Source organism: Chiloscyllium plagiosum, unplaced genomic scaffold (assembly GCF_037043375.1).
Source record: "Chiloscyllium plagiosum isolate Xiang-an unplaced genomic scaffold, Cpla_swu_hap1 HiC_scaffold_29, whole genome shotgun sequence".
Lineage (NCBI taxonomy): Eukaryota > Metazoa > Chordata > Chondrichthyes > Orectolobiformes > Hemiscylliidae > Chiloscyllium > Chiloscyllium plagiosum.
This window is the reverse complement of record NW_028270167.1, coordinates 9,091,765-9,235,943: the sequence shown is the minus strand read 5'-3', so window position 1 is coordinate 9,235,943 and position 144,179 is coordinate 9,091,765. Positions and strand designations below refer to the sequence as shown.

The following is a 144,179-nucleotide window of genomic DNA, read 5'->3' as shown; positions in this document are numbered from 1 at the left end:
GCCAGTCAGCCAAAGACCCATTTATATATAGTCTCTATTCTCTACTGGACAACCAATCTTTTGTCTATCCCACACAATGAGCTTTCATGTTCTAAAAGGAAACGTACCAATCATCTTTTCAAATTCAACTCAAATAACATCATGCAATTGGGATACATTGGCAGTTTAGTAAGGTCTAGATGTGAGTATGAATAAAACTGTGGCAGAATGGTTTTGTTTAATATCATCCATGAAGTTGTTATACACTTACATTGCAAACAAATATAAATGACTTATTTTATGATGCTGGTGCATTCAAAGAGCAATGTATCTTAACTAGTCTTGGTGCAGGAGCTATTGCAATCTCTGCTAATAATTTGCCATATAGAACAAAAGTTGAAATACATGTTAAAACAAACTCCTGCAACATTGCAAATTTGGAATCAAGACCAAGTATTCTCTTTAGGTGCTTAAAAATGTGTTGCTGGAAAAGCGCAGCAGGTCAGGCAGCATCAAAGGAACAGGAGAATCGACGTTTCGGGCATAAGCCCTTCTTCAGGAATGCCTGAAGGGCTTATGCCCGAATCGTCAATTCTCCCGTTCCTTGGATGCTGCCTGACCTGTTGCGCTTTTCCAGCAACACATTTTTAAGCTCTGATCTCCAGCATCTGTAGTCCTCACTTTCTCCTATTCTCTTTAGGTGGTCAAGCTATGGAGTAGGGGAGAATTGGATGAGGTCATCCTGATCCCCATTTAAAAAAAAAAGGTGTTGCAGGCTTTCTTTGTAGATAACAGGCTGCCTGGTCTGACTAGTCCATGCTAATGTAATTCCTCAATGGGAATCTCCTTCCATCATTTTTTACTAATCCTAACATTATATCTTTTCTCCCTCATGCATTTATGCAGCTTCCAGACCTAAACTATCGAAAGGCATGAGTTCTAATTCCACCCTTGGAACTGGGAAACGTAAATTCTATGAATTGAATAAATCAGGGACGAAAAGCTACCATCAGTAATGGTGATATTAAACCATGACATTGTTGTAAAAACTAAATCTATTTCATGAATTTCCCTTAAGTAAAGTACTCTACTGTCCTCTCTCTTGGCCTGTATATGACTTCTGATCCATGCTGCCCTCTCAAATGGCCTATCAAGCCATTCAGTTGTGTTCACAAAGGCGGCTCATCAGGGAGGTTCAAGTCAGTAGTTGGGGGAATTTGAGTTCAATTAAAATCTGGAATAAGTGTCTAATGACAACTATGAAACCATTGTTGGAAAAACCCATCTGGTTCACTATTGTCCTTTATGGAAGGAAACTGCTGCTTTACTACCTGACTACGAACTAACATCAATGCTGTTGACCCTTAACTGTCTTCTGGGTAACAAGGGATGGGCACTAAATGCTAGCCTACCCAGTGATGCCCATATCCAAATGAATTAATTCAATAAAGGTTACAGAAATTTAGGTATTGATTGATAGGTTCTGTGGTCCCAAATATACTACTTGATGCTACTTCTATGTTCTAAGTTCTATGTTCTATGCTGCTATGGCACATGGCAAATTGTGTTTCCCAGCAAATTGTGTTTCCTAGATTAGTGAACAGAATACATTGTCGTGTCAGTGACTCAAAAATGACCTTATTCCAGAACTGAAAGTTTGCATTTTTGCTTAAGAGAAAACAAGACTGAAGCCCAAAAGAACTTACTGCCAAACGTTCCACTTCATTGGAAAGGTATCTTCAAGAGGAGACCTCTGGTGATGCAGAGAAAGCTGAAATAGGACTTTCAGATCTTCTAAAGCAGCAGCACGAGACCACTGTCATGACCACCAGCCACGTAGTCAGTAAGTTCTAGATTAATATAGTTTGTGTACTTCCCTTTCTTTTGATCATGATTCAAGTTGTAGCAGACCAGAGTCAAGCATTTTGTATAAACAGGTTAAAGGTTAATTTATTACAAGTATGACTGAAGGTTCCTTTGGTTAAAAAAAAGTAAGAATCTATGACTGTCAGTAACCGTCCTACACTGAACCCAAAATGTTCTTCATCAAAAGCAAGGCAAAGATCCACATACATTCTTGTTCAAAATAGATGACCAGAAATTGAGCTTGGATTAGACTTTTACAGGGGTTTTAATCACTGTCTTGTCTCGCTCATCTAATGCAGCATTGATCAGGAATTAAACTTGGAGAGGTCAAAGCCTTTTTCACTTTGTACCTTACCTTCAGGCAGGGAACAGAGGGATTCCTTTAGAATAACATCATGGTCAGCACAGACATGGTGGGCCGAAGGGCCTGCTCCTGTGCTGTGCTGTACTGTTCTCTGATAATGAGATAAGTTGTTGACAAGAAATTAATCCAGTTTTTCAGGATTAAAATAAGCACCAATAAGATGAAAGAAAATCTTATGAAATGAAAATCCCAATGGATCTCTGTGGGAGACAGTTGGGGCCCATTGCTCAAGTTCCTCATTGCTGAAGCAAAGTAGTTAATGCTTGAAGTCAGACCCAGTGGCTGTGTTGGCTTCTGTAGTTGCATGCTTGGTCTTTTCTTGCGCAGGAAGACTAGGAGGTCTTTGGAAGAAGAGAAGATTCCTTCTTCATTGGTTCCGTACTTCTAGCATTTTCAAATTCAACAGAACAGTGTATGATTTCAGTCTAATTTTTTTCTTTGTCCTCCTATGGTTAAAAAAAACTCTGCTCTCGAAGGGTAGTTCTTACACACTTCTCCTTGGAATTTTGCACACTGGTTATTCTTAGGCAGGTGTCCATATACAGCTCAACATGGTGACATGTTAATTTTGAGGATGGGCAACATAAAGGTATTAATTATGTTGAGTCTCTTTACAATTCAAGCCATCTGCTGTTGCTCTCAAAAGTTAGAATTCTCCCACCTCCATTTGCCTGTCAGATACTGAAGCAATCGCTATCCATATCCACCAATACTTGAACATCATCCAAGCTTGGGCTGATAAGTGATAAGTAACATTGCTGTCACACAAGTACCAGGCAATGACCATCTAATAAGAGACATTTCTAACCGGCATCCCTTGACATGCGATGGTATTAGCATTGCTGAACTCCCATTATCAACATACTGGAGGTTACTACTGACCAGAAATTGAACTTGACTAGTCAAACAAATACAATGAGTGCAACAGCAGGTCAAACACTGGCATAGTTTTGACGAGTAAATACCTCCAGTCTCCCCAATGCCTGTCTACCTTCCATAAGGCACAACTAAGGATTGTAATAGAATACTTTCCACTTTCCTGAATTGGTAGCTCCAAAAACATTCAAAACATTTGAGAACACTCAGAGCAAAGCTCCATCCACCACAATCAACATTCACCAATGATGCATAGTGCTAACAGTATACATCATCTGCAGTGACTCACCCATGCATCTTTAAAAGCACTTTCCATATGTGTGACCTCTTCCGCTAAGGATAACAAGGTCTGCAGATGTATCGTATTACCACCACCACCTGCATGCTTCCCTCCCAGTCATATATTATCCTGATTTAGAACGACATCACTGTTCCTACACTCACTCAGGCAAAACTCCTGAAGCATCCTGCCTAACAGCACTGTGGGTGTCCCTATGCCCCAAAGTCTGCAGCAGTTCGAGGAGGCCAGTTTCTCAAGGTCAATGAAGGAATGTTGGCTGAGCAATGCCCACTCCCTAGGAATGAATGAAAACAAACTCCTGATTTTCAACCCATCCAGGCACTACTTTCTGTTAGAGCTTGTAGTTGTACAATCAGATGACTTCCAGCTACTTTGAGTTTGGTTAGAGTCACATTAGCTCTTTACAAAAGAATTCCATTACCATGACCCCTTTGTTCATGACGCTGCAGTTTCAGAATTCATTAAAAAGATCGTGGTTAAACATTTGTCAGGAAGAAGACAATCAATAGCTGGAAACCAGTCATCAGGAAGGACAACTGACACTAGGACTTGTTTCATTAGATGAAAAGGCAGTAACACTGCTGCATTAGAATGAGACCAAGAGGGCCTAAGAGCCTTCATTTTACAAATGTATTTTATGATCATTTATGTGCCCCGTCTTCATTCATTTATTTTCTTGCTTTTCTGCAGTATTCCCAGTCTGTTTTTTTAATAATCACTACAGTACCCCTTGCTCCCATTGCTTGTGGGATTGACATCTTCTGGTGATAGTTCAGCACAAGACGGCCATTCAAGGGACAACCAAAAACTTGCCTTCTGCGCCAACTCATTTGTCCCCAAGCCCCGAAACAGTCAAAATTCTTCTCTTTTCACAAAACAACAGCCATATGCAACCTCTGCTCGGTTCCATCTAATTCCTACAATGCATTCTCCACTTAGGTTTCTTAATATGCAGAGTTGCATTTCCCTATTGAGGAGTTTGTAAAGATGAATGAAACAAGAACGATTTTGCTCCCAGTGATGATTAAGAGATTCCCTTTGGGAAGACACCCTGGAGAGCAACCCAGCCATGAGAGCAATTAACAAACACAGTCACTTCCTTAAAGAAAGCAGCTCCCTTAAGCATTGATGATTCCTTCCTAATAATTTGCTATTTCTTTTCCAGATGTAAATTAATGCTTCACCTCATTAATTTTATTCTGAATTCCATAGGCCACCATATCTGGCAAAGATATTGATTGGGAAAGAATACTATAACAGGAAACAAAAAAACCTGGAAGAACTGTGAATGCTGGAAATCAGAAAGAAAACAGGAATTGCTAGAAATCTCAGCAGGTCTGGCAGCATCCGTGGAGAGAAAGCAGAGTTAATGTTTCGGGTTGACTGACCCTTCTTCTAACTGAAACATTGATTGTGTTTTCTCTCCGCAGATGCTATCAGACCTGCTGAGCTTTTCCAGCAATTTTTGTTTTTGTTAACTACTGTTGTCAGGCATCAATAACTGAAAACATTTTTTTTCAAAATCCATTCTTGAGCACTGCTGGCAAGACCAACACTTAATTCCCATCTCCAATTGCTCTTGAGAAGGTGGTAGTAATGAGTCCTGACTTTGGACATTAGTCCATGTTATAAAGTGAAGGACAACACACAATGTTTTCTATTGCAATTTGAAAAGTGATGAAGGTCAATCACTTACCTGTGGATCTGAAATAAGAAGTTGGCTGGACCAAGAACAGATGGGAGATTTTTTTTCCCCCTGAAGAACTGGTTGGGTTTTATCAACAATCCTGTGGTTTAGTGATTATTAATGAGACTGGCATTTAATTGTGGACTTGTTAATTGCCCCACTTGCTACGTTGGATTTAAACTCACTGCTGTGAGAGTACATGCAGCAGAACCAGGAAAGTCACCATCACTTTAAGGTGACAACTACGTCCCATAAATTAATTTTAAAAATTAAAAATTTTGAAAAGAATCGATTTCCGCAGTGCAGTCTTGGTAGAAGTTGAAAATAGTATCTCATTAACGACTGAGTTTTTTGAAGAAGTGACAAAGAAGATTGATGAAGTTAAAGCTTTAGACCTGAGCTGTATGGACTTCTGCAAAGTGTTCGACAAGGTTCTGCATGGTAAATTGGTTCGTAAGGTTAGATCACATGGGATCCAGGGGGAGCTACTCACTGGACAAAACATTAGCTTAGAGGTAGGACACAGAGCATGGTGATAGAGGGTTGCTTTCTGGACTGAAGGCCTATGACCAGCAGTGTGCTGCAAGGACAGGTGCTGGGTTGATTGCTCTTTGTCATGTACATAAATGATTAGGATGTGAATATAGGAGGTATAGTCAGTAAGTTTGCAGGTGACATCAAAATCAGTGGTGTGGTAGACAGTGAAGACGATCATCTCAGAGTACAATAGGACCTGATTAGATTAGATCCCCTACAGCATGGCAACAGGTCCTTCGGCCCAAGTCCACACCAACCCTCCGAACAGTAATCCACCCAGACCCTATATTTACCCTTGATGAATGCACCTAACACTATGGGTAATTTAGCATGGCCAATTCACCTGGCTTGCACATCTTTGGATTGTGGGAGGAAACCAGAGCACCCAGAGGAAGACACGGGGAGAATGTGCAAACTCCACACAGGCAGTTAAACCCGGATGCCTGGAGCTGTGAGGCAGCAGTGCTAACCACTGAGCCACCATGCCACCCCACCTGAATCAGATGGGCCAATGGACTGAGGTGTGGCAGATGGAGTTTAATTGAGATAAATGTGAGGTGTTGCATTTTGGGAAGGTAAAACAGGGCAAGACTTATAAACTCAATGGTAGGGCCCTGGAAGGTGTTGCTGAACAACGAGACCTAGGAGTGCAGGTGCATTGTTCTTGAAAATGGAGTCACAAGTAGACACGGGGGGGAAACAGCATTTGGCACACTTGCCTTCATTTGTCAGAACATTTAAGAGTTAAGCTGTCATGTTCGACCATACAGGACACTAGTGAGACCACTTTTGGAACACTGTGCACAATTCTGGTCGCCTTTCTATGGGAAGGATGTTGTTGAATTTGAGCAAGTGCAGAAAAGATTTACAAGGATGTAAGTGGATCTGGAGGGGGGGGTGTTGAGTCATAGGAATAATCTGAATGGGCTGGGGCTTTTATCTCCCACCGCCCACCCCCTCATATGTCAGAGCCTGAGGGGGATGACCTTACAGAGGTTTATAAAATCATGAGGGGAATGAATAGGGTGAATAGCCAAGGTTTTTCTGCTCGGGCGGGAGAGTCCAAAACTAGGCAACACAGGTTTAAAATGAGAGGGGAAAGATTTAAGCAAAGACCTGAAGGGTAACTTTTTCACATAGAGGGTGGTGGGTGTATGAAATGAGTTGCCAGAGGAAATGGTGAAGGCGAGCATAAATACAGCATTTAAAAGACATCTGGATGGATATATGAACAGGAAGGGTATGGAGGGATATAGGCCAAATGCTGGCAAATGGGACTAGGTCAGATTGGGATGTCTGGTTGGTGTGGACAGATTGGACCAAAGGGTCTTTTTCCATGCTGTATGACCCCATGACTCTAACTGATTTTATGGATAGCCATGTCACCAATCTGAACCATGACTTTGGCCAAGAACAAAAAGGCTCTCTGGATGACTGATGTGCACAAACAGAGGCCATGGAAGTGAGGAAGAGAAAGCAAACCAGTAAATTTGCAAGGACTTGGTAAATGAATAATCCTTGCTGAGAGGGAAAACTGTTCTGCTGAAGCAGTGTCCTTCCCCATGGACAAGATGGTGGCCAGAGAAATCACTCAACATCTCATCATGGGTCATCCTTGCACTTCTTCTGATAGCCAATCATTGGAGGGAGTCTACAAAATAGGACCCCAATCACCTTTTACCTGGCATTGGCACATTGTATACGGAGGTTCCAAGAAAGGGGTATGAGGATTTAAAGGAGAAAGTCAATTAAAGAGAGTAACTAAACAATTCCCCATGACAGGCACTTTTGCTGTCAAGGAGCAATGTGAGGTATTTGGGCTTTTTGGGGATGGGCGGATCTACAGGTCCATTGGATTTATTTCACTAGGGGATGAGTGCACATGGACAGAGGGAAATAGCCCTATAGGTAGCTCCTTATCTCCACTTAGTAAAAGCTAGCTGGAAATAGTTAGTGCCATTATTACAGAGAGCTGGAGTATATAGGGATGCCCCTCATTTTAAGCAGTTTGTGCAAATACACTCACATACACAGACACACACACACACCCCTGAACAAGGAGGATGTGTGGAAAGAAGTCATATGGACAAGTGAACCAGGTTGCCTCTTCCTGTGTTATATATTCTACATATTATATGTGCACATAGATACATAAGTTTATGTATGAACGTAAGAGGTAGGTAATGTCACTGGACTAGCAATCCAGAGACTCAAACTAAGGCTCTGGGGACATGGGTTCAAATCCCAACACAGCAGCTGGTGGTATTTAAATCCAATTAATAAATCTGGAATTGAAAGCTAGTCTCAGCAGTGGTGACCAGGACAACTATCACTAATTGTTGTACAAATGCCTCTGGTTCACGAAGTGCTTTTAGAACATAGAACAGTACAGCACAGAACAGGCCCTTCAGCCCACGATGTTGTGCCGACCACTGATCCTCATGTACGCACCCTATAGAACATTTTGGGGAGGGAAATCCGCCACTTCCTGGTTTGGCCTCCATGTAACTCCAGACCCACATCAATTTGGTTCACTCGGAAATGGCCTAGCAAGCCATTCCATTCAAGGTCAAGGTCAATTAGGGACAGGCAATAAATGCCCATAATTCATGAAAGCATTTAAAATGTATGAATGTCAAGATACATTAATAATGGTTCTCTTTTTGGAGACAAGTAGGCAATTACAGAGGAGAGAGGTGTCAGAGCAATGCTGTATCTCTTACTTCTAAATTTGTTCACCTATCTTGTCTAAACTGTGTATAGTATTTGGAAGTTTAACTCCATGCTGGATGTGTCTGCCCAAAAGGTACGTTTGCTCGGATCAATAACTCACACTTATTTAAATGCCTGCAGCAAATAGAAACACTTAGATTAAGTACTTTTTTTATTACCAAGATAAAAGTATCCTGAACCAAATTTAAATTGATCTTCTTTTGATATTTGTGCTATTCTCATTCCAGGCCTCATTCTGGAAAAGGGAAAGGATTAGAATAATTATTTACAAATTGGATTATAATTTATAAATTGGAATATTTCTGTGGCATTATGCCATCAGGCATCTATATTTACAAATGTAAAAGCCCATCTTGCACAGTACAATCTTATCTGTGCTCCAAAGTTGTGCTGATGTCAAGTGAGGCCTCTGTCACACAGCAACCCCACTATTATTCACAGAAGCAAGGAGCCCCTCTAGTTTTTCTGATCAATCTTCCTAACCCAAATAAATCCACATCAGTAAATGACTCCATTACTGAAATACTGAGGGATAACGGGAAATTGTACATTTAGTAACAGGTGGTAAATTCCTTTTCCGTTCTGCAGCAAAAACATTCCTGATGGATTATGTGTTAGAAGGTGCAAGAAACTTTATTTGTGAGCTAGAGCTGACCCCTCATTGTGAAGGGCTGATGGGAAATATTGATACCATTGAGAACAGTGCCACCATAGCTTTTGATGTTAGACTATTCCCACGAGAATCCAAAGGCCTTTCAGGATGTGGAAATGTGTAGGTGTTGGGCTCTCGTTTTTACTCTGGATATGGCTACAGTTTGACACTGATGTTGAAGCTTGTATGATGTAGGGTAAAGGGGGCAGTCAACATTGAGATGGTGGGAGTGTGTGTGCGTGTGAGGGAGTTTAGAGGTTTCTTACAACAAAGTTAAAAGCAGTAAATGTAATACGTCAACAAATACCTTAAAAGAACATTGCATTGTCTTAAGCAGCCATGTGTTACATCACCATTTCAGTGCTGAAAAGTAGCAAGATGGAGGTAATGGGGATACAGAATGTGTATTCAGAAAGGGTACATAAACTGGGCAAGGCAATAGGAGGACATGATTTGACAAGAGATCCATCTGAGGATCTGATAATCTGTTACTTGACTGTAATGCAAGACATGGGGACAATCTTCCAACCAAAGACATACTTGCAGAGTACATAGTATGTCTGGCTGTCCAAACAGCATAACGACATAAACTGGACAGGTCTACCCTACACCTGCAATTGAAAGACTTGCCAGAGGACCACACATTTGAATGAAAACATTAAATATTAAACAATCCAGCAGAAATGTTATGGACAAATTTAAATTGTATTTCTTTAATATATAATATTTATGCATTAAAGATTAAAACCTTCACTTGAATCCTATAAATTTCAAGTAACTTATAAGAAACAGCATATTACCATAAGAACATAAGAACTAGGAGCAGGAGTAGGCCGTCTGGCTCGTTGAACCTGCTCCGCCATTCAATAAGATCATGGCTGATCTTTTCATGGACTCAGCTCCACTTACCAGCACTCTCGCTGTAACCCTTAATGCCTTCATTGTTCAAAAAATATCTATGTTAGCTTTAAAAACATTTACTGAAGTAGCATCAACTATTTCACTGGGCATGGAATTCCACAGATTCGCAACCTTCTGGGTGAAGAAGTTCCTTCTCAATTCAGTCCTAAATCTGCTCCTCCTAATCTTGAAGTGATGCCCTCTTGTCCTAGTTTCACCCAACAGTACAAACATCCTCTCTACGTCTATTCCTTTCATAATTGTAAATGTTTCCATCAGATTCCCCCCCCCATTCTTCTGAATTCCAGTGAATGTAATCCCAGTCTACTCAGTCTGTCCTCATAAGCCAACCCCTTCAACTCCAGAATCAACCCAGTGAACCACCTCTGCATCCCCTCCAGTGCCGGTACACCCTCTCTCAAGTAAGGAGACCAAAACTGCATGCAGTACTCCAGGTGTGACTTCACCAGCACCCTGTACAGCTGCAACATAACCTCCCTGCTTTAATCTCAATCCCTTTCGCAATGAAGAACAAAATTCCATTTGCCTTCCTAATTACTTGTTGTATGTGCAGACCAACCTCCTGTGGTTGATGCACAAGGACACCTAGGCCCCTCTGCATAGCAGCGTGTTGCAACTTTTAACCATTCAAGTAATAGAAGTGGCAGATGGAGTTAATTTAGATAAATGCGAGGTGCTGCATTTTGGAAACGCAAATCAGAGCAGGACTTATAGATTTTATGGTAAGGTCCTGGGGAGTGTTGCTGAACAAAGAGATCTTGGAGCGCAGGTTCATAGCTCCTTGAAAGTGGAGTTGCAGGTAGATAGGATAGTGAAGGTGGTGTTTGGTATGCTTTCCTTTATTGCACAGAATATAGAGTATAGGAATTGAGACATCATGCTGTGGCTGTACAGGACATTGTTGAAGCCACTTTTAGAATATTGTGTGCAATTCTGGTTTCCCTCCTATCGGAAGGATGTTGTGAAACTTAGAGTCATAGAAATGTACAGCACGGAAACAGATCCTTCGGTCCAACTCATCCATGCCGACCAGATATCCCAACCCAATCTAGTCCCACCTGCCACCACCCGGCCCATATCCCTCCAAACCCTTCCTATTCATATACCCATCCAAATGCCTTTTAAATGTTGCAATTGTACGAGCCTCCACCACTTCCTCTGGCAGCTCATTTCATACATGTACTACCCTCTGCGTGAAAAAGTTGCTCCTTAGGTCTCTTTTATATCTTTCCCCTCTCACCCTCCAGTTTTGGACTCCACCACCCTAGGGAAAAGCCTTGGTCTATTTACCCTATCCATGCCCTTCATGATTTTATAAGCCTCAGTAAGGTCACCCCTCAGCCTCTGACACTCCAGGGAAAAGAGCCCCAGCCCATTCAACCTCTCCCTATAGCTCAAATCCTCCAATCCTGGCAACATCCTTGTAAATCTTTTCTGAACCCTTTCAAGTTCCACAATATCCTTCCGATAGGAAGGAGACCAGAATTGCACACAACATTCCAAAAGTGGCCTAACCAATGGCCTGTATAGCCACAACATGACGTCCCAACTCTTGTACTCAATACTCTGACCAATAAAGGAAAGCATACCAAACACCTTCTTCACTATCCTATCTACCTGCGACTCCACTTTCAATGAGCTATGAACCTGCATTCCAAGGTCTCTTTGTTCAGCAACACTCCCTGGGACCTTACTATTAACTGTATAAGTCCTGCTAAGATTTGCTTTCCCAAATGCAGCACCATGTATTTACCTAAATTAAACTCCATTGTTCAGAAAAGATTTACAAGGATTTTGACAGGGTTGGAGGATTTGAGCTACAGGGAGAGGCTGACTAGGCTGGGGCTGTTTTCCTTGGAGCGTTAGAGACTGAGGGTTGACCTTATAGAGGTTTATAAAATCATGAGGGGCACGGATAGGATAAATAGCCAAGGTCATTTTCCTGGGGTCGGGGAGTCCAGAATTAGAGGGCATAGTTTTAAGGTGAGATGGGAAAAATTTAAAAGGGATCTAAGGGACAACACTTTCATACAAAGGGTGGTGTATGAAATGAGCCAGAGGAAATGGTGGAGATTGGTACAATTACAACATTTAAAAGGCATCTGGGTAGATAAATGAATAGGAAGGGTTTAGAGGGATATGGGCCAAGTGCTGGCAAATGGGACTAGATTAGGTTACGATATCTGGTCAGTATGGATGAGTAGGACTGAAGGGTCTGTTTCCATACTGTACATCTCTATGACTCAAATAATCCTTTTTACTGTTACTCCTACCAAAATGGGTGACTTCACATTTAATAGCATTGTATTCTATCTGCCAGAACTTTGCTATCTCACTTAATAAACTCACTCACTAAACCATATATAGATTCCTTTATGTTTCATTAACTTGACAAATCCAGCAGTGATTCCCAAAGAATCAACTCGTGAACGATACATAATCACTTTTATAAACTTGTATAAATATACTAATGTGTTAAGTGTGACAGCATGGTCTATGTGCAAGCTTTATCAGATTTTTAAAAAAACAACCAATACATGCCTGGTGTACCATGTTAAGCAGCATACAGCAGTGACAGACATTGTCTTCTACAGACTGTTGATGGCGTCTTGCTGTTTTGTCCCATACAAATAAAATGAGCAGGAATAGGCCATTCGGCACCTCCAGTCTGCTCTCCCATTCAATACGATCCAACTGATGCCTCAAATCCACATTCCCACTTATCCCTTAAAGATTCCTGACTAACAGGAAAGACAAAGTCTTCCTGAATAGCAAGGGAATCAAAAAACTATCTACCTCTGCCTTCTCTATTCTCTGGGGAGAAATTCCAAACACCCAACTCTCCAACATAAAATCCTCCTCATCTCCATTTCATACAAGCAATCCCAAGTAACCTTTCTAAGCATTTCTCGTTCTTTCTGAAGGCAGTATTGTTGCTTCTTCCTTCCCAGAGGCACTGCCACCATTCTCCTCCATTCCTTTTCAAGTACACATCAGTATTAAAGATCTAAGGGATTGCTAATAACTTTTGAGATGTCAATTCCCACAACAGCTCCAAGTTTGAGAACCTTCCTGACTAGCTTTTAATGCTTTTTTTATAAGAAATCTGTTTGCTAAATTTAAATATTCCTCATTTCCATAACTGGCTTAACTGTGTAAACTTACAGCTGCTCAATGTTGTGTGTGGAGATAATTGTTCAGTAAATATTTCCTTGAAGGCTATTTCTAAGGGCTTTCCTTTATCAGTGGAACTGAACTGCATGAAAAAGAAAAAGAACTACTTTTCAGCAAATGAAATCAAAGGGATGCGAAATGCATCAGACGTTAATGCCTGACTGGATTAGAATGGACAGCCTTTTCTGAATATTAGAAGTTGAGTGCAACCTGGACACATCTTATTCTCTTTCAGGTAGTCTTTAGTTTCTCTCCAAAATAAGTTTATCCTATCCCAAATCAGATGTCAGAGGGAATAACTCTCATGTCAATCCCTTCTCTTTCATTCACAGTCTCATTTGATAAAATACAAAGAGATAACATCTTTAAAAAAAATTAGAAATCAATAGAATGCAGAGTTTATCCCATAAAATACAGAATTCTTGAGGCCCTACATGAGGCGTTAGTAGGCCTGGTTCAGAAGGGCAGAGATACATTGAGTCTGTGAACTTCCTGGACACCCCGCCTGGGTCCCTTTGTACACAGACCCCATTTGCAACCTTATGGAAGAGCCTGCATTCATATAAATTCTTTCACTATGTCCCAACGTGTTCTACAGCCAACAAAGCACTTCTGAATTGTAGCCAATACTGCAATGCAGGAAACTCGACAACAAATTTGGACACAGTAAGTTCCCAAAGGCAGTAATTAAATAAATGACCAGATTATGTAATTTTATGCGTTGGTTGAGAAATTAAGGTTGTAGATGCCACTAGCTGAACTGTTACATTCACCTGAGGAGGAAAGTAAGCCCTTGTTTGAATATTTTATCAGATAGGCAGGATTTTTTCAGAACTTAATGCAATGCCAAATAAATTATCTCTGAAGTGGATCTTCTCACTCAAGAGTACTGCCCACTCAAAGGAAGTTGTGATGAAACACTTTTCTCCCCAAAATGTAGTCAGTTATTTACAGCACAGAAGGAATCCATTTGCATATCATGTCCATCCCAGTCAACAAATATCTGCCAAGACTAAATCACATTTTCCAGCTCTTACCCTTCAGCCTTGGAAGCTGTCAAGGAAGTGGTGGAGGCTGGTACAATTGTAACATTTAAGAGGCATTTGGATGGGTATATGAATAGGAAGGGTTGGAAGGATATGGGTCGGGTGCTGGCAGATGGGACTAGATTGGGTTGGGATATCTGGTCTGCATGGACGGGTTGGACTGAAGGGTCTGTTTCCATACTGTACATCTCTATGACTGTGACTCTAAATGTGACTAGAGTTTCTGACTCAACCACTCTCTTCGGAATGAGTTCCAGTCTCTGGGTAAAAAACATTTTCCTCAATCTATCCTCTGAACCTTCTACTTCTTAGTTTAAATTCATGAGGCCTGGTTATTGACCCCTCTACTAATGGAAAAAGTGCCTTCCTATCAAGCCTAAACATGCTCCCTCAATCTTCTATGAGATCTTCTCTCAATCTTCACTGATTCAAGGGAAGCAGGGTCTATCCAATCTATCGTGATAATTCAGACCCTCCATTTCAGACAATACCCTGGCAAATTTCCTCTGCACACTCTCGAGTGCACTTGATACCAGTGTGTTTCCTCTGCATTTCCCGAAGCAAGCGAAGCAAAATTATTTCCCTGTATACTATTTCACAACAAAACAAAAACAGGGCTAATTTCTAACTGTTTCCCTTAATAACTCTAGAAGCTGGGTTCCTCATGAGGACGAAAAAAACGTCAGCAAGTGTTAGCAGCTCCCTAACACCCTGCCCAAGTAACGAGTCTTCACATTGAAGTCTAGACTGTGAACATTGTAGTATAGGAGCTTCATAGAGAAGCTTAAAGCAGTCTTGCTCGTCAGGCACACAGATACTTCCAGCATTAGACAACAGATAGAGGACACAATGGGGAACGCATGGTGGCTCAGTGGTTAGCACTGCTTCCTCACAGCACGAGGGTCCCAGGTTCGATTCCAGCCTCAGGCGACTGTCTGTGTGGAGCTTGCAATTCTCCTAGAGTCTGCGAGGGTTTTCTCCAATTTCCTCCCACAGGTGATGTGCAGGTGAATTGGCCACGCTAAATTGCCCACAGTGTTAGGTCCATTAGTCAGAGGGAAATGGGACTGGGTGGATTACTCTTCGGAGGGTCGGTGTGGACTTGTTGGGCCGAAGGGCCTGTTTCCACATCGTAGGGAATCGAATCAAATCTAATCTAATCTAACTCTAGAAGCTGGGTTCCTCATGAGGAGGAAAAAGTCAGCAAGTGTTAACAGCTTCCTAACACCCTGCCCAAGTAACTAGTCTTCACATTGAAGTCTAGACTGTGAATATTGTAATATAGGAGCTTCACAGACAAGCTTAACTGTGTTCACCAGGCACACAGATACTTCCAGCATTAGATGGCAGATCGAGGACACAACGAGGAAGGAGATACCTGCCTTCCTCTACAGAGAGACATCCAGAGGCACAAGTTGAATCAGCTAACTCACCACACACCTGGGATTGATGCCAGTGACTGTCCACTTAGTAGGACTCAGTATTCCACTCAATGATCCATCGATCTCACTGTCATGCACCAACCAGTCCACTGCTCTATTGTATGGGTCATTCCTTGATCAGTGGATGGACAAGAAGTGTACCAGTGTAAGTGACAGCAGATTGAGAAAAAGCCAGCGAACAGCAACGGGTGTTTAAACTGTAACACTCCAAGATCACATCAGTGAACCAAGTCCTCACCAGCACTGGGTGCGTGTGGTCAGACACTTGAAGGGATGGGAGTGGCAGGAAACGGAGATAAACTCTTGAGTGAGAATATTGATTTAAAACAGATCTCAGTGATTAATTGATTGCATGACTGCCAAACAGTGAACACTTACTGGATGTAGAGTGCAACATCTTCAACAAAAGGCTGCAACCTTTATAATTAAATAATAATAAAAAGCTCAGAACTACAGTTCCATTTCGTTGGAAGCCACTCATTATTGTGACACAGTGACGAGCGAATGGTTTAACATTTTTACTTTTTAAAAAAAGGGACATTTTAATTTATTTTATTAGAAAACTGTTCATCTCCATACAGAACACATCCTCTAATTATTGTGCATCACACCCCCGGCTTCGCCCCAATACTCTCTCAAACCTCAACAAATTCCGTTCACCTTTCTGAATGAGCGGACTCCTGCCGTAAACCCATTTGCAGATATTAAAAAGGTGATGCCCTTGGAAAAAGGCATGCTACATAACACAAGAGCCGCGAAATCGTGAAAGGCTGCTCTCCCCCCTTACTGTGCCCAGTCCTTCCAGCGACAAAAGAAACACAACTGAACATCCAAACATATTTTTATAACCCTTTTTGCATATGCGTGCTGCATTTTGCGTTAAAAATAAATTCGGCAAAATAACGCAAGCCTGCAGCAATAAATCATATGCACGTTTTTTTTAAAAAAAAGAGATAAAAATCAAATCTATTAAATCGATTCCTCAGTAATCCTTTACGTACCTTTTTATCCGCGGTTGTGGATTGCAAGAGGAATAGGATTTTTGTCCTCTGGTCGGGTCTCTCCTCTCTGCCCACATTGGGGTTGGAGCTGCTCTGGACTGCTTACAACACTAACACACCCTCTTCCCCCTGAACAGTAAGCTAGGCTCCTTACAGGCAAACCAGTGTTAATCCTTCCTCGTTTAAATCACGAATTAAAAAAGATACACTGGAATAATCCCAATTAAATCCTCCAGGATGACTGCCTGATGACAGCAGTGATTTTAAAAAATATATATATATATATTAAATTATTGAAACACCATCACTAGCTTTAAAGTGTGGAGCTTACTATTCATGATCACATTATTTCATGTTCATTTTGATTAACACACACAGACCGTGTCTATCTCTATGGAGTTGAGGAGCCCTGAAATCATCCTAATGTCACTATAAGCCAGGGAAAGGAATATTTAAAAAGGAAATCTATCTTGCAGTGAAACAACACCCTTTCCTTGAGCCTGGATATCAGTCCAAACTACAACAATCGACATTCAATACTCAGTGGTGGGTCCCACTTAGAGGAGAAATTGTACAGAATTTACACTGACCTACACTCAGCACTCCCTTCTTTCACTGGATTTATAAATCAACCTCTCCAAACACACACCTCTAGGGAAGGAGGGATTTAAACCCAGACTGTTTGACTCGGAAGTAGGGACACTAGCATTGTAGCACAACAGCCCTTCCTTTGTCTTCATAGGATAAGGAGAAAGTGAGAACTGCAGATGCTGGAGAGTCAAAGTCCAGAGTGTGGTGCTGCAAAAGCACAGCAGGTTAGGCAGCATCCGAGGAGCAGGAGAATTACTGTTTCGGGCAAATCCCTTTCCCTGGAGTGGGAGAGTCCAGAACCAGAGGGTATAGGTTCAGAGTGAGAGGGGAATGATTTAAAAGGGACTGAAGGGGCAACTTTTTCACGCAGAGGGTGGCGCGTTTATGGAATGAGCTGCCAGAGGAAGTGGTGGAGGCTGGTACAATTACAACATTTAAAAGGCATCTGGATAGATATAATGTATAGGAAGGGTTTAGAGCAATATGTGCCAAGTGCTGGCAAATGGGACTATATTAGGTTAGGATATGTGGTCAGTATGGACAAGTTAGATCGAAGGGTCTGTTTCCATGCTGTACTTCTCTATGACTCTATGACTGTATGATATACAGGCAAATCCCCGAACTGGTTTTATTCTGGAGTCCAGACTCAAGTCGATTTGTTTGTAAGACAGAACACAATGTGGGACTATAGAAAGCAGGCATTCGCAAGTACGAGAAATATTGTATGTTGGATCATTAAAATTATACCTGTGCTTGGCATCACGTTCATGAGTACAACCGTTTGTAAATCTGACGTTCACAAATCTAGGACCCCTTGCATATCCTTCCTTATATATGGAAAACAAGACAATGTACAGTACTCAAGATGTGGTCTCACAATTGTGGCAATTGTAGCCTGTTGTCTTATAATTTTCATCGTACGACAGGTTGTATCAGCATGGTGAAAATACATCCATACTCCACTTCACAGGAAGTGAAGTGGGACGGCAGGGTGGCTCAGTGGTTAGCACTGCTGCCTTACAGCACCAGGGACCCAGGTTTGATTCCAACCTCGGTCGACTGTCTGTGTGGAGTTTGCACATTCTCTCTGTGTCCGCGTGGGTTTCCTCCGGGTGCCTCTGGTTTCCTCCCACAGTCCAAAAGATGTGCAGGTCAGGTGAATTGGCCATGCTAAATTGCCCATAGTGTTAGGTGCATTAGTAAGAGGGAAAGGAGTCTGGGTGGGTTACTCTTCGGAGGGTCAGTGTGGACTTGTTGGGCCTAAGGGCCTGTTTTCACACTGTAGGGAATCTAATCTAATCAGGAAGAAATCTAACTCCAAAGTGACCAAATTGATTTCTTTCTGTTTATAAATGTGAATGAATTTAGAAAAATTGGATAAAACTGAAGCACACCTGGTTTGAACAAGCTTGATATTTGCCCTATTAAACTGCATTAAAGGTAGAAATCGCAGACTCCTTTTTTTTCAGATTACTTCTTTAGCTTTCTTTAGGAATGCATGACAATAAGTGATACCTGTTTTTGAGGTGTTAACAGCCAACAGTAGTGTGAAGATGTTTGTCTTACTCAATAGCACAGCTTTGAAAATACCTCAATACCTCGTAATGTCTCTCTCATTAGAGAAAAGAATGTTTGGAACAGCTGTCTTGCAAATGGCCTTACTGGGTCTGATTACGGAGATCAGTAAGCTCTCCAAACCTCCCATTCTTAAGTTAAAATCCCCGTTACCTCGGGAGGTCCTTTTGTACCTGCACTTGTAGCCTTCCCTGTTACTGAAGTGCTGAAGGTCCCCCTGCTGGGTGGGAATGCAAATTGTGAGGAGTGTACAAAGTGGCTTCAAGACGACTTGGACTGGCTAAGTAAATGGGCTAGAACATGGCAGATGGAATATAATCTAAGTGCGTGCTTTGGTATCAAAAAACAGAAAGGCAAAGGGATCTACATGACCTTGAGTCACTAAAAGCTGGTATACATGTGCAGTTAGAAATTTAAGCACTATGTGTCTTGAACAGATTTGATACATCCATCCAACAGAGGCTGAGCAAAAGGGGATTTAATACGAAAGCAAAGATGTCTTGCTGGAGTTGTATCAAGTTTTGGTGAGACAATACTTGGAGTATTGTGTCATGTTTTTGTCTCCTTCTGTAACAAAATCTATTCTTGCCACAGAGGCACTGCAATGAAGATTCGCCCGTTTAATCCATGGGATAGTGGGACTGTCTTATGAGGAGAGATTGAAGAGAATGAATTTGTATTCTGTTGTTTTGAAGAATGAAGGTGATCCTATTGAAATTTACACAATGAGAGGGCAGATCTGGATCGGATGTTTCTTATGGCTGATTAATCTGGAACCAATGGACATTCCTGATGAAGGGCTGATGCCAGAAAAGTCAACTCTCCTACTCCTCAGATGCTGCCTGACCTGCTGTGCTTTTCCAGCACCACACTTTTAGATACATAATCTCAAAGAAAGGATGGGCCATTCAAGACTGGGATAAGGAAGAAATTTCTTCACTCTGTGGGTGGTGAATCTTTGAAATTTTCCACCTCAAAGGACTGCAGTAGCTCAATCATTAGGTAGGTTCAAGACAGAAGATGATAGGTTTGTAGTGACTAACAAGATTAAGAGTTAAGGAGGTAGTGTGGGAAAATGGCATTGAGTTAGACAATCAGCAATAATGCAAAATGACATGGCAGGCTTGATGGGCTGAATGGGCCTAGTTATGTTCCTTTCCTTCTCCACTTTAGAAATCATTCATCTTGAACTCACCTCCTTGATATCCATTCTGTACCTCTCCACCTACCCTACACCCTCTTTTGGATTCACTCAGCAAGTCTTTCCAAGAAGCATGGACCTAGGAGCATACTGCTAAATACACAAATATTCTCATGTTAAATCACGTGTAGAAGTCATGGAGTCATCGAGTCATGAAGTCATGGAGTCCTGCAGCACGGAGACAGGCCCTTTGGCCCAAACTGGTCCACGCCGACCAAAATGTCTGTCAAAGCTAACCCCATTTCCCTGCACTTGGCCCATATTATTCTTAAACCTTTCCTATCCATGTATTTGTCCAAATACTCTTTAAATGTTGGTAATGTATCCATCTCGGAGAAAGTGAGGTCTGCAGATGCTGGAGATCAGAGCTGAAAATGTGTTGCTGGAAAAGTGCAGCAGGTCAGGCAACATCCAAGGAGCAGGAGAATCGACGTTTCGGGCATGAGCCCTTCTTCAGGAAGAAGCCCGAAACGTCGATTCTCCTGCTCCTTGGATGCTGCCTGATCTGCTGCGCTTTTCTAGCAACACATTTTCAGCGCAGAATGTATCCGTCTCAACAACTTCTGCCGGCAGCTTATTCCATAGGCGTTCCACCCTCTGTGTAAAAAAGCTGCCCCTCAAGTTCCCTTTTATTCTTTCCCCTCTAACCTTAAACTGATGCCCTGTAGTCCTCGATTCCTCAACCCTGGGAAAAAGACTGAGTGCATTTACCCTGTCCATGCCTCTCATGATCTTATACACTTCTACAAGTTTCCCTCCAGTCTCCTATGCTCGAAAGAAAAGTTCCTAGCTAGTCCAACCTCTCCCTGTAACTCAGGACGTTGAGTCTTGGCAATATCCTTGTGAATTTCTACTGCACTCTTTCCAGTTGAGTAACATCCTTCAAATAGCAAGGTGACCAAAACCGAACACAATACTCCAAGTGCGGCCTCACCAACATCCTATACAACTGCAACATAATGTCCTAAGTTCTATACTCAATGCCCTGACTGATGAAGGCCAGTGTGCCAAAAGCCTTCCTCACTGCCCTGTCTACCTGGGAGTCCACTTTCAGAGAACCGTGCACCTGAACTCCAAGGTGTCTTTGTTCCACGACACTCTTTAAGGCCCTACCTTGAAACTCCTACCTTGATTTGACTTTCCAAAATGCAAGACCTCACATTTATCTGTATTAAACTCCATTTGCCATTTCTCGGCCCACTTCCCCAGCTGATCAAGGTCCTTTTCTGGTAAGTCCTTTCATTGGATTAGGAAAGGAAAAAAAATGATGAGGCTGGAATGAATATGGTATGGCATAGCTTCTCATCATGTCAAAACCTAAAGACCCATGGATGTTGTAAATCAGCGCAAATCAATCTGAGGGAGGGTCACTTAACCCGAAACTTTAACTCTGATTTTTGTAAATAGACCTACTGAGCATTTCCAGCAATTCCTGTTTTTGTTTCCAGCAGCGTGATGCTGCTTCGAGGAGTACTTTATCGCAGTACAGTCATTTATGCATTATGGAGGCAAAAATGGTAGTTTTCCTGTATCAAACATCCATGAGTGATTTGCGAGTGCATTTACTTTCTTAACCATTGCTTAAAGAAAAATTACACCCAAGTGTATTTTTCACCAGTCAAGAAAAACTGCCAAATTGCCAAATCTGAAGCTTCTCTTCAAATAGTTTTTTAGAAGCTTCTGCCATACACTGGCAGAAGGACCTGGGTGAGTTTTCTCACATACAAGGCAACATTTTCAAGAATAATGGTGGCTCAGAGATAGGCTTCTATGTGACTCTCGCTCTCCATACTTGGGTCCTTCAGCCTGAAGATTGAACCTGTAGGAAATGATGTCAGTGTATTACCAACCAAGCTTTGCTGACGTAAATCAACCCAAGTTATGTTTTCAAATCCTGATGTCTCTTCATTGCTTTTCTTTCTCTTTCCTCATGTGTTTCTTCCATTCATTTCTGATGCATTCCATTTCCAACAAGTGCCTGCAGTAATTATCAATACAGCAGCATGCACTGTCAAAAAAAAACTGGCTGCACTTAAAAATAGACTTGTTATAAATATTGCAATATCTCAAGAATTAGAAGTGATGTATTACACAAGCGCAAAACTGCAGGTGGCCAAATGTAACTTTAAAAATAATGATCAGAACCATTTTTAAACCAGGAACTTTGATAACGTTTTGCTAATGTCCAATTACTGCTTCAATTAAGTATTTATATAATCCCTGATTACTACTTTGTATCTTACATCTTTCTACATTTCAACGCCAGAATAAAATTCTTCTCAGATTTCTCCTTGCTCACTGATTTTTATGAGCTCTGAATCAACTTCAAACGAATAGACTAGAATAGTCAATTATTGTCACTTGTATTTTAAAACAAAATATTGTGAAATGTGTTGAAGTCACCATACCACAGCAACTATATTAATACCAGAAAGGTATTAATAAATTTTTATAAATTGAGACAAAGTCCATCTTAGTTCAATCTCCAGCTCCTGGTTTTGGGAACATACAGTACCGCTACAAGACTGCTACACCGTGCTGTAGGAATTAGAGGCTGGAGGCTGCCCCCCAGCAGGGGACCCGTGTCGGGCCATCGGAATCTCGGGCCGTAAGACTTCACAGAAGCCACCCCAAGGAACAATCTCGTCACCGATTCTGGGAAGCAAGACGTTACAAAAACCGTCCAAAAGAATCCCAAGCCACCGGATTCTGACCACCTCGTTGCCAAGGCCGCGGCCAACCCATCCGACGGAATCCCAGGCTGTGCCGCTAAAGCAGACCGCCAACGGACATGGCCCCAACAGCCACAAGGAACCGCCATTACTGCTGCAGGAGCTGCCGGAAATATCCCTCTGCCTCCCAGATTTCATTGAATGCTGCATTAAACACGTTTGCTGAAGAGTGTGTTCGAACAGAAGGAGGCGGCTTGAAATAGAAAAGCACTTCACAGTTCATCATGTGTACACTTTAACATTCCATTCAGAACAATCTCAAACACGGATTCCTTACCCACTGCAGTCCCAAGCTTCCTAAAGACAGTGAATTAGACAGATATATTAATGTCACTAAAGCCCTCATTCATCTCTTTGAATGGGTAGTTCAGGAGGTAAGGTGTCAGGGGTATTCCTGACAGTGATCTGATTCAGACAGGAGCAGGTCATTTACCTTTCAAGTCTCTTCAGACATTTATTGAAATCATTGCTGAACTAAAACCTAACTCCACACGAGCGTGTGTGTGCGCACACGCAGCACACACACACACGCAGCACACACACGCAGCACACACACACGCAGCACACACACACGCAGCACACACACACGCAGCACACACACACGCAGCATACACACACGCCCCCTTGCTCCACATCTCTCAATATCTTTGACTAACAGAAGTCTACCAATCTCAGTTTTAATATTAACAATTTACTTCACATACAATTAACATTTCAAACCACGACCAACCTTGGCATGAAAATGTGCTTCCTAATGTCGTTGCTGAAAGTTTGTATTTTTGGATTGTGCATTTAGTCCTCGACTTTCCAACAAGTGGAACCACTTTCTTGAAATCAATCATATCTGTTCCCTTTAAAATCTTGAAAGCTTTCATCAAACAGGCCAGGCAGTAGTCTATTGAAAATATCACTGGACTACTAATGCAGAACCCCAGGCTGTTCTGGGGTTTGAATACCACCATTGGCAGATGGTGAAATTCAAATTCAGTTAGAAGTAGTCTAATGGTGATCATATTATCATTCGTGAGAAAGATCCATCTGATTCACTGATGTCCTGTAGGGAAGGAAATCTGACATCCTTACCTGGTTTGGCCGATGTGCAACTCCAGATGTAAACAATGTCTTTACTGTCCTCTGAAATGGCCGAGGAAGCTAATCAGTTCAAGGGCAACTAGTACAATAAATACCAGCCTTGCCAGTGACACCTGAATCCCATAGAAGAACCAAGAAACCAAATCACTCTAAGACATTCTAATTTTCCAGGAAATTCAATCCTAGTTTGTTTAATCATTAAGTATTCAGTGGTGTAGGGATTGGGCAAGTAGGTGTTTTGTACCATCATGGTGTTTACGATACCTTCTATCTTCTGGTTCTTTCTTAATAGTCAACTATATTTTTATTTGGTTTTGCCCTTGTCAATCACCATTTCCAATTACCTTATTTTTATAATTGTTCATTCATGGGATACGGGTGTTTCTGGCTAGACCAGTGGTTATTGCACTGATTGACTCTTGAGAAAGTAATAGCGAGCTGCTTTCTTCGACCACTGCAGTCCATCGGTACAGTCACACCCACAATGCTGTTAGGGAGGGGGTCCCAAGATTTTGACCCAACAACACTGAAGGAACATGATATATTTACAGGTCAGGATAGTGAGTGGTTTGGAGAGGAATTTGCAGTGTTAATTGGCCAATGTATTTGCTGCCCTTGACCTTCTCAATTGTAGTGGTCTTAGGTTTGGAAAACACTGTCTAAGGAACCTTGGTGAATTTCTGTAGTGAATTTCTGGCAGATGGTACACATTGCTGCTACTGAGCAAGAGTAGTGGAGGACTAAGTATTGGTCAATGCAGTGCCAGTCAAACAAGCTGCTTTCTCTTGAATGACATCAAGCTTCTTGACTGTTGTTGGAAATGCACGCAAGTCGGCAAGTAGGATGCATTCCATCGCATTCTTGACTTGTGACTTGTAGATTGTTGATAGGCTTTGGAGAGTCAAGAGATGCATTACTTTCTGCATGATTCCTAGCTTCTGACCTGCTTTTGTAGTCAAAGTATTTATCTGGCTCGTACAGTTCAGTTTGTGACCAATGGCAAGTCTCCAGGATGTTGAAAGTGAAGGGGTAATGGTTGGATTCTCTCTTGTTGGAGATGGCCATTGTGTGGCACCCTCGTGGCATGAATGCTACTTCCCACTTGTCAACCCAAACCTGGGTATTATCTCTGTCTTGCTGCATTTGGACAAGGACTGCTTCACATCTCAATAAAGTTGTTGTTCCTATTGTTGTTCAATAAAGGTCATAAGAAGATGCCTGACAAAGTGTTGGTTTGACTCATCTCTGAATTTGTTTGCTCATTCTAATAGGAATATGTGAATAGGTTTCCATTCACAATATAAACATGGACTTGGCGAATTTTGTACCCATTGGGGTGAGGGGTGTTTTTGGTGGGAAATGGAACATTTCCTATTTTGAAGTGTCTCGAATCAGCATTAAGCACTGCCAGATTAGGTGTGGTGCTGATTAGGGTGCAAAGTGTCTTCCGTTCAGCTCCAACAAAATTACAAAGCAACCTCAAAGAAGTGACATTGATAGGGGAACTGGAGGCAGTCATTTGGAGCCTCTGAATAAAATTGCCAAACAAACTCCATTTTCCAAGCAGAGGGAAAATAGGATGAGCATGGCATTCAACTCTGGCCCAAAACGTTGGTTTTCCTACTTCTTGGATGCTGCCTGACCTGCTGTGCTTTTCCAGCAACACATTATCAACCCACATTCAACCTCTCAAGCCTGTTCCACCGTTCAATTTGATCATAACGGACCTGTATCTTAACTCAATCTGCCCACTTGGATCCATCACCCTCATTATTCTTTCCTAATAAGATGTAACAATCTCACTTTTGAAATTTTCTATTGACAATTTATTTCAACAACTATTGGGAGAGAGAATTCCAGATTTCCGTCATCCACTGCCTGAAGCTGTACTTCTGACCTGAACCTCGAATGGTTATAAATCTAATTGTGAGGTTATGCCTTCTTTGTTAGACCATAAGAGCAGATGATATAAGAGCAGAATTAGACCACTTGACCCATTGAGTCTTCTCCATCATTTGTTTCTCAACTCCATTCTCTTGTCTTCTCCATGTAACCATTGATCCTCTTACTTATCATGACCCTAAATATCTCTGTCTTAAATACACTTAATGACTTGGCCTCCACAGCCTTCAGTAATAATGAGTTCGAAAGATTAACCACCATCTGTCTAAAGAAATTCCTCTTCATCTCAGTACTAAAGGGTTGTCCCTTCACCCTGAGTCTGTGCCCCCAGGTACTAGTCTCACATACTAATGGAAATATCTTCTCAACGTCCACTCTACTCAGGTTCTTCAATAGTTGGTATTCCCCTCAACCTTCTCAACTCCATTGTATACAAACCCCGCTCCTCACATATAAGCCCTGGGATCATTTTTGTAAATATCCTCTAGACACCTCCAAGGCCAGCACATCTTTCCTTAGATATGGGGCCCAAAATGGCGGACAATATTCCAAATGCAGATTGACCAGAATCTTATACAGACTCAGCAGAACATCCCTACTCTTGTATTCTAGCCCTCCCAAAAAGAATGCTCACATTGCATTTGCCTTCCTAACTGCCACGTGAAGCTGCATATTAACCTTAAGAGAATCCTAGACCAGGTTTCTTAAGTCCCTTTGCCTTCAGATTTACAAAGCCTTTCCCCATTTAGAAAACGGTCTATGCCTCTTTTCTTCCGATCAAAGTGTACATGACTTCACACATTCCCACATTGTATTCCATCTGCCATTTCTTTGCCCACTCCCCTGGCCATCTAAGTCCTTCCGCAGTCTCTTTAACACTATCTGTCTCTCCACCTGTCTTTGTGTCATCTATAAACTTAGCAACAATGCTCTCAGTTCCCCTGTCCAGATAGTTAACATTTAATGTGAATTTAGTCCAACATGGACTAGTTAACGGCTACCATCATGAAAAAGACTGTTCTGGGCTGTTCCCATCAGAGAAAATCTTATCAATTCATTTCATAACCTTAAACATCACCCTAATCTTAATCACTAAAGGGGATACAAACCTAATCAATCAATAAATTTGTCCTCATAATTTAACCCAAATGACCCTGGAATCACTCTGGAATATTCAAATTTCATTTGATGACATTCTTATGGCCTTTAGACTACTTTTTAAAATGCTATACCAATTCAAATTGTTGTTGTTAATGCTGAGGGTGCCTAAACACATCTCAGTGAGGATTCCTCCTACAATAAGAAGAGGTAGAGAGCTCATATCGGGGAGAGGTCACACTTTCATAAAGCATCCATCTTCAAGGCACTTGGTAAATATTGATTTTCAAACAGTTATATCACTGGGTAAAGCAAAACCTTTGTATAGTATTCTTCAATCCTGCTCAGTAACATTAGAAAATATTACATTCCCGTGCATTACTTTGAAGAGTGTGATTCCAAAGACTTTGCTTTATAAATGGATTTAAATTGAATGAAGGAGAGAAGGTAATGCTGGGCTGTTATTAATATCATCAAAGAGAGAGGCCATCCATCAGATATTACTATATGATTGGATTAGAATAGATAATTATTTCCTGAATGTTTGGGATTGAGTGCAATTTAGATGCATGATACCTTTCCCAGGTGATTTTTGTTTTTATTCTGTGACATTTGCTTCACCCATAAACTGATGGGTTTACCCAACCTGCTCTTGAACCACTTTTAATTGGAGGAAACAGCAACTTACTTATCTTTCTTCCCCCTTTGTCATTCATAGTCTAACTCAATGGCAAAAGTTAAAAATCACACGTCACCAGGTTATAGTCCAACAGGTTTATTTGGAAGCACTAGCTTTCAACATGCTGCTTCGTCATCAGGTGATGAAAAACCTTAACTACCTGATGAAGGAGCAGTGCCTGAAAGCTAGTGCTTCTAAATAAACCTGTTGGACTATAACCAGGTGTTGTGGGATTTTTAACTTTGTCCACCTCAGTCCAACACCGGCTCCTCCAAATCCACGGCAAAATGCAGAAGCAATATTGGCAAGTCAACAAAACCAAAACATAAAACGCAGCCTCTTTTGGCATCCACCTTGCAGCTCGGACATGCCTGGCCAAGTCAGCTGGATATGTAATAAGCTTAGGAACCTCCTGGTAATCCTTCGTGAGTTCCCCAAGATCCACAGACACCAGTCTGAAATCTTGCGAAAGATGAAAATACCTTTAATATGGCACCTTTCATCATCTCTGGATGTACAAAAGCAATATCCAGACAGTGAGGATGGCGGCTCAGTGGTTAGCACTGCTGCTTCACAGTACCAGAAACCTGGGTTCAATATCATTCTCAGACAACTGTCTGTGTGGAGGTTGCACATTCTCCTTGTGTCTGTGTGGGGTTCATCCAGGTGCTCTGGTTTCCTCCCACAGTCCAAAGATATGCAGTTTAGGTGTTTTCTCTCCACAGATGTTGCCACACCTGCTGAGTTTTTCTAGCAATTTCTATTTTTGAATTAAATAACCAAGTAATGTACTTTATAAGAGATTGTTGGGAGAATTCCTCTGCTCTTCCTGAAACAGTGACGTGGGATCTTCGAGATTCACCCAAGGAGGTTGACAGAAGCAAACGTTTCTAATTTTCTTTAAATTGATCATTTAACATTTTTCCCCAACATCACACATGGCCCTCATCCTTGACTGTTTAATATTCAATCTCCCTAATGCGTCATGCCTGATTAGAATCAACAAATTTTAATAATGAGCTTCCACCCTGCAAGGATGTCTCTTTTGAAGATCTCTTTAATCATCATTTATTTATATCAATGCTGGAGACAGATGGCATGTGGGATCCTTCACTTGTTCTTTGGGCCATGTTGCCTTGTTTATAGAAGTACAGTAATCAATAAATCAGCTCAGTTTGTTGTCTGGTTAATGAGAGAGATGGGTAGTAAATGCACTAATACATGGGGTTTCCCACCCCGTTTACAGAGAGCAGCTGAGCCACCGTTTCCCACAAGAGCTTATAAGAGCATAAGGCATTGGAGCAGAAATTAGGCCATTCAGCCCATCGAGTCTGCTCCACCATTCAATCATGGCTGATAAGTTGAATAAATGGCGGGGCAAACTCGATGGGCTGGATGGCTTAATTTCTGTTCCCATGTCTTATGGTCTTATAGGCCCTTGTGGGTAAAGGTGGCTCAACTGCCCTCTGTACATGGGGTGTGAAACCCTGCTTTTGAGTGATGCTGGGGCCTAGCAGCCAATTGAATGAATTTCATCACATTCTGTCATCGGAAAGTCCAACAGAGTGCACAGAAAATGATGTCTAATTTTCACACACAAATGAAAGAAAATGCAATTTATTCACTCTCTTTATGTTAATCTACTTTTGCCCAGTCTGTGTTGAGTTAGGTGTATTTGTTCGGAATTCAGCAGCAGCTCTACAATTGGCCTTAGCACCTTGAGACTTGGAAAGAGGATTCCTTGTCTTTAAACTGCACACGGTCCTGGTTCTTAATTGTTGGGCAACCCAGCGTCCCTTAGGGGAAAGGTTGTTTGCTGGTTCAAGACAGATTAAGACTTGGGATGGTCAATCTCTCACGGTTAGGTAATTGGGAAGCTAATACTCCAGGGTCACTCAGACAGAATTTGATGTCTGATGATGTATCCACAAATATATGAGACAATGTCTTAATGATTAACAGGAGCAAAAATTCAAAGGGAAAATGATTGCAACATTAATTCCACATTGCATTAAAAGGTCAAGATTTTGCCACATTTAAAGCTTTGTCACTGACATTTTGGACTAATTGTACGTCAGTATTTCCTCTTTCAAAGTATGCAATTCAGAACTAATGGTGTATACAGAAACATTGATGCCTGAAACTTCTACACTCAGGGAAATGAAGGATGATTCATTAATATGTCGATGATATTTCAGATTAACCACTAACTCATGGACTTAAAATTGAGTGGAGGCAAGAGCTTAATTAACAGGAAATCTCATCAAAGTTTTAAGTACATGGAACAACTTCTAGTCCATAATGGCTGCAGAAGATGAATAAAATCTGACATGATGTTTTTAATGTGAAAACAAGGAGTTGTGAAAGAGTTAGGAAAGATGATTAAATAGATGATCAAAAAGTTAGGTTTAAAGGCAAATTTTTAAAAGGGAGAAACAGTTGAACGATGAAGGATATACAAAGAGGTTTTCAAAGAGCAAGGCTGACATGGCAGAAGACCCTGCTATTGATATCAGAATCAGGAGGAATGAGAGGGGAGACACTGGGCGAACGGTACATGATGTTGTGAACGTCAAGTTTATGAATTGGGGGTATGTAGAAAATGGAGGGGAGCAAGTGATGGGCTGAATGGATCAGAGAGTCTTTTCCTGTCTGCTAACACTAGAAGTGAATCTTAATCCAGGACAAAAAGCAAGTTGTAGGGGTTTGAGCCAGGAATTTGTAAAAGATGGAAATCCAAGGATTCGAGAGAGGTGCATTGCAAATGTTCAGCCAAAATGTTTCAACAGTGATAGAAGATGACAAGTTGCATTTGTATAACACCTATCATAATCTCAAACATTCCAAATGCTTAACAGTCAATGACATACTCTTGAACAGTAGTTATGTTTTTGCAAGATTTGTGAAGGTTTGTAGCTCAGGTTGAGGTTTAGGGTGTAGCTTTGCTCGCTGAGCTTTAGGTTTGATATCCAGATGTTTCATTACCTGGCTAGGTAACATCATCAGTGGTGACCTCCAAGTGAAGCTAAGCTGTTGTCTCCTGCTTTCTATTTATATCTTTCTCCTGGATGGAGTTCCTGGGGTTTGTGGTGATGTTATTTCCTGTTCGTTTTCTGAGGGGTTGATAGATGGTATCTAGACCTATGTTTGTTTATGGCATTGTGGTTGGAGTGCCAGGCCTCTAGGAATTCTCTGGCATGTCTTTGCTTAGCCTGTCCCAGGATAGATGTGTTGTCCCAGTCGAATTGGTGGTTTTTTTCATCCGTGTGTAGGGCTACGAGGGAGAGAGGGTCGTGTCTTTTTGTGGCTAGCTGGTGTTCGTGTATCCTGGTGGCTAACTTTCTTCCTGTTTGTCCTACGGAGTGTTTGTGGCAGTCCTTGCATGGAATTTTGTAGATGACATTGGTTTTGTCCATGGGTTGTACTGGGTCTTTTAAGTTTGTTAGTTTTTGTTTGAGAGTGTTGGTGGGTTTGTGTGCTACTAGGATTCTGAGGGGTCTTAGTAGTCTGGCTGTTATTTCTGAAACTTGTTTGATGTATGGTAAGGTGGTTAGGGTTTCTGGCTGTGTTTGGTCTGCTTCTCATGGTTTGTTCTTGAGGAATCTGCGGACTGTATTTTTTGAGTATCCGTTCTTCTTGAATACGTTGTATAGGTGGTCCTCTGTTTTCCAAAGTTCGTCTGTGCTGCAGTGTGTGGTGGCTCACCAACCCACCAACACTCTCAAACAAAAACTAACAAACTTAAAAGACACAGTACAACCCATGGACAAAACCAATGTCACCTACAAAATTCCATGCAAGGACTGCCACAAACACTCCGTAGGACAAACAGGAAGAAAGTTAGCCACCAGGATACATCAACACCAGCTCGCCACAAAAAGACACGACCATCTCTCCCTCGTAGCCCTACACATGGATGAAAAAAAAACACCAATTCGACTGGGACAATACATCTATCCTGGGACAGGCTAAGCAAAGACATGCCAGAGAATTCCTAGAGGCCTGGCACTCCAACCACAACGCCATAAACAAACACATAGATCTAGATACCATCTATCAACCCCTCAGAAAACGAACAGGAAATGACATCACCACAAACCCCAGGAACCCCATCCAGGAGAAAGATATAAATAGAAAGCAGGAGACAACAACTTCGCTTCACTTGGAGGTCGCCACTGATGATGTTACCTAGCCAGGTAATGAAACATCTGGATATCAAACCTACAGCTCAGTGAGCAAACCTACACCCCGTAATTATGTTTGATATAGGAACACAACAGTCAATCTGAGCATTTTTAAGTTCCTACAAACAACAACATGACGATGACCAGATAATTATCTTTAAAGTAATGGTGAGTGAGGGATATATGTTGACCAGCCCACTGGATTTAACTCCGTTTCTCTTAAGTGATGCCTTCCTATTTTCTGAGAAAGTAGATGGTAATCTTGCTTAATAGCTCATCAAAAGGACTGTACCTTTTGAGAACTGAGGCACAGATATGATTGAAATGGCTGTGGAACATAGGAACAGGAGCAGGTTATTCATCCTCTTGACTCTGTTCTGCTGTTCAATGAGACCATGGCTGATGTTTAGCGGAACTCCATAGGCCGTTGGCCCTAATCCTTAATGACTTTGCTTAAACAAAAACGTATCGATTTCAGATTTAAAATTAATATCAGATCCAGCATCAACTGCCATTTGTGGAAAAGAGTTCCAAACATCTCCCCCCCTGTGTGTGTGGAAGTACTTCCTAATGTCTCTCCTGAACACTCTGTCCCAATTCTCAGACTATGCTCCTAGTTCTAGAATTTGCAACCAGTGGAAATGATTTATCTCCCCTGTCTTTTCCTGTAAACAACTTGAAGACTTCGATCAAATCATCCCTTTACCTTTCAAACTTTAGAAAAAAAAAGTCTAATTTGTGTAATGTCTTCTCATAACCCCATGAAGTCCAGGTATCATTCTTGTAAATCTATGGCATAACTCCCTCCAAGGCCAATCTATTCTGCCTAAGGTGTAGTGCTCAGATCTGCTCACAGTACTCCATGTGGTATTTAACCAAGATTTTGTATAAATCCAGCACAACCTCCACATCCATGTGCTCCAAATCTGGATATAAAGGCCAGCATTTCATTAATTTTTTTGTTCGCTTTCTGCACCTGTTCATGACATTTTAAAGATCTCTGCACCCCAACCACTTTGGTCATTCATTGTATTTAACTCCAAACTATCTCGGTAGTGCCTTGATCTATCCTTCATTGGTCAAAAATGGATAACCTCACACAGCTTACACCGAACTCCATCTGCCACTGCTTTGCCCATTTACTTAGTCTATCAAAAACCCCTTGAAATTGCATAGCATCTATGGCATCTGCATGGTCTACAATGCTGCCTAACATTGTGTCATCAGCAATTAGGATGAGGCAAGATGCAGGAGGAATTTTAATCAAGATGGAGCTTGCCAATTATGAATCACCACCTTAAGGAGACGAAGGGAAAAAAACTTGGCACTGAAGAGCTCATTGACCTCACCGTTATTGTATATACAAAGTTGATCAAAACTAATTTAATTGACTGGGTCCATTTACAAACAGCTGTACTAAAATAAATTTACAGTCAACAAATGCAAAGGAACAAAGACAGAGCAACAGGATTTCTTCAGATTCTCAACAGAGGAAGCTGCAGGAAGGAGCTATGTAAACAACTAAAGGAGAAAATAAACAAAACTGTGAGTCTAATTACAGAATGTAAACATTGAAACAACAAAAATAACCTACAAAGAATATTTCAATTTTTTTTAAACTGCTGATACATAATTCTAATCAAAACCTAATTAGTTGAAAATATCTCACCACTGTTGGGATTAATGCTACTGATCTGTCATGCAATGGTGAGGCAATACATTTGTACTACATTGCTAAGAGAGGGTTGACATCATCTGATGCCCATTATTGTCTGAATATAACACCTCTGCTCTGCAGAGAGGGAGGCAATGGACACTGTCATGACCAATGGTCTGAACTCTGAAGCAGTGTGGACATTATGTTGGAATTGCAAGATAGAGAGAGAGCGCGAGAGAGCAAGAGAGCAGGAGAGAATCAATGGATTGTCACACCATTGGCTATTCAGGGAACTTTCAACTAACAACTCCTTCAAATGGGGGAATTCAAAACAGACCAGACTGTGATGTTATGACTATGATAATGAGGTGCAGATGATCCCTACTCAACTGCAAGCTGATAATGTATCAAGCTGCAGATATTTTGGTATATATACCTTCAAACAATACACAAGGACAGGGTTTTAAAAAGTCAGTCTTTGAACATTTTTGTGTACCTGTCCAGGTTTAAGTGTTAGTATGCTGTGAAGGTCACTGTTATTGAAGAACTATCCCCTAGTCACCTCTGCATTGCAGGTAAAGACAATCTCCTACTCTGAGCACCAGAAGGCAGCAGCTAGCATCCACATAAAAGGAAAACCAGGCAACAAAAGGTCCTTCTCTCACCCCGAATTCTGGAAACCGATCACAGTCAAAAGGAATCAAAACTACAGTCCCTCAACCTGTCTGCAAAACTGAGGACTGTGAAACTGGCTGTTCAACTGTCAATGTCAACTTTAGCTGGCAACTCTTCATCAGAACAGGATTTCAGGACCAACACAAAATTTGTTCTCTCTCAGGGGTTGTTCACTTGTGGAATTCACAGCCCCAGAGAGCAGTAGAAGCTGGGTCATTTCAAGAAAGATGTAGCTTTATTTCTTTAGGATTAAAGGGACCTAAGGATATGGGGAGAAAGTAGGAACAGGGGACTGAACAGGATGATTGGCTGTGATTACATGGAAGGTGGAGCAGGCTGAAAGGGCCTACTCCTACTTTTACATTCTATGCTTTTATGTTTCAATAATTATACTTAAGACTGCGATAGTCAGATTTTTGATGGAGGCAGACAAGGAAATTAACTTGAAACTACAAACAGATCAGCCATGATTTTATTGAATGGCAGACCTGGGTCAAGGGACCAAATAGTCCACATGTGCTTGCAATTCCAATGATCTTCTGCAGTACTCTCTCAGTAGCAAGTGAGGACTGCAGATGCTGGAGCATCTGCTGGAGCACCTCAGTAGCACACTGGAACATCGGCCGAGATTGCTTGAACACCAGTCTCCAGAGTAGAATTTCAATCCTAACTTTCTGACTCAGACTGGGCCACAGCTGACACTGTAAGAGGAGTTCTGGATCAGTGGTGCTGGAAGAGCACAGCAATTCAGGCAGCATCCGAGGACAGGCCTGTCCTCGGATGCTGCCTGAATTGCTGTGCTCTTACAGCACCACTGATCCAGAATCTGGTTTCCAGCATCTGCAGTCATTGTTTTTACCTTACTGTAAGAGGAGTGTTCAAAAATGTCTAAATGCCAACCTGAGGCTGCCTCCTTATTATGAAGCGCTCCAAGACCGGTTTGTATCCATTCAATGCTATGAAATAAGTCAGTTTTTCAGCAAAGTGAAGGGGAACCATAACCCTTGCTCCAAAATCTATCACAATTCACCCCCTCCCTTTGGACTGTGCGGGGACTCAGTGGTTAGCACTGCTGCCTCACAGTACCAGGGACCCGGGTTCGATTCCACCCTGAGGCGACTGTCAGTGTGGAGTTTGCACATTATCTGTGTTTGTTTGCTCCAGTTTCCTCCCACAAAAATGGTGCAATGGCCACGTTAAATTGCCCATAGTGTCCAAGGATGTGCAGGTTAGGTGGATTAGCCATGCTAGATTGCCCACGGTGTCCAGAGATGTGCAGGCTAGCTAGATTAGCTGGGGGAAATGCAGAGATGGGTGGGATGCTCTTCTGGGGAGTCGGTGTCGATTCGATGGGCCGAATAACCTGGAGATTCTGATTCAAGTTTGTACTTGTTTCTGGGCAAACTGCAGGGGAAGAGGTGTGTGTGTGTGTGTGTGTGTGGAAGAAAGACAAATAGATTTTTAAATGGAACACAAAAACGCGACCTGATATAAATCGAAAGTTGCTGATGCTGTGGTCGAGGACCGAATGGTTGAAACCGCGCTGAATCTGGGCAGGACTTGCTTTAATGATGTTGCCTTGCACTCAGTACAAGCGATGCTGATAGGAGCTCCGCACTTCTCTCTGCAGTTTCGGAATTCACTGCAGACTCCGGGGTTACTCTCGGTCAAAAAAATCCGGGGTTACTCTCGGTCACAAGCCATCAGCAACCAATTTTTAATCCCCAGCGGACAGGGGCTCAATATATTGATCCTTTGGGTGGGAAAGAGGGGAACTGAACAACGAATCCAAGATTTTTAAAAAAAATTGTATTAATTCTGTGCAATCACCAAAGTGTGTTAAACATGGATTGTTCTTACAATTGAAATGCACATTGTACAGGTTAAATGCTTTCAGAATATTGCAACTGGAACACCGCCAGTAAATCTACTTTGTAGATTTGTAGATTTACTGCAGGGGAAGAGGTGTAGATTTACACGCATATGACAGACACTTAATTCCCGTTATAAATAATAAATGGAACAATAGGTCTCGCCCACAATTTTAATGTATGCTTCGAGATAACATTTGCGATCTTTGCAGTCTTAAAATGACGACAACATCTGCATCAAATGCACATAAAATATCACAGACTGTACCTTGCGACTGGGGGATAAAGCCGAGATAAAACAGGAGGAAGCCATGCAGGTTACTGTGCGTTTTCCAGGCACATCCAAGGTCTTATCTTGCTGTATCTGTCTCTTTAGTTCTGAGATGATGTAAAGGTCCTTTTTTTTACAAACTTTGTTAGCCACTTGCCAAATTATCTTGCTTTTAATACCTCAGAACGTTGAGAGAAGGGTCGCACGCGTCCTGGTGATGGGTTTCAGAGAGAACAATTTGCAGCCCATTGTTTCACGGGCAATGAAACTGCTTCTCTCCGCCTCTGCTCAGGTGCAACTCAGCTCTGTACCGTTTCCCTTCGCTCCAGTTAGTGGTGCTGGAAGAGCACAGCAGTTCAGGCAGCATCCGAGGAGCAGGAAAATTTACTCAGTTTTCTTCCTTGTTCAGTGCAAGGCGTTGACTCCTGCTGAGCCACACCCCCCACCCCGTCTTCCCCCCTTCTGCTCCCTTATTTCACTAAAATGTCTATTTGACTGCAGATTGCATCGTTCCTGAGCTAACCCACCCAAAGCACAGCACCTCTTATCTTGCTCTTTAGAATATGTAGCCAATGTGACACTGACACTAATATGGTTGTTACTGGCTTCGCAAACAGACAACTTATATCCTTATTAGTCCAGAGAAAGTGAGTTCAAGCAATTAATTTGGTTTATGCTTTCTTTAAATTGTAAAGGTGATGAATAGTTTGTCATAAAATAACAGGTTTAATTCGTGTGTTTTGAGAAGTTTACTTGTCATCCTTATCTGATGACTCAGATTCCAAAATCTACAATAACAGCAAAATGTTCCAAATGCTGGAGATCTGAAAGGTTTTTTTTAAGAAAGAACAAGAAGTGCTAGAGAAACTCAGCAGGCTCTCAGTGTATGTGGAGAGAGAAAAACAGAGTTAGTCTTTCACTTCCACTGAGGGGAAAGTGAGGACTGCAAATGCTGGATCTCTTTCACTTCCAATGACTCTTGTGTGAAGATCCATATGACTATTCCTATGAGTCGTGTTGGAAGTGAAATGTTAACTGTTTCTCTTTTTATCGATGTTGCCAGACCTGCTGGTTTTCTCCAGGGTACTTTGATGTTATTTGAGCTGCCAGAGGTAGTGGTGGAGGCCAGTACAATTACAACATTTAAAAGGAACTGGGTAGGTACATGGATAGGAAGGGGAAGGGCCGAATGCTTGCAAATGGGACTAGATTAATTTCCAATATCTGGTCGGCATGGATGGGTTGGATTGAAGGTCTGTTTGCATGTTGTACATCTCTATGTCTCTATCACTCTAAATGGTTCCAGTGGTCATGTCCCTAGCTATGGGCTCCAGGCTGTCTGCTCCAAGGTGTACAATAACATCACTGAGCTGATTGATTCCAATAGTAACCACTTAGAGAGAAAGGCCATCAGCCACGTTGGGGCCTAGTTGGTTAATGCACTAATCTAGGAGAAAGTGAGGACGGCAGATGCTGGAGATCAGAGTCGAAGAGTATGGTGCTGGAAAAACACAGCGGCCAGGCAGCATCTGAGGAGCAGGAGAGTCGACGTTTTGGGGACATTTCTGATGAAGGGCTTATGCCCGAAATGTCGACTCCTGCTCCTTGGATGCTGCCCGGCTGCTGCGCTTTTCCAGCACTCACTCTTCAAATCTAATGCACTGATCTAGTAAACGATATGATCCTGTGTTCAAATCCCAGTGCTGCCTGTATTCCACTCTGAAGTTCCTTTAGCAATTGAGTAATGGTGACAGCGGAGTAGTAATGCCACAGGAACAACTAATCCAGAGGCCGAGGTTATTGCTGTGAAATGCATGGGTTCAAAATCACCATGGCAGCCAGTGGACTGGACCTGGAAGCCCATGCTCAAATTTCACCTGCTCCAGAGGCGTGTGTGTGCATGTGTGTACGTGCATGTATGTGTGCATGTGTGTATGTGCATGTTTGTGTGCATGTGTGAATGTGCATGCATGTGTGCATGTGTGTCTGCATGTGTGTGTATGTTTGTGTGCATGTATGTGTGCATGTGTGTGCATGTATGTGTGCATGTGTGTATGTGCATGTTTGTGTTCATGTATGTGTGCATATGTGTATGTGCATGTGTGTGCGCATGTGTGTATGTGCATGTATGTGTGCATGCATGTATGTGCATGTATGTGTGCATGTGTGTATGTGCATGTATGTGTGTGCGCATGTTTGTGTGCATGTGTGTTTGTGCATTTATGTGTGCATGTATGTGTGTATGTGCATGTATGTGTGCACATATGTATGTGCATGTTTGTGTGCATGTGTGTTTGTGCATGTTTGTATGTGCATGTGTGTGTGCATGTGTGTATGTGCATGTATTTGTACATGTATGTGTGCATGCACATACACACATGCACACAAATGCACATACATGCACACAAACATGCACACACATGCACACAAACATGCACATACACACATGCACACATACATGCACATACACACATGCACACATACATGCACATACACATGAACACAAACATGCACATACACACATGTACACATACATGCACACTTACATGCACATACACACATGCGCACATACATGCACACACATGAACACAAACATGCACATACACACATGTACACATACATGCACATACACACTGCACACACTTGCACACACACATGCACACATACATGCACACACATGCACACATACATGCACACACAGGCACACATACATGTACAAACATACACGCAAACATACACACACGCACACACACATGCACACATACATGCACATACACACATGCATACATACATGCACATACACACACACATGCACACAAACATGCACATAGACACATGCACACATACATGCACATGCACACATACATGCACACAAACATGCACAAACACACCTGCACATGTACATGCACACATACATGAACATACACACACACACGTGCACACATGCATGCACATACACACATGCACACAAACATACACACATGCACACAAACACATACATGCACAAACACATATGCACACACATGCACACACACATACATGCACAAACACACATGCACACACACATACATGCACAAACACACATGCACACACGCACGCACACATTCATGCACATACACACAGGCACACGTATATGCACATGCATAAATGCACACAAACATGCACATACACACATGCATACATACATGCACATACACATACACACATGCACACAAACATGCACATAGACACATACATGCATATGCACACATACATGCACACAAACATGCACAAACACACCTGCACACGTACATGCACACATACATGAACATACACACACACACGTGCACACATGCATGCACATACACACATGCATACAAACATACACACATGCACACAAACACATACATGCACAAACACATAGGCACACACATGCACACACACATACATGCACAAACACACATGCACACACACACATGCACAAACACACATGCACACACGCACGCACACATTCATGCACATACACACAGGCACACGTATATGCACATGCATACATGCACACAAACATGCACACAAACATGCACATACACACATGCACACATGCATGCACATACACACATGCACACATACATGCACATACACATGAACACAAACATGCACATATACACATGCACATACATGCACATACACACATGCACACAAACATGCACATACACACATGCACATATACATGCACATTCACAAATGCACACATACATGCACATACACATGAACACAAACATGCACATACACACGCACATATACATGCACGCATACATGCACATACACACATGCACATACACACACACATGCACACATACATGCACATACACGCACACTTGCACACAAACATGCACATACACACACACATGCACACATTCACGCACATACACACATGCACACATACGGGCACATACACACATGCACACAAACATGCACACACATACCTGCAAACACACATGCACGCAAACATACACCTACACACATTTTCACACATGCACACATACCTGAACATACACACATGCACACATTCATTCACATACACACACATGCACATACACACATGCACACAAACATGCACATATGCACTGGTACAGAAACATGCACACACGCATGCACACACATGCACACATACGTGCACATACACACATGCACACATACATGCACATAAACACATACATGCACGAACTCACATGCACACACAAACGCACACACATACATGCACAAACACACATGCACACACACATGCACGCATACATGCTCACATACATGAACATACACACATGCACACATATATGCACACACACACATGCACACATACATGCACATACACACATGCACACATACATACACATAAACATGCACATACACACATGCACACAACGATGCACATACACACATGCATACATACATGCACATACATGTGTGCATGTGTGTATGTGCATGTATGTGTGCATGTGTGTATGTGCATGAATGTGTGCGTCTGTGTGTGCATGTGTGTGTGCATGTGTGTGCATGTGTGTTTGTGCATGTATGTGTTTGTGTGCATGTGTGTATGTGCATGTATGTGTGCACGTGTGTGTGTGTATGTTCATGTATGTGTGCATGTACATGTGCAGGTGTGTTTGTGCATGTTTGGGTGCATATATGTGTGCATGTGCATGTATGTGTGCATGTGTCTATGTGCATGTTTGTACGCATGTGTGTATGTGCATGTATGTGTGCATGTGTGTATGTGCATGAATGTGTGTATGTGTGTGTGTGCGTGTGTATGTGCTTGTATGTGTACAAGTGTGTGTGTATGTGCATGTGTGTGTGCATGTGTGTATGTGTGCATGTGTGTATGTGTGCATGTGTGTGTGTATGTGCATGTATGTGTGCTTGTGCATGCATGTGTGCATGTATGTGTGTGCATGTGTGTGTGTGTGTATGTGCATGCATACGTGCATGTGTGTGTGTGTATGTGCATGTGTGTGTGTGTATGTGCATGTGTGTGTGTGTGCATGTGTGAAAACAAGTTGATTAGGAAATATCCATTTAGTGAGAGGTGTCCAACTCTATTTTGATTTCGTCTCATTCTTGTCTCCCTCACTTCTGTTGTAATTGCTCCTCCCCTGATGAGTTTTGTACGTAAATTGGAAATTGATTCAGAAACCCTAGTGATTCAGTGGTGGAGGATAAAGTAAAAAAAAGTAACATTGGTCATTTGGTGGGGTAATAAAACAAAGAGAGGTGACACTGTGAGGCTAGAGTGCGTAATCTCCCCTTCCACGTCTATTTTAATTTAACCCCATTTTGGGCTGCACTGCCCTTAGTAGGTAATGCTTATAATCTGTTCATTCAGTGTATTATTTGGATGAGTTAATCATGGATTAAAAAGCTTGATTCTTCACACCTTAGAGAGAGGCGATCACTGTGGGATATGGAACACATTACCTTTCCCTCCTACACTATTTTGATTTAACTCCCTGTCCTCTTGTAGCTCTACTAGGCTTCTGGAACAGCTCACGTTCAAATGCAACAAGATCTGGACAATATCGAGGTAGGGCCGTTAAGTGGCAAGTAACATTTACACCACACAAATGTCAGGCAATGATCATCTCTAATTGGAGACAACCTGATGAGTGCCCTTTCGTTCAATGGTGTTACCACCACTGAATCTCCCACTATCTTGGGAGTTACCATTGATCAAAAATTCAACTGGACTTGCCACATAAACACAATGGCTAAAAGAGCAGATCAGAGGCTAGGAATACTGTGGCGAGTAACTCCCCTCCTGACTCCTGTCTACCATCGACAAGGCACACAAGTCAGGAGTGTGATGGAATACTCCCCACTTGCCTGGATGAGTACATCCCCACCAACATTCAAGAAGCTTGACACCATCCAGGACAAAGCAACCTACTTGATTGATTAAAAACCCACAAACATACACTTCCTCCACCAACATTCACTATCAGCAGTGTGTGTACCATCTACAAGATGCTCTGCAGAAATTCACCAAAGATCCTTAGGCAGTATCTTCGAAACCCACGACCATTTCCAGCTAGAAGCACAAGGACAGCAGATACATAGGAACATCCCCCTCACCAGTTCCCTTGCAAGCCAAACACCATCCTGACTTGGAACCATATTGCTGTCGGTCAACCACTATCGCATGGTTAAAATCTTGGAATTCCTTCCATAGGGGCATTGTGGATCTACCTATGGCATGTGGACTGCAGCAGTTCAAGAAGGTAGCTCATCACCTTCTCAAGGGCAACTAGGGATGAACAATAAATCTTGGCCCAACCAGCGATGTCCACAACACCAGAATGTGCTAAGAAAAAAGATATCTCCCTGGTGGGCAAACAAAAGTGTTCTTTGTTCTTGGAGGCTCTTGCAGTCATAGTGTCCAAGCCCTGAAAGCAGAAGGTCCAATTTCAAATCCCATCTGCTCCAGAATTGTGTCGTAACAACATGTCCGAACAATTTGATTTTTTACAAAAAAGAGCAGTGTTCCTGTCGTGTAGTGGTTATCAGTTTGCCTAATCTCTCCAAGGTCCCCAGTTTGATACCATCATGAAAGCTTTGGTGTCACTTTGTGAGGGACAGATTTCTAATTCATTTATTTCAGAGGGAGGGGGGAGGTGGGGGTGGTGGTTAACTTTTGGGCATGGAAAGGAAAGGTGGAAACTGGTGTTTGTGCTAAACTATTGGCTCACAATAAAACCTTTGTAAATCTCTGCAAGTCATTTGCTGCTCAATTAATAGAACAATTCATGACAACGATTTCAATCTGGGAAAAATCCAGTAAAGTACATTCATAACACGGCCAAACAGGTTAAGTATCAATTTTTACATCTTTCCAACACACGATAATGACAGGTGGTAAGTGGGGAGAGATTCCTGATCAACTGCATGATAGGAAAAATGTTGAAGCCTCTCCTGATGCTGTCTGCAGAAAGGTACAGGTAAAATTGCGTGTTGCTATTGGACCCTGGACATAGTGACAGAACTTCATGGCATGTGAAACTGATGACCTCTAGTGGATTATTCCCAACTTGTTCTACTTCTGAATTCATGTTGCTTGTTAGATTTTAGTGCTTTTGCAATATAACAGAATTGCTCAAATTATGAGGAGTTTTGACCACGTAGATAAGTAAGGTCACCATCGACCTAACAGGCCACAGGTTAATCCCACGTTACAGAGACAACTTGCGGTGGTTTAACCTAGGCAAGGGCTGATCTTAAGAAGGCAGGACTCTCATGATAATCTCTGCCAGTGCAGGAATTTAACTCATGCTTTTGGCATCACACTGTATCACTACGGCTGAGCTAACTGAACCTCAGTGTCAATAGACATTAATTATTCACTCAAGGATTGGCAACCAGAGAGCATGAGTTCACAATAATGGGCAAATGAACAAGTGTACTCAGAACTGTTGTACTCCAGAAGGCATTGCATGAACACTGTACACATCACTCTGTGTCTTGCTTACTATGATCTGCCTGTGCTGCTCGCAAACAAAGCTTGTCACTGTACTTAGGTACACATGATAATAAATCAAATCAATCATTTCAGATTTGCAGTGTTTGCATTTTGAAAAATAATGTTTTTAACTCTGCGAGCATGTGAAGTAGATTTGATTTTGAAGGTGTCAGCCTTGACAAGCAAACGTGAACTTCTCTCAATTAATCAATTTTGAATCCTGACAGAATGAAGCATTGGGCAGCTCAATTTGCCTCTTAATCGATTGTCATGGAATCACAGCATCTGCATTATTTATGCATCTTTGTTTATTTGCGACGGAATAATTACAGAAACAAGAGATGCAATTAACTAAAAGATCACAACATAATGCAACAAAAACAGTGTTTGTTGTATATAATGCCTTTAATGTTGAAAACAAGCATAAAAGACTTTATACGGAAACAATCAAAAATGGGGGCAGAGCCAAAGAAGTAGATTGCAAATGAGATGATTTCTGACAAGGGTCTTAAGGGAGAACCCATTGAAATAGGTAAGAAAACTAAACCAAATGGAAAGCATTATGTGCCTCTAAACAGATCATTTCAAATCTCATTGATAGCATGAAGCTGCCTACAAAAACAGGAAACTCTAGCGAACAGAATGGTATTAAATCCTGGCCCAGTTCCCTTATCGATCTTTCAAGTCTGGATGTTTGACCGGTTCCAAAACAACCTTTAGTACAGGTTATTCACCAAATAATGCATGTATCTTTGGAAATTACTTACACTTCCAGTTAGAGGCAACAGAAGGAATTGAAAAGAGTTTAACATTTAGTTTAAATATTAAAAGCAAGCTTAGGAAAGAGGGATTAGATGGGGAAAGAGTCAAAATTTTAAAAAGGGCAGAAAGAGAGAATATATTTTAAAATCAATTCCCTGTTTTGCAGGCATCAATGGCTGGACCAAAATCCATTGCCCAACTCTAATTGCCTTTGGACAAATGATGGTGAGCTGCTTTGTTTAAATGACTTCCTATTCGAGGAGGAGTTCCAGAAATTTTGCCCAGGGTGAATGAACCACAATTTAGTTTGAAATCAGGATGATATATGATGTGGAGCAGAACGTGCAGCTAATGCTGGCTTTTGGATGAGAATTGAGTTTGGCAATCTGTTTGCTCTTTCTTTGGAGCAGTTCTCCCGAGCCAGTGTGTATCATACAGCCCATACCATTACAACGCATTATCTGGTTATTATTGCATTGTTTGTTGGATCTTTGGCCAAACCTTCCAAATCCATGACCTCCACTACCTAGAAGGACAAGAGCAACAGACACATGAGATCACCATCAGCTACAAGTTCCTCTCCAAGCCAGTCACCTCCCTGATGGGGAAGTATATCACAGTTCCTTCAGTGTTGCTAGTTCAAAATCCTGGAACTTCCTCCCTAAGGGAATGTTGTGAACAGACACCCCAAGAATATAAATAGAAAGCAGGAGACAACAGCTTCACTTCACTTGGAGGTCGCCACTGATGATGTTACCTAGCCAGGTAATGAAACGTCTGGATATCAAATCTACAGCTCAGCGAGCAAACCTACAACCTAAACCCCAAGGATTGTAATGATGCAAGGCTGATTACTGCCACCTTCTCCAAGGTAACTCAAGATAGTTAATTAGTTAATAGCCAGTCGCATGCACTTCCTATGAATGAAGAAATGTTTTAAAAAGTACTTTCCTTGTTCACTCCTGGGATGCAGGTGTCCGTGGATGAACCAGCTTTTATTGCCCATCCCAAGTTGCCCTTGAGAAGTTAGTGGTGAACTTCCTTCTTGAATTGCTGCAGTCTGTTTGGTGTTGGTACATGCACAACATTATGCACAAAAGGTACATCCACAACATTTAGGAGAAAGTGAAGACTGCAGATGCTGGAGAGTCAGAGTCGAAAAGTGTGGTGCTGCAAAAATGCAGCAGGTCAGGCAGCTTCCGAGGAGCAGGAGAGTTGGCATTTTGGGCATAAGCCCTTCGTCATTATACCTGAAATGTTTACTCTTCTGCTCCTCAGGTGCTACCTGACCTGCTGTGCTGCTTCAGTGCTACACTTATCCACAATGTTACACACAATAGGTACATCCACAATGTTATATACAATTGGTACATTCACAATGTTATGTACAATAGATACATCCACAATGTTATATACAATAGATACATCTACAATCTTATACATAATAGGTACATCCACAATGTCATACACAATATGTTCTTCCACAATGCTATATATGACAGGTACATCCATAATATTATATACAATAGATACATACACAATAGGTTGATTCACAATGCTATACACAATAGGTACTTCCACAATGCTATATACAGTAGGTACATCCACAATATTATATATAATTGGTACATTCACAATGTTATGTACAATAGAAATATCCACAACATTAAATACAATAGATAATGTCATATGCGATAGATACATCCACAATGTTATACACAATGTGTACTTCCACAATGTTATATACAACAGATATATCCACAATATTATACACAATAGGTACATTCACAATGTTATACACAATAGGTACTTCCACAATGTTATGTACAATACATTAACAATGTTATATGCAATAGGTACATTCACAATACAAAGGAGGGCTGTTGCTATTGGGACTGTCTGATGTCCACAAAGATGTCACATAAATATAATATAAAACAAAGAACTGTGCATGCTGAAGATCTGAAACAGCCAAAACCAGAAATGGCTGGAGAACCTCAGCAGGTCTGACAACATCTGTGGAGAGAGAAACAGGGTTAATGTTTCGAGTTCCAGTGACCATACCTCAGCAATAAATTCAAGTTTTTTTTTCTAAAGGATTTCATAGTTTGCCAAACTCATTAGCTGGGAGCACACAGAGAAATGATAAGACACCAAGTGCCAGGGTTGGAGGATTTGAGCTATAGGGAGAGGTTGAATAAGCTGGGGCTGTTTTCCCTGGAGTGTGGGAGGCTGAGGGGTGACCTTGTAGAGGTTTATAAAATCATGAGGGGCATGGATTGGGATAAATAGAAAAAAGACTCTTCCCTGGAATGGGGGAGTCCAGAACTAGAGGGCATAGGTTTAGAGTGAGAGGAGAAAGATATAAAAAAGACCAATGGGGCAACTTTTTTCACTCAGAGGGTGGTATGTGTATGGAATGAGCTGCCAGAGGAAGTGGTGGAGGCTAGTACAATTACAGCATGTAAAAGGCACTTGGATGGGTATATGAATAGGAAGGGTTTAGAGAGATATGGGCCGGATGCTGGCAGGTGGGACTAGATTGGGTTGGGATATCTGGTCGGCATGGACGAGTTGGACCGGAGGGTCTGTTTCCATGCTGTACATCTCTGTGACTCTATGACCAAGTGGAAGGGTGCTGATTTACACCACCACGTACTCCCTCTTGGAAATGCTGTTTGAAACAAATAATCCTGTTCGGGTGAATCACAGGACTGGATAGTGCAGGAGGAGGTCATTCGGCCCATTGTGCCCTACTACCTAGTGCCAAACTCTTGCTTTATCCTCATACACGCTACAGTGGCTCAGTGGTTAGCCCTGCATGCCTCACAGCACCAGGGACCCAGGTTTGGTTCCAGCCTCGAGTGACTGTCTGTGTGGAGTTTGCACATTCTCCCCGTGTCTGCATGTGTTTCCTCCCACAGTCCGAAGATATGCAGGCCAAGTGGATTGGCCATGCATAGTGTTAGGTGCATTGGTCAGAGGGAAATGGGTCTGGGTGGGTTACTCTTCAGAGGGTCGGTGTCGACTTGTTGGGCTGAAGGGCCTGTTTCCACACTGTAGGAAATCCAATCTAACTTAATCATACTCTTGCACATTCTTTCCATCCAACTATCCACCCAATGTCCTCTTGAATGCTCAATGAGCTTGCCCTCCACCACATTTCTAGGCTTTGCCTTTCCAGACCCTCATTCCTCGCTGTGTGAGGAAGATTCTTTCCTCTCAAAGCCCTTGCTCCTTCTGCCCATCACTCGAACAGAAGGGAACGCCATTAACTCGCGGGAGAAATCGAGCACAGGAAAGGAATCGCAGTGAGGTGTAACATTTACAACTCAACTCAAAATCATCAGCACGCGACAAAAGCAAAAGCATTCTGGATGAGTGGCGCTGGAAGAGCACAGCAGTTCAGGCAGCATCCAAGGAGCAGCGAAATCGACGCATGTTGTCCAACCTACCCAGGCAGAACCGAAAGTAAATGAATTCTAGCTCAGTGAAGATTTGGTTTCGATTTCCGGGTCTGGAAACTGTGGAGAGAAGTTTAGCTGGAGCTGGAGGTAAGGATTTTGCAAATCAGTCTAATTAATTTAATTGCTGATTTTTTTTCACAACTATTGGGAAGGTGATAAGTCACACTTCGGTACACTTAGAGACAAATCGATCCGTTTCTGGGTTGATGTGGAGGTGCCGGTGTTGGACTGGGGTGGACAAATTAATTTCCAATCCCGTTTCAGCATAACAGAATATTTCAGTTATCTGTTTCCTGAACAGGATTTTTTTTTAATATATAAAAGAAGTCGCTGGGAGAGGTAAAAACAAATGGGAAATTCTGTTTGTGGCTGTTGTAAGAGGGAACAGACAGTAAAACCAAAACTGTTTCATTTGTTACATGGCTAATCTTTTCTGCTGTAAACATAGACTGGAGAATGGAATGTTAAAATATCATATCTATTATTACCCGAGCCACTTTGAACAAGTTTCTCCACTTCTCTGGAGTAAAAGTGAAATTATTGTAGTCCCACTCTCTCATTCAAAGGAGAGATTGATGTGAACCTGGGGATTGCCTGAGGTGAAAGGTTTGAGAAGGTGCAAATAACGGCCCATGAGCCTGAATGGGAAAAATCCAACTGGTCCATTCATGTCCTTTAGGGAAGGAAATCTTCCATCCTTACCTGGGGTCTGGCCTACATGTGACTCCAGACCCATGTAATGCGCTTGCTCTTAACTGCCCTCTGGGCAATTAGGGATGGGCAATAAAAGCTGTCCCAGCTAGTGACTCACATCTTGTGAATCAATTAACAAATCCTCAGGCAGTATCGGAAGTGAACCCATGCTGTTGGCATCCGTCTGCATTGCAAACCAGCCTTCCAAGCGAGGAGAAAGTGAGGACTGCAGATGTTAGAGAGTCGCAGTTGAAAACCATGGTGCTCGAGAAAGCCCAGCAGGTCAGGCAGCATCTGAGGGGCAAGAGAGTCACCATTTCGGGTAAGAGCTCCCCAAGAAGGGCCCTGCCCGAAACATCGACTCTTGGCTGCTGCCTGACCTGATGTGCTTTTCCAGTGCCACACTTTATCAGCTATCCAAGCTAACCGACCCCAATGGCTGCAATGTGAATGTAACAGTCATACAGTCATAGAGATGTACAGCACGGAAACAGATCCTTCGGTCCAACCCGTCCATGCCAACCAGATATCCCAACCCAATCTAGTCCCTCCTGCCAGCACCCGGCCCATATCCCTCCAAACCCTTCCTATTCATACACCCATCCAGATGCCTCTTAAATGTTGTAATTGTACCAGCCTCCACCACTTACTCTGGCAGCTCATTCCATACTCGTACCACACTCTATGTGAAATGGTTGACTTTTAGGTCTCTTTTATATCTTTCTCCTCTCACCTTAAACCTATGTCCTCTTGTTCTGGACTCCCCACTCCAGGGAAAATACTTTACCCTATCCATGCCCCTCATGATTTTATAAACCTCTATAAGGTCACCCCTCAGCCTCCAGGAAAAAAAGACCCAGCTTTTCTATTAGATTAGATTCCCTACAGTGTGGAAACAGGCCCTTCAGCCCAAAAGGTCCACGCCGACCCTCTCAAGAGCAACCCACCCATTCCCCAACATTAGTCCACCTAACATTATGGACAATTTAGCATGGCCAATGCACCTGACCTGCACATCTTTGGACTGTGGGAGGAAACCCACGCAGACTCAGGGAGAATGTGCAACTCTGCACAGACAGTTGCCTGAGCCGGGAATCAAACCCGAGTCCCTGGTGCTGTGAGGCAGCAGTGCTAACCACTAGCCACTTTGCCGCCCTCTCCCTATAGCTCAAATCCTCCAACCCTGGCAACATCCTTGTAAATCTTTTCTAAACCCTTTCAAGTTTCACAACATCTTTCCGATAGGAAGGAGACCAGAATTGCACGCAATATTCCAACAGTGGCCTAACCAACGTCCTAACATGACCTCCCAACTCCTATACTCAATACTCCGACCAATAAAGGAAAACATACCAAACACCTTCTTCACTATCCTATCTACCTGTGATTCCACTTTCAAGGAGCTATGAACCTGCACTCCAAGGTCTCTTTGTTCAGCAACACTCCCTGGGACCTTACCATTAAGTGTATCAGTCCTGCTAAGATTTGCTTTCCCAAAATGCATCACCTCACATTTATCTAAATTAAACTCCATCTGCCACTCCTCAGCCCATTGGCCTATCTGATCAAGATCCCGTTGTAATCTGAGGTAACCTTCTTCACTGTCCACTACACCTCCAATCATCGATGTTTGTGATTCCTGTCGCTCCCAGACTACGACTTTATTTGGCATTTGGAAATATTCCTCGACTGATCATCCAGTGCCCCCAGTGCTCTGGGAACATGAGTTCACAAATCCATTGCTTGTCTGATAGACTTTATTCTTAGTCTCAGTCATAGTGATAATGGCTACATTCAATTGTGGAAAAAACCCATTTGGCTCACTATTGTCCTTTACAGAGGATAAATATGTATGTAACTCCGGATCCATAGCAATGTGGTTTCACTCTCAGCTGGTCTCTTAAGTAAATTCACATTTTGGGATCAGTAACAACTGCTTGTGTTTCCAGGGACATGCACATCCCTCTGAAAGGATGTAAACAAAACATCCCCTCTTCTTCTTTCAGTTTTCAACCAGTCTTTGCAACCTTCTATATTCATCCCAACCTGTGCCATTCTTTCTGTGAATTTTCCATGGTTTTATCTCACTCTGACTGCCTCTCTTTTGGGCTTCTACTCAGTTAATTCCCTTGTGTTCATCAGCAAAGGTCAGACCTTCATAGACTCATACAGCACATAAGCAGACCTTTCAGTCCAACTCGATCTTGCCAACCGAGTTTCCCAAACCAAACTAGTCCCACTTGCCTGCATTTAGCCCATATCCCTGTAAAACTTTCCTATTCGGGTACCTGTCCAAATGGCTTTTAAATGTTGTCAATGTACCTACACTTACTATGGCAGTTCATTCCACATGCGAAACAACCTCAGTGTGAAAACACTGTCCTTCACGTCACTTCTAAATTTTTCTCCTCTCACCTTAAAAATCTGCCCCCTTGATTTGGACTGCCCCACCCGAGGGAAAAGATCATTGCTATTGACTATGAGATACTATGCACGCCAGAGGACAGATTATATAGTCTACCCATGATCATAGAATGTTAAGTGGCAATCTAATTGTAGTGTTTAGGGGAATTCAATTTGATAGGGCAGGCAGAGATTATCTACTGGAAGACGTTAAGAATGAGGGAGCTTGGGGAGACTGCTCCCTGTTACCAAAGAAATCAAAACGGATCTCTCAATCTGTTAAAACAAACATAAATAGACAAACCATCTAGACACTACCAGGAATTAAAACCTAACATCAGCAAGATTCAGTGATTAATGGTTGCACCCTGTACAGAGATTTCTTCATTTAGTATTAAAGGAAGATCCCCAAAACAGTGGGTGATGCCAACTGAGTAGATCATTATTCCCTGCATTTTTTCATTCATTCCCAGGATGTGGGTGTCGCTGACCAAGCCAACATTCATTGCCCATGCCTCATTGTCCAGAGGGCAGTTTAGAGTCAACCACATTGCTGTGTGTCTGGAGTCACATGTAGACCAGGGCAGATGAGGAAAGCAGTCTTCCTTCCCTAAACGACATTAGTGAACCAGATGGGTTATTCCAGCCGTCGGCAATGGTGACATGGTCATTAGTAGATTCTTAATTCTGGATATTTTTTATTGAATTCAAACTCCACTGCCTGCTGTGGTGAAATTCCCCCAACCCGGATTCCCAGATCATTCACTGAGTATTTGCATTAATAGTCTAGTGATAATATCCTTAGGCCATTGCCTCCCCTAAATGTATATATAATGAAAGAGAATCTGCCTTGCTGGAGATAGTTGGATGGGATGTCAAACTGAGATCTTGGTTGCTCTCTCTGAAGGCTATCAAGGGAAGATTTTGTAGAAAGGCAAGAGAATCTTTCATAATGTCCTGGACAATGTTTGTCACTTAACCAACACCAAAACCAGGTTATCTGGTTCCTGTCAGATTGCTGTTTGTTGCAGGTTGCTGTGTGAAAAGTGGCTCTTGTGTTTCCTACCACTACTGGAATGAAAACATTTTAATTGTCTTAATTGGCTGCAAAGTACATTGGAATTCCTGAGCCTTGAAAAGGGGCTACATACATGTAATTTCATTTCAATATTAGCTTTGTTCTATCCCTGAACATACTGAAACAAGAATACAGACAAAAATAACAAGGAGGAGCAAAATGTCATATTTTGTTCCATGTCAGGAAATTAATTCATAAAGTCCAGACAATGTAAACATATATAGCACAGCAATTGTAAAGGGGTTTCACTTTCTATATATCTACACATGGGCAACACGGTGGCTCAGTGGTTAGCACTGTTGCCTTACAGCACCAGGGTCCCAGGTTCAATTCCAGCCTCATGTGACTGTCTGTGTGGAGTTTGCATATTCTCCTTGTGTCTGTGTGGGTTTCCTCCCACAGTCCAAAGATGTACAGGTCAGGTGAATTGGCCATGCTCAATTACCTATAGTGTTAGGTGCATAGGGAAATGGGTCTGGGTGGGTTCTCTTTGGAGGGTTGGGGTGGACTGGTTGGGTCAAAGGGCCTGTTTCGACACCGTAGGGAATTGAATCTAAACACATCAATTCTTAATTTCGCAATCGTTAATTAGTGTTGTTATGGAAGTATATTCCAGCTATAAATTTGGAGATGTAAGAGTTGGACTGGGGTGTACAAAGTTAAAAATCACACAACGCTAGGTTGTAGTCCAGCAGGTTTAACTGGAAGCACTAGCTTTCGGAGCGCTGCTCCTTCATCAGGTGGGTGTGGAGTCTTACAATCATGTACTCCACAACGACCTGCTGAAGGAGCAGTGCTCCGAAAGCTAGTGCTTCCAGTTAAACCTGCTGGACTATAACCTGATGTAGTGAGATTTTTAACCTTCTTCCAGATATGTGTGTGATCTTAGCAATACACTTCAATGTTTCCCATTGCAGGTCTTACAAGATAGCAACAGAAGAAGGTGAACTCCATTCAGAGAAAATGTCCATTGAGTTTTATGGATGGCAAGTCATCCATGAGGATAATAGCCATTTGAAATCAGGACAGGAGCTTAAAAATGGGAGAGGATATACCATGTACCACGGGACCCACAAAAACAATGCTACAAGTATAATAAAGTCAGGGTTTATACCATCCAAGGACGGACTCTTAGGTGCAGGGGTGTATGTTAGCAGAGATGTGACCAAAGCAAAAGCATATCCAAAGCTAGCAGCAGCAAGTGACAAAGTGGTCTTCAAGCTGAAAGTTAGAGTTGGAAAAGTGAAGAAAATAGATGTGGATAATCATCCCCTTCAAAGAACCTGGCATCAGCACGGTTACGACTCTGCCTGGGTCCCACCGAACTGCAGGATGTTTTCCATTCCCAGTGGGAAAGAAGAAGACTGCATCTGGGATCCCAAACGAATCACAGTGGTGGACATCGCTTATGCAGATGACCAGGTCAAGAAAGATCTGAAGAAGCTGATACATAAAAATGCAGCTGCAAAAACCAGGGGTCATTGTGATGTCTGTGGTTATCAAAGAGATTCATCCCATGTAATTCACAGGTGCTGGGGTTGTGAGAAAGTCATTTGCTCTTTTATGAGCAAACATGTTTGCAAAAAAACAAAGTAAGGAGTTATTTCTATGGTAATTCTTTTTTGATCATTGTTTCAGACTGATCTAATTTCTCTTTTCCTTCTCTATTAATATTAAGCATATCAGGAACAAGAAAAGGTTCTTCCATCCAATAATCTGCTTTCTTCAACTTTAAACCCTGCTTGCTTACTTATCAGCATATCCATCAATTCTGATTCTTCCCAGAAGCACATTCAATTGTATTGTCGATCCATTTATTACAATAGGCAATAGCAGAATAATTCCTTTCGGGCAAATACGTTTGTTAAGTTTAATTCCAAATTAAGTATTTTAAGTTCAAATTTCCAATGTTTCATTAACTCTTCCTTTATATGCATTTACACGTGCATACACATAAAGGTGCACATGTTCACATAGGTACACATGCTCATGCATATAAATTCCATTTCTAGCATTATCCCACTGCATCTCAGATTTTCTTTATAGTGCAGATACAGGCACAGAATCATGTCTTGATGATTTCTGTCGATGATGATCACAGCTTATCTGGTCAATTATGTATTACATCCTCCTAATAAATCACCCCTTCCTATAAAGTGGTTGTTATACTTGCTGCTGCAGTTCTGTCAATGTTTGAGACATTGTTATCCTTGTTATTTGGTGAGATGTGATAGAATTGTAGACACAATGATTGTCATGTGGCACTTGCCTGTTTAAATGTGTGCCTGTCTATGTGCTCACTGAGTGCATTAACCAGTGCCAAACACAACAAAGAGTTTTTCTTTCATTTACTACAATTGCTCTGAGAATAATTTTTACCATCTGCAAGCTCACATCCAAGCCACTCACCATCCTGACTTGGAAGTATATTGTCATTCTTTCACAGTCGCTGGAGCAACATCCTGGAACTCCTTCCCTAAAGGCATTGTGGCTCAACTCACAACATGTGAATTGCAGCTCATCACCATCTTCTCAAGGGCAACTAATCATACAGTCATAGAGATGTGCAGCATGGAAACATAGTTTTGGACAATAAATGCTGGCCCAGCCAGTGATGCACCCATCTCCTAACTGAGTAAAACAAAAACACTGGAAATGTTCTGTAATCAAACAACTACAAGCAACAGTCGTCATTCCCGAAAAAGTTTTGAGGATAAGTAACACCATTCATTATGTCACCGTATCATAGATGTTCCAGGACCAATTTGCTGTGTGCTGTCTTTGGTAATTTCAGATAGAGTAGTATTTTGGGTGCGGCTACTTGCTTGATCCGACCATGTCAATTCATCTGACTCTACCTGAGCAACAATTTAGCTGTGACATCTACTATGGTGAAATGGCTATCCCTAACTTTACAATTAAACACATAATGAATGGTCACTACATGACTAGCTACACGAGTGGATGCCAAGTAGATGGGAAGGAGCAAGAAAATTGTTGCTAATTAAAACACACAAACGCCTGTGCTATTGTGATAGCTGCTATGGAGGATTGCATTTCTGTGTCATGCTCCAATCCAAAGATACAGGATGTGAAAATCCTTTCATATTAGAGGAATGTTGTGCAATATACAATATCATGTTTACAGTTTCAACTAAACTGCCTTCTATTGTTGTGAAAAAGAGAAGTTACACTCATTACATTTTACTCCAAGTAGGTATAATGTTAATGCCTGAGTATATCTTGTTCTATAATAGTAGAATAGTTCCATAATTAGTTTAAAATAGCAGTTGAACAATTCATAGAGGAACTTTACATGTATGAATTAATTTATCTGCTACCAGAGAAAATTGAATTCTGAGTTCTGAAGAGATAAATTTATAAGGACAATACTCAAAATAACCTGTTGTGTACCATGCATACTTTTACAGATGTACCACTGTCTACATTGATTTGCTTTTCAATTGTGAATTGCCACTGCCTATATTGGAAAACTGCATTAAAATGTCAGAGTAAATCAGCAATGAGTCATCTTGTGTTGAATATTGTTACAACTCAATCCAAATAAAAAAACACAGTAGTTGTGAGAAATTGGAGATAGTAAGGACTGAAGATGCTAGAAGTCAGTGTTGATAAAATGTGGAGCTGGAAAGGCACAGCAGGTCAGGCAGTATCAGAGGAGCTGGAGAGTCAATGTTTTGGGTTGAGACCCTTCTTCAGAAATGGGGATAACCCCAGCCCTGATGAAGGGACCAACCCGAAACATCGACTCTCCTGCTCCTCTGACGCTGCCTGACCTGCTGTGCCTTTCCAGCTCCACATTTTATTGACTTTTGTGAAAAGTTCTTGCCCAAAATTTCCTTTTTGTTTATATTAAGACGTCTCATAAACTTTGGAATCCTTGGATTACTTGCACATGAGGCATGGTGTTTAAAAATGGCAGAGTAAATCTAAGCCAAAGAATAAAAAAATTGCAATGCAATCTTCTTGATGAGACAACTGTTTAAGATAAAGGTAACATTTGTTTTATTTATTCTTGGGGTGTGAGAATTACTGACGAGGTGAGAATTCATTAAGTAGCCCTAATTACTCTTCTCAAACCTCTGTAGTCTGTGTCATGTAGACACAGTGACAGTGCTCTTCCCTGGAGCAATTTGATGTCTCCAGATTTCCTGCTCAGCCATTTCAGAGCATGTTTGAGAGTTAATCACATTGCTGTCGGGATGGACAGCAGATTTCTTCAATGTGCAAAGTACTTAGGAAAACAATATTATCATTCAATATGAGTGAAATCACTCTGGTAATGTAGACAATGAAATTGCACGCAAGATTTCACAAACAACAAACTGGTTTTGTATGGAATATATTCAGTGGTATACATTAATTCAGACAGTGCAAAGACTGTTTATAATGTGAGTGGGATCATTGGAAATTTCTCATCCACTTGAGGGTGAGACCTGACGTTTGACATCCCATCTGTGAGATGGCATCCATAAGAGTGCAACACACCAACTGCAGAATCAACTCAGATTCGGTATCTTAGAAACACAACCTCTAGAGCCTGAGACTATGGCACTACTCACTGAACCAGAACTCACACATTTCAAATAATTCTAATTCATCAGCCTAAGTGGTATTTCAGGGGTACAATTAGCTTCACGATCCTTTGATCAGAAGAGGGATTAATTGTGGGGCTGAGTGGTGGACGTGGGTGCAATTATAACAATTAAAAGACATTTGGATAAGTCCATGAATAGGAAAGGTTTGGAGGGATATGGGCCAGGAGCCGGCAGCTGAGACTAGTTTAGTTTGGGATTATGTTCAACATGGACTGAACGGTCTGTTTCTATGCTGTATGTCCCTATGTTTGTGAAACTTTAAAGGGTTCAGAAAATATTTACAAGATGGTGCCAGGGTTCAAGGATTTGAGCTATAGAGAGAGGCTGAACAGGCTGGGGCTGTTTTCCCTGGAGCATCGGAGGCTGAAGGGAGGCCTTATAGAGGTTTATAAAATCATGAGGGGCATGGATAGGATAAATAGACAAGGTCTTTTCCCTGAGGTGGGGGGAATCCAGAACTAGAGGGGATAGGTTTAGGGTGAGAGGGGAAAGATAAAAAGGGACCTAAGGGGCAAGTTTTTCATTCAAACGGTGGTGTATATATGGAATGACCTGCCAGAGGAAGTGGTGAAGGCTGGTACAACTATTTAAAAGGCATCTGGATGGGTATATGAATAGGAAGGGTTTAGAGGGATATGGGCCTAATGCTAGTAAATGGGACTATATTAATTTAAGATAGCTGGTTGGCATAGCAGCATTGGACTCTATGAATCTATGACAAAGCTGTTTCCACAATGAAATCTTTAGCTGTGAGCAGAAATTTCCTTTGGAACAGAGAATGTTAAAGAAGAGATCTGACAGTAAGATTGCAAAGTGCTAAAACTTTGCTAAATTAAAGATGAGTTGAAAAGTGTGTTCCAGAGATGTTCCCTGAAACGCCCCCTCCCACTCCTCCAAGGACATGCAAGTTCTGGGCCTCCTCCACCACAAAATCCAAGCCACCCACAACTGAAGGAAGAATGCCTCATCTTGCCATGGGACCCTTCAACCACACGGCATCAACATCAACTTCATCAGTTTCCTTATCTTCCAACCCCCACCTCATCCCAGATCCAACCCTCCAACTCAGCATCGGTCTCTTGACCTGTACCACCTGTCCTTCTTTCTTTCCACCTATCTGCTCCATCCTTTCCACCGACCTATCACAATCACTCTCCAACTGCATCCACCTATCGCCTTCCCAGCCATCTTACCCCCACGCCCCCACCCCTCGCTCCTATTTATCTCTCAGCCCACTTCCTCTCCCACATTCCTGATGAAGGGCTTATGCCCGAAATCTCCTGCTTCTTGGATGCTGCCTGACCTGCCGTGCTTTTCCAGCACCACCCTTTTCGATGCTTGACACCAGCATCTGCAGTCCTCACTTTCTCACAAGTTAAAGATGAATAAAGTAAAAGAAATAAAAGGCTGGAATTTAAAACTTTCACCCAAACTACTAAAAGAGAGAGGTTGAGAAGAGGATTTAAGAATAAATTGGGACAAAATTTGAATAAGTAGAAACAGGAAACATTGAAAAATTGTAACTAAATGGATTGCTATTGAGAGAGCTGGCATGGGGCAGGGATCAAATGGTTATCTTTTCTATTGGAAAGTTCAACAATTCCAGATGCTGAGAATCGATGTGGTCTGGATTAGGTTTATCTGTAACTCTTACCAGCTTAAACCCCTATGATTAGAAGACTCATCAACAAGGCCAAGCCTTGGATGGGAATAATAGACCGGCAGAAATCTGAAAGAACAAAGCCAGCCAAACAGCATCAGGGTGTGGGATATAGGTGAATTAATGTTATTTCTGCAAATTATAAGTATGATACAAAGTAAATGAATTCACATTAGTCTGTGATTGTTTCTCAGCTAGGAGCTGAGTTAGCAAAAATGGGAACTACATAGAGGAAGTATGTTAGCATGAGACGTGATTACAGAACAATGGTAGAAATACAGGCACTAGATAAAATGCTGTGAAAAGAGGCCTGTATAAACAGTAGGTTTCCCACTTGTACAGAGACACAGGAACAAACCCCAATTAAAAGGGCTTAGTGATAAGATGCTGTGAGGGGCAGCGCAGATGGAGGGAGTAGATAATAGTAAGCAAAGGATGGGATGACATCAAACAACCTTATGGGAGTCAGAGATAGGCATTTGTCACGGTCAAGGCCGGATAAACAGAAGTTGTGGGATCAGTCTTAAGGAAATGAGTGATGTAAGCGGAGGAGGGGGCAAACAATGAAATAAGAAAAAATATGGGGATTCAAACTGTATAAATTTCGAGAGTTTGTTGGATTTGATGTGTATTTGTCATTGTCTTACCTGGCATTAGACATTGCACGCACTCGCAAGTGTACAAATAAAACGGCACTACTAGTTCAGATTTTTGGTCTCGGACTGAAATTATTGAAGTGAGTGAGCTTTTGTTTCTCACAAGGGAGTGGAGAATTCGATGTTTCTAGTGTAACCTTTCTTCAGGACTGGGGTAGGGGTAAGGCAGGGGTGGGGAACCTGTGGCCTTATGAATGAATCCAAATTTTGCAGAACAAATCTTTTATTTTTTATCAATATGTTTTTTTTCATCCTTTATTATTTTCATTTTACTCTAAAAATGAATGTATTTAAAATACCAGAGAGTAAAAGAAAATTCAACAAAATAATCCCCACTTATTGCTGTGAATCTACATTCTCCTACTTAACCAAAAGCAAGACGCTCTTAAGGTCACAAATGACGGATACCCATCTAGAGGATCAGCTAAAACTGCAGACCTCCATGCTGCAACCAAATATTCAAATGCTTTCCGACAAAAATCAGTCACACCAAAGTCATTATAAGGTTAGTTAACTTTAGAATTTTTTTTTTAGTTAGTACATAGTAGTTAGGTTTTTACAAAATAATGTGAAATTTGAAGAGTATATAATTGAAGTTTCTTGGGTGCAACCTTATTAGGTTACAACTAACGTAATGCGGCCTTCCAACATGAAAAGGTTCCCCACCTCTGGTGTAAGGGAAGCACCCCTACAATCCTTCTGAAGAAGGGGCACACCCAAAACATCAACGTCTCCGCCTCCTAGTGCTGCGTGGCTTGCTCTGCTCTTCCAGCCTCCTGCCAGTCTACTTTGGATTCAAGCATCTGCAGTTTTTTTTGTCTTTTATCTTGGATGGGAAGAGTAGCCACTGAAAGAAGTTAACACAGGGCATTCATCAAGCAGTAATCCAGCAATGATACTATTGGCAGATAAAGCCAGCAAAGCTCTCTGTCTATCAGGAAGTGTGGTGAAGCCTTTGGTGTATAAGGAGAGACAAAGGAAGTCAATGTCAGAATGTGGATCAAAGTTTTTAATGAGTAGTCAAGCAGACCTCTGACTCTTACGTAACAGCTGCCTTGTTTCATAAGGACATAACAGCAACGACATCACAGCAAGGCTGCCTTCTTTCTTCTATTTTTGGATATTGAAATTGAAAGTAAAATTTTGACACAGTGTGTGAAAGCAAAGTAGCTCTCAGTCCTGTAAAGAAATCTACTTTAACAGCGACATTTTCAAGAACTGCCAGAACTCAGTCGATCAAGTTGGTGAGTTTGCTGATATCTTCTATGCTGAAGACTTTAGATTGTTTATTATTGTCGAAAAGCTGTGGCCACTACAGGCGTTTATGACTACTTCCTCACTATTGATTTAATTGTAACTGCTAGATGTATAAGTTTTGCAAGTCAATAAATAGGTATCATTTTCTAATCTGTATTTTAAATGCAGCACAGTTGCTAATTTAAGTGCTCTGTCAAGGAGTTTGATAAACGAGGAAGTATCAGGTATAATTCCTGGCTTGTATTTACTGAGCCCATCTAATTAGGGAGTGGCTGCATTCAGCCAAAGTGTCCTGATCAGACAAACATCAGAAACAAACACAGAGAATGCTAGAAGGCCTCAGTATGTCTGGCACTGTCTATGGAGAGAGACAGAGTTAATGTTTTGAGCCACTGAGTCATAGAATCAAAGAGTCATAAAGCATGGAAATAGACCCTTTGGTCAAACTAGTCTCTGCTGACTAAGTTCCCCAAACTAACCTAGTCCCACTTTCCTTCATTTAAAATGGACCTGAGGGTCAACTTTTACACCCAAACGGGGGTGGGGGAGGTGGGGGGGGTGTTTCTGGAATGAGCTGGAAGAAGAAGTATTAAAGGCAGGTACAATTACACCATTTAAAACACATTTGGACAAGTACATGATTGGAAAGGTTTCAAGGGATATGAGCCAAACACAGGCTAGTGGGACTACTTTAGTTTAGGTATGGATGAGTTGGATGGAAGGGTCTGTTTCTGTGCTGTATTACTCCATGACTGTATTACTGCAGATGCTGAAAAACTAAAACAAAAAACAGGAATTGCTGTAAGGGCTCAGCAGGTCTGGCAGCATCAAGCAGAGTTAGCATTTCGAAGCCAATGACCCTTCTTCAGAGCTGGGTCTGTGCAATTAACCAGGAAATACTTCCTAAAGGGAATGTTGTTCCCTACCATTATTGCTATGTGGTACCGTGACCTCTGAGAGTCACAGTAGGTCATTGGCCCCTGAGACATGGTTACTCAAAGAAACAAGCACATGAATAGAGTGTGGCTTCAGTTAGTCCCTTGGATTCATCAGCAAAAAGAAAGCTATCAACTTCAATTAAAATGCTCATCTCACTACCAAAGTTAGCTTAACTGTTAAAAGTTTGATCTAGGTAAGACAAGAGATGTAAACCATCATCCCTTGCTTAAAAAAAACACCTTGGAAACCACATGGATACAGCACATTCTGGATCCCCACCCAACTGTGCATGAAACCGATCAACAAATGGACTTACCTGTAATTGGTATGAACATTGTAAATGTGATGTGCCACATAAGTGTTTGCAACAATGTTTACAAAGTGGACTTGAGTGGTCCTGGGATTCACTTTTTCCAAAAGTCAATGCTTGATAATTTGTTGATGGCGATCAGCCAGATCATAAATACCCAAGAATTTAAAGCGATGTTGGCAACAAACTAACTGCTGCAGATATGCAATGCACACACACGCACACGGACACATACACACACATACACACACGCACACACACATACACACATACACATACACACTCACATACACTCACACACATACACACATACCCATACATACTCACCCACACTCAGACGCACACACACATACCCATACACACACACACCCATACACACTCACCCACACTCACATGCATACACATACCCATACACACACACATACACACATACCCATACACATACACACATACCCATACACACACATACCCATAAACATACACGCTCACACACACACACGTACACACATATCCATACACACACACATACATACATACACACACACACATACACACATAACCATACACACACACATACCCATACACACTCACACACACACAGACACACATACCCATACACACACACACATACACACATACCCATACACACACACACATACACACACATACACAAATACACACTCACACACATACCCATACACACAAACATACACACACACATACTCATACACATACACACATACCCATACACACTCACACACACACACACATACCCATACACACAAACATACACGCTCACACACGCACACGTACACACATATCCATACACACACACATACATACACACTCACACACACATACACACATAACCATACACACACACACACAGACACACATACCCATACACACACACATGCACACATACCCATATACACTCACACACACACATACACACACATACACACACACATACCCATACACACTCACACACACCCATACACACACACACATACACAGATACCCATATACACACACACACATACCCATACACCCTTACACACACACATACCCATACACTCTCACACACACATACACACACTCACACACACACATACATACCCATACACACTCACACACACACATACACACACGCCCATACTCACACACACACATACACACACACACTCACACACATACCCATACACATACACACATACCCATACACACTCACACACACATATACCCATACACACTCACACACACTGGCACACATACCCATACACACACACACACACACACTCACACACACACATACACACATACCCATACACACTCACACACACACACATATCCATACACACACACACACACTCATGCACACTCACACACACTTACACACACACATGCACACATACCCATACACACTCACACACATACTCACTCACACACATACCCATGCACACACATACACTCACATACCCATACACACTCACACACACATACCCATACACACACATACACACACACACACACGCACACACATACCCATACACACTCACACACACTCACACACACACTCACACACACATACACACACACATACACACACTCACACACACATACACACACACACACTCACACACACACATACACACATGCACACACATACACACACACTCACACACATACCCATATACACTCACACACACCACACACACACATACCCATACACACTCACACACATTCACACACACTCACGCACACACACATACACACATACCCATACGCACACACACATACACACATACCCATACACACACACACATACACACATACTCATACACACTCACACACACTCACACACACACATTCCCACACACTCACATGCACACACGCACACACACATACCCATACACACTCACACACACATACCCATACATACTCATACACACTCACGCACACACATACGCACATACACACATACCCATACACACTCACACACACACACACAGACACATGCCCAGACACACTCACACACACACACATATACCCATACACACTCACACACACTCACACGCACACATACACACATACTCATACACACTCACACACACATACACATACCCATACACACTCACACACACTTACACGCACACATACACACACTCACACACACACACACATACCCACACACACACACACATGCCCATACACACTCACACACGTACACACTCACTCACACACACACATACCCATACACACTCACACACACTCACACACACACATGCCCATACACACTCACACACACGCGCACACACATACCCATACACACTCACACACACATACACATACCCATACACACTCACACACACGTACACGCACACATACATGCGCTCACACACACACACATACCCATACACACTCACACACACACACATACCCATACACACTCACACACACTCACACACACACATGCCCATACACACTCACACACACATACCCATACACACTCACACACACACATATCCATACACACACTCACACACATTCCCCTACACACTCTCACACACATATACACACACACACATACATACCCATAAACACACACACTCACTCACACATACACACACACATACACACTCACTCACACATACACACACGCTCACACACGCACACACAGTTGTAGAGATGTACGGCATGGAAATAGACTCTTTAGTCCAACTTGTCCATGCCAGATATTCTAAATTAATCTAGACTTGTTTTAACAAGTAACCTTACTGTGGCAAATATAAATACACTGACATGTGTAAAGAATTACACAGTACATAGGAAGATATTTGAGCCATTGTTCCACAGCAGTGGATAAACTAGTGCGATAGACTGATTCATACAGACATTCATAAACAAATACATATGAAACTTAATAAATATTCACAGCCTCATGCATGCATTTGAGAATTGGTTTAGCTCAGTTGGCTGGATTGTTGCTTTACAGAGCCAAATGATGCTAATAGTGTGGGTTAAATTCCCATCACTGGTTTCAGGTTACCATGAAGGGCTCTTCTTCCCTTGCCTGATGGCCATCAGGTTATGGTGACACAATGCACTTATTTATTTTATTTACACATGCTGATTGAGTTGGAGCCCAAACAAAATGAATGTAAGACCAAGCAATCTTCAAACAGATACATCATTATCTTTACTTTAAATTTATTTTTGTGTTTTGTTTACAGAACACTGCATTTTTGCATGTTTGAACAGCCGGGAGCCAGTGGCATGATGACATTACAATTTTTTGGATGGGAGACAGTTCATGACAATAATCATCATTTGCATTCAAATCAGGAACCAGTGAATGGCAGAGAATACATCATGTACCATGGTACCTCAGTCAGCAATGCAAGGTCCATCATACAATCAGGTTTCAAGCAATCAAGCAAGGGCATGCTCGGTCCAGGGGTCTATGTCAGTAGAGACAGGGAGAAAGCCAGAAGATATCCCATTAACACTCCAAATGATAGAGTTATTTTAATGTTGAAAGTACAAGTAGGAAAAGTCAAGAAAATAGATAAAGAAAATCATCCCATGTCAACAACTTGGAAACAACATGGATATGATACAGCATGGGTTCCTCCCAACTGTGGGATGAGAAATGTCCCCAGTGGATTAGAGGAAGATTGTGTTTGGGATCCACAAAGGATCCAGGTGATTGACGTAATAAATTCCCCTGATCCTGTGACAACACAGCAGTTGAAAGACTTGCTTCAAGCAAACCTGAACAGCAAGCCTGTGCCTGGGCCAGAGATGGTGGAGCATTGTCAGGCCTGTAAAAATACAATGGTACCTTCTCATCAGTTACAGCTCTGCTGGGGATGTGGACAGACCATCTGCCCTTTCATGGCAAAACACATATGCAGCTAAACATTCAAAAGTGAAACCACATCAACTTGACATGATTGCTAACTTCATTTATTTTTCTGTCTCATGTTTCTCTGTCTCATATTAACTGCCTTGTTAACAATATACTGCAGGGAATTTTCAGCATCAATTGTTAAAAATGACCTTATTTTATACTTTGAATTACTTTTGTGTTGAGAAAGGAGAGAGATTAGATTAGATTACTTACAGTGTGGAAACAGGCCCTTCGGCCCAACAAGTCCACACTGACCTGCCGAAGCGCAACCCACCCAGACCCATTCCCCTACATTTACCCCTTCACCTAACACTACAGGCAATTTAGCATGGCCAATTCACCTAATTGAATTAGTTTCATTTTCAGACTTATTTTTATACTTCTGATGCCAGGAGGTCTGGAGGCCTCTTTGTATACATGCACTTTAAAAAGTTTTTACAACCCTGGAAATAAAAATATTGGGGGTTGGTAGCAAAGTGCATTAAAGAACTCTGATGGAGAGTCATCTAGACTTGAAATGTTAGCTTGCTCACTCTCTATGGATGCTACGTGACCCACTGTGATCTCTAACATTTGTTGTTTTTAGTAGAGCGACTACATTGAAAAAAAAGTACTGGAGATCATAGTGTGTCAGGCAGCATCCATGGAGAGAGAGCAAGCTGATGTTTTAAGTCTAAGTTCATAAAGTATAGGAGCAGAATTAGGCCATTTGGCCCATTAAGTATGCTCCAGCATTCGATCATGGCTGATATGCTCTTCACCCCCATTTTCCTGCCTTCTCCCTATAGCCCTTAAATCCATTACCAATCAAACATCTGTCTAACTCCTCCTTAGAATGACTTACTGTCCCACCATCCACTTTGGGGTAGTGAATTCCACAGATTCATAACCCTTTGGGAGGAGTCGTTTTTCTTCAACTCTGTTTTAAATTTGCTATCCCTATCTTAAGACAATGACCTCTCGTCCTAGAATGCCCCACAAGAGGAAGCATTCACTCCCCGTCTATTTTATCCACACTGTTTATCATCTCGAATATCTCAACTTGATCTCCCCTCATTCTTCTAAATTCCAGACAGTATAGGCCTAAACTCTTCATTTTCTCTTCATACGACAACCCCTCATCTCTGGGATCAATCTAGTGAAGCTTCTCTGAACTGCGTCCAATGGCACTTCATCTTTCCTCAAATAAGGGAACCAAAACTGTGCACAACACTTTAGATACAGTCTCACCAATACCTTGTATAGTTGCAACAATACTTCCTTAGCTGAAAATGTGCTGCTGGAAAAGCGCAGCAGGTCAGGCAGCATCCAAGGAACAGGAGAATCGACGTTTCGGGCATAAGCCCTTCTTCAGGAATGAGGAAAGGAGGGACTTGGGGGAGGGGCGTTGGAAATGCGATAGGTGAAAGGAGGTCAAGGTGAGGGTGATAGGCCAGAGTGGGGTGGGGGTGGAGAGGTCAGGAAAAAGATTGCAGGTTAGGAAGGCGGTGCTGAATTCCTTACCTTTATATTCTATTCCTTTAGCTATAACAGCCAACATTTCATTTGCTTTCTTTATTATCTGCTGCACTTGCATGCTAGTTTTCTGTAACTTGTGAATGAGTACACTTAGACCCCTCTGCATTGCAGCACCCTGAAGTCTCTGTCCATTTAGATATTAGGTTGCCATCCCATTTTTTTGACCCAAATGCATGATTCGTCATCAGAGCTGTTGGCTTGCAACCTGGAGTTAAAAAGATCCAGGCCTCAGTTGGCATTGCCAGTTTCTGCAGTACTGTCGAAAACTGAGTTTAGGGAACTCATGTTTCTTCTGCTGGCCAAGTAATAGAGTTTGTTTTAAGGGTTTCAGAGAGAGATAATTAGCTGAGGAAAATCATCTAGTCAGAAGCTTTGTTAACCTGATAAAAAAAATCTTTGCTTGGGAATACTGGTGAAACTTCACTGTGGTTTGGTGGTTTGTATGGATAAAAATGAATGGAATTAATTTGAATTTTTTTTGGTGTTTGTACGGAAACGTTTCCAACCTTTCTGTCTCATATAATGTAGTTCATTCTTTCTCCTTGTTTAATAAATGCTGAATTAAATGTTGTGTTAAAAGTACGCATGCAGGCTCTTGTGAAAGTCATTGAATCCCACTGTGGCACACTGGAAGAATAAGCTATTCAGGACTGAAAAGTGAGGAAAAGATTTCTTCTCTCAGAGAGTAGTTAACTAATGGAATTCTCTCCCACATTAGATACATTCAAGGGGGAGCTGGATGTAGCCCTTGCAACTAAAGGGATCAAGGAGTATGGAAAGAAAGCGGGAATGGGATACTGAGACTGTATGTTCAGCCATGATCATATTAAATAGTGGAGCAGGTTCAAAGGGCCAAATAGCCTACTCCTGCTATTTTCCACGTTTCTAAGTTAAAACAAAGTTCATGCTTGCACTTTCTAGTTAGAATTATATTTCAATCAAACACATGCCATAATACAATGAACTAATTAATTCACATACTGTTTGCCCTATTAGCATTAACTTCGAGGTATTGTTATCATCCCATGCTATTACTGGACAATTCAGATTTCAGACTGATGTTTGGCTTGATAAATTTGTTTTAGCAAGGTGTTCTCTCACTAACAAACACGCATGCAATATTACCAATTTAATTTCAAACAGAAAAGCATTCATTGTCCAAAATAGATGAATAATCAATATTTTTTTAAAAACTATGTGCATATAACATGCATTTAAGGATTTCAAAACACATATTAAAGTTACAATCCCATTAATCCTGACAACATCCCATTATAGTACTCAAACCAGAGAGAGTTCCCTTCTCCATCACACAAAGCGTTTGATTTGGCTGTACAAAGTTAAAAATCACACAACACCAGGTTATAGACCAACAGGTTTAATTGGAAGCACACTAGCTTTCGGAGCGTCGCTCCTTCATCTGATCACCTGATGAAGGAGCAGCACTCCGAAAGCTAGTGCTTCCAAATAAATCTGTTGGACTATAACCTGGCGTTGTGTGATTTTTAGCTTTGTATACCCCAGTCCAACACCAGTGTCTCTAAATCATGATTTGGTTGTGGCTTGGTCATGAGACTCTGATAGCCCCTTCCTTGATTCATCATACAACTGAACTTAAACTTTCTCAGAATTAAGATAACCCCTTCAGAAGTTTAAGTCTTGAAAATAACACTTTTGGTCTGTAACCTGTAACTAAACTCCTTGGATTAAAATAATCTATTTTTGGAATTCTAACTATCTTCTCCCTTCCTTAGGAGCATCTGCTTTACATATCCATCTTCAGCTAAGAAACTTGCAGAACTGTTCCAAACTGAAACTAAAATGCTATTTTCCATGAGATGGGTGTTTCCCCTTAGCTCCAAAAATAGTTCTACCTGAAGGCCTAATTACTGTGTGCTTTGTTTATAAACCCTCCCAATTAAAACAAAAACCCATTTCTCTCCGGGAAATCTCCCTCTCATACAATGATTTAAAATAAGTCACCATGGCTACAGAACCATTCAAATCTTAATCATTAAACCCCTTCAGACACAAATCTTCTATTTGTAAATTCAATAAGGAGCATGGTCAATGCAAATGGAGGTTTGTCTGATTGAGACAAAGCTGGAACGAGTAAAGTTGGGAATTTGCTTCAAAGTGGGAATTTGGTGGAAAGGGGAAATCAGGGCACTTGAACTAAGTTTCGCTGCATGAAATAAACTCTCCAGTGTGAGAGGTAAGTGAGGAGGAGAGAAGGCATGGATTGAGAATCTATGCCACAGTGAGACCAGTGGCCGTGTGACATCAGGAACCAAAATAAAGATGCAAGTGTAAGTAAAGCAGCTGATTGATGAATAGGAATGATGAATGTATCTAGTCTTTAAAGGAATAGTGAGGTCTTCAGCTCATATTTCGGTTTGTCATTATTTTCTTCTTTTCTGAACAATAAATTCTTAAGTGCAAGATTGATACTGGTGTGTTTAATTTTTTAAGATTTCACGAAAACACAAAGGGCGGGGAATATAATATAATTACTTCATAAGCTAAAGAAATACGATTGCAGTAACAGGATGGATGATGTGGACATGTGGGAGCTGTTAGAGAGCAAGGTAATCCAGAGCAAAATATCTGCTTGAAGTGTTTGCAGCTTGAGGAATATTGGATCCGAGTTAAGAAGGTGGAGTCCAAGCTGCAGATTTTGCATCATATCAGGGAGTGGGCATGTTACCTGGACAGGGCGAAAGTGAGGATTGCAAATGTTGTCATATTTGATGAAGGGCTCGATCTTCCTACTCCTCGGATGCTGCCTGACCTGCTGTGCTTTTCCAGCACCACTCTAATCTAGACCATGTTATCTGGACACTTTGCTTCTGGAGTTTCTCACACCCCTTCAGACTCGGTAAGTCTAATTTAGTTTGTGATTGGGAATAAGTGGGTGTGATTACAGGTGAGGCAGGTATGGGGATTCGGGGGGATACAGTTAAAGAGCCTGCAAGGGGGAGGCAATGGTTTAGTGGTATTATCAGGGGCAGCATGGTGGCTTAGTGGTTAGTACTGCTGCCTCACAGTGCCAGGGACCCGGGTTTGATTCCAACTTCGGATGACTGTGTAGAGTTTGCACATTCTCCCCGTGTCTGTGTGGGTTTCCTCCGGGTGCTCTGGTTTCCTCCCACAATCCAAAGATGTACAGATTAGGTGAATTGGCCATGTTCAATTGCCCATAGTGTTAGGTGCATTAGTCAGGGATAAATATAGGGAATGGTCTGGGTGGGTTACTCTTTGGTGGGTCGGAGTGGGCTAAAGGATCTGTTTCCATACTGTAGGGAATCTAATCTAATTGTCCAACAGTTTCAAAGTTCTTGCTTGCTGTGTGGACCAGAGTATGGACTGTCAAGAAGATGAATGAATTGGCCGAGCAATGTCATTGTTGGGAAATACTGAGAGAGTGTCACTCAGTAGCTGAACAGCATTGTACCTCCTCTGGGTCAGTTCGATAAGGACAGTGCAGTGGATTGTCTAACTAACAGAGGGCAGAGCATTGAGATAAAGGGTGAGTTTTCAAGAAGACAACTTGTAACTAATGGAACACCACAGGAATCTGTGCTGGGGACACAATTACTTTATAATATATAGGAATGACTTGAATGAGAGAAATTAATGTACTGTCACCAATTTTGCCAACATAGGTGGAAGATGGAATATAATATCAGAAAATGTAAGGTTACACAATTTGACAGGAGGAATAGAGAAGCTCAACATTATATAAACAGATACAAACTGAAAAAAAGTTATAGCACAAAAGGTTGTGGGAAACCTTGTGCATAAATCTTAAAAAGCTAACATCCAATTTCATCAGGCAATAGGGAAAGCAATTGGAATTTGGATTTTATTTCAAAGGGAATCTAGTAAAAAATAGGGAAGTGTTGCTAAAACTGTATTCAGCACCAGTTGGACCGCACCGAGAATATTGTGGAGAATCCTAATCCTCTTATCTAAGGAAAGACAAACTGACATTGGAGGCAGTCCAGAGAAGGTTCTTCTAGGATAATCTCAGGTATGGAGGAATTTTCTTGAGAGCTGGGTAGGTCATCAGAGTTTAAAAGAATGAAATAAAAACTTATTGAAACATACTAAATGTGTTGACAGGGCAGATATGGAGAGAGAAACAGAGTTAACGTTTCCTATCTGATATTACTTCTTCAGAATTGATATTGACACTCGCTGCATCATTCCTAGGATCTGACCTGCTCTTGTAAGCCACTGTGTTAATGTGATGTGCTTAGTTGAGTTTCTGATCAATGGTAGCCCCCAGGATGTTGACAGCGGGAGATTCAGTGATGGTAACACCATGTCAAGGGGCGGTGGCTAGATTGACTGTTATTGGTGATGATCATAGCCTGGCATTTTTATGGTGGGAAATATGTTACCCTTAAACTGATGTTGTGAAGTGTCTCAGGAAATTCAAACATCTGTGATGTGATGTGACAGTCACCTTATCAAGTCAGGTGCTTTTAATTCATTGTAGATTGAGTGTAGAAGTTCAGGCAGCATCTGAGGAGCAGGAGAGTCAGACCGATGAAGGGTCCTGCCTGAAACGTTGACTCTCCTGCTCGTCAGATGCTGTCTGAACTGCTGTGCGTTTTCCGGCACCACATTCAATCTGCTCTGACTCTCCAGCATCTGCAGTCCTCACTATGTCCTTTAATTTCAGTAAAAGACTTCCCTTTATTGCCACCTGACAACACTGAAATAACTTTTCTTCAGAATAAAGTTTCTACTTTCAAACTGAATTGGAGGGGATGATGCATTGTAGAGAAAAAATGGAATGTATAAAATCAAACTTTTTGGAATATGTGACTTGGAAAAATAGAAGAATTAACTGAGATAAAATAATGGAAGTTGCATTGTTAGATGGAGCTGGGCATTAAAACAAAATGAAGGAAGATGGCAGAAATAAACAGTGCTATTCCAAAGAATTCAAAATGTTAACCCAGTTTCTTCATTCAGAGACGCTGCCAGACCTACTACGTTTCTCGAGCATTCTCAGTTCTTTTTATTTCAGAAAAGATGTGGTGTTTTTCATAATCCAATAAACATCAGCCTTCATTGGTTGGTTCAAAAGAGGAGTAAGGGAACTCCCACAGTCTGAGAGTCATGGATACTATTTAGCCCTTGATTAAAATTACTTAATATAGATGACCTGGTCTTTTATTTCATTGTTGTTGTGCAGTCTTGATGTTGAAGAAATGGCCACCGTGTTTTCAATGTTATGATAGTGACTGCACTTCCAAAATGTTTTATTGGAATGCCCTGAAGTGGCAAAAGGTGCCATATCAATAACAGCATAAGAAAAGGAGCCAGGGAAAATGCCATTCAGCTCCTCAACACTGCTCTTCCATTCAAAATGACCATGACTGGGTGGCAATGGTGGCTCAATGGTTAGTACTGCTGCCTCCCAGTGCCAGGGACCTGGGTTCAATTTCACCCCTGTGTGAGGTTGCACATTCCCCCGTGTCTGCCTGGGTTTCCTTTGGGTGCTCTGGTTTCCTCCCACATTCCAAAGAGTGCAGCTTAGGTAGATAGGTAATGCAAAATTATCCCTTAGTGTCAAGGGGTGTGTAGATTAGCCATTAGAAATACAGAGTTATTAGGCAGGGTGGCTGGGTCTGGGTAGGAGGGTTGGTGTGGATTTGTTGGCCAAATAGCCTGCTTCCACACTATAGGGATTCCATAACTGATCTGATTGTGACCTCAACCTTGTTATTCTGTCTGCTCTCCCATAACTCTTCACTCGTTTATCTATTAAAACTCTGTCTAACAACAGCCTTGAGCATGCAAGTCTGTCCCTCCGCAAAACAATAGGTGAGAAATGACTGTCAAGTCCATCTTAATTATTAGGTGGTGCAACTCTCTGCTTTTCTATCTAAAAACTTATCTGCAACCCACCTGAAATCAATTTATTCTCACACACACACACACACAAAACACTTATTTCCAAATGGATAATGTTAATAAATCTGGCTGGGTTTGCGCGCCACTTCTTCAATTCCAACCAACATTCCCCTCCAATCCAATCCACCTCCATAATATCTTGAGCTGGTCGGAAGGGTTCCAGATTTGCGCAAGAAGATTCCATTCTCAGATTTGGGAATTGTCACTAATTCTGAACTGAATTTCATCACATCTATTAGTTCTTGCTGTCATTCTCTCTCTGCTACTGCCCCCACCTCTCATCGAGGCTCATGGCCTATCACCCTCACTGTAGATAAACTGCAGGTCGTCTGAAGATCCTACCATGTGCACCCATCACACTACCCTCATTAATATATATTGGCTCCCCACCAAACATTTCCATTTAAAGCTTTCATCTATAATTGATCATCTCGTCAAATTCTTCCTTGGCTTCGCTCCTCCTTGTCTTTATAGTCTCCTTCAGCCCTCCAATACCCTTCAATCCTCTGTGTCTCTAACTCTCTGTCCCTCCAACTCAGGCCTTCATTCATCTCCCTGCCTTTGATGACAACAAACCAATAGCATAAAAGCTAAAACAACCAATAGTCTGCTCAATGTAGTAAAGCATCGTAAGGAGCATTGGAGGGCTATGAAGTAAAATTAAGATTAGAGTCAAAGGGCGCAAGCCAATTTGCCCCAAACAGTAATGAAATGAATGACCAGAGCATCAGTTTTAGGTGAAATTCATTATTTAATTATAAATGAAGAGGCCATTCAGTCCATCATTTATCACCCATTAGAAATATTCTGGGCCCTCTTGTGGAATAGTGGTACTGTCCCTACTCATGGAGGCCTGGTTTCAAGTACCATCTAATCCATGGCCAGTGATAACATCTCTGAATGGGTTGATCGGAAAACTAGGTTAAAATATAAATATTCTAATGCTGCTCACTGCAGAATCAAATTGGAACTAATTCCAGGTTTTCACTCCTTTCTAATTGGATGTCCAGCTCATCAGTTTGTGCTTTCATGCCCTGGAATTCCATCTCCTCCTGCTTTGTCATCCACCTCTTTCATCAAATGCTTATTCACCCCTTCCTATTTTTAAAATAAATTAATTAGTTTACAGGATGAGTGCATCACTGGATAGGCCCGCTTTTATTGCCATCCCTAACTACCCAGAGGGAAAGTGAGAGGCAATCACATTGCTGTCTATCTGCAGTGACATTTCGACCACACCAGGTGAGGATGGGTAGTTCCCTTCCCTAAAAGTCATTCTTGAACCAGATCAGTTTTTTCTGACCATCGACAATGGATTCATGGGCATCATAGACTCTTAATTCCAGATTTGTATTTAGTTCAAATTCTACCATCTGCAGTGGTGGGATCTGAATCTGAGTTCCCAGAACATGACCTGGGTCTCTGGATTAACAATCCAACAATAATTCCATGGTCTGAACACACCTCAGAACGCAGTGGAAATAGGAGGAAGGAAGATTTGAGGAAAATGTCTCCTCATTGAGAAGAATAGAGCTGAAGGAATAAACCTGTGAACGAGATGAGATGTTCTGCTTTCAAGCTGAATTAATGAAACAAGTTAGGACGAGCAGATTATTTCAGGCATGGGCCACCAGACTCCGCTGTGAGTGCAAAAGGTGCAGAAAAAATGTGCAAGGGTGTTGCAGGGAATGGAGGTTTGAGTCATGAAGAAAGGCTGGATACGCTGGGACTTCTTTCAGTGGAGCGTCGGAGGCTGAGGGGTGACCTTATAGAGGTTTATCAAATCATGAGGGGCACGGATAAGCTGAATAGCTAAGGTCTTTTTCCAAGGGTAGGGGAGTTCAAAACTAGACATCATAGGTTTAAGGTCAGAGGGGAGAGATTTAAATGGGACCTGAGGGGCAACTGTTTCAAACAGATGGTTGGTGGGGGTATAGAATGGACTATTGGAAGTGGTCGAGATGGGTGCAATTAGAATATTTAAAAGACAAATGGACAGGTACATGAATCAGAAAAGTTTAGAGAGACATGGGCCAAACACAGGCAAATGGGACTAGTTTTATTTGAGATACTTGGTTGGCTTGGATGAGTTGGCCCCAAGAATCTGTTTCTGTGTTGTATGGTTCTGTATGACTTAGTGCTACGAAATAAGCCAGGCTTTATAAAACATCTTAAAGTAGGGGAACACTTAGGAGGCAGTGACCATAATATGGTAGAGTTCAGTCTGCAGTTTGAAAGAGAGAAGGCAAAATCGGATGTAATGGTGTTACAGTTAAATAAGGGTAATTACAAGGGCATGAGAGAGGAACTGACAAAAATCGACTGGAAGCAGAGCCTAGTGGGGAAGACAGTAGAGCAACAATGGCAGGAGATTCTGGGTGTAATTGCGAACACAGGTCAGAGGTGCATTCCAAAGAAGAGAAAGATTATCCGAGGGGAATTAGACAGCCATGGCTGACAAAGGAAGTCAGGAAATGTATCATCGAAAAAGAGAGTGCCTATAAAGTGGCCAAGAGCACTGGGAAATCAAACAATTGGGAAGACTACAAAAACAAACAGAGGATAACAAAGAGAGAAATAAGGAAGGAGAGGTAGGCTAGCCAGTAATATTAGGAATGATAGTAGAAGTTTTTTTCAATACATAAGAAACAAACGAGAGGCAAAAGTAGAAATTGGGCCACTCCAAATTGATGCAGGAAGGCTAGTGCTGGGAGATAAGGAAATGGCTGAAGAACTTAATAAATATTTTGTGTCAGTCTTCACAGTGGAAGACATGAGTAATATCCCAACAATTAAGGAGAGTCAAGGGGCAGAATAGAGTATGGTAGCTATTACAAAAGTCTCTGGAACAATGGTGCTGGAAGAGCACAGCAATTCAGGCAGCATCCGAGGACAGGCAAAATCGACGTTTCGGGCAAAAGCCCTTCATCAGGACCGAAACGTCGATTTTGCCTGTCCTCGGATGCTGCCTGAATTGCTGTGCTCTTCCAGCACCATTGTTCCAGAATCTGGTTTCCAGCATCTGCAGTCATTGTTTTTACCTAGCTATTACAAAAGAGCAAGTGCTAGAAAAGCTAAAAGATTGATAAATCTCCTGGCCCCGATGGGCTACATCCTAGAGTTCTGAGAGAGGTGGCTGAGGGAATAGCGGAGGCACTGACTGTGATCATTCAAAAATCACTGGAGTCAGGGAAAGTCCCAGATGAATGGAAAATCACTGTTGTAACCCCCTTGTTCAAGAAAGGATCAAGACAAAAGATGGAAAATTACAGACTGATTAGCCTAACCTCGGTTGTAGTTAAAATTCTAGAATCCATCGTTAAGGATAAGATTTCTAAATTCTTGGAAGTGCAGGATAGGATTAGAACAAGTCTGCACACATTTAGTAAAGGGAGGTCGTGCCTAACAAACTGTTAGAATTCTTTGAAGATATAAAACCCAGTGGATGTTATCTATCTAGATTTCCAAAAGGCCTTTGATAAGGTGCCTTACAGAAGGATAAGGTGAGAGCCCATGGTGTTCGAGGTGAGCTACTGGCATGGATTGAGGATTGGCTGTCTGACAGAAGGCAGAGAGTTGGGATAAAAGGCTCTTTTTTGGAATGGCAGCTAGTGACAAAAGTGATGTCCCGCAGGGTTCAGTGTTGGGGCCGCAGTTGTTCACTTCATATATTAATGATCTGGATGAAGGGACTGGGGGCATTCTGGCAAAGTTTGCCGATGATATGAAGTTAGGAGGACAGGCAGGTAGTACTGAGGAGGTGGGGAGGCTGCAGAAAGATTTAGACAGTTTAAGAGAGTGGTCCAAGAAATGGCTAATGAAATTCAATGTGAGTAAATGCGAGGTCTTGCACTTTGGAAAAAAGAATACAGGCATGGACTATTTTCTAAATGGTGAGAAAATTCAGAAAGCCAAAGTACAAAGGGATCTGGGAATGATAGCCCAGGATTCTCTAAATTTGCAGATTTAGTCCGTGGCTAAGAAAGCAAATTCTTCAGGTGGGGATACTAGGACCCGTGGGCACAGCCTTAGAATTAGAAGGGGTCAAATTAGAACAGAAATGAGGAGATATTTCTTCAGCCAGAGAGTGGTGGATCTGTGGAATTCGTTGCCATGGAGCGCAGTAGAGGCTGGGACATTAAATGTCTTCAAGGCAGAGATTGATAAATTCTTAATCTTGCAAGGAATTGAGGGATACGGGGAGAGTGCGGGTATGTGGCATTGAAATGTTCAGCTCTTTGAGCATTTTGATGGAACATTCTCTGAATGAGTACTTGAACTGACTGGTCAAATGTTGTTTTATTTACTTTATAGCTGATCCATCCACTCTGAGGAAGCGTCTCTCTATCTGAAACGTTAACCCTGATTTCTCTCCACAGATACTGCCAGACCCACTGAGCTTTTCCAGCAATTTCTGTTTTTGTTTCTGATTTCCAGCATCCCCTGTTCTGTCAATTTTATTTGTAGCTGACCCATGTCAGATGCCTTTAAGTACTCCAGCATATTGTGTTTGGATAAGTGTCTTCCTTGTCACCTTTTCTCAGATTTTTCTGTGTAATGTGTTTACCATTCCCAATGGACAGAGCACAGACTCTACAGGATTGGCTGTTGGAAGAAATTGGAAAATACCACAATGAAACACTAGATGGTGCTCTCATGAGGTTAAAAATCAGGTTATAGTCCAACAGGTTTAATTGAAAGCACACTAGCTTTCGGAGCGACTATCACCTGATGAATGAGTGTCGTTCTGAAAGCTAGTGCTTCCAATTAAATCTGTTGGACTATAACCTGGTGTTGTGTGATTTTTAACTTTGTACACCCCAGTCCAACACCGGCATCTCCAACTCATGAGGTTAGTCATGTAACATTCCTATCGACAATGCAGAAAGTACTTTGGTCTGTACACAATCTCCTGTTTCGAGTCTCAATTTTAATTTATACACCCCCTATGAGGTTGGGGCATTATTATTACATTAAATGTACCATTAACAGATTTTGTTGTTACTTCATAGAGCAGTTGTGGAATTTTCACAAGTTTCAGATTAGATTACTTACAGCGTGGAAACAGGCCCTTCGGCCCAACAAGTCCACACCGACCCACCACCCACCACCCACCCAGACTCATTCCCTACACCTAACACTATGGGCAATTTAGCATGGCCAATTCACCTGACCTGCACATTTTTGGACTGTGGGAGGAAACCGGAGCACCCGGAGGAAACCCACGCAGACACAGGGAGAATGTGCAAACTCCACACAGTCAGTTACCTGAGGCGGGAATTGAACCCAGGTCTCTGGCGCTGTGAGGCAGCAGTGCTAACCACTGTGCCACCGTGCCGCCCCCCCAAGTTTGCAGTCAATAAAAAAGATTTGCATTTGTAAAGTCAGAGAATGCAGGAGAAACTCTGGCAGCCTCTCTGGAGAAAGAAGGTTAGTGTTTTGAGACTGAGATGACTCTTGTTTGGAAGAGAAACCCTATCCTTGGTTGAATCTAGGCACCAGATCTTGAAGGCAAATGGTCCTCATAAAAGCTATGATCAGTGAACACTCACTTTGTGAGCAGGCTGTGTATATTTTGAGATGATGGAGACTAGGGAGGGATCCACTACCTGTAAAAGTGCCACACTTCATAAATTTTCACGTGGTGTGACCAGAGATTGACAGTTCAATGGAATTACTCTGCAGTAAAACTGCAGGAAGTGGCATTATAAAGATTGTGGTAGTTTCCAAAATAGCAAACAACACTGCATCAGTAGATGTTTGAATGTTAGTCTTACTGTCATATTAGTCAAAACAATTTAAGATGCAAATGTCACACACTGGTCAAACTCATCCAGGATACTTCAAAATGGAGCTCCAATATACTCAGCATGTTCAAAGAACAAAGAACAGCACAGCAAAGGAACAGGCCCTTCGGCCCACCAAGCCTATGTCAACACATGACATCTTTCCAACCTAAAAACCTTTTGCCTCCTCACGGTCTGTATTCTCCTACGCCTGCCTAGTCATGTATTGTATCAGTTTCATTTTCAAGTATTTTCCCTTTTTGGGAGTGGTGCCAGGAAGTATGATTGGACAGTGGAGGGGTTGATATATGGGGAGGCTTGTGTCATAATTTTCAAAAGTTCAACTCCAACTTGAACCCTCCTCCAACCGGTCCCAGGTGGGGAGGAATTTAAACCTTTTGACAAGGCTCACATCCTCTGATTTAGTCTGGTCTAGGGTTTCCTTGACCCTGGGAAAGCTGCCACTGGGCTGAGGTAAAGGCAGCCTTAGGGTGAAATGCCCTCTGAGCACTGTGGGCCAAGTCCAACAAGATCCAGAATGCATCCTGTGCTCCTAATATGCTCCCCACTCTGAGACCTACCCTCCTCCTCCTCTCCCAGATTTATCCCATCATACAGGTCCCAATGTCAAACTTACTCCTGCTGGGAGTCATGAATTTGTATTCTAGTACCTAGTCTTGTGGATTGCTCCAGAGTATTCTGTGCCCATTGGAAGCCAAGCCCAGCAAATAAGCTGATGTCAAGGGAAGGGAGCCACTAGATGCTTAGAGGTGCATGCTGTTGAGTTAGATCACAAGACCATATGAAGTAGGCCATTCAGCCCATTAAGTTTGCTCTGCCATTCAATGAGATCGTGTTTGATCTGATAGTTCTCAACTCTACTTTTCTGCCTTTTCTCTGTAAATCTTGATTCCCATACAAAACTGTCTATCTTGGAATATAGGGAGAAAGTGAGGACTGCAAATGCTGGAGATCAGAGCTGAAAATGTGTTGCTGGAAAAGCGCAGCGGGTCAGGCAGCATCCAAGGAGCAGGAGGATCGACGTTTCGGGCATGAGCCCTTCTTCAGGAATTCCAAATATCTTGGAATATATGTGACTGTCTAGCCTCAACAGACCTTAGGGTGGCATGGTGGCTCAGTGGTTAGCACTGCTGCCTCACTGTGCCAGGGACCCAGGTTCAATTCCTGCTTTGGACAACTGTCTGTGTGGAGTTTGTACATTCTCCCCGTGTCTGCGTGGGTTTCCTCAGGGTACTCCGGTTTCCTCCCACAGTCCAAAGATGTGCAGGTTAGGTGAATTGGCCATGCTAAATTGCCTGTAATATTAGGTGCAGGAGAATGGGTCTTGGTGGGTTGCTCTGCAGAGGGTTAGTGTGGACTTGTTGGGCCGAAGGGCCTGTTTCCACACTGTAGGGAATCTAATCTTTACAATGTAAAGAGCTCTGTAGAGAATTCCACAGATAATCCACCCTCTGAGACAACCAATTCCTTGTCATCTCTCTCTTACATGTGCAACCCTTTACTCTGAGATGATGCCCTCATGCCCTAGACTCAACCACAAGGGGAGACAACCACTCCACATTTATGCTGTTAAGTCCCCCGTGAATCTTAAACAAAAACAGAAATTGCTGGATAAGCTCAGGTCCGGCAGCATCTGAGGAGAAAAATCAGATTAACATTTCCAGTCAAGTAACCCTTCCTCAGAATTGATGGTAGCTAGGAAAATGTTGGTTTATGTGCAGAAGATAGGGTGGAAGGAAGGGTAAGGAGTAAATGCTAAGTGTGGATAGAGCCCAAAGAGAGAGAATAGCTGGACAGACATAGGAGTGGATGAGAGAAGGAAGCAGCACCAATGATGTCATCGATATACCAGTGAAACAGTTGTGGGTAGGGGCAGGAATAGGACCGGAATAAAGAGTGTTCCACATACCCCACAAAGATACAGGTCTAACTGGGGCCCCAAGCGGGTACCCATGGCCACCCCTCTGACCTAAAGAAAGTGGGAAGAGTCAAAGAGAAGTTGCTGAGGGTAAGGACAAGCTCGGCCAGGCAGAGGAGGTTGGTGGTGGGTAGGGACTGTTCAGGTCTTTGTTCCAGGAAGAAGTAGACAGACCTGAGACCACCCTGCTGGGGAATGGACTTGTAAAGACATTGCATGTCCATAGTAAAGAGAAACTGGCTGGAGTCCGCAAACTGGAAATTCTGAAACTGATGCAAAGCATCAGAGGAATTGTGGATATAGCTGGGCAGGGACTGGACCACGGGAGAAGGGACTGGACCACGGGAGAAGGGACTGGACCAGGGGAGAAGAGACTGGGTTAAGGTAGGAAGAGATGGGATCTGTGGGACAGGAGCAGGCAGAAACAATGGGTCTCCCCGGGCAGTCCTGTCTGTGGATTTTGGAAGGAGGTAAAAGTGACCTGTGTGGGGTTGGGTGACTATCAGCTTGGAGGCAGTGGAAGGGGAGAACACCAGATAAAATGAGATTAGTGACCGTAGTGGACACAATGGCCTGATGTTTCATGGTGGGGTCATGGTCCAGGGGGAGATAGGAGGAGGTATCTGAGAGCTGGCATTCAGCCTCTGCAATGTAGAGGATGGTCCACCAGACAACAGTACCCTTGTCTGCAGGCTTAATTATAAAGTCAGGCCCCTTACAATCTTGTACATTTTAATAAGACTGCACTATATGTGTGAAAACCCAGATGGTACGAAACACGCCTACACATTCCACCCCCCTGTTAATATCAAGGTTATGGTTTCCAGACGTAGTGGGGAGTGTTTTATCTCTAATAACATTCAGCAGCAGGATAATGCTCAATTATCCCAATTATATCTATTCTCCACTTTTTAACACCAATTTAATTGTCTCCAACCGGAGCAGACATTTTCAGTGCTAATTAAATTTAGGCACCTTGAAAGTTAAAAAAAAACAGAGATTTTAACAACACATAAATCTTCAATTTAATTGATCTTCAATTATTAAAGTGTTAAGGTACATCAAAGTCAATGTATGTGAAGATCTGAACCCTGGGGGTGGGGGTTGGGGTTGGTGGGGCATCTCTGTTCCGTGATCGATCAATAGGCATTCACAATGAGTCTGGTTCTTTAAAGCTTCATTCTTTATTCCTTCATAGGGCTGGGTACAGAGCATCTGCAAACACAGAGGTTATACACTTCCGTGTTCCCCAGAGGAGCTGTGCACATGGCTGAAAAGAAAGACATTTTGTACTTGTCTTAAAGAAAGTTACAGGCCATGATCACATAGTACATTCAGACAATTACCAATCAATACACGATAATGTTTTATTTGACAACTACTTGGTCCAATGATATTTCCTGGGAACCAACTTTGTTTTCCAACACTCAGGCCACCCTTATCTCACTTACCAAGCCTTTGCCCCTGCATCTGAATGTCAGTTCGGATGGCCAGTAATGTCTTATCCAGTCTACTTATTTCTATGCTGTAAAGGGAGCATTGTCCGTTAATCTCTATTGAAGCAGACTGTGGTTAGTCAATTATGCAGCTATAGCAAAATTGTTAATTTGCATCCCAGAAGCCATTTTGTCATGTTATTTGAATCGAGATTTATTTTTATTGCCACCTAAGTTATTAAGAGCATCTGTTAAGCTGTTGTTCCTGACAACAACTAGTTACCATAGCCTGTATTCAGGTTTCAGATCCTCATCTCCCCGTTTGGTCATTCCATGACCACACCATACGATGGGAGGGCATAGATTAGATCAGTCCAATTAAATGGATGCTAGAGACTGCCATAACTTGTTCTCCTCCGAGGAAGTAGGGGTAGACAACCGTTCCTCCTCATCTTCATTTGGGCGGGAAAAAAAGCATTCCTTCCATCCCACAATTGGGAAGATGGAGGTGCCGTTCGGGGTCTTATAGTGAAGGTGGGTGGTGCTGTTACCCATACCACAAAAAGCCTGAACACCGATAATAAGAGGGACACACGTCTCCCTTAGGCATATGCGTGAGATGCAAGGCCCCACAGGGGAACAGTAGTGGTTAGTATATTTAACCAAGGCACATGGAATAGTCTTAGTCACATTTTCGGAAGCACACTCCCATCCTGTACAGTTGTAACAATTTGGAGAGGCTAACCTAGACTTATTAGAGGAAGTCCACAAGCAATTAGCAGGTGGGGATAAGTAATAGAAACATTATGCCCAGTAAATGCCTTAAAAGTGTTCCATACACTGTCATTGGGACTTGGGAGGGGGAAAGGGATCAAGGAGTCCTTTGCTGGTGTGAGGGCTTAACAGACCACTTCATCCCAGCCAAATATTTTGTTGTGACTTGAAAAAAACAAATTGTTAGTGAAAGACGCCTTTTCCCCCTTTTCTCTTTTGCGGTGTGTAGATTTAGACCCCTTTGAATAAGGCAAGGCTTACCAGGGCCACCCATAGCACAACTGAAATCAAACTGGCACACCACACCTTGACAGGGTAAAGAACATTGAGACTTATCCTGTAAATGAACTGTCCGATCTCCTTGATGCAGTTGACCATTGCAACAGTCATTCTTGGTAATGTTCCATGCATCAAAGGAATCAGTCTCTTGGCACACGAGGACATCTTTTCGGCATAAATGGTACACAGTCTCTGGTTGCCCATCGAGGTTGGAGGCTGTGGCGTGTCCAGTGTAATAGAGTATAAACCATTCCCTCCTTGCCCAAGTGTGTACAATAATGCACATAGTCAACTAAAATAGGCAGCAGCAAAGAAGGAACACAAATTTGTCTAGCAGGGGTCACCCACATTTTGGTTTGAGTATCAAGGGAGAACGCTATTTGAGGCCATAGTTTGTCCTCTTCAGCAGAGGCCTTCCCCTGTGATTTCTATACATTACCCAGGTCGGGCATACCTGTCCCTATATCGTCTCTGTCTGGGTTTTGCTAGGGGCCCCATGGGACCAGAAGTTTGGGGTGTAAGACTGCCTGCTTGGCAGCTGCACCCACTTGCCCATTACTTTGTAAATTGTATCAGTTGCCTCAGCGTGAGCCAAACATCTTGATAACTGCCAGAATAATTGGAAAAAACAGCAAGACTACAACGTGTGGGGGTTAAACATCCTCTATGTTCTCACAAGGCTCCAAAATCGTGGGTCATACCAAGAGCACAACGAAGAGTCAATGTATATTAGCAGATTTTCCTTTTACTAGGACACAAGCATGTGAATTCCCCACGTTCGCTCCAAGGTAACATTAGAAACATATCACTCCCCAGTGGCCACATTTCCACAGTTGAAGCAAGGGCCAGCCATTTGTCCCTGAAAGATTTTGCTGTCTTGTTCCTCGTCTCAAAGGTGTAGTACTGGGGCTTGCCTGTCCCCATTTCCAGGGTCCCCTCGGGAAAAGGTTGCTCTGGTCACTAGGTGGGCATCTGAGGTAGGTTCCACCCCTAGTGGGTATCCTGGTCCCAATCAATGCTGTCAGGGCTGGCACACAGCATTTGGGATCGTGAGGGCGCTGGATATAATTTGTTTTACCTGTAACTTGCATCGTGGTTCTGTCTGATTCTGGCCATCCCAATAGAAAACCACCACTCATCTCATTTGCGACTGGAAATTCCTAGTTCATATTGTTTGTCTGGATCATGTTAGTGACACCAGGAGGAAAACATTGCAAAAGCATTGGGTTAAACAAAGGTGATTGAGCTTTTTGATTTTCTTTTCAATTGTATACCACTTCTGTCAGACAGATAGCCACATATTTCAGTCTTGTAACACAAGCCATTCGTATTCAGGCTACTCCCAGAATTTTGCTGCATTTACATCCGCATCACCCTTGGACATGTTGAGCAAATTGAGTCGGTTTGCTCCTGCAGTCAGGAGCATGCTTCATTAATATTACTTTAATTCCCGGGATGGGCCCTAGTTTAGGATAACGCAGGCCACTCATCCCCGTGATATCGACTATGAAGACTGGATGTTTCATTTTCAAAAGAAGGAAAAGTTTGTAATAAGGGGGTGGTGTGCTGGGGACAACAGGAGATGTTAGGAGCTCAGTGGGTATGTAGGAATAAAATCCCCATCCTCAAATAAGGTCAGTATGCCAGACATAGGCTCAGGATTCTGAGTAGAATCTAAGTTCTTTATTTTACAGCGTAGTTGCTTTAACCCTGTTTGCACATTCCTCAGCCATAGTGGTCTTACACTGTTTCTCAGGTCCCTTTTATTTTTTCAGCTACCCATTCACAGTCAGCTATGAACACGTCCCAGCTTTTGGACAGTTCCATCTGCTGTACATGCCTCTATCCCCCAATCACATGCAGAATTCCTTCAACTGGCCAGGAAGGTGTCTTTCCATTCTTTCGTTAGCAACTAATTAATGCAACCATGCTTCAAATGAATCATGAGGCAATGAGACAGGTCACTGACAACGTGTAAAGGAATAAAACCAAGTGATCCTGCCAGTTAGTTCTGATTTTGTGATCTAGGGCGAATACAATTGATTATTTAAAAATAATAAATAAATTAATCTGTAATTAAATGAATGGAATGAAATTAAATGAATCTGTAATTCAGAGGTGGAAACCGAACAAGTGATTAAGACATTTTAAAAGTCATCAATATAAACTGGAAATTCATTTATTCAGTATTTAATATTTAAATATAAAATGTCTACTGTTTCCAACTCTGAAATCCATTACAATTACCTGGTTCTAGTCCCTAAATGTAAATCCCAGATTAGGTTCCTTAAGTGGTCCTGCCCAGTCATTGCTCATTTACAATGCTATAGGCCGTGAAATAACTACAGCTACCTTAAAAGGTTTTGTCTACTCACATGGTAACAAAAAACCTTCTAATGCACAAATAATGGCCGAATCCAAAGACACAGATATTAAAAATAGGATGTTAATATTGTTACATGATTAATCACAGCATAATATTGAACTGAAACTTCGATTGTCATTGAGGGAGGGGAATTGATATAAAATAAAGCCAGGACTGGTACATCATAATCACCAATGAAACACAGCAGTCTTAAAATTAAGTGAAAACAAATGATTCTGAAACAAAAATTAAATCTGATAGTATCATTTTCTGAAAAAAATGAGATATATGGTTTGGGATATTTTGGATCTATCTTTATACTTCTAGTTTTACAAAATTTAACTAAATTAAATAAGGTTCATGCAATTCCTCCAACCAATGAACAAATGTTAAAGCCCGAAGTGATTTTCCTCAATGTTAGATTTAAATTATAACTAAAGTTGCTCTCATCCTGGAACAGAATGATTCTGCACCTGAGGCCAAGATTTAGTGCTACTGCTTTATTTCCTTTAGTCAATTCTTTGATTAGTACAACACGTAAAATGATCTTTGGCAGTAGCATGAAACGATGGGGAATTTGAGAACAAGTTTATACTGATGTCAAATGGTGCAGAATCGAAGGAGATTATACACTTAATGGTAAGGTCCTAGGGAGTGTTGCTGAACAAAGAGACCTTGGAGTGCAGGTTCATAACTCCTTGAAAGTGGTGTCGCAGGTAGATAGGATAGTGAAGAAGGTGTTTGGTATGCTTTCCTTTATTGGTCAGAGTATTGAGTACAGGAGTTGGGAGGTCATGTTGCGGCTGTACAGGACATTGGTTAGGCCACTGTTGGAATATTGCGTGCAATTCTGGTCTCCTTCCTATCGGAAAAATGTTGTGAAACTTGAAAGGGTTCAGAAAAGACTTACAAGGATGTTGCCAGGGTTGGAGGATTTGAGCTATAGGGAGAGGCTGACAGGCTGGGGCTGTTTTCCCTGGAGCGTCGGAGGCTGAGGGGTGACCTTATAGAGGTTTACAAAATCATGAAGGGCATGGATAGGGTAAATAGACAGTCTTTTCATTGGGGTGGGGGAGTCCAGACCTAGAGGGCATAGGTTTAGGGTGAGAGGGGAAAGATATAAAAGAGACCTAAAGGGCAACCTTTTCACGCAGAGGGTGGTATGTGTATGGAATGAGCTGCCAGAGGATGTGGTGGAGGCTGGTACAATTGCAACATTTAAGAGGCGTTAGGCTGGGTATATGAATAGGAAGGATTTGGAGGGATATGGGCCGGTCGCTGGCAGGTGGGACTAGATTGGGTTGGGATATCTGGTCGACATGGACCGGTTGGACCGAAGGGTCTGTTTCCATGCTGTACATCTCTATGACTCTATGACTCCATGTTGTCTTCCTCCATATTAAACTGATTTGAAATTAAATAAGATTGGCTTTCATGTAAGCATAAAAGTGATTAGGTAGAAAGTGACAGTAGGGCAGTCAGGCCTGTAAGAAGAACAGGGGTTAATATTTCTGTGAGAAACAAAAACTCACTCACTTCAATAATTTCAGTCCGAGACCAAAAATCTGAACCAGTAGTGTCGTTTATTTGTACACTTGCAAGTGGGAGCAATGTCTAATGCCAGGTAAGACAATGACAAATACACATCAAATCCAACAAACTCTCGAAATTTATACAATTTGAGTCCCCATATATTTTTTCTTATTTCATTGTTTGCCCCCTCCTCCACTTATGTCACTCATTTCCTTAAGACTGATCCCACAACTTCTGTTTATCCGGCCTTGTCCGTGACAAATGCCTATCTCTGGCTCCCATAAGGTTGTTTGACGTCATCTCACTGCAGGTCACCGCTCGGCATATCCTTTCATTATCAGCATTTATTCCTCTCCGGGGCCACTCTGACCTTCATGACCTCTTTAATTAGGGTTTGTTCCTGTGTCCCCATACAAGTGGGAAAACCGATGTTTATACAGGCCTCTCTTCACAGCATTTTATCTAGTCCCTGTATTTCTACCATTGTTTTGTAATCACGTCTCATGCTTGACATACCATTTTTTAACGGATTATATACTTCCTCTATGTAGTTCCCATTCTTGTTAACTCAACTCTTAGCCGAGAAACAATCCTCTGTCTCAGAACTTATAATTGCAGAAATAACATTAATTCAGCTATATCCCACAATTTTCCCTTTTTCTTTTGATTACTATTTGTTATCTTCTGCATTTTTGTCTCTCTTTTTTTTTTCTTTAAACATCGTTCCCAAAATTCGCAAGCATCATTCCAGAGATTTCATCCATCTTGGTTTCACTCATCTCCTCATTATTTAGCCGATAAAGTTCCTCTGTCTGATTCCCTCTTGGGGCATCTGTTTCATCAAGGCTGTTTCAATCAGTCTTCGGGTGAGCCCTCGTACACAGGGTATGACACAACAGCCAATGGCCACCAATACCCCGACTACTACTATCAGGGAAGTAAGGATAGAAACCACCACCCCCTTCCATTTTCCAAACCAGGATTCAAGCCACCCTGTGAGAGATGTGTCTACTCCTGAATTCTCAGCCAGTTCCTCTGCTAAAGCAGTCAATCCCCGTAAGGCCCGAGTAATTGAACCATCAGGCGCAGTATTATTAGGAATAAAGATACAACAGCTTCCTCCTAACATCACACACACACCACCTTTTTCTGCTAAAATCATATCAAGGGCTATTCTGTTTTCCCATGCCATCCTACTTATCGCATCAAGCTGTTCTGATATCCCTTTAACACATCTCTTGTATAATTTATAAATCGCTGTTGATTACAGAAAATGTAATTTATCCAATCTACATTTTTATTAATTGTTACCCACCAAAAGAGAGCTGACTCAAAGCCTGCTGCAATCTGGTTACGAGCCTTGAATTCATCAGGCACTCCCCTAGGGACTCCTACCGAGTCGAGATAAATCCTGTCATCAAAAGAAGTGTCTAACAGTAATCTCTTACCCTTTCCCTTTTTCCCTACGAGCATTTCCTTCTCAAATGCCAAGGTAAATGGAATTGCCAATTGTACAATTGCACATATCCCTCTCCAATCTGGAGGTAGGGTGGGTCTCAATATTTTTCCTCCACAGTACCACCACAGATCCGCTCGGGGAACCTTTAATGCTGAGTAGTTCCCTCCCTTCTCCGTTTCGGTAACATTCTTAATCTCTGTACATAATTTCAGCTCCCCCAAATCCCTCGACCAACTTGTACCTCGCCTGCGCACACACGACTTGTGATTTCCAACTGCGGCGGAAAATGTGGGGGGGAACTTTTGCATCTTTCTTCTCCAAGGGAGGGAACATCAGAGATAGGGAGGTACAATTCCTCTCATTCCATGCAGTCTCATCCTGGTACAGGGCTATCATACATTTCATGCCCTTCCTGTCTCGCTTCCACCTGAGCGGAAAGGGAACCACCTGGGCCACTGGCCTACCGGAGGCACATGCACAGCAATTGCTTTTGTTCAGACCTTTTTACAGTATACTTTACCCATTCAACCCAGGCATTTGCATCCCCGTACCCAGTTTCTATTTCGATGGTCTGTTTCAAGTCTTTTACCTCTATAATTTTTACTACTTTAGGATCATCGGGAGGGGTGAAGGGTTGTATCTCATTACCCAGTAATTCTATCTATTTTCCCTGTCCTATACTAATTCGAAAACAACAGCTCACGAAATCCTTCCCATTTGCTTTCATTTAATTGTATCTCATTGGCTCCCCCCCCCCAAATTGCTTCGTGCCATGTGGTTTTCCTTATTGTTAGGTATATTAGGTTACACTTTTTATCGGGACAATCGCGAGCTGGTCGGAAGGGGGCCCGGTGTACTGTGACAAGGCCATTATACTAAGTACCATCCCCAAGGCCATCCCCAAAGGACTTAAGATGTATCTCAGAGCTGCGGTACTGTCTCTGATTATCTACATCCCCACAATTTACTAAGCTGCATGCATCAGCGTCTATTATTTGTGGATTATCAGACTCAGGAACCATTAATAATACATATGAAAATGATATTTGACAAAATCCCAATACTAAGAGGGCTAGCATCATAACTCTAAACATTCCCAGTATTCTAATCATCATGCTGAAGCACAAAAAGACTTAATATACAATCTTACAGAAATAATCCCGTGCTCGCGTCGCCGCTGTATAGTCAGTTACTCAAAGTCTCTTCAGCCTGAGTTTTAGCAGGTCTTGCGTTGATTCAGCTGTCCAGACTTCTTCCTCAACTGGAGGGTCCACTGGCCCTTTGATCCGAGTGTAATGAGTCCAGCCTTTCTCCGCCGTCCTTACTGCCGTTTCGGTAGTCAAAAGAGCCTGGTACGGCCCTTCCCAGTCCGGCTGCAATTTAGTCTCTGTCCATGATTTTACTAAGATCCAATCACCCGGCCGGATGGGGTGAACAGTGAATTCAAGGGGTGGAGTCTGTGCCAATAAACCCTGTTTCCTGAGGAAAGACAAAGAGGAGGACAAGTCCAGTATATACTTCTTTAAAAACAAATCTTTAGTTTCGGGAATTGGCAATTCTCCATTCGTTCCCAGATAAGGTATTCCAAATAAGATTTCATAGGGGGATAGTCCCAAATCTTTCCTCTGCCAAGGGACAAGCCCAAAAGGCATCCTTTAAATCTATCACACTAAACCATCTGTAATCATGAGGGATCTTACTTGACAACATATAGGGGTTTGGTACCACTGGGTGCCTGATCTGTACTATTCGATTTAATGTTCTCAAATCCTGCACTAATTGATAAGTTCCATCAGATTTCCACACTGGTAGAATTGGGATATTATAAGGAGACATACATGGCTCCAACAGTCCATCTCTAATCAGTCCTGCAATTACTGGCTGCAGTCCTCGTTTACCTTCTATGGAAATAGGGTATTGTCGTTCACAGACAACGTCCCCTTTCCGTTTTAAATTTATTAAAAGGGGACGGATCTGTAGTTTTCCACGATTCCCTTCTCTAGCCCATACAATAGGGTCTATCTCTCTCTCTGCATCCTCTGTCAACATCGCCAGTTGTACAACTAATTCTTTTTCCTGAATTCCAATCTCCAGTCCTAAAAGGATAATTAAGTCTCTCCCCAGTAAGTTACTTCCTATATCAAGGATATACAGCAGTTTCCCTGTGACCCTATCCTTAGGACCTTCTATCATCATAGGTTCGAATACTGGAACAGTAAATCCTTCCCTCTCCCTCTCTGTCCTACATGCTGCCACCCGCTGCTCCGGTTGCTCACTATTAGTTCCATTCTCCTTTTAACTACCTCATCAACCGTAGCTACCATCATTTTCGCCTTCTGTTTTTGTCTCTCATCCTCCCTCTTTACAAACACTTTCTGTGCCTCTCTTAACAATTCATCTAATGGTTTTTCACTCCACCCTTCTATCTTCTGTATCTTTCTCTGTATGTTTGGCCATGCTTTTGTCACAAAATGTACTTTCAAAAGACCCTGTGCCACTGGGTCCTCAGGGTTCATTCCAGAATATTTCCGCATTGAGTCCCTTAATCTTAGCAAGAAAGCTGAGGGAGTCTCATCTTTCTCCTGTCTAACTTCAAAGGCTTTAGTCAAATTCTGTGACTTCGGAACTGCCTCTCTTATTCCTTTTAGAATCAGGTCTTTCAATTCCCTCATTTCTTCTCTATGCTCCGGGTTTTGGTTTTCCCACTGGGGGTCTCTGAGGGGAAACTTCACCTCTCCCTGTCCAGCATCCCCATCTCCAATCGGGCGTTCCCTGTCCCATATTTTAATGGCAGCTCCTCGTATAAGTCCCCTTTCCTCCCCAGTAAATAGTATATTCAAAATAGACGTTAACTCAGCCCAGTTATACAAACTGGGTCCCAAAAATTGATCAATTTGTTCAGACAACCCCACCGGATCCTCAACCAGGACCTTCATTTCCTTTTTAAATGTTCTGACCTCCCCACTGGTGAGGAGAGCACTTACAAACCCAATCTCTTTGTCCCCTATGGGTAACCCCTGAAGGGGATAAGTCGTTACGTTCTTCCCCTTTTTCTTTTAAAAGAAATATTGCAATATTTCTAGCTCCCCATAACTTCAAACACCAATTCATCAATTCATGCTTGACTAACCTTTAAAGCCTGTTCCTAACTTATAAATATATTTATATATTTACGTTCATTTCTTCAGTATTTAATATTTAAAATGCAAAATGCATACAGTTCCCAATTTTGAAATTCACTGTAATTACCCAGTTTTAGTCCTTTAATTTAAATCCAAAATTAGTTTTCTTAAATAGTCCTGACCAATCATTGCTCAATTACAATACTATAAGTCGTAAAATAATCAGAGCTGCCTTAAAAGAATTGGTCTATTCAAGTTTAAAAAAAAACTTCTAATGCATGAACAATGGCTGAATCCAAGGTCACAGATATTAACCATAGAATTTTGCTTTTACTACAATCTAATGTTGAACTGAAACTTCAACTGTCCTCCATAAATCGCTTTTATGTAAAGATAAAAGAGATTAGTTAGAAACTGATAGTAAGGCAGTCATGATCTGTAAAAAGAACAGGAGTTATCATTCTTTTTTTTCATAATCTCGATAGAATCCCTAACCTTAAAAGAAGTCATGTTAAGTTTCCATAATAAAAATCAGATTCAAAACTGTCCTGGAACTCAAGCTCCAGGGAATAAAACACAAACATTCAATTACCAACAAACAAATGTTCACTCAAACCAAATCACAAAGGGTTAAACTTCCTACCAGCTGTACAGCTCTTTTCATTCTCTCTCTCTCTCACTCTCACATTGACATATAAACTCAGATATTCACAAACCCAGTCTTCGTCCGATCTGTACTTTGGCCAGAAGACATCGGGACGAAGAATGGATTCCTTAGTCCATACAAAGCAACAATATTTAATCATCTTTCTCCCTTGTACAAGTATTATTTTGCCAATTCCACAACATCCTGCCCAAAGGACTTTCTGGAGGTATGTTGTAAGGGACCTCGCCTCCATTTCCATTGCCTTTTCCTTACTTTGTTTTCCCGGAGGCTTTTTCCTTAGCCACAGCACAATCCATATTGAGTTCCTTCGTTAGTCCCTTATTAACTACTAATACTCAATCCCGGCCACCAAGGCAATACTTAAAAGTCAATTTTCTTACCTTGGTCTGTGCACAGAGCTGCCTGGCCCCTTTTTGCCGTATTGTCTATCAACCTCCCGTCACTGTCTGATTCAGATGTCTCTCTTGTGGGATTCGTACCAGTCGCCCAAGGGAGCAGACCAAACCGGGACACGAGACCGCTCCTCAATGGGGAACGGGACGCGTCTTCCCAGTGTCCAAGGCCAGCCACTTCCCCCCGGAGATGGAAGAAAATCGCGGACAGCCCCCAGTTGTGAGAAACAAAAACTCACTCACTTCAATAATTTCAGTCCGAGACCAAAAATCTGAACCAGTAGAGCCGTTTATTTGTACACTTGCAAGTGGGAGCAATGTCTAATGCCAGGTAAGACAATGACAAATACACATCAAATTCAACAAACTCTCGAAATTTATACAATTTGAGTCCCCATATATTTTTTCTTATTCCATTGTTTGCCCCCTCCTCCGCTTAAGTCACTCATTTCCTTAAGACTGATCCCACAACTTCTGTTTATCCGGCCTTGTCCGTGACAAATGCCTATCTCTGGCTCCCATAAGGTTGTTTGACGTCATCTCACTGCAGGTCACCGCTCGGCATATCCTTTCTTTATCAGCATTTATTCCTCTCCGGGGCCACTCTGACCTTTATGACCTCTTTAATTAGGGTTTGTTCCTGTGTCCCCATACAAGTGGGAAAACAGATGTTTATACAGGCCTCTCTTCACAGCAGTTTATTTAGTGCCTGTATTTCTACCATTGTTTTGTAATCATGTCTCATGCTTGACATACCATTTTTTAACGGATTATATATTTCCTCTATGTAGTTCCCATCCTTGTTAATTCAGCTCTTAGCCGAGAAACAATCCTCTGTCTCAGAACTTATAATTGCAGAAATAACATTAATTCAGCTATATCCCACATTTCATTTCATAATCACTGATGGATCCTTAACCTTAAAAGAAATCATGTTAAATGCCCAAAATGCAAATCAAATTCAAAACAGTCATGGATCTCAAGTTCCAGGGAACAAAACACAAACATACAATCACCAACAAGCAAATGTTCATTCAAACCGAATCTCAAAGGGTTAAACTTTCTGCAAGCTGCCTGGAATCAATGCTGAATCTCTGTCTGTCTGACTGTCTGTCTTTCTGTCTGTCTGTCTCTCTCTCTCTGTCTCTCACACACACACACACGCACAAACATTTTAAGGGTAATGAGGCACTCACATTCCACAACACAGTCAAAGTTAGGGAGTTTAGCCACATAAATCCTGGTAGTGGCATATAGCTGCTTCGCCAAGTGTGCAACAATTGTATCATTGGCCACTTTTCCTTTTTTAACGTGACAAAAGCAGCAACCACCCTCTATATTTCATAAACAAAGAACAAACACCAAAACAAACAGAACAAAACCATGGCAGACAAACAAGAAAAAACAGCAAAGCTAGATAAGCCAAGCCAAGCCAAACAGATGCAACAGCGAAGATAATCTTGACCTAAAACTTTCACTAGTCAACAACCCAATAATGAACAACAAGACTAGTGATTTCAGCAAAACATTCCCGACATTCTAAAATCCTGACAGTCTCATTATAATATATCGCAATACTTCTCTGTTTCATTTTTCTCAGAATAATTTGGAAATCAATTTAGACAATGCCAATTTGACCGAATTTGAGTCCCCAACTCATTTCAAGTACTTCCTTATGCAGGTCCCTGAGCTGGTAGTGGGAATCCCCGACTCCCTGGAGTCCCAGACTCCTTTTGAAGCTTTTCTGAATGAATTCTTACCAATGCTGATCCTTCATAGGCTGGACTGAGATGATAAGCAGCAGATCTCACTGTCGAGTCAACCACAACTTGAATGAGAGGAAAACCAAATGGAGAAAATACTCATGTCTGGCCAGCCAATTTCTCTACACTCAATAGTGGAGGACTCAAGCCTCTTAAACCGCTGTGCACAAATCGTTCATATTGAATCCGAGTCAAGGCACCAGATGAAGATTTGGACCCCAGAGGGGTTGTCTCTCTGTTGTGTGATCGGTCAATGAGCATTCACAATTGGTCTGGTTCTTTAAGACTTCATTCTTTATTTCTTCATACGGTCGGGTAGAGAGCATCTGGAAACACAGAGGTTATACACTTCCGTGTTCCTCAGAGGAGCTGTGCACATGGCTGAAAACAAAGACATTTTTATACTTGTCTTAAAGAAAGGTACAGGCTATGTACATTCAGACAATTACCAATCAATATACGATAATGCTTTATTTGACAGCTACTTGGTCTAATGATATTTCCTGGGAACCAACTTTGTTTTCCAACACTCAGGCCACCCTTATCTCACTTACCAAGCCTTTGCCCCTGCACCTGAAGGTCAGTTCGGATGGCCAGTAATGTCTTATCTAGTCTATTTATTTCTGTGCTGTAAAGGGAGCATTGTCCGTTAATCTCTATTGAAGCAGACTGTGGTTAGTCAATTATGCAGTTATAGCAGAATTGTTAATTTGCAGCCTAGAAGCCATTTTGTCATGTTATTTGTATCGAGAAGTCATTTTACTGCCACTTAAGTTATTAAGAACATCTGTTAAGCTGTTGTTCCTGACAACAACTACTTACCTCAGCCTGTATTCAGGTTTCAGATCCTCATATGGGGAACTTGAGGCCTCTTTCCAGATTACAGCATGAGCTGGCATTTTCTGGAATTCCCCATTAATTCCTGGAGTGTGACTGGACTCTTCTGCCTGACGACAACAATCTCATTTATTTTCCTTAGATTTTAATAACCAGCACCGACAAGTTTCTTTCTTCAATAAATCTTGGAATGATTCAGCAATGAAACAGGTCATTCTGCCTAAGATGCCTTTTGACAGTTCTTCAAAAAAGCTATTCAATTTAGTCACAATCCATGCATTTCCCTCCTATTCCGTAACATTTTCCCTTCAAGTTTTTATCTGTTTGTGAGTCACTGTTGAATTTGCTTCCATGACTCCTCTGCACAGTATTCTACATTTCCTCATGTTTTTTCTTGTTCTTTTTCCAATTATTGTTACACTTTGCCCTTATGTTCACTGAGTATGACTCCTTGTATGCTTTATGCATGAAAAAGTATTGAATATTCAAACTTTACTTTAACCAGCACCTTATGAACCAGCACTCTTGATAAAATTTTATATCCCTGAAATGCTGCAAAGTTTATTTATAATCATGACCTTCACAACTTTTAAGTAGTAGGTTGTGGGTGTGAAGTTGCATTATTATTCAAGCGATTGATGCTGCAAATAATGTAGAGCAGGTCTGCTTCAGGATATGAAGGGCTTCAGGGCAGAGGAGATGACCTGGGGGGAGGGGGGTGCAGTGAGTGAGATCTTAGTGGAGGGAGGAGGAGAATTTCTTCAAGGTGGGCATCCTTGGAAGAGGTTCGCAGTCAGGTGACAGTGACTAGGAGACAGTGAGGGCTGCTGACACTGGAGAGTCACAGTCGAAAACTGTGGCCGCTTTCAGCAGCTGTAGTCCTCACGTTTTCCAAATAAAGTAGAGCAATCATGTGTATACTTCCCTGCATTATACACCTATTAATTAGTGTGCATTTTTACATAGGGAGGTGATGGCTTAGTGGTATTATCACAAGATGATTAATCTATAGACCCAACCAATGTTCTGGGGATCTGAGTTCTGAATTCCACCATAGTAGATGGTGAAATTAAGGGTCTAATGAGGATGATCACTTGGGGGAAAAGTTCCATCTGGATTCCCTAATTTATTTTAGGGGAGGAAATCTGTCATCCTTACCAGATCTGTGGTTAGCTCTTAACTGCTTTCTGGGCAATTAGGGATGGGCAATAAATACTGGCCTACCCAGAAATGCCTACATACCAAAAGTCAATATATTAAAAAATGGATTAAGTAGACCTCTTGATCAACTGGATATTGATCAACCAGCACACTCCTGGTCCCACAGGTTAATAATATGTTTGCTGTGAATGCACTCATGATTGTGTTACCGTGTACCCTGCCAATATTGCACTGCATCTTGGAGTGTGTGGGCAGATAATTGTTTATCTTATACAGTCATGAATATCTCTTCACTTCAGTGGTCCAGGACATTCAGCCTCGGACCTTCGGGTGACCATCCTCCAAGGTGGACTTCGGGACAGGCAGCAGAGGAAAGTGGCCGAGCAGAGGCTGATAGCTAAGTTCGGTACCCATAGGGAGGGCCTCAACCGGGACCTTGGGTTCATGTCACATTACAGGTGATCACCATTGCACTACACACACACATAGATATTCCTACACACACACACACACTCTCACATACACACAGACACAGGTACACACAGATGCGCACACAGACACCCACACACACCCTTATAGACACATACACTCCCACACTCACACATGCACCCCCTCACAGACTTAAGACACTCTGCACTCACTACACACACACACACACACAGACACACTTTCTCACACCCACAACCCCCACCCCAGACAGACAGACACACACAGACAGACAAAGACCCACATGCACACATATATTTTGTGGGGTGAATTTGTACTTGCAGAGTTACATTGCACTTTGCTTAAAAACTGCATACATTCATGTAAAACTCTGAGCTCAAAAACTGCATGAATTTATGTAAAACTCTGTTATCTCACTTTTTAGATTGGAATCAATCTAAAATCAGGTCATAGACAGAGAACACAGGGGGCTAACACCTTCAACATATTGTCTAGCTATCACCATTGTTAACAGCTAACCCGAGAATGCAACTTTAAAAAAACGGTTTTGTGATTTACACATGAAAGAAGTGAAACTATCACTGTATTCTAATAGATGAAAGGCTTAACAGACAATCAATTTTTCAATGTATAATTTCAGTTACATCACACTGCAAATTTTTGCTATAAATTCTGTGTTACAATCGAGCCCTCCATTATCACCTGATGAAGGAGCGTCGCTCCAAAAGCTAGTGTGCTTCCAATTAAACCTGTTGGACTATAACCTGGGTGTTGTGTGACTTTTAACTTTGTACACCCCAGTCCAACACCAGCATCTCCAAATCATGAACATCTCTGACATTCTATATTTCCTCCTTCACTTTTCTCAACAGTGCCAAGTGCATTTCTCCATATATGGATGGGTCTCCCAACGTTTAAACTAACCTCAATGTTTTTTGGTTTGTTATCAATATTTTTTGCACAATCTCATCATTGAGTTCCATCACTAGACTTAGTTTTTCTCAGACTCTTTAGGGAATGATGTATCACTCCTCAAGTTGATCCTCCTCAATGTTCTGGTGATTGAACCTTGCTTTGTCTGTGATAATCAAATTTCTTTCTCAAGACTGCTTCTAAAACCTTATTAGATAACAAGTGAATTTTCATCAGACTGTACAAAGACACTATTCATATATATATGATAGCAAAGCAGAAAGTCATTTCATTACAAATGACTGAACACAGAACTCAAATACTTTATCTGACAGTCCACTACTAGCACTAAGTAATACATTTGTTTTAAATGAATATAATTGCTTTAAGCAATTCCAAGCATGATAGAAAACATAATTTTACAGTATGGAAGTTTGTTACAGTGCGTGCACATTATTTGTTTTCAAGGTCATGTACTTTTTAAATTGGCATATTTATTTCAGCCTTTCCACAGAGTTCAATTTTGCAAAAAGCTTAATTTTAGTTAAACAGAGCACAGTGATTCATAATAAAAACACAAATTTAATAACATACAAAGGGACATACAACGGGGGGTGATGCTATTTTCAAATGAAAATTCTGGTACAACTATTAACTAGCAGATCTGATTGGGCCACTTAGTCTTTGGGTCTGCTCTGCTCTTCAGTAAGATCATGGCTGACCTCAACTTTACATTCCTGCATATCCCCGATAATCTTTCACCCCTCAGTAATCAAGAACCTATCTAACTCTGCCTTAAAAACATTTAAAGCTCTGCATCCACTGTCTCTTGTAAAAGGGAATTCCAAAGATTCACAAACCATCCAAAAGAAAAAATTGTTTCCTCATCTCTGGTGACTTTTTAATTTTGAACCATCATGCATCATTCTAGATTCTCCCACAAGAGGAATCATCCCTTCCACATCCATCCAGTCAAGTCCCTTCAGGATTTTATATGTTTCTATTAAGTCCCCTCTGACTCTTCTAAACTCCAGAGGATACAAGGCCAGCCTGTCTCGCCTTCCATCATAAGATAATTCATAAACATTAACTTTCAAAGGTGCATCATTCTGTATGGACGTATCACTACCTGGTAATGGCAACTGTACCATTCAAGATCGGAGACGGTTACAGAGAGTGGTGAACTCGGCCCGGACAATCACAAAGGCCAACCTCCCATCTATAGAGTCCATCTACCAGGTCCGCTGTCAAGGAAAGGCCGCTAGCATTCTCAAAGATCCATCCCACCCTGGCAATGTTTTCCTACAACCTCTACCATCGGGGAGAAGGTACAGACGCCTGAACACACGCACCAGCCTGTTTCGCAACAGTTTCTACTCTACTGTTGTTAGAATACTGAATGGACTCACAAACTCTTAACATTCACCTGTACTTGTGTTTTTGTTTTTGCTGCCGTTTACCTATCACTTACTATCTATGTTACTTAACTCTGTGATCTGCCTGTATTGTTCGTAAGACAAAGCTTTTCACTGTGCCTCGGTACACGTGACAATAAATTCAATTCAATTCAATTCAATTACACAAAGATCTGCACCACAATATCACCTGGATGTGAAGTCTAAATCAGACTAAAATCCAGTCTTTTTTCATGAGGAGTAATTGCTGGAGAAGCTTTGTGTGTAAGGCAGTTGAAATGTAAAAGTGAAGACCTCTTGGTATATTAATACAGGACCGAATCTTATCAGAAATTGGCTAATTGTCATTTTCAGTCAATTGCATGGAGGGTTTCTCTTTGTCAGGTTTTCTTGTGCTATTTTCCAAATTTGCCTTATTACCCATGCACCCCACCAATGTGAAGCCCTGCTTGTCCTATTCTCTCACTCTCAGTAGGTGGACATATTCATCACTACTGTGGCATGCCGGCACTCCTGGTGCCTGTGCCATCCTTAAACAACCATTCTGTAACTGGTCAAGTGTTGTCAGTCCAAACGCTGTCCAGCATGGTTCATGTCTTGCCCTGGACGTGGTTGATGAGGGGAAACTGGCACCCCGCTTCACGGAAAGGGATTTGGCGATCCTGGTGGACGGGTTGGTGCAGAAGAGGGCGATGCTCTTTCCCCAGGACTGTCAAAGAAAGCCACAATAGTAAACCCCAAAAACACAGAACTGCGGATACTGGCAATTTCTAACAAAAACTGGAATTGCTGGAGAAACTCAGCAGATCTGGCAGCTTCTGTGGAGACAGAAACAGAGCTAACATGTTGGGTCCAGTGACAGAACAGTGAAAGGTGACGAGGCTCAAAATGTTAACTCTGCTTTCTCTCCACAGGTGTTGCCAGACCTGCTGAGTTTCTCTGGATCCTGTCAACTTGGTACAAAGCTGCCACCCAGGTGAATGTGGTCTCCATGATTTGGAGAAAGGACCAGATCAATAAGATTCTCTGCTTGGCCAAACACTGTCTACTTTCTGTTACCTTACATTCACCCTATCTCTGCTACCGCATTCACCTTTCACAAAGGCTCATGTTCTAACTCTACTGCATGCAACATCTTCCCTCCCTCTCTATTACCCATCCTAATATACTTCACTACTAATGGCGCGTGGCCTCTATATCTCCCGCTCACTCAGTGCGGACACCACACCACCTTCTCCCACTGACGTCAGCACTAACAGCTGTGCAAGCCACTTTCAGCTCACTCAATAAAAGACTCAGGAGGCTCAAAGGGTTGAATTTCCTACTCCTTCTCCTAATTCTTATGCTTTTAGTCCCTCCCTTTGAGTCATTTTACTTCATTCCAGGAGAGAATAGTTCACAATAGTGCAAAAATAGCCAAGGCAGATGGTGGGGTGTCCAACATTCAAATTCTCATCCCCTCTGAGGGGAGGTTCCCTGGATCTGGCTGGTAAGGAAGGGCCTCATGTAGAAATGCCGAATCCTCTGTGTCCTGACAACCAAATAAGAAGCATTGTCCATTGCTCACTCTGAATGGATTCACACACCCAAACTTCTGCACCCTGCCCATGATGCATTCTCTCCTTTGATCTCCGACAGGCACCAGTTTCAATAGCACAGTGATAGCAGTCAAGAGGCAGGTCCCACTCGACATCCACTCCTCTCACTCTGAGGAAGAATAGACGGAAGCCTCAGAGAAATGCGAGTAAGCAGCTTGCCTCCTGTACCCACTTCACCAGCTCACATATGGACAGCTCCACACCTACGTTCGATAGTTTTGAATTTTGATGCCAACAGCATGGGGTCAATTCCTGTGCTGACTGAGCTCACCATGTAGGGCCTGCTTTCTCAAACTCATTCCTGTACTTGAGGTGCAGTGACCCCCAGCTTAAACTCAAATGCAAGAGTGGCATTATGGTAACTTTATTAGATTATAATATAAAACATATTTTTTGGGTTACCAAAGTGAACAATTAAGTACTTTTTCTCTACCAGAGTTTCAATAACAGGATTTAATAACTAGGTTTCAATTATTGTTGATTATCAAAAGAAAACTTATTCAAAGGTGCAGCCATAATTGGTTAACATACACAGTCAATAATTTTGAAGCAAAAATGCTTATTCCTCTCAATATTACCAAACATATGCACAAACACATACACAAATCCAGACATACACATAACACTGCTTGCTCAGGAAACACAATCTTAAAATGTTTCCTCAGTCACTCCTTTAAAAGAAGGATTAGTTTCACCCTGAACTCAAAAACTGGGTTTTATTTTTAGAAGCAGGAGAGATCAGATGGGCAGCTTGTTCTTAACAGACTTCTCTTCAATTGTGAGAAACTGAGAACTGCCAAATGCTGGAGATCAGAATCGGAAAGTGTGGTGCTGGAAAAGCACAGCAGGTCAGGAGGCATCTGAGGATCAGAACAATTGACGTTTCTGACATGAGCTCTTCATCGGAAACTGAATTATGAAGAGAATGGATAAGATAGATGTAGAGAGGATGTTTCCACTGGCAGGTGAGACTAGGACAAGAGGGTATAGCCTCAAAATTAGGAGGAGCCGATTTGGGGCTGAATTGAGAAGGAACTTCTTCAGCAGCAGGCTGTAAATCTATGGAATTTCCCGCCCAGTGAAGTAGTTGACGCTACTTCAGTAGATGTTTTTAAAGCTGAGATACTTGTTTTTGAATGATGAAGAAATTAAGGGTTACGGTCAGCGGGTGATAAATGGAGTTGAGGCCATGAAAAGATCAGCCAGGATCTTATTGAATGGCTGAGCAGGCTCAAAGGGCTAGATGGCCTACTCCTGCTCCTAATTCTTATGTTCATATATTCTAACTCTTTAGAGTTTCGAAGGATGAGAAGATATCTAATTGAGGGATATAAGATGTTAAAGGGGATTGACAAAGTAGGATTGGAGTGGATGATTCCTCTTGCGGGGTAATCTAGAATGAGAGGGAATAGCTTTGGGCTCAGGAGTGGCAGATTTAAAAGAGAGATGAAGAGAAATTGCTTCTGTCAAAGGGTCAAGAAGCTGTGGAACTCACTGCTCCAGAGTGTGGTGGAAGCTGTGATAAGGTTAAGGAGGAGACAGACAGATTTCTAATCAGTAGTGGATTAAAGGGCTATGGACAACAGGCAGGAAAGTGAAGTTGAGGCCTGAGATTAGATCAATGTGATTGTATTAAATAGCAGAGCAGGCTCGGAGGGCTGAATTATCTGCTTCTGCTCCTCGCTTTTACATGCATCTGTCAAATGGTTGCAACTTAACCATCTCTGACAGTGACAACTATACCAGAGCAGACATTGTAAGAGTGCTCATGCCTTACTCAGTTACAAAAATGCAAGATAACATGCAATGAATGTGTCATCTATGTGCCCCTCAGTTAGTTTTGTTCTCTCCCTCCCATTGTGTCCTAGTGCAGTCCTGAATCCTGCAACTGGTGTGGAGGGAATCTACTGTACAGTTGGCCGCTCACATCTCCCCTTCCCCTCAGAACACACTGTTTGCCAATAGAAACTGCAAAAAGCATTTCCTCTCTTGCTTTTGGGTTAAACACTGGTCTACTAGATGCTCATGTATTTAGCTGCCGACAAAAACTCAAAAACACTGAAGGTCAGCTAATAGCGGAGGGGTCATAAGGAGCTGCCTCATGTTTTCTGTCAACCAGTTGCCTGCATAAAGGGACTTTCCTGCACAACACTCAGATAACAACTGCTGACTGAAGCCTTCAAAACTGCTTTTCCCTAGTGCCATGCAACATTAGTACCCAGTTTTAGTGATTGATGCCTTTTCATTTATGATGATTTGGAGTGTAATGTGTAAATACTTTGAAATCCACTTTTAGCATCCAATAAAATGGCTAGTAAAACAGTTATTCAGCATCAGGGGAGGGCAAAACCAACCAGGTCTGTGTGTACTTTGGACAGAGTAGGAGCTCTTTGGCATGTAACCAACAGAAACTGAAACATTCAAAGAAAGTCCAAACTATTCATCTTAGAAGCAGGTTTCAGCTAAGTCTCTCTGGCTTCTCACACTCAATGACAGATAATGCTGTCATATTCTCTTGGATATCCTTCCTAGTCAATGCCTTATTCCTCATCCTTGCCATCACCTTCAGAAAATTGCTGTTGATCACCCATTCCCTCTGCATCAAAGCATTACAAACCCCCTCCAGCTTGTAGATTCCAGTTGTGAAGGGTCTAGCATGGTTTAATGATGCAGCACACACTGTCTGGGCCCATATAGTAAGACCTCTGTGGAGTCTAGAGAAGCCCAGGCTTCGAAGCCTTATCTTCAGGAGACCAACCATCTGTTTTGTACAGCAGTGTATCCTCATTCCCCTTCGGTCTGAGGGTTTTGTGAAGTTGGAATCACCATATTTGGAGGTGGTAGTCTTTGTTTTACAGCAGCCATCCTGCTATGGGTTGAGGGCACAGGAATGTATCCATTCTCCAATGCATCCTGTCAGCACAGAGGATATAGCATCATAGAGTCATAGAGATATTCAGCGCGGAAATACACCCTTCGGTCCAACTCATCCATGCCGACCGGATATCCCAACCTAATCTAGTCCCATTTGCCAGCATTTAGCCCATAGCCCTCTAAACCCTTCCTAGTCATGTACCCATTCAGATACCTTTTAAGTGTTGTAATTGCACCAGCCTCCACCACTTCCTCTGGCAGCTCATTCCATGCATGCACCATCCTTTGGGTAAAGAAATTACCCTTTAGGTCCCTTTTAAATCTTTCCCCTCCCACCTTAAACCTTGCCCTCTAGTTTTGGACTCGTCTTCCCTGGGAAAAAGACGGTGGCTATTCATCCGATCCATGCTCCTCATGACTTTATGAACTTCTATAAGGTCAACCCTCAGCCTCCAAATGAGAGATGAGAATTTGAGAATGAGAGGTGACCTCATTCTTAAGAGACTTGACATACTGAAAGGATGAGACCACCAAAGTCTGGCAACTTAGACCATAAAACCATGAGAAACTGGATCAGGAGGAGGCCACTCAGCCCATCAAGCCTACTCCACTATTCAATAGGATCAAGGCTGATCCAACGTTCTTCATATTCACTTTCCTGCCCTATCCCTTGATTTCACGACTGATCCAGAATCTATCTCAGCCTTAAATATGCACAAGGAACCTGCCCCCACATCTCTCTGTGGTAAGGATTTGCAAAGACTCTCAGCCCCCCTGAGAGAAAACATTCCTCCTCATCTTAGTTTTAACTTGGTGCCCCTTTATTCTGAGATGATGTCCTCTGGTCCTAGACTCTCCTACAAGGGGAAACATCCTCTCACCATTTACCCTATAAAGATTGTTAAGAATCCTACATTTCAACGAGATCACCTAGACTTGGAGTAGAGTTCCAACCTGTTTAGCCTTTGCTCATGAGACAAGCCCTCTGTACTGGAGATCGTCCTAGTGAACTGCCTCCTGTGAATTAATTTCCTTAAATAAGGGGAATAAAACTTCTCACAGGACTCCAGATGCAGTCTCACTAGCACCTTATATGGTTGCAGCAAGACTTCCCTATACTCTGATCCCTTTGAAATAAGGGCCCACATTCCATTCATCTTCCTGATGACCTGCTGCCCTGCGTGCTAGCTTTCTGCGTTTCATGGACAATTCACCCCAAGTCACTTTGTATTGCAGCTTTCTACAGCTTTCTCAATTTAAATAATATCCTGTTATTTTGTTCTTCCTTTCAAAATGAACAATTTTGCGTTTTCCCACACTGCGTACCATTTGTCTACTTTTTCCCCTACTTACTTAACCTATTAGCGTCTAATCGGAAGGTGATGGTCCCACTTGCCAGGCTGTCTGGCTTTCCTTGTCATGGGAAAGGATGTTAGCAGCTGTAATCTGGAGAAAGTAGCAACTGTGACATCCAAATGTGACATGTCCATGCTCAGTAATTTAAGCATGAGCCTCTCCGTCTGTGCTGAAAAGGAATATGAGCAATGGACTCTGGCAGCCTCTTAGTAAATGCAAATTGATTGAGTGTGAAAATATGAACTAAACTAACATTGTCTCTTGACATACAATGGTGTTACCATCACTGAATTCCCCCACTATTAACATGCTGGGATTACTATTTATTAGAAACTCACCTGGACTTGCCACATATATAATGGCTACAAGAGACTAGGAATAAGTAACTCACTTCCTAATTCTACAAGGCACAAGCCAGGAGTGTGATGGAATACTCCACACTTGCCTGGATGGGTGCAGTTCCAACAACACTCATGAAACTTGACAGCATCGAGGATAAAGCAGCCCACTTGATTGGCACCACATCCACAAGCATCCACTCCCTCCATCAGCAATTCTCATTAGCAACAGTGTGTACAAGGTGCACCAAGGATCCCCAGATAACACCTTCCAAACCCATAACTATTTCCATCCAGAAGGACAAAGGCAGCAGACATATGGGAACACCATCACCGACAAGTTCCCGTTGAAATCACTTGCCATCCTGACTTGTATGGCTGACCCCACTTGAGAAGAGAACACAATGCCTTAGAGGAAGCACCAGCAAGACTGGGCTCTGTGCTGCCTCTTCTCCCACCAGCTCAGATACTAACACCTTGATGGGTACACTAGACAGGATTAGTGTGGGGAGTACCTGCAGCTGACTACTTCACTGCCATGTTTCTGCAGCTGGACAGGAAAGAAACATCTTGGACCACTGGCACTCGGAGACTGCTGGAGACCAGGCACCTGGTCAGCCCCAAGCTGGAGAGGATCCTATGGCTTCGGCAGTTCAGGACTCAGCTCAACTGAGAACCTATACTGTGGAACCTTTAGAGATTAAGGATACAACTTCTGTTCTGGGCTCTTCTGAGAAGCAGCTGGTTCAGTTCCCACTGATTGTTGTTGAAGACTTGGGCTCAAGTTTGATGGGGCAAAATTGGTTGAGAAAGATTCACCCAGATTGGCTCAACACTTTTTGATTTAAAAATAGCTGCCTGAGTGAAGTCCTAATTAAATACCTGGACATTTTTCAGGAAGGGCTAGGGACTATTGAAAGAGCCAAGGCCACCTTGCACATTGAGCAGGAACCAATTCCATGGTTCTGCAAGGCCCACCCCCTGCCATTTGCAAGTCGAGGCAGAAATCAGAAGGCTGGAACGCAAAGGAATCATCAAAGCAGTCCAGTTTGTAGAAAGGTCAGTTCTGGTTTTACCGATTGCCGGTGGGTCGGTTTGCCTTTGTGGGGATTTTAAACCAACAGTAAATCGCATTTTGCAGTAGGATAAATACCCAAGCCCTTACATAGAGCAAAGCTGGTAGGGAGGCTATCCTTCACAAAGCTGGAGATGAACCATGTGTACTTACAATTACGGTTGGTACCAATATTCGAGACTGCCATCTTAGCTAGCATCAGCTGGTGCAATTTTTCAGTGGACAATGGAGAACATTTTACAAGGTGTACCCCAGGTTACCATTTAACTAGATGATGTGCTAAAAACAGAGAAGATCAATAAGGAGCGCTGAGAGAACTTGGACAAGATCTTAGACGTTTTTCACAGGTGGGCATAGGCAATGTGAGAAAATGTGTGTTCTAGACACCCCAGTGATCTACCTGGGCAACAGGGTTGACAAGATTGGGCGACACCCATTGGAAGATAAAGTGAGGGCAATAAAGGCTCCCATGTCTGTCTTCCCTTGGGCTGGTGAATTATTAAAGAAAGTTCATATGTAAGCTGGCCTCCATCCTGGCCCCTTTGCATTAGCACGTAAAAAAGGGTCAGCCTTGGAAATGGTTGGGTAGCCAAACCATAGCTTTTGGAGAATTGAAGAAACAGCTGTCATCTTCTAAGATAATGGCATTCTATGAACCCAAGCGAAATATGGTATTGACACGCAATGCCTCCCTGCGCAGCATCAGGGTAGCATTAGCTTATAGCAATGGAGAGGAACTCCCAAAGGTATATGCATCCACGACTTTGGCTAATGCAGAACATAGATATGTCCAGCTAGAGAAGGAAGCTCTGTTGGTCATACTTGGAGACAGGAAATTCCACCAATACCTTTAAGGCGGTTACATTTGTAATAATAACAGACCACACACCCCTGCCTGGTCTACGTAAAGAGGACAAGGCAGTGCATCCAAAGCTTCAGGTTGAATTCAGTGGTGGGCTCTAATACAAGTTGGAACACTGTCTGGGAGGTCAGGTAGCAAATGTGGATCCATTGAGCTGCCTTCTGCTGGCAGATACACCATTAGTAGTATCACCACTGGAAGAGGCTGTAATGTTTTAAAGTTTCTGATACATTTCCAGTCACAGCTGACAATATCAGACTTTGGATGCAGAAAGATCTGGTCCTGGCGAAACTGAAACAGCTGGTGGTGATGGGGGAAACCAAAAGGCCATCACAACCAGAATTGAAATCTTTTTGGACCCAGAGAGAACAGATTGCATTCAAGGATGGTATATTATTATGGGGAATGAGAGTGATTGTCCTGAGCCAAGCTCACCACCAGATACTGGCTGAACTCCACCAGGGTCATCCAGAGTTTCAAAAATTACAATGTTGGTGAGAAGTTCTGATTGGTCGTCAGGATTCAATGCAGACATACCCGTGTTTGTAGGCAGTGCCCAGAATGGCATCAAGGTCAAAAATTACCACCAGCAGCTCCCCCACATTCACAGGAATGGTTGGGTAAACCCTGGACTCGGTTACACATTGACTATCCAGGTACTTTCATGGGCTCAATGTTCTTGGTCATTGTGGACACCCACTCAAAATGGCTGGACGTGCACAGCATTCATTCATCAAACACGGGGGCGAGGACAGAAAAACTGCATGCATATTTTCCAACAACCGGGCTCCCAAAAGTATTGGTCACAGATAACAGGTCATCACTTACCAGCAGGGATTTTGAGTATTTTCTATAGTTGAATGGTATGCACCATATAAGGACAACTCCATATCATCCATTATCGAATGGTCCGGCAGAAAGAGCAGGCCAAACTTTGAAGACAGGCTTAAAGAAACAGCCTGTAACTTCAACAGATACCAAACTATCCTGGTTCCTGTTTGATAGGGCCAACCCTCATGCAACTCCAGGAATAGCTGTAGCAGAGTTGCTAATGGGGAGAAGACTCCACACCAGGTTAAATCTGATCTTCCCAGCCCTGGGGAAGTGGGGCTGAATGAATCAGCATTACGAACACCAATGCTGGACACAAGACTCCACAAAGCAAAAGAGACAGTTTACTTCAGGGAAGATTGGTATAGAAACCATGGGAATGGCCCTGCATGGGTAAGAGGCATGGTCAACATGAAGTCAGGTCTGTGATGCCTGAACTTCAGGTAGGTATGATGGTCCTGAACAAGCACATGAACAATCTGAAAGCTGCAAACTGGCAAACAGTGTGGGAGCAAAACATGCCCGGCTCCTCGGCAGCCTTTCAAACCACTGGAACCCCTGGATTCTCCCTCTCCATCAAGTGCTGAAGATACCTTGCAGTCTGAGGTGGACACGGTGGATGTCACTGCTTTAACACCTTTGCATCCTGAAGAAAAGAATGAATTTCTTCCAAGATGCTCCGGGCAAAAGAGGAAAGCTATTGTGCGTTACTTGTCACCTGTGCCATAGGCAGAGTTGGAGAAACCTGACCCGGTGCTAAAACACCCCAGGAGGAGCTACAAAAGAGAACTAGCCCATGTCCTTGGACTTAGCATGGGCAGCACAGAGGCTCAGTGGTTAGCACTGCTGCCTCACAGCACCAAGGACCTGGGTTCGATTCCTGCCTCGGTGACTATCTGTGTGGAATTTGCACAATCCAAAGATGTGCAGGTTAGGTGAATTGCCATGCTTAATTGCCCATAGTGTTAGGTGCATTAGTCAAGGATAAATATAGGGCGGGAGGTTGCTCTTCGGAGTGTCGGTGTGGACTTGTTGGGCCGAAGGGCCTGTTTCCGTATTGCAGGGTATCTAATCAGAGGGACAGGGATGTAGTCATTTTAACAAAGGCTGCCAGGTGGACCTCATAGAATAGGAGTTCCCTGATTGGGGGCTGTTAATATGGCCCAATCAGGGAGTCCTGGCTGTCAGAGGTTCTGTTCACTTTGAGGGAGCTAGATCAGTGTGAAGGGCTCTCTACATGTAAATAAACAGTGGCTTTGTGACAGGATATGGGCGTCTGTGCAGTTATTTCAACTGAGGTGATTTAGTAACTACTGAGAGGCAACAATCTAGACGGATAGACCATATCCCCACGAACAGGGTTAACCCTTCCAGACTAAGATGAAGAGTAATTTCTTCACTCAGAGAGATCTGGATCTTTAGAATTCTCCAGAGGATTGCTGAGGCATTGATAATTCTGGATTGAGACTGTCAGATGCTTGGCTACTTATGGAATCAAGAGGTAAAGAGAGCAGGAGGAAAATGAAGTTGATGTAAAAAATATTTCATTGAATAGCAAAGGAGGTTCAAAGGGGCCAGTGGCCTACACTATATTACCTACATTTTTAAATTTCTATTAGCTGTGCAACATTTATCTCTTACTAGTCAAAACTAGTATTGCCTTGTCCGTCTCTCATTGTTTTGTGTACAGCCATTACTCAGATTTATTTCATATTGTTTCACTATCTTGAAAACCTCTGTGGTGTTACATCTCAGGTTCCTCCCTTCAATATTGAGATGTTAAAGATTTTTTCCATTATTCTTCACACCTGACATCTCTAACTAACAATGGCAGGCTCAATAGCTCTTCTGATTGCCAGTGCATGCTCTATGAGACTGTGAGCTGAATGCACCACTGAGGGAATCCTGCATCGTAGGGGGAGCCAATGTTTGGACATGACTGACAGTCACAAAGGAGGGGGTGTGATAAGACAACAGAAGTGGAATGGCAAATTATTGAAGGATAAAATGCAGAAATTGTTGTCAAGTGCCTGTATTTATTACAGCAATTAAGTGAATATGCCAGTATTTGAAGGCATTTTTGAGCCCATATACAGCAAAGGTTTTCACACTGCAAAGGAAACATATAAATATTCACAGTTTCGCTGAACAAATAGAAGCAAGTTACAATGTATGACATCCAAAGAGGTTGTAATTCTGCATGCTTTTGGGAAGCAATTATCTTAATGAGTAAATTAATGGTTGTAACTGGAAAACCTCTGTGAGATCTCTTTGTCAGAAGTCACACAACTCTAGTTTATCATCCAACATGTTTATTTGAAATCACAAGCATTCAAAGCACTGCTCCTTCAGACAGAGGTGAACATCCCTGAGGGAGAAACTAGTACAAAACCTAATCAGAGTTTGAAATAAGTGCTCTGGTCACACTGAAGCTCCATTCTCAGTTAGGCAACACAAACCAGACTGGTTTGCACTATTACTGGATTTTCATGTCAGGGTGTGTCAGAATACTTTCAAACAGATTGATTAAATTAACTTGTTTGATTTGTCAATGACTATCGCCACATATATCTTGATGAAATGTTTTGTTTTGCATACAGTTCCTTCACAGGCTGGAATGAGTTTCGTTTAAGTCTGATAGGGAAATTTCACTTTTGTTTCTGCAAAAGTGTACCATTATCATATCTGTTTCAGGATGATTGTCAGTTCATGTGTTGACCATTTTTGGTAAATTGAAAACAGGAAAGAGCAACTGCTAAGCACTATTTTCATTTGGGGAGCGGTTTGCACGCTAGCCTTTTGTGGTTATGTTTCCTCACGGGGGTGGTATGCCCAAGGGGACAGTCTTTATCTGAGTGTTCACAATGCTGTCAGCCAACACTGGTATGTACTATAGCACATTGCCTGAGCGTCGTTATCTTTTAATATCTTTTCATGAGTTAAGGTCAAGTGTACGCCTTCAACCCCTCATGGTTGTTCCAGTATTCAAACTGTCTGACGCTTACCTCACCTCTACGAATCTACTTTCTTCATATCCTCTGAAACTGTTATAACTGAGATTAGGAGAGTGCCATATCACTGTAGCCCAGTTGGCTGGACAGCTGGTTTGTGATAATCAGTAATGCCAACAGCATGGGGTCAATTCCTGTACTGGCTGAGGTCCTGCCTTCTCAATCACACCCCTGTAACCTGTGCTGTGATGACCCTCAGCTTAAACTATTTAATGAGAGAGTGGGGGTATGGTAACATCACTAAATAATGTCATAAAATATTTCCTGGATACTAAGGTGTACAGTTAAATACTTCATCCATATCTGATTTTCAATAACAAGATTTATTAATCAGGTTTAATATTCAACATAATTATTTGCTGATTATCAAAAGAATACTGATTCAAAGATGCAGCAATAATTGGTTAACATAATACAGTCAATAATACAGAAGGAAAAATGTTAATTCCTCTAAATATCCTGATGAAGGGCTTATGCCCGAAACATCGATTCTCCTGCTCTTTGGATGCTGCCTGACCTATTATGCTTTTCCAGCACTATACTCTCAACTCCTCCTTCCTCTAAATATCCCCAAACACAGTTATTTTAGTTGCATATTGCAGAAATACAACATTCAAACTATTTTCTTCTTACTTATAAGATTTCCAAATGCTTGGACCAACATTTATCCTCCAACCAAAACCAACACAGAGAGCCCTGTGAAGGAGGAGAAAGGGACAGTTGCAAATCAGCACCCTTTGTATTGACTCCGGTGAGGATGAAAGTGGTAAGAATAGAAAACCGACTGCAGGTTGGCTATAACCCCTCTCTGCATGACTGCTTAAGAACAATCTCACGTTTAACGTCATGTCATTCACCAACCTAACCCTGGGATCTTGCTGTGTACAAATTGTGTACTGATTTTTATCCATGAGAGTGGCAATTATGCTTTGAAAAGTATACCATTTGCTACCAAGTTCTTGAAGTCACTCTTTTTTAAATTCTTTCATAGAATGTGGGTGTCACTGGGCCAGCATCTATTTCCCATCCCTAATTGCCCTTGAGCTGAGTGGCTTGCTCAGACAGGCAAGAGTGAACTACATTGCTATCGGGGTCTGGAGTCACATATAGGTAAGGACAGTAGGTTTCCTTCCTTAAAAGAGATTAATAAGCCAGATGGACTTGTTCAATAGCTGTTACAATTAGATTGGTTTTAATTCCAGACTTCTATTGGATTCAAATTTTCACCATCTGCCAGTGTACGATGTGCTATGCCCCAGAATATTAGGTTGATTTACTAGCCCTATAACGTTACCACTACACTGTCATCTTTAATTCATTTTCTCTTTCAAGACAACTGTAAGTGAAGGGAAATATCATGTTCTAGCTCCTCATTATATCACTCCAATCTGCTTGGGATGGTCTCTGCTGAAAGACTGGATGTCATTTTAGCAATATAAAAACAGAAATTACTGCGATTTCTCAGCATGCCTGGCAGCATCTGTGGAGAGAAAGCAGAGTTAACATTATGAGTCAGGCGACCTTTCTTCATAGCATCCTGAAGAATTGGTCACTGGACATGAAATAGGCAAAAGTGAGGACTGCAGATGCTGGAGATTAGAGTTAAGATTAGAGTGGTGCTGGAAAAGCACAGGAGGCCAGGCAGCATCTGAGGAGCAGGAAAATCGATGTTTTGGGCAGGAGCCCTTCAGCAGGAATTCCGATTTTCCTGCTCCTTGGATGCTGCCTGACCTGCTGTGCTTTTCCAGCACCACACTAATCTTGACACTGGGCATGAAATGTCAACTCTGCTTTCTCTCTCCACAGATGCTGCCAGACCTGCTGAGCTTTTCCAGCAATTTTTATTTTTGTTTCTGATTTCCAATATCTGCAGTTCTTTGTTTTTTGTTGTCATTATTGCTCTCCTCCCTTTTTAATCCCAATCTCTGATCTTTAAGTGATCACAGTTGGATGGGTCAAGAAAGGAGAAACCATTCTTGATCAATGAAAATAATATCAATAATTAATATCTGAAAGGTAGTGAAGGCTTGCAAACCTGACTTATCTGAGCGATTCCTGAGGAAGTGAGGGGAGGGAAGGAAGGTCCATTACAAACAGTAAAAGTTTGAAGGAGTTGGGTGTAACTTAAGTTATTTAACTTAGAACATCCTTCATATTAAAATTTCAGGTTATGACAAACAATATTGAGAAAAGGAAACTGAAACTGAAGCTAATAAAACCCAGATATGCATCTGTCGCTTTGCAGAATAACAGACTCAGGCAAGAGGTAAGTGTCAAAAAAACTTCATATAGTTCAGTTCATTTTTAAGTTGGAAAAGAATTAAAAAGGAGATGAGGAAAACATTCTCTGCTCAGCACGTTGCTAAGATCTGGAATTTATTGGCAGAAGAGCTATGAAAGCAGATTCACACAACTTTACAAAAGGAAATTGGGTAAATATTTTGAAAAGCAAGCAGAATGGCAGGAAAAGCAGGGGAATGTGATAGATGTTTGAAAGGAACAGAACAAAAAGAAATGGGCCAAATAAGCTCTTTTAGTGCCTTAGTACGATTTTTAATAATTGTGTTATTGAATAATGCAATGCAGGACATCGACAGCAGTGTATGATCTTTTGTTGACTTAAATGAGAGGAGAACAACAAAAACTAATACTGCGCCTTTGGGATTAAGACAGTTAAGGCACACGAATGATCTATGTGTGAGACAATTAGAGTCTTCAAGTGCACGAGACAGTTTAACAAGATTTCTCTCAGTAAATTGTTCAGCACAGTGAAAGATTACAAGTTTAATTTCAGAGGTGAAATTAATACACTGCCACTTTATCAGTAAGGAAACAATAGCACTGAAATAGATTCCCAGTGATCAGTTGAGTCTAAGAATGAAATATAATATTATGATATAGTTGGAAGATTAATCATTGTGGTTAATCTGAGTTTCTCCAGCATTTTCTATTTTTCTTTATTAAATTCATCCCTTACAATGTTGTCTTCATGCTTTGTGAAGCTTGTAATTCAAGATAAAGATCTTGTTAGTTTTAGGGAGTGTCCAGTTGGTTGTGTAACGCTTTCTACTTTATCTTTTCTGGTTGATGTTACCACATTAAAATTGAAAAATACAGCTACCATCCCCACGATGATAGTGCCTGCCCCTGTGAAAAATATTGTCAGGTCTATGGGACAACTCCGTTTTTCCAAACTTGCTCTCTGGAAAATGATTTCACTCTGGTGAAATTACATCTAGAGTGTTGTGTGAAATTCAGGGCAGTGTGTTAATAAATTCTAACAAGGGGCAGGAATGAATTCTAACAAAGAACAGGAAATGTTACTTTTCACTGAAATTAGTGATTCTTAATTGTTATGTTTCAGAATTGTGATTCATTGTGCAGAAATAGAAACAATTCTCCAATTGCATGAGAATTGTCACCTTCATTGCTGTCAAATCAGAACAGAAATTCAAACATATTTTCTATAGAGATCAGATAACTGAGATTGCTAGACATAATAACAAAAAGGCGAAAGACAAACGTTTATGCACCATTTTGCACAGTACAGGACAGTTAAAAGAACTTTACAGCCAGTGAAGTAATCATAGAATAGAATCCCTACAGTGTGGAAACAGGCCCTTTGGTCCAATATATCCACACCAACTCTCTGAAGATTAATCCACCCAGACCCATTCCCCGAGCCCACATATCCCTGAACACTGTGGGCAATTTGGCATGGCCAATTCACCCAACCTGCACATCTTTGCATTGTGGGAGAAAACCAGAACACTTGGAGGAAACCCACACAGACAGAGAATGTGCAAACTCCACATGGAGAGTTACTCGAGATTAGAATTGAACCTGGGGCCTTGGTGCTGTGAAGTAGCAGGGCTAGCTACTGAGCCACTGCGCTGCCCCAAACTTTGAGGTGTAGCCATTGGTTTAGTGTATGAATTATGCAGCTAATTGACGCAGAGCAAACTCTCACAGTCTTGGATAAAACAATAATAAGTTAATCCACATTTATGATTGAAGATTAATTGTTAGTCAAGACACTGGTCAGATATACCCTCCTGCTCTTTGAAATTTTATATCCAGCCAAGCAGATAAATAAAGTAAGAGCAAATTACTGCAGATGCTGGAATCTGTACTGAAACAACAAATGCTGGAGATCACAGTGGGTCATACAGTTTCCATGGAAAGACAGCAAGCTAATGTTTTGAATCTAGATTACTCTTCATCAGAGCTCTGAACATTAGCTTGCTCTCTCTCCATTGATGCCTTTGGACCTGCTGTGATCTCCAGCATTTTTGGTTTTCAGATAAATAAGTCCTTCGTTTGACTTTTCATGACTGTTGGCCTGGATTTTTGTACTGAAGTAGGAATTGAATCCGAAACCTTTGAATGCGAGGCAAGTATAATATCAAAGGATCTGCAACTGACACAAAGTGCTGAAACATCGGATTTTGTTTGACAAAACAAATCACCCAAAGTACGATTTCAAATACTTCTTTAATAGAGCTGCTGTTGATGATTGGGAAATTGTTATGATGCCTTGAACAACTTCTCAAGGCTGAAGACCATTATTTTCCTTTGTTTCATTTTGATTCTGTCCCTTTCTGAGGTGCTGGCACATTGCCACATCATCCCCGAGGAGCGACCTTGCTCTCTGAGCCTTGGCTGTGGGCGTAAGATGGGGATTTTTTGGCATCCGAGTAAAAACCAACTTTTTTCTTTGCCAAACATCCACGGGAGTGAGTGCTCTTCATCAAGTGAGAGAACTGGAAAGCTTTAAGGAAAGGGGTCAATTGCTGCAGTCCAACAGCAGAGACCAGCTTTCTCAGTTTGCACAGTTTTGTGATCAAACACTTTGCTCAAGGTAAGTGGACTTTTCAGGGTAAGTGCCACTAGTGAAGTTTACCAATGAGCAGTTATGACATGAGGGGAATATAATTTGGTCTAACTGAAGGATTCATGACAGAATTAAAGTGTCTTCTTCTGGATTTGTTTTTCCTTTCTTTTGTTAAAGATCAAGTTGAAAAATTCATCCGATTACCATGGCATATGCTTACGGAAATATGTGGGCTGAAGAAGATGCACCTGGTTTCATTGAAGCATGTCTTAAAAGCTACGAAGCACCAAAGAATGGCAAGATCTATGTGATGTACCATGGAACCTCTATCTTCAACGTGGATGCCATTCAGAGGAATGGTTTCTGCCAATCTCCTAAGGGCATGCTGGGCCGCGGAGTCTATGTCAGTCGGGACATTCAGAAAGCCTGCAGATATCCACTGGATGCTCCTGACCATCAGAAGGTTGTGCTTAAATTAAGAGTTAATGTGGGAAAGGTCAAAATGATAGATTACCAAGGGCACCCATTGCAGAAGACATGGCATGATCATGGTTATGACACGGCCTGGTGTCCTCCAGGCTGTGGCATGGTACCAAGTGGTCTGGAGGAGGACTGTGTCTGGGATCCCAGGAGAATAAAAGTTGTTGAAATAATTCATCAATCAATTCAGCCAAGCCCACTGTACTACCCCGATTGTTACTGAGTGGAATGGAGACCTCAACTCCTTAAATGGGATAACAATGGTGGGGTTGGGATGGGGAAGGAGGGAAGTGGAGGATATTCAGGAAAACTCTTACCCTGATATCCTCCCTAGGGCTAGGGAGGGAAGGTTCAAACCTGTTGGATCTCTGGAAGGTGGCCTTTGGTGAATAACCTGGGATGTAGGTTAATGCTCTATAATCACAAATCCTGCCAAGCACTCATTAGAGTAAAGTTCTTGGAGGCTGTCCTCCTGGCAATGTGTCATACATATGCAGCACCATCAGAGCATTGTTCTCATCCATGTCCCAGTAACCTTCAGCGCCAGGAGTGGAGTCTCTGCAAAAACACAACGTGTTTACATTCACACAGGAAACACGGCTATTTTCCCAATGCACTGAAGGGTCACCACCAGCTGTGAAACAGGCCTTTAAAGTGGGAACTGAGTCACTGGGGAGAAAAGACAGTTGATGTCACAAAATATTTTACAGAGGTTCAGAGGCACAAGATGCAATATTTTTCTTGAAATCCAATGTGTCAATGTGATCACTTTGTAACATTCTGTATACACACTTTTGGTGATTAGAAAAAGTATTGTTATTTGCATTTCATGTGTTCAGCTGAATAAAATCATTACCTGTCTTTTTTTTGTGGTCTCTCAATACTTACTGAATGGGTTGGATGCTGAAAAATGAATATTTGCCAAGCAATTTTGAAATAATCATTCTATAGATGTGAAAGACAATGGCAGGATGGTGTATTGGCAAAGAATATTCTTTGTTCCCTCTGCTTGGTGGGAATTAGCTGGAATGGAGGTTAACCTCCAGGAGACAGCCCATGCTCCTTTCTTTCCACTTTCCACTTTATACATTAAGGTGGCAAGTCTCATGTGTGAACACAGTAGAAAGACAAAAAAGAACAGAACTGTCCATAAGTCTGCTTTTTAAACAGGAAGTTACTGGGGCAAGGTTTCAGCCAGCTCAGGAGAACAATGTGCAGTGTAGTTAGCAATTAGTTTGTTGCAAATAAACCGGGTGACCCACTGATGTTAGCAAGCATATCAAACTGATTATTTTGTGTTCTTACATATAACTATTTTGAAAAATGCCAGTATAATTGAAAAAAACTTGCCCAGAACAGTCATCTTTGAGTTAGCTCAGCATTTCTGGCATTGTGCCCTTGTTTGGAAAGCTTGACTCATTCAATACTTCCGACAAAGGCTGGGCCTAGTATGTGGAAAGGATGTGTTATTTTTTTCCGGGCAAATGGCCATGGGGCAGATGAAAGACAACAAGTAATCCTTCTGACTGCTTGCAGTCCCGTAGCATTCTCGGTTATTAGATGCTTAACTTTCCCCGATGCACCAGGTACTGAAAGATTTCAAGTGTTGACGGATTTAGTTAAGGAATATTACAACTTCAAACCTCCTCTAATTCTGAGACACAATTGGTTTTACTCGGCTGTTGGAAAAACACGGGAATCCATATCGGGATTTGTCATGAGGTTAAGATGACTGAATGAGCCATATGATTTTAAAATGAGATGCTGAGACACCATTTGGTATATGGGTGTAATGACATTACCATGTAGAAGAGCCCACTGGCTGAAGTCCAATGGGACTTCAAACAGGAACTACAACTGGCTCTGTCATTAGAAAATGCAGCAAGTGGAGCATGTGAGCTACAGGGTATCCCAATGAGAGTGGATACCCTCACCTGTCCAAGGGACCTTGGGGAACAGAGGTCAGCTCACAGCAAAATCCCACAAGTCTTGCTAAATGGCTACATTTTCTTCAGGATCTGGGTTGGCAAGCCTTTGTTGTTGCTGCTGGAATGTAGATCAAGAGAACAAAGGTGTCTTATGAGGCCTGACTTTAGTCAGAGAGCTCACAGGCTGGTATCCAGGAGAGTGCACACCCTGGAAAATCCACCTACTTGTGGTTTGGTACAGTCACGTTCCTGATGAAGGGCTTATGCACGAAACACCGACTCTTCTGCTCCTCAGATGCTGCCTGAACTGCTGTGCTTTTCCAGCGTCACTCTCTTTGACTCTGACTCTCCAGCATGTGCAGTCCTCACGTTCTCCAAGGAACAGTTAAATTGCTAAGAAACATCCAAATCTGAACCAATTAAAATAAATATCTGGCTAAAGGGTCACCCAGTTTTCATGGAGATCGATACCAGCACAGCTGTATAGTGGTTGCAGAACTCGTCTTTAACAAGATTCACTGTAGACTCCAACCCTTACATTTGTACAAGACCATGGACAGACTGACAGCATACACCAGGGAGCTGTTACAGATTAAGGGTATGACTTCAGTTCTGGTTTCCTATGAGAAACAGTTGATGCAGCTACCTTAACCTTCTGTTGGGACATAAGGCATGGCAAGTGTCTGAGGTATCAGTGGGGGGGCACTTTGGGGCCAGTGATCATAATTCTATTGGTTTTAAAATAGCTATGGAAAATGATAGACCTGATCTAAAAGTCAAAGTTCTAAACTGGAGTAAGACCAATTTTGACAGTATTAGACAAGAACTTTCAAATTTTGATTGGGAGAGACTATTCGCAGGTACAGGGACAGTTGGAAAGTGGAAGGCCTTCAAAAATGAGATAGTGAGAGCCCAAAGATAGTATGCTCCTGTGAGTGTGAAGGATTGGATGATTGGAGAATTTGTGGCTCTGGTCAAGAAAATGAAAGAGGCATATGGCAGGTGCAGACAGCTGGGTTTGAGCGAATCCCTTGACGAGTATAAGGTCACTGGGAGTATACTGAAAAGGGTAATGAGGAAGGAAAAAGGGGACACGAGATAGCTTTGACAAATAGGGTTAAGGAGAATCCAAAGAGATTCTACAAATACATTAAGGACAAAAGAGTAACTAGGGAGAGAATAGGGCTCCTTAAAAATCAGCAAGGCTGACTATGTATGGAACCACAGGAGATGGGTAAGATACTAAACAAATATTTCATGTCAGTATTTATTGTGGAGAAGGGCACAGAAGTTAGAGAACTTGGAGACATAAACAGTGATATCTTGAAATGTGTTAATATTACAGAGGGGGAGATGTTGGACTTCTTAAAATGCATGAAGGTGGATGAATCCCTGACACATGATCATCTGGTGTATCCCAGAACTTTGTGGGTAACTGAGTGTTGCTGGGCCCATTGATGAGATATTTGTATCATCAGGAGCCAAGGGTAAGATGCCAGAAGACTGGAGGGTGGCTACTGTGATGCCATTATTTGAGAAAAGTGGTAAGAAAAAGCCAGGGGGAACTATAGACTGGTGAGCCTGACTAGATTAATTTAGGGTATGTTGTCGGCTTGGACGGGTTGGCCTAAAGGGTCTGTACCTGTGCTGTTAGCCTCTATACATCCTGGGGTTCTATTCAGAACATTCATTAACCATTTCCTGAGAAGCAAGTTGCCATGGATGCTTGACTTGGTAGCCATGCTAGGTTTGGCCAACATGTTGAGATACATTAGGCGAGACATCAAACTTGCGATTACATCATGATCTGGAAGGAGAGGAAGCTGGGAATCGTTGGCCCAGCTGCAACCTTGCATCTTGCGACCCGAAAATGAAGGGTGAAGACAAACCCTCATTGGTTGACACCTACATGTCACAAGCTCCCTGGTACTGCACCATCAATTCGGTCACTAATTCATCTACCAGGGGTCAAAGGTTATATTTGGTGGTACAGAAGGCACTGTGGCATTCTCTGAGTCCACAAAAAAAGCTTGTGCAGCTCTCAGCCCTTGTACACCCACTCCATCACTGCAATTACTTCCTTGATTGTCCTTCAGGTAACCACTATTTGTTGACCAAGCTGTCATTTATCACCTTTATGCTAGACTTCTCCTTGTTGGTGTTTGATTAAGATATTGCAATTAAAATAATGTTGGACTTCCACTGTAGTCTCTGAAGGGTCTGTCCTTTGTTTCCACTGGTCGCCCATTCAATATTTAGAACTTCCCCTACAGTAAACTGATATTCATGTGTGTAATTGTGGTGCTCAAAGCAGCAACTGTTTTAATAGAAATGAAACATGCACACACTCTAATAAAAGGATGATACACTGTTGTCTTAAGATCATAAGAAATGAAGGCAGGAGATGGTAAGGACCTTGGTAGGACCTTGGCAGGACCTTGGTAAGGCCACATTTGGAGTACTGTGTGCAGTTCTGGTCGCCTCATTTTAGGAAAGATGTGGAAGTTTTGGAGAGGGTGCAGAGGAGATTTATCAGGATGTTGCCTGGAATGGAGAATAGGTTGTACGAGGATAGGTTGAGAGTGCTAGGCCTTTTCTCATTGGAACGGCGAAGGATGAGGGGTGACTTGATAGAGTTTATAAGATGATCAGGGGAATAGATAGAGTAGACAGTCAGAAACTTTTTCCCCTGGTACAACAGAGTGTTACAAGGCGACATAAATTTAAGGTGAAGGGTGGAAGGTATAGGGGGGATGTCAGGGGTAGGTTCTTTACCCAGAGAGTGGTGGGGGCATGGAATGCGCTGCCTGTGGGAGTGGCAGAGTCAGAATCATTGGTGACCTTTAAGCGGCAATTGGATAGGAATATGGATAGGTGCTTAAGCTAGGACAAATGTTTGGCACAACATCGTGGGCTGAAGGGCCTGTTCTGTGCTGTATTGTTCTATGTTCTATGTTCTATGGTTATTGACCCATCAAGCCTGTTGTGCTATTCAATATGATCAGGGCTGATCTGATTGTGGCTTTAACTCCAGCCTGTCCCACATAACCCTCAAATACTTTGAAAAACTTCTAACTCATCCTTGAATCTACCCAACAATTTAACATTCACAGCAGGCAGGAAAGTGGATTTGAGGATTATCATATCCGCCATGATCTGATTGAATGGGGAAGCAGAATCAATGGGGTGAATGGCCTACTTTTGCATCGTATAGTCTTTCTGATCTCCCTGTGGAAGAAAGTTTCAAAGTTTAATGTTCGTCAGTTCTTGCTTGGTGAAAATATCACCACTATCAAGATCAAGAAGTGTTGAACAATCTCTCCAACACTGGTACGGACTTTTATTCCCCTCTTAATCCAATTTACAATCCTGGTCAAATATCAATGACAGGCCTTCAGCCATTGCACATCTGTATTGAGCAATTCTCTCATTAGATTCCTCCAAATGTGTTGTTTCTCTGTCAAAAGCCTCCTTAAAATGTGTCATTGTGTGTATGTGAGAATCTATAATATTGTATAGGTTTGTTTATGACAAGTTGAGTATGTGCATGTATTCCTTTGCAAATGTAAAAAAAGTGTGATGCCTTTCCTTTTAAACAACATCCTAACTAGTTAATTTACTTGATCATTAAAAACTGAATTACTGTAGCTATTTCATGTGTGGTGAATTGCTTATCGACCATATTAACAAAATATGGCAGAAATACGTTAGTGTCGTATTGATACAAATGTCTTATAAAATATTTATTATGCAAATTAAATTTCATTCTGCCAACTGATTGATGTGGGCAGGATGAAATACTGCCATCTAAAGTACATTTGTGTATCTGAAGGAAGCAGTGGGTTACAGCAGTGAAATTTGAGTTAACTGAAATACAATTAACCTTGACGTTTGGTGAAGTAACAAAACTACAAATAGTTGAAAATAAGATAACCAGGAAGAACGATATTTGAGTGAAGTGGGCAGAGGAGAAGGAAGCCTCCACTTACTTGTAGCAATGGTAGGAAATGCAATTTGAACTGGGGGAGGGTAGGATTAGTATTTCCGATTGCTAGTGGAGTAGACAACAGGAAGATGGGTGACAGTGAGGGATGGAAGAAGGGCACAATCAACTTGAACAGGGGGAATGAAGAAAAGTGTGTGGGTAGGGAACGGCAGAGTGAGAAGTGTGAATTAAATGTCAGGTAAACAGCGTGTGACCTGGTGATTCAAAAAGGAGGAAGAGTTATACTCTAAACACGTCTACAATGTGAAAAAGGGAGTTTACAATTAAATACGAACAATTATCCACAATCAGTTTATTGCAGATGTCATGTCCACAGTAAATATGCGAGACTGGATCTTTTTAACATCAGTAGCTAATAGCCTAATGTGATCCAATTAGCTCAATAACAGGGATTAACCTTTAGTGACATCATGAATGTAGTTGACCCAGTGTTGTTCCAGGTCATTTCTATTCACAGTATATCCCTGACTGAAGATTTTCCTATTGCAGCCTCTGTTATACACACATGTCTTCCTCAATGTCCTGTACAATAACCAGCAGTAGTAATGTAGAACCATTTCTCCACAGCAGGATTATCCAAAACACAGCCAATTAGACTACAAATAGTTGTGGCAATCTCATTTCTGACTGGCTTTTCCCATCAGAACCTTGATGGCGTAGGGGTTTGGAAAGGATGGGGGTGGGGGCATGGGACAGAGTTGGGGCGAGCAGGCTGTGTCACAGTGGGTTTGATACTGATGGACAATAGAAACGTCTTCTTTTTCTGGTGAATGCTGGCGCTCAATGTTTTGGGATGTGGGCCTGGAAAATTCAGAGCTCTGCAGGCACAACAGCCTCCCAATCCTGTCTCCACCTTGGCTCTTTTGATCAATGCAGGTCCATGAGTTGTAGGCAGACAGTTATGAAGAGCCTCACTGAGTGATTCCTGATTGGATGATTCTTGTTGGGATGGGTTTTGAGGTGACATAGGGTGGGGTTGATGTTGGGTTATGATCAGCTAAATGGGCACCGAGCACCAGGCTGCAGTGGCAGATATCCAATCGGGCTGCCTGAGACTTCATCCCTACTTGGGTGTTTCAGTCAAAGGCTGACCTGCAGAATGCCTCCCACACACCACTGGTGGCTTGGCTACTTCTTGCATTATTTTTCATTCAACTTAATAGAACTGGTGGACAGGGCACCATCTGGTTGAATCATACTCCCACTTGCTTACCGGGTGCTGTAGCTTCTCTGGGTGCCTCACCTTTACAAGATTTCAGACCCTGACCAGACTGATTCCTGGGATGGTGGGACTGATGTATGAAGAGAGGCTTGATCAGTCAGGGCTGTATTCACTGCAGTTTGGACGACTGAGGAGGGATCTCATAAAAACCTTAAAAAATCTAATTGGATTAGTCGGGGTTAATGGAGGAAGGATGTTCCTGATTACTGAGGAGTTGACAGGATGGTGTGGTGACTCAGTGGTTAGCACTGCTGCCTCACAGTGCCAGGGACCCAAATTTGATTCCAGTCTTGGGCAACTGTCTGTGTGGAGTTTGCACATTCTCCCAGAGGCTGCGTAGGTTTCCTCCAGGTGCTCTGGTTTCCAACCACAGTCTGAAGATATGCAGGTTAGGTGGATTGGCCGTGCTAAATTTCCCCATTGTATCCAGGGATGTGCCGGCTAGGTGTATTGGCCATAGGAAATGCAAGGTTACAAGAATGGGATGGGTCTTGGTGGGATGCTCTACAGAGGGTCAGTGCAGACTCAGTTGGCCTCCTCCTGTGCTGTAGGGATTTTTTGAAGCAGGGGTCTCTGTCTAAGGATATGGAATTGGTCATTTAGAACTGAGATGAAGAGAAATTTATTCACTCAGAGAATCATGAGCCTGTGAAATTCACTAATACAGAAAGCAGTTGAAGTCAAACATTGAATGCTTTCAAGAAGAAGTTATGGTTATTAAGTTTAATGGGATCAAAGGGCATGGGGCAAAAAAGGAATCAGGATCCCGAGTTGGGTAATCATCCATAATCATTTTGAATAGCAGAAAGGCTTGAAGGGTTGAATGGCCTACTCCTGTTCCTCATTTTATTGTTTCTATGAGTGCACCAATCCAGCAATGAATGGGATGTATTTGGATCTTTACCCATGCAGACGCGATTTGAGATTGTTCTCCAACCAATGGAAACTTACATTACGTCGACAGAAGATGGATTTGGAAGAATTCTGAGGCCAAACTTGAATGACCAGTGTGTGATCCATGATATGTCCAAGTTCCTCAGTGTCAAACTGAATAGAAAGGATTATCCGTATCCTATGGAACTGATCCCAACAATTGAGATTGATGAGTTTGGTTGAACGTGAGTGGGCAGATTTCAGATGGAGAATGAACACTGGCATTAGGTTATCAGGCCTGTTTCTGTGTTGCAATATTTTGGTACGCAATCTTGTAGCTAGCTACCTGATGAAGGAACAGTGCTCCGAAAACTACTACTTCCAAATAAACCTGTTGGACTATAACCTGGTGTTGTGCGATTTTTAACTTTGCCCACTCCTGTCCAACACTGGCACCTCCACATCTCGCCCAGGATTGTGCATGGTTTAAATGTGCACTGACCATTGGGTTTGAGAGGAAATAATACTAGTTAAGAGATCTCTGTCAGTCTCTGACAGTGGCCTGTACTGAATTCACTGTAGAATTCTTCCCAAGTCTAACCTTTCTGATTAACTTATCTTGAAGTAATGCTGCGTGACATTGAGGCAGATTAATAAGGAGCCTCAGTCATCGCTTCCAGCTCTCGATATCTTCCCAAAGGCATCACTCCACACGGGAGAAAAAAAAGTAAATCTGTCTTTGGACATGTATCAGGCTGAACACTGGGATTGAGATTTCTTTTGTGTTTTCGGTCAGCTTGGTTCTTTCTGGAGAGAAGCTGGGGGGAGACTGCAAGAATTGTCTTTACATGTTTGTCTTGAAACACCAGAATCGGTTCAAATACGGTAGTGGATTTCGAGTGGAACTGAATTGCAGCAGGTACTTTATTTAAAGAACGTGATCTACCTTGTGTGTCTCTTTGTGAAAGTTAACATTTTACGTAGTGCACTTTTACTCATCCAACTAGCTTTTGTGAAAAAGTGTGAAGAGCAATTATCTAATCAAGCTGTTCAGAAATGTTATTACACAGCTCAGGAGCAGGTGGGACTTGAAAATGCACACATTATGGCTTCAAGGCGGCGATGCTGTCATTGTAACAGACCAGCCTTCTCAAGGTACAGATAATATTCTGATATTTGCATGCTGTATCAGGATTAGTAATCAAACGATAATCGGTATTTTCTGAAATTTCTCAATAACACCTATGTGATGTAGACAATTTGTGGGGATTGTTGAGAAACAAATTACAGTGAGACAATTAGATTACTTACAGTGTGGAAACAGGCCCTTCAGCCCAACAAGTCCACACCAACCCGCTGAAGCGCAACCCACCCATTCCCCTACATTTACCCCTTTACCTAACACTACGGGCAATTTAGCATGGCCAATTCACCTGACCTGCACATCTTTGGACTGTGGGAGGAAACCGGAGCACCCGGAGGAAACCCAGGCAGACACAGGGAGAATGTGCAAACTCCACACAGTCAGTCGCCTGAGTTGGGAATTGAACCCGGGTCTCTGGAGCTGTGAGGCAGCAGTGCTAACCACTGTGCCACCGTGCTGTCTATCATTGTATTAACAATGATCTGCAGTAAAATCTCTTAGAAACCTAGTTTCCTTAAAGTTGGTCTCAATCAGACTGGAATAAATCACCTGACCGGAGTAGATCACGTTGCGGAATTGAAACTGGAAAACATGAGTCATATGGTGACAAGAGGTGAGATGTTGTTCTGTGGTTTGGGCAGAGACCTTTTGTATATTTCAAACTAAGAGAGATTCTTGATTAGTCAGGGAATCAAGAGTTATGGGGAAAACACAGGAAAGTGACATGCGGAAAGTTGGATCAGTCATGGTGCCCTTGAATGGCGAAGCAGTTTGAGGGGCCAAATGGTCTCTTCATGTTTTTATTTTGTATGGCCATGAGCTGTCGGGGCAGCTGTCCTCTGACACTGCTTCAATTGATCTGGGAGTGTTTAGAGCTGCAGTAGGTGTCAGAATTGGAAAGTGAACCATTTCTGGGAGCAGAATTTTCACTTTGAAAAATGATCAGGAAAGAAAGGTACTGTCACTTGTTCCAGATGAGGATAAATAAAACAGCGCTTTCACTGTCAGCTTAAGTTAAATTTTCTGATTGCATAACGTTTCATAATCTGAACATAAACATGTAACTGTTTATATTATTTGAGGCTGAATGAGAAATTTCTGTTGCCAACTAACCAGCATGTCATGTCAGGAATGGACAAGCACTTGATGTGGTCAAACAACATTACTACATCCCGAGTCTGAATGGTGGCAGTAACCTGACTAGTTTAGGAAGGTTTTGTACCTGAGTTAAACTAAATCATGGAGGAGTTTCAAACAGTCATATTCAATGTTTCCCACTGTTACAACAAATCACATTTATATAGCGCCTTTAAGCTAAAACATTCTATGAAAGGAAATATGACTTTGAGCCACATAAAGAGATATTAATCAGAGGAGGAGAATCTTAGTCAATGAGGTAGGTGGGTACAATTACAACTTTTTAAAGATATTTGGATAAGTACATGAATAGGAAAGGTTTAGATGGATAGTTAGCCCGGAGCAGGCAGGTGGGACTAGCTTAGTTTGGGATCACAATCAGCATGGACTGGTTGGACCGAAGTGTCTGTTTCTGTGCTGCATGACTCTATGACTCTATGTTGAGTGGTCTTTCGCTTTTCATTGAACATCATAGCACATATTAATCCTGCATCTTTTAAAATAATTGGCTACAACATATAAAAAGGTAATTGAAAGGAATGGCTATCACTTAAGAAATTAAATAGATAAAACGGTTATTAATTTTTGTTGGTGTTACTTTGATCTATGACAGTCATGGTCAGGTCAGTTCAAGTTATAGTGGGAAATAATTGTATTAGGGCACATAAATGTATTTCAGGACACATTTAACTCATGTTGTTTATCTTTATTTATATATTTCTGTCTTAAACTTTTGTGTCCACATTTATAATGAAATCTACCTATGTAAATTTGTCACATTGTGATTGCAACCTCTTGCCAGTAGTGATATGTGGTGCACCAAATCACAGGAGGTAGGTGTGACAGATACAGGAGTGCATCCTGTATACAAAAGAAAGATAATAAAATGTGAAGTGCAGTGCTCCACACCAAAAGAAACCTTTATGGAAAAATCTGATTCATGTTTTAATTCCTGGTCTTTGTTTCAGCGTAAACATTAAACAATTTTTGAAATCAAAGAATTCCTACAGTGTGGAAGCAAGCCATTCAGCCCATTGAGTTTACACTGATCCTCGGAAGAGCTTCCCACCCAGACCCACCCCCTGACCCTGTCGTATCCCTGTAACGCTGCACTCCCCATGGCCAATCCACCTAATCAGCGCATCTTTGGACTGTGGAAGGAAACCAGAGCACCAGGAGGAAACCACACAGACATGGAGAGAATGTGCAAACTCCATACAGATAGTCACCTGAGGGTGGAATCAAACCCAGGTACCTGGCACTGTGAGGCAGCAGTGTTAACCACTGAGCCAGTGTGTCATTCCAAATGGCAAGGATCAATAATGAGCTACCAATAAAGACCATTATTAAGCAGTTGATTTGTAAATATCACAAAACATGCTGAAAACCTTTGAGGTGAATTTATCCATTTGTTCCACAATTTACCCCTCTTGTTTGTGGAATCTAGAGAATGATAGAATAAAGTGCCAAGAACCCATTAGTTGTCTGAGTGTTGTCGATGAATCATTTGTAAGAAGATAGAAATTTAAGGAGACTTATTTGAGTAGCACCTATGGAATACTGCACATATAGGTCCAAGCCTGATATCCATGACATGGTAGGTTCAATACATCAATCTGAGGACTGACACCAAACAGAGACCAGGACCTTCCCATGGCAAAAAGAAAATGTGATAAATTCATTAAACAATTCTATTTCAAGAGAGTTCTCCCACAGTCTGAATGGATGTCGGGATGACACGGTTTCCTGGTAGATTTCCCTTTTATTTGGTACAGGGAAGGGAACAACAGTGAATTCCAGATTACTCAATTAAGAGGAGGCCCTGTGTAGTTGTCCAGAAAGGCGCAGCAACAATAACTTTGTAGAGGCCAATGAGGAAAGAAGAGCTGGTCTTTAAAAGATTATTCTTTAAGAAGATAATTCTTTACAATTATTAGGAACACTGCTGGCCAAATTTTCCAGTGATCATGAAATACATATATTTGTAAAGAAAACACAGACTTAAACCAATGGGGAAAGAAAAGGTAAATTAACATAGTTGCCTTTAGTATAAGAATGATAGATTCTTCTTTAGGACAGATCTTCGGGAAGTAACACTCTGCTTTGTACCCTATCGTAAGTAATAGCCATGAAAACTATCGCTGTGAGTTCTAGCATGGACCTGTACAGGAACAATGAGATCCACACATATCATCGTATCAGTGCTGCACCAACAAACTGCAAGGAGCAGAAAAGGCTTCGCTATTCAATACCTCCTGCCCAAACTCCGAAAGGCAAACACTTGTTGGCCTATCTCCCAAGGATTCCAATGGACTCAGGTCAATATGGAACGTTTTCAGTAAAGGTAAGTAAATGTATTGAAATTACTAGAGCTAAAGGAGAAAATGTTTTTGTTGTTCAGACTGGCCAGGAGAGATATATAAATCTCCAAGCAAAGCCATCCCAAATTGTGACTTGACCTATTTTTCTTTCTTTCATGGGTTTAGGGCATTGTTGGTGAGACTGGCATTTATTGCGCATCCCTAGTTACCCAAAGGGCAGTTGAGAGAAAACCACATTGCTGTGGGTCTGGAGTCACATGTAGGCCAGATCAAGTAAAGATGGTAGATTTCCTTTCCTACAGGGCATGAGTGAACTAGATGGTTTATTCCTGACAATCTGCAATGGATTCATGGTTATCATTAGACTTTTATTTCCAGATTATTATTGAAATCAAATTCCACTATCTACTGCAGTGAGATTTAAATCAAGGTCCCCAGAACATTACCTGGGTCTCTGGATTAATCATCTAGTGATAATACCACTATGTCATTGCCTAACCTCTAACTTGAGTAATTAAAAACAGACCAAAAATGAAAGGCTCACCAGTTTTGAATAAAATCTTTGAGAGAAAGTGAGGGCTGCAGATGCTGGAGATCAGAGCTGAAAATGTGTTGCTGGAAAAGCACAGCAGGTCAGGCAGCATCCAAGGAACAGGAGAATCGACGTTTCGGGCATAAGCCCTTCTTCCTGAAGAAGGGCTTATGCCCGAAACGTCGATTCTCCTGTTCCTTGGATGATGCCTGACCTGCTGCACTTTTCCAGCCTCACATTTTCAGTTTTGAATAAAAGCCCACCCCCCACAAGAAGACCTGTTGGATAAAGACATTGTATGGTGTGATACTAGCGCCAATGAGAAAGTTCAGACCTCCTCTTTTTAGGCAGATGTTAAAATCTTAGAATCATAAAATCCCTTTAATGCAGATAGAGGCCATTTGACCCATTGAGTCTGCACCAACCCATCCATACCCACACCATCCCCCACCCTATTCCTGTAACGCCACATTTGCCATGGCTAATCCACCTAACCGTCACATCCCTGGACACTTGGGGGCAATTTAGCATTGCCAATCCACCTAACCTGCGCATCTTTGGATTGTGGGAAGAAACCGGAGTACCTGGAGGAAACTCATGTAGATACAGGATCAATACTCTGCATTAACAGTAAGGTGTGGCTCTCAATAACTGTCTGCCAACCACTGCAGGGAGAATGGGTGTATTATCAGGAGTGGGTCATTCTTGTCAGCGAGAACAGAAGGCGCCAGGGGCATCAGGTTAGGTAAATATTTAGTGGGTACTCATGGCTAGCTCTCATTAAAATCAGCACCTTTAAGGAGAAATAGAGAGAAAGAAACCTCTTTGTCTAATACGTTGTAAGTTACTGCTGGTATGCCTCTCCCCTTCATGAGATGGAGACAAAATTGATCTTGTAGAAAGCAAGGATTGCAGATGCTGGAGATCAGAGTCGAAAAGTGTGGTGCTGGAAAAGCACAGCCAGTCTGGGAGCATCCAAAGGGGCAGGAGAGTTGACGTTTCAGGCATAAGCTGTGCTTTTCCAGTGCCACACTTTTCGACTATGAAACTGATCTTGGGCTATTAACTTCCAAATAGGTGATAGCAGACCATTCTACATTAGCCCCATGTTCCCTTTCAGTTAAAGTGCATAGAAAAAAATGAAGGGTTATATTTTGATTCATTACCATCCATTTTGTTCCACTGTCCAGGATTGTTTCATCCCTAGTAATGTTAGTAAATTAAAATTAATCGCTTGATTTTGTGAACCTTAGAATCAAGAGTAGATACAGCAAGGTATAGCATTGAGATTTACAGACTGCACTTTCAGTCAAATCCAGACACAAATACATAGTTGTCAGAAGTTTGGATAACCACTGCTGTTACGTCCAAGTTGACCTTATTTGTGCTTAGTGTTCAGATTATGAAATTGAAATCAAAAGGTGAACTAGTTTGAGTGATTCCCCAGCATTTTACCAATGTGAAAAGACCCATAATGGAAAACGGAATGAAGTGAAAAAGAAGAGAGAAGATCGGGACTGATCATAATTAGCTTGCTTGAGTCTTAAAGGATTTCCAGTTATGGCACAAGGGCAAGACTAGTCCTACAACTTTATGTGGATTGGAAAGGGGATAACTAAAGTAGCAGATAGTTTTCCAGCAACACATTTTTAAGCAATGATTCTTGATTCCAACACAGAGAGCATAGAGAAATTTACCTTACAGGCATTAAACTATGACAAGTAATTCATTTAGTGGACTCTAACGTCCAATTGAAATTAACAAATCCCTCTGATGCCTGGATAGGTTTGTCTTAGAGTAGGAGGAGCCCATGTGGAAGCAGTTGTCTGTATTGAGTTAAGTGGTCTTGATATGAGCATTGCGATTTGCCCTCATATCCTAGGACAGCAGAAGTTAATTTTGTCTTTGGGTAGGAAGGTTGAACTGGCAATACATGATCAAAGCTTGCAGCCTTTGTAAAGATCTCCAGTCTCCATTGAAGACATTTGGAGGGATCTGTCACCCAAAGTCAGAATTTCCTTAAATGTATTTTATTACTGTAGATGGAAATGCTTAGGGAAAGATAATTGTTAAGCATATTTCAATAATTTTCTTTTCCTTTATAGCCAGAAACCAAGTTGATAGAAACATTGGGAGAGATTCCAAAATCTCCACAACATAGAGATTCCTCATCGTCTGGAAGAACGAGCATTATGTCAAACCTCAAACCATTGGCTGGCAGAGAGAATCGCGAGACACAAACAACAAATGACACATCATCTCTGTATTTAGATTTCGGTCCAGACACAAACTGCTCACCAGCTGCCCCCACCGCAAACCCCAAGCAGAAACTAAGTGTGGCCATCAATGTGGATGAGCATTCCAGGCACCGTCGGATATATTACAGGGGCTCAAATTTGCAAGACGTTAATTCCAAGACGTGGTACCCAAGGCATGCTGGCAGCTTACCCAATCTTCCAAACAATTCTCGGAATTTACGTGTTTCAGCAAAAAGCGTCTTATCTTACCCCGGATCTCCAAAGCAAAGGTGCAAACTGATGAATGACAACCAGCACCAGTTCATGTTTCCATATCAGCAGAAGCGACAGCGTTATGTGATGAAAGATGGGAAATGCCAAGTCAATCTTGGACACATTGAAGAGAAGCACAAGTTCCTTTTTGACATTTTCACTACTGTAGTAGATTTGAAGTACCGCTGGTTTCTCTTTGTCTTCATGATGTGTTATCTTTTGACTTGGGTGACTTTTGGGTTTTTGTACTTCCTGGATGCATACATTAGAGGTGATATTAACCATGTAGGTGAAACTGATTGGAAACCTTGCTTAGAAAATGTGGATGGCTTCATTTCTGCCTTACTGTTATCAATTGAAAGTCAAAGGACAATTGGCTATGGGTCTCGCATGGTAACATCGAATTGTGCAGAAAGTGTCATTTTACTCATAGCTCAATGCATCGTTGGTTCGATGATTGATGCCATGATGGTGGGCTGTGTGTTTGTGAAGATCTCTCGTCCCAAGAAGCGAGCCGAGACTCTGAAGTTTAGTAAATATGCAGTGATATCGCACAGGGATGATGAACTTTGCTTGATGTTTAGAATTGGTGACCTGAGGGAAAGCCACATGGTTGATGCAAAACTGAGGGCCAAACTCATCAAATCCAGACAAACAAAGGAAGGTGAATTCATACCTCTAGATCAAACAGAAATCAACCTTGGCTACGACACAGGGAAAGACCGCCTGTTCCTGGTAGAACCCCAGACCATTAGCCACATCATCAATGAGAACAGTCCATTCTGGGTAATGTGTGCTGAGTCAATGAAGAGGGAACAGTTTGAAATTATTGTAATTCTGGAAGGCATAGTGGAATCCACAGGTTAGTTGCATCCTATCATAACCTCTTAAATGCACCACAATGTGGAACAATGTTCAACATTTTCTGGAAAAAGTGAGGACTGCAGATGCTGAAGATCAGAGTCGAGAGTGTGGTGCTGGAGAAGCACAGCAGGTCAGGCAGCACCCGAGGAGCAGGAGAGTCTGGCTTCTCCTGCTCCTTGGATGGTGCCTCAATATTCTCTGGAGATTTAGAACATTGAGAGATGAACTAATTGAAATGTACAACTTCTTGGTATGAGAGATTGATTTCTCTGGCTGGAATGTTCAGTTATAGGAGTCATATTCTCAGGATAGGTGACTGTTTAGAGGTGAGGTGAGAACATTCTTTACTTCAAGGGTTGTGGATCTTAGGAATTCTCTATCCTAGAAATCTATGATGTCAAACATACTTCAGACTAAGATTGATAGATATTTGACACTGATTGAACTAATGGATTTGGGAATACAGAGAGAAAACAGAATCGATGGAGAAAAGCTGCCATCATCTTATTAAATGGCAGAGCAAGCTGAGGGGTTTAGATGGCTTACTCCTGCTCCAGTTTCTCATGCTCTGAGGAATGGAGGGGCAGTCTAGTGGGGAGAGGTTGAGTAGGTTGGGCCTGTAATCATTGGAGTTTAGACGAATGAGAGGCGATCTTATTGAAACATTTAGGATAAGTTGGTGACTTAATAGGGTAAATGCAGAGTCGGTGTTTTTGTTTGTGGGAGGATCAAATTCCAGAGGGCATAATAAGGTGTCACCCATATAAGACAAAGGCGCAGAGGAATTTCTTCTCACAAAGCGTAGTGAATCTGTAGATTCTTTACTGCAGAGGGCTGATAAAACTGGGAGGTTAGTATAGTCAAGGCTGAAACAGAACAGACAGATTTTTACTCAGTAAGGGAATCAAAAGATATAGAGAAAAGGTAAGAGAGTGGAGTTGAAAGTGGTCAGATCAATCACGATTCTCGTTGAACGGTGAAGCAGGCTCAATGGCTGGCTTTGGCTCCTATTTCTTACGGTCTGGTGCTTCTTATGATCTCCTATCTACATATTTAATCAAGCTACACTTCTCTGTAAAATGTACAAATGAAAGAGCTAAGTCAATGACTGATGAGTTGCCCTTTACTTTTGTTCACTTACAGGAATGACCTGCCAAGCGAGGACTTCCTATAAAGAAGATGAGATCCTCTGGGGCCACCGGTTTGAGTCTTGCATCCTCTTAGAGAAAGGTGCATTCCGAGTTGATTACACCAAGTTTGACAAGACATTTGAGGTACAGATGCCACCAGGCAGTGCCAAGGACATGCATGAGGCAAAAGAAATAGAGAAAACATACCTGTCCTCACTCCGTTTGTACTGGGAGAATCTGAACCATTCCTGTGCCAAAGAGCAGGGCCATAGTTTGACTGAGAATTCCAATATTATGGAAGAGAATAACATAGAAGATGTGGGGAATGACTAAAGATTGCAATTTTCTTGTAATTAATTAAAATAGCATTCTGAAACCAGGAGGATATTGAAGAATCTGGAGGATATCGAAGAATCTTTAAAGCCACTGAGGATCAGAGTAGAAATAATTACTCTGAACTTGACTAAGACCTTCAGCAAGATCTACATAGGAAAGGAAATGGAGCATTGTTATTGCAAAGTCTGCAATACTGGTATATATTGGAAACAAAGGTCTAAGGTTGAAAGATTGCTAAGTCGGGTGGGTAGATATTCTAATTTTGCACTTAATGGATTATTGGGAGTCATTTTGAGGATATGATAAGAAACCACAAATAAGATGGCAAGTGGTTTGTGTAAACATTTGACTTGTTGGGCTGAATGGCCTTTCCTCATTCTACGTTTTGAAACTTTTGTGAATGAAGCTTCCTTATTGTTCCTCCATATTGGGGTGTGATACTATACAGGCAAGCCCTAGGCTGCGAATGGTTTCTGAACACAATGCAGGACAATATAAAATATCTGACCTTAAGTATGAGGAAACGTTTGTGAGTTGGATCTTTAAAATTAATATTACACACCCCTGTATGTGATTGCATTTGTAAGTACAAACCTCTGTAAGTTGGATATTCATAATCAGGGACTGCATGTTGTTTCATTATGCTATCACTTATGAGAATTAACTGGATTCAAGTAACAGAGCCCATCTCACTTTAAAGTTACCACAGTTTCAATAGCTATTAGAGAAGTTGCAATATGGTGCATAACCTACAATGGCTTGGAAATTCCTGGGCTCATGAAAACTGAAGAACGGTTAGAGTCATAGACACGTACACACGGAAACAGACCCTTCGGTTCAACTCATCCATGCCTACCAGATATATCCTAAATTAGTCTACTCCCATTTGCCAGCATTTGGCCCATATCTGTCTAAACCTTTCCTGGTCATGACTCCATCCAGATGCTTCTCAAATGTTGTAATTTTACCAGCCCCCACTACACTCTCTGGCAACTCATTCATACATACAACACCCTTTGTGTGAAAAGGTTGGCCCTTTGACCCCCTTATAAATCTTTCCCCTCTCACTCTGAATCTATGCCCTCTAGTTCTGGACTCTTTGGGGAAAATACCTTGTCTATTTACCCTAACCATGTCCCTCATGATTTTATAATCCTATATAAGGTCACCCCTCAGCCTCCGATGCTCCAGGGAAAACAATTGCAATCTATTCAGCTTCTCCTTATAGCTCAAATCCTTCAACCCTGGCAACATCCTTGTAAATCTTTTCTGAACCCTTTTAAGTTTCACAACATCTTTCCTGTAGGAGGGAGACCAGAATTGCATATAGTATTCCAAGAGTGGCCTAACCAATGTCCCATACAGCTGTAACATGACCTCCCAACTCCTGTACTCAATGCACTGACCAATAAAGGCAAGCATACCAAATGCCTGGTTGTTATCCACCTCTGTGGAGGTTGGGAATGAGGATAATAAGATTAGGGAGGCAAGACATTTTGGACAGGTCTAGGATTCATTGGCTATGATTCCATATCTATGAGAATGGAAGGGGCTTTGAATGGGCTTTCTACCCACCTGACTCTAAGCATTGTCTGGCTAGTTACATCAAAAACTTTGCCTTTTAGAATCTTAGAAAATCTCAGCTGAGATGTAGCCTAAGTCAGGCCTACAGGAGACCTTTACATGGTAGTTTATTACCCTGAGAACTCCACTTACTGCATTGGGAAGGGAAGATCCTTTAACTTGGTCCTCCGCGCTCTCAGTAATGGGGAATGTTGCAATTCCCACATTTAACCCAGACCACTTCATCAAAGTGAATAATCCTGTCCCTAATCCTGTCTGGGTGCGGGTTAAACATTAATGTGACATAGACTAACACCAGCGGTGCAAGCCCCCGGGAATTTCTGCACCATTGTGTTCCTTTTCTCTCTATAGCTGCTTCTTATTACAACTCATCTATAGCCCTAGCTAAGGCTGTAAAGATGTTTACATAGGTGCTGGAAAGTTCTTTTCTGTTGGATCTTTGATTCAGTGTCTGATTGTTCACAATCTGATTGTAAAGTATCATTCACTGTATTCTGGAATTGTATCAGCATTACATATATATTGATTAAAATATATCCATTTTATTCAATGATGTGCAGGGTTAAACAACAACGAACAAATACAAATTTCTGTCTTTAATTATTCTTCCTAATTCACTTGCTGCACTGAAGCTTTGATGGGGCAGGAGAATGATTGGTTGCATAGAGGATAGAGGGTCATACAGCACAGAAACAGACCCTTCGGCCCAACCAGTCCATGCCGAACATAATCCCAAACTAAACCAGTCCCACCTGCCTGCTCCTGGCCCTTATCCCTCCAAATCGTTCGTATTTGTGTATCCATCCAAATGTCTTTTAAATGTTGTAATTGTACCTGCATCCACCACTTCCTCAGGAAGTTCATTCCACAAGCAAACCACCCTCTGTGTAAAAATTTGCCTCATGCCTTTTTAAAAATCTCTCTCCTCTCACCTTGAAAATATCATACCTAGTCTTGAAATTCCCCATCCTGGGGGAAAAGACAGTTACCATTGACACTATCTATACTTCTCATCAGGTCACCCCTCGACGTCCTCTGCTCCATAAGGCATGAAAGTGTAAATATCCAGTCACAGAAACAACTTTCCTCTATCCATAATGAAAGAGCTCCACACTTACGTCCTTGGTCCTGATGCACTTTTCCAATAAAGCTCAATGTAAGTTGGAGAAACAGCACCATATCTTCTGACTGCGCACTTCACAGTCTTCTGGACTCAATACTGAGTTCAATAACTTTACATTATGAGTCCTCTCCTGAGTTGCGAGCTTCTTTTTCATCAAGGATCAGTGTTTGTAGCAAAGACAGCAAGGCAGATTGTTATGTGATAGATCGGGAAAGGGGGAAGTACGAGGACACATAGATGTCCTTGTGTGCCAGTCCCTGAAAGTAATCATGCAGGTACAGCAGGCAGTGAAGAAGGCATATAGTACACTGGCCATTGTGGCAATAGAATTTGAGTACAGGAGCAAGGATGTCTTGCTGCAACTATACAGGGCCCTGGTGAGACCACACCGGGAGTACTTGTGCAGTATTGGTCTCGTTATCTGAGGAAGGATGTTCTGGTGATGGGGGAAGAACATCAAAGGTTTACCAGACTGATTCCTGGAGGGAGGTTTTGCAGATCTGATGTACGAAGATAGACTGGATCAGTAGAGATCATGTCAACTGGAGTTTAGAAGATAGAGGAGGGATCTCTAGAAACCTATAAAATTCTAACAGGTAGAGTGGCGAGCCTGTGGAATTCTCTACCACAGAAACTGGTCGAAGCCAAAACATTGAATATGTTGTCGAAAAGGAGTTAGAAAAAGTTATTCCAGCTACAGGGATCAAAGGATATGGAGATCAAGTGGGAACAAGGTACTGAGTTGGATGATCAGCCATGTTCATATCAAATTGTGAAGTGGGCTCAATGGGCTGAGTGGCCTGCTCCTGTTTACCTTGATTTAAAAGCAAGGACTGTGGATGTTGGAAATCTGAAATAAGAACAGAAAATGCTGGAGAAACTTAGCAGGTCTGGCAGCATCTGGGAAGAGAGAGAAAGAGTTAATTTCTCGAGTCCAATAATGGTTTCTCTTCAGAGCTCACTCTTCATCCTGGTCAGCTGTACCACCCTTTTACCTTGCTGTTCTTGGACAACCTGTTTCCACTGATAGTCCCTATGTGGAAACTCACCATATAGAACACAGCCTCCAACTTCCCTCTTTGCCCCACAGCCCTGACATTACACTTTGATGATGCCCACCCTGACTCTATATATGTCCCTCACCACCAGAGGCCATGGTGGTGCTCAATAATCCCCCCATTCCATAACCTTTTATGCCCCCCCCCCCCATTCTGTGTACCACCTCCTCTCCCCATACCTCAGCTTTCCCCCGTTGCTGGTCTTGTCCCTGGCTAAACATATGTTTCTGCTCCTGACCCCCTCCCAAAGCCATGGATCTCCCACACCTCTCACCACAGAGCATGCTTTCCTTATCAGCTTCGGGTTTTTCCCTCCACTATTCATGGATCCCAGGATTAATTGCTCTCCAGCCTCATGTTGACTTTGACACACCAGGCCACTGACCGCTGTCCTTGCAGCTCCATAATTGAGAGTATGCTATTCGTCTGATGGCTTGCATTGGCTCTCCAGCACTGACCACAGCCCACTCCCTGGCCTGACATCAGATGTTAGATCAGGGTGGTGCTGGAAAGACACAGCAGGTCAGGCAGCATCTGAGGAGCAGGAAAATCGACGTTTCAGACAAAAGCCCTTCATCAGGAATAGAGGCAGGAAGCCTCCAGGATGGAAAGATAAATGGGGGGGTGGGGATGGGGAGAAGGTAGCAAGGAGTACAATAGGTGAGTGGGGGTGGGGATGAAGGTGATAGGTCAGAGAGGAGGGTGGGGGAAGGTAGCAAAGAGTACAAAAGATGAATGGGGGTGGGGATGGAGGTGATAGGTCAGGGGGAGGGTGGAGCAGATGGGTGGGAAGGGAGATTGGCAGGTAGGACAGGTCATGGGGACAGTGCTGAGCTGGAAGGTTGGAACTGGGGTAAGGTGGGGGGAGGGGAAATGAGGAAACTGGTGAGCTACTCCCTTACTACCTGATGCCTTGAGGAAGAACGCCTCATCTTTCGCCTTGGAACACTTCAACCCCAGGGCATCAAAGTGGACTTCATCAGTTTCCTCTTTTCCCCTCCCCCTCACCTTACCTCAGTTCCAACCTTCCAGCTCAGCACTGTCCTCATGACCTGTCCTACGTGCCAATCTCCCTTCCCACCCATCCGCTCCACACTCCCTCTGACCTATCACCTCCATCCCCACCCCCATTCACCTACTGTACTCTTTGCTACCTTCTTCCAAGCCACCCCCCCCCCCCCCCCACTCCCCAGTTATCTCTCCACCCTGTAGGCTTCTTGCCTCTATTCCTGATGAAGGGCTTTTGCCCGAAATGTCGATTTTCCTGCTCCTTGGATGTTGCCTGACCTGTTGTGCTTTTCCAGCATCACTCAGATCTAAACTCTGGTTTCCAGCATCTGCAGTCCTCACTTTTGCCCTGTCATCAGATATATCCATTGTGACCCACTCATGTTGAGTGCACAATGGACTCTTGATTGTGCCCTTGACTGTGTGTGAACTCTTCCTTCGACTGACAGTACTGACAGCCCCCTGAGTGACAGGGGTAGCATGGTGGCTCAGTGGTTAGCACTGCTACCTCATGGCACTCGGGACTTGGGTTTGATTCCAGCCTTGGGTGACTGTCAGTGTGGAGCCTTCACATTCTTCCTGTATCTGTGTGGGTTTCCTCTGGGTGCTCCGGTTTCCTCCCACAGTCCAAGATATGCAGGTTTGGTGAATTAGCCGTGCTAATTTGCCCATAGTGTTCAAAGATGTGAAGGTTAGGGGTAAATATAGAGTAATATGGGTAGGGGAATGGGCTTGGGTGGGATACTCTTTGGAGGGTCAGTGTGGACTTGTTGGACCGAAGGGCCTGTTTTTACACTGTAATGATTCTATGACAGCAGACATCCACCCATCCACTGACTTGGATTACACCCTTCCCACCTCCCACCTCCCATATTGTGAGTTGTGGCTTTATGTGACAGGGAGCTGACGTGTGCCGTAGGCGTGAGATTGAGGTGTCACTGTGGCATCCATCCCTGGACTGACAAGCAGTTCGGCTCTGCACGCGTGTGTGTGTGTGTGTCAATATGACAGAACCGCCAGGCTTTACACACTGGCTGATGTGCCGTTGTGTTAGAAGGCACAGTACAGCATGGCAATGCAATCCCAGGCAGGGAAGCTGTGAGCATGCTAAATGACAGAACACAAAGAGAGCAAGTGAGCAACCCTGAGATGCAGCCTTGTCAATTCTGAGCGTTGGGCACTCGTTCCTGCGCACGCAGTGTCCTGGCAGCAGCTTTTCACTGCTGCTTGGCAGCTGGTGCAAACTGCAGCTTTAAAGGACAGTAGCATTTGGCAGGTGGATCAGAGAGGTGGCGTGAAGGGTCTAACAGGTTGGCGGATGCCAACATCCATGGAAGTAAGCTGCGTGTGGCTGGTGCCTTGGGGCATGTGTTGAGATGTTGTTTGAGACAGCAGCTTGGAAGAGCGAGCTTGAGCTGACAGGTGACTGCGCCGACTTCCATATCAGGAATTTGTGATGTCTAGATTTAGGGTAGCATGGTGGCTCAGTGGTTAACACTGCTGCCTCACAGCACCAGGGACCCAGGTTTGATTCCAGCCTTGGGTGACTGTCTGTGTGGAGCTTGCACATTCTCCCCATGTCTGTGTGGGTTTCCTCCCACAGTCCAAAGATAAGCAAGTCAGGTGCATCTGCATAAAGGTGGAGTTGATGTTGATACAGAACACAGCACAGTAATCAGTGAAAGTCATTGGTTCAGTTGAGGTTTTAGTCAATGTCAACTCCATCATGTTGAGGATGGGTAGTAGATGCCTTTGGTAAGAAAAAATATTACTTGGTATTTGCCCAAGATTGGTGGCTGTCCCATAATAAACACAAGTGATGTAAGGGGTGGGGACTGTGTCTGTAACAGGTCCATTAAAAACCCTTTCACCTGACTGTCTTTTACAGGATAACATGAGCCAGCAACCATGGAATCATTAAACAGCTCAGCTATCTTTAGATTTTTATCAGGATTAGCACTGAGCAGTGTAAAGGATTAAAATCAGATTGCATCTTCCTCACTGGCTGCTGCTAAAAATGAAAATACATCCTTAAGTATTGGATCTAAATACAGGAAGTGACACGCACAATTACACCCTTTGCAGGTGACCCTCCAGAACGTTCTATGAAATACATTTTGGTTCATCAGTTGTTTTAGCAGAAACTGCTACACAAAATTGTTATTGAAGATATCAACATCAAACAGTCATTGAGCTACTTTGACTCCCCATTGAAAATGCTATTTAAATCTTGTTTTTGAACTTGAATGTTTCTATTGCAATTCCAACAATTTACATCAGTGTCTGAAATACAGACAATAAAACCATAGTTTACACTGAGAAAGGGTCAGTAAAGCTAAAGTAAATCACAAAACTAAATTCAATTTTCAAATTGAAAATGAAAACTTGTACACCATTTATTATTTTTTTTAACTACTTAATGTTAAAATTAAAAATCACACAACACCAGGTTATAGTCCAACAGGTTTATTTGGAAGGATTAACTTTCGGAGTGCTGCTCCTTCATCAGGCAGCTGTGGAACAGGATCATAAGACACAGAATTTATAGCAAAAGATCACAGTAGGATGCAACTGAAACAATATAGTTGTTCCAGATGTGCTTCCCTATGTGGTATCCTTTACATCGGGGAGATGGAACGTAAACTTAGGGAACAGTTCAACGAGCATCGCAGCCAGACCCACAGTGGCTGACTGGACTTCCCAGTCACTGCCCATTTTAATTCCCCTTCCCACTCCCTTTCCAACATGACCATTCTTGGGCTCCTCATTGCCATAATGAACCACACCGCAAATTGGAGGAACAACACCTCATCTTCCACCTGGGCAGCCTACAGCCCAGAGGACTCAACATCGAATTCTCCAATTTCAAATAACCTCCCTTCTTATCCCCCCACGACTTCCTTCCCAGCCCCTCCCCCTCCTTTCCACTCCTCCCTGCCACCTACCAGATTCATTCCTCCCATTGACCAACCAGATCTTTCCCTCTACCTGTCTTCACCTATCCCCACTTCACCACCCTGGCCCACCACCCCATTATCTGCAGCTCCCCCCACACCCACCCCCAGTCCTGAAGAAGGGTTACACTTGAAACATCAACTTCTCCACCTCCTGATGCTGCCTGGCTTGCTGTGTTCTCCTAGCCTCCTGCCTGTCTGTTTTGGATAGTAGTATCTGCAGTTTTTTTTGTCTGAGATCAGGTAAGGATGGCAGTTTCCTTCCCAAAAGGATATTAGTGAACCAGAAGAGTTTTTACAACAATTGAAAATGGTCATCATTAGGTTAACTCTTAATTCCAGACTTTTCAAAACAATTTAACTTAGACTTCACCACCTGCAATGGTGCGAATCAAACCCAGGTCTCCAGATCATTTACCTGAGCTTCTTGATTACTAGTGCAGTGGCATTACCAGAAGATCACCTCCCCTATTCTTGGATACATGTTTCTGTTAGAATATTTTTGATGACAGAGTCAGGGTTTTATACCCACAAGTTAGTGCTGTCCTGGAGGCACGGTCTTGGACAGTTTTCTGTGAAGCAGCCTGGTGTGTCCAGCTGTGAGAGTGATTGCTACTGTCTGGTGGCTACTGTCATATGACTGTGTTTAAGATTTTATACTCAACATTATTTAATCAATGGACTTGTAATGCCACCAAATACGTTTGATATAAGGATTTAACTTGTCATCGTACACTGTAACATGACACAGTGTCATATCAAGACACTGGCGTAATAAGTCAAAGTCGAGAGTGTGGTGCTGGGAAAGCACAGCAGGTCATGCAGCATCTGAGGAGCAGGAGAATCAACGTTTCGGACACTCTTCACTCAGGAAACACTGACACTCCTGCTCCTCGGACACTGCCTGACCTGCTGTGTTTTTCTACCACCACACTTTATTGACTCTGACTCTCCAGCATCTGCAGTCCTCATTTTCTCATAATAAATCAAAGGCAGACTTGTCATAGACTTAGAAAGATGCATAGAGCTGCAATTTCATTGAACATGTAAAATTGTTTTAATTTTTAACAGGTGCGGGTGGACCATCTCGGACATCTCCCTCTCCTTCCTGGTGCTCTCCACTACCATTTCCAGCGACCGACTCAATATGGACGTCTACTTCAAACCTACCGACCCCCAAAGCTACCTGAACTACACCTCATCCCTCCCTTCCTTCAGTAAAAATGCTATCCCTTATTCCCAATTCCAACGCCTCCGCCGCATCTGCTCCCAGGAGGACCAATTCCAGATAGCCTCCTTCTTCAAAGACTGCAATATCCTCTCCCACATGGTTGACAATGCCTTCCAGTTTATCTCCCTCCATTTCCCACCACCCCTCCAATTGCAACAAGGACAGAAACTCTCTGGTCCTCACCTTCCACCCCACCAACCTCTGGATACATCGCATCATCCTCCGCCATTTCCGTCACCTACAAACAGACCCCACCACTAGAGATATATTTCCCTCTCCACTCCTATCTGCGTTCCAGAGACACCATTCCCTCCATGACTCCCTTGTTAGGTCCTCACCCACCACCAACCCATCCTCCACTCTTGGTACCTTGCCCTGCCTCCACAAGAAGTGCAAAACCTGTGCCCAAACCTCCCCCTTCACCTCCATCCAAGGCCCTAAAGAATCCTTCCACATCCAACAGAGATTTATCCGTACTTCCACACACATCATCTACTGTGTCCGTTGCTCTCAATGTGGTTTCCTCTACACTGGGAAGATGGAACTCCAACTTGCGGAACATTTCAGAGAACATCTCTGGGATACACACACTAAACAACCTCACCGCCCTATGACTGAACACTTTTACTCCCCCTCCCACTCTGCCAAGGACAAGCAAGTCCTTGGCCTCCTCCACAGCCAATATCTAGCCACCTGAAGCCTGGAGGAAGAACACCTCATCTTCTGCCATGAGACCCTCCAACCACATTGGATCAATGTGGATTTCACCAGTTTCCTCACTTACCCTCACCCCACTCTTATCCCAGATCCAACCTTACAACTTGGCCTTACAGCGCCAGGGACCTGGGTTTGAGTCCAGCTTCGGGAGAC

At 42.3% G+C, this 144,179-nt stretch overlaps 3 protein-coding genes, 2 long non-coding RNA genes and 1 other non-coding gene across 11 annotated transcripts in view; 4 read left to right on the top strand and 2 right to left on the bottom strand.

Annotated features, from left to right (window-relative positions):
* abcg4a (ATP binding cassette subfamily G member 4a) overlaps nt 1-36,500 on the bottom strand; it is a 148,781-nt gene extending 112,281 nt beyond the window's left edge. The window contains exon 1 of one of the 4 annotated variants that reach the window (XM_043676571.2): nt 36,105-36,500. In XM_043676571.2, coding sequence (XP_043532506.1) covers nt 36,105-36,149 — 45 coding nt within the window. In that variant the 5' untranslated portion in view covers nt 36,150-36,500. Of the gene's footprint in view, nt 1-15,576; nt 15,704-16,579; nt 17,112-36,104 lie in introns of those variants that run through there. The other 3 variants (XM_043676572.2, XM_043676573.2, XM_087976358.1) reach the window with 3 other exon arrangements.
* Nucleotides 36,501-47,365: 10,865 nt separating this feature from the next.
* On the top strand, nt 47,366-55,519 carry LOC148142246 (uncharacterized). Its single transcript, XR_015751969.1, has 2 exons — nt 47,366-47,912; nt 52,917-55,519. It is a non-coding gene; the product is annotated as an uncharacterized LOC148142246 (long non-coding RNA).
* A 4,397-nt stretch (nt 55,520-59,916) lies between these two features.
* On the top strand, nt 59,917-67,453 carry gig2p (uncharacterized). The gene is made up of 2 exons (XR_015751968.1): nt 59,917-60,178; nt 64,674-67,453. It is a non-coding gene; the product is annotated as an uncharacterized gig2p (transcript).
* Nucleotides 67,454-86,945: 19,492 nt separating this feature from the next.
* Nucleotides 86,946-93,414, bottom strand: LOC148142245 (uncharacterized). Its single transcript, XR_015751967.1, has 2 exons — nt 92,543-93,414; nt 86,946-89,852 (listed from the first exon to the last, which is right to left on the bottom strand). It is a non-coding gene; the product is annotated as an uncharacterized LOC148142245 (long non-coding RNA).
* Nucleotides 93,415-106,971: 13,557 nt separating this feature from the next.
* LOC122540543 (uncharacterized) lies at nt 106,972-117,209 on the top strand. Its single transcript, XM_087976560.1, has 5 exons — nt 106,972-107,076; nt 110,766-110,906; nt 111,675-111,800; nt 113,202-113,300; nt 116,046-117,209. The coding sequence occupies exons 1-5, from the start codon at nt 106,972-106,974 to the stop codon at nt 116,103-116,105; spliced, it is 531 nt and encodes a 176-aa protein (XP_087832686.1). The 3' UTR covers nt 116,106-117,209.
* Nucleotides 117,210-125,052: 7,843 nt separating this feature from the next.
* LOC122540615 (G protein-activated inward rectifier potassium channel 3-like) lies at nt 125,053-136,522 on the top strand. Of its 3 annotated transcripts, none has more exons than XM_043676570.2 (4): nt 125,053-125,296; nt 128,785-129,002; nt 131,617-132,883; nt 134,029-136,522. In XM_043676570.2, exons 2-4 carry the CDS (start codon nt 128,787-128,789, stop codon nt 134,346-134,348), a joined length of 1,803 nt encoding a protein of 600 aa, XP_043532505.2. In that variant the 5' UTR covers nt 125,053-125,296; nt 128,785-128,786; the 3' UTR covers nt 134,349-136,522. The 3 variants fall into 3 exon arrangements, with proteins under 3 accessions (XP_043532505.2, XP_043532504.2, XP_043532503.2); XM_043676569.2 differs by having other exon boundaries at nt 128,779-129,002; XM_043676568.2 differs by lacking the exon at nt 125,053-125,296 and adding an exon at nt 125,312-125,532 and having other exon boundaries at nt 128,779-129,002.
* The last annotated feature ends 7,657 nt before the right edge of the window (nt 136,523-144,179 follow it).

Coding starts and splice junctions, on each gene's coding strand:
- LOC122540543 (XM_087976560.1), top strand. CDS start 106,972: ATGGCATTCTATGAACCCAAGCGAAATATGGTATTGACACGCAATGCC. Junction 111,801..113,201: donor CTCCGGTGAGGATGAAAGTG/GTAAGAATAGAA, acceptor TTAAAATTTCAG/GTTATGACAAACAATATTGA. Junction 113,301..116,045: donor ATAACAGACTCAGGCAAGAG/GTAAGTGTCAAA, acceptor CTTTTGTTAAAG/ATCAAGTTGAAAAATTCATC.
- LOC122540615 (XM_043676568.2), top strand. CDS start 125,472: ATGCACACATTATGGCTTCAAGGCGGCGATGCTGTCATTGTAACAGAC. Junction 125,533..128,778: donor AACAGACCAGCCTTCTCAAG/GTACAGATAATA, acceptor CCCTATCGTAAG/TAATAGCCATGAAAACTATC. Junction 129,003..131,616: donor ATGGAACGTTTTCAGTAAAG/GTAAGTAAATGT, acceptor TTTCCTTTATAG/CCAGAAACCAAGTTGATAGA.